The sequence below is a fragment of the Carica papaya genome, chromosome 7 (assembly GCF_054855325.1).
Source record: "Carica papaya isolate Zhongbai chromosome 7, ASM5485532v1, whole genome shotgun sequence".
Classification (NCBI taxonomy): Eukaryota; Viridiplantae; Streptophyta; class Magnoliopsida; order Brassicales; family Caricaceae; genus Carica; species Carica papaya.
Window position 1 is genome coordinate 20,157,749 of NC_142315.1, and position 141,609 is coordinate 20,299,357.

Sequence of the window (141,609 nt, forward strand, 5' to 3'; positions counted from 1 at the left end):
TTTTTTTCTTTTCTTTCTTCTTCTTCTTCCCCGTGACTACTTCCTCTCTCCATCGTCGCATGCACCGTCGCATGCACCATGGCCACCACGCCACTGCAACCTCCACTACTCTTTTGTCAAAAATGCCACAAAGTCATAGCACATAAAGATCTGAAACGGATCTCACCAGAACGTGCGATCCAACCGCCCAACACCGCGCTTGGCACCTATCGTGTCGCGCGACGTGTAAAGTCTGAAACCCTAAAAGAAGAAATATATATAAAATAGCAAAAAATAATAATAATTTGGGTTTATATTCCTTACACAGTAAATTAAAATGCTAAAGAGGGTTATGTGAATGTCCCTTCTACATTAGCTCATAAAGAAAGACAAACAATAATCAAAATAAATAAATAGATATCCTAGGGGGTTAACCTCCACTAGCACTTAAAGGGGAGTCCAGAAGGTAATCTACTCACAACTCTCTTACTGATCAGAATCTGGATCTTGATCTTCTTGACCTGAAATGGTTAATAAAAGAGTGAACGAAACTAGTCCAGTAAGAATATCACACTAATCACTGATACAGAAAATTAAAGGTTGGTAAAAATCATAAAACAACTAATGGAGCCCTTGATTTAAGTAAATACATTTAACTTTAAAACGTTTTATTTCATATTTACCATTACGAGTTTTTTCAAAATTAATCTATGAAGGCAAGTAAGCAAATGACATTTTAATTTCACGCATAAGATCAGTAATTCTTCCATTTTAACCTACTTATTGGGATCTCTGGGGGTTCATAGGAATAGCCCTCTACTTGTTAACCCAATATCTCGATTTGACAATTAATCCGCCCGTCCCCATACCTCGTCTGATAATGGGTGTCAACATACCATCCCCTCGATACCCTATCCAATATGAGGTGAACTATCTTTCCTAAACCCTTCTAGTAAAGAACTTCTCAACCCCGTCCGACTGAGATAATATCCATAGTAGGGTTCTCTATGTACCTGGTCCGTCCACCATTTCTTAGGGCACTCAGTAAGCTTTCATATACATAGATTCTCATTGTCCAAACAACTACCAATAATATATTACACATTCACAGATCAATTTAAATAACATCTAAGCAAGCAATACAATTTACATAACTGAATAACCAAGTAACCAGATAACCAAATAATCAGTATAGAAAAACCTAAATAAACTAAATAATCGAGAATACAATTTAAAATAGTAATTTAATACACATAATGCAATAGTAAATATCTTAAGCAACATAGGAGAAAATGAATAGTAAACTAGGACAATCGTACATTGACCAATTTCGACTCCAGTAATGACCTGTAATTATTGTTAAGATTTCTTAAATTTTAACAAAATACGAAATTATTTATTATTAAGCCTTTATTTATCGTAATAGAGAATAGGATAAGAGATTCTTATCGAGATCGGTATTTTGAAATGCTGTGTTATCCATTATGCCTCCTGAAGGACCTCAAGTTTTCTTGAATTTTTTTTTGCAAGAATCAAAATACTCGTCACGTATCTAAAAATACTCAAAAAATCCAAAATCAGTGTTAAAAATCCTTTCTAGCCAATTTTAGAATTTCGGCACAGTGCCACCGCTGTGCTCCGATGCCAGCTCCGCTACCCACAATAGCAGTTCTCCTTGGCCTAGCCAATTTTGACTAGTTTTGGTCGGTTTTACACGTACCCTTGCGAAGAAACACGTTTGAAAACTTCGATTAGTCAGAAAAACTAAAAAATCGAACTTGCTGACGGGGGGGTCTCCGGGTACGGCGGCTCTGCTAGTTCTCATTCGCGGTTGGGGTTTCTCATTCAGATAAGCTACATAGAAAGGGACATTAAACACAATGGTCAAAGAATTGTGTGAAATGAAAAATGGAAAGAGGCTCATCGGAGGGGTTTTAGGATTTTGGCCGCAGTGGCTCCGCCGAGCTCTGTCTGTAGTTTTTGGTTCACCTACCATTCTTTTTTGCTCCAATATGGCCACAAGGATACTCAGAATCAAATTTCGAGCGAGAATGAGAAACTTTTACCTTTTTTGGCGGTTAGCGGTGGCTTTGTGCGGCTGCAGTCGGGGGTTGATCTCATTCTCTGATGTCTGGTTCTTCTTCTTCTGCGAAGGCAGGTACCGCTAGGGTTAGGGTTTTCTAAGATGCGATGTTTAAATACTCATCCTGTGTCGATCTAGGCCGTTCGTCTGCATCGATGTAGAGCGAGGAGAGTCGTATGATCGTTGTCTATTTAGGTCAATTGCGTGGGCGAATCTGGATCATTCATCGTGATTGATCTAGTCCGTCCTATCATACCTAAAGACAAAATGCATCTGAGTTGTTCGTGCACGCGGGACGTGATCGGGATTGTCGGATCACTAGGCATGCAGATCGCCCACGTGGCCTCTCCCATGGCGTTAATGTCAACGTGTTTTACCATGCAGCATGCTCTGATTTGCTGTGGCTGCTGATTGGGCCGCCCCACATGGTCGAATTTCTTATTTTTACTATTTTGCCTCATGTTTTTAAGTTTTCTTTCAAAAACACCACATTTATTTTCAATTTCATCCCTATTTCATTTTTTCAATAATTTAAATAAATTAAATTAAAATAAAACTAAATTAATTATTTATATAATTTTAATAGTAAAAAGGATTATCCTGGGTCGATTTTCGAGACTGAGTATTACATGACATAACTGGGTGCCACCACACACGTATTCCTCTGCTTTGTAAAACCGCCGGATGTGCCATGGCCGTCGTGCCTCCTTTCCTTTCTCTTTTCTTCCTTTTCTTCCTCTTCCTCTTCCTTTCTCTCTCGACTACAACGTCGCGTATGGGGCAAAACCCTTCTATCTCAGTCATCGATGCCGCTCGATCCTTTCCCCTCTCATAGTCACATCTCTCTATTCTCGATCTCTCATCTCTTTTTTTCCTATGATTTAATTACATATATATATATTTGCCGCTTGGGTTTTCTCCTGCTCTCTGCATCCTTTTTCTTTTTTTTTTGTGCCAGCTGGATATTATAGTCTCCCCCCTTAAAACAATTTAGCCCTCCAATTTGCATGTCAAGGAATTGGAATCACTTGTCTCCCTACTTGGGGAAATGTTTCTTGTTAGTAAGGGATTTTCTCTCATTAAAAATATATTTATCTTTATTGGAGAATCTTTTTCACTTGGAGAAATTTCTCTCGGGTGAAAATCTCCTCTCATCCTAAGAAATTTAATCTTTTAAATTTTCATTTGTGAGAACTTGAAATAGCTATCAATTTATTCTATTGACATTTTCGTCAACATATTGGAGTGATTATGACATATTCTTTAACAGAATCGTTTTAGGTTGTGATATTATTTTTTTCTAATTCTTATATATAAAAGAATATTTGTTTAAGGAACGTCTTTGACGCCTAATTGTTTTTATATTTTTCTTAGTGCAAAGGAGCTAATTTATTTTTTAAAATTTGTCGTGGTAATGATTTTGTTATCAAAACACATCTTTAGGGACTTTGTTTTCTCTCTATTTGGAATTTAATTTCATAAGGAAGGTCATTTAGGAACAATTCCAATCAAGTAGTGAGGTTAAAACATTTCCATTGGTGGAAACATCTTTGGTGAAATTGTGCTCACATTTCTCTCAATTTCATTTCGTTAAATTAGTTTCTAAGGCATATTTCTCTATTTGTGAGTTTAAACGGGATGATACTTTATTTAAATTTCCTTAAAAATAATTAATATACTTAAAGAATTATTATTTCAGCTAAGGTTATATCAATCATTAAGTTTTAAGTGTCTAATTTAATTTATTGGTTTCCTAACTTCCAATAATTAAAGTGTGATTGTGTAAATGGGCTTAGAGAGTTACGTAATTGATGATTATTTTTAGAGGTACTCAGGAATTCTTTTAGTGAGAGATTTAATCATTAGTTTTATTGCATCAGTTACATTTAGTTCTAATTCTCGTGAGTACACTCTAAATTCTCAAGAATTCTGTGACTCCTCTTAAATATGGTCTTAAGATACGAGTCACCATTTTATCACACAATCAGTTTATTCTTTTTAGTTTGAAGAGAAAAATATTCGGTGTGGTGATGATGGTTCATCATGCTTCCGCTATGCTATTTTGATGATAAACATATTGAAAATTTTCCAAATAGTTGGATGTGAGGTCAACTCCTACAACCATACCCCTCACCTATAGAATTTTCCTATGAGTACTAGAACTCTTAGAAATGAGGATTCTAATTAGATGTTGTTTGATTTTAATTCCTCGAATAACAGTTTTATTTACTAAGGATTTGGTTATTGGTTTTCCTAAGATTTGGAACCACTATTGGAGTCTCTAAACGAAATTGGAAAAGAATTTTAGAACAGTGAGGGTATTTGTTTTCCTAGAGGGATGCAAAGTGAATTCTTAGAAAATTAAATTATCATTTGGTTTCTATTGGATCTAGGATTTGTTATTGACAGTGTATTTATTTGTTGTTTTTCTCATTTTGAAAATTCTCTATATTGAAAATTTTTTCCACTCGAATGATTTTCTTTCTACTTAAAAGATTTATCTTATTTAGGAAATGTTGCTCTTGTTCAGGAAATCTTTCTATTAAATTTTTTTTTTTTAACTAACGAATCTTTTTAATACATGAAAAAAAAAATTCACACTAGGGAATTTCTTCGTTCTAAAAGATTCTTATTGTTTGAGAACTCCTATTTGAGAGAATTCTAGTAACACTTTAGAGACTTTCATTTAGATGAGAAGTTTTCTCCCATTTGAGGCATCAGTTTCAAATGAGAAAGTGTTTATCGCTTTCGAAAATTTTTTTCTCAGTTGGGAGATATTTCCCCCCTTAGGAACTTCTTTCTTAACTTAATGGAGATTATATGTTTTTTTCCTAATAACTTCGTTTGCAATCATTTTAGAATGACTTGATCTAATGAGAAAACCATTTTATTGCTTGTATTCCATCTTTAAAATCCCATAAAGGACGGTATAAAAATCCTCACTTCATTGCCACACAAACCCATTAGTATTTTCTTCCATGGCTCGACAGCTTCTCTTAACGCCAACACCAATAAGCATTTCTGAGGCTGGCCTAACTGCAATTATTCTTCCTTCTCTGTGCCCTTGCCCTTCATGTGTGCTTCAGATACAAGAAAATGGCGTCACTGGGTTGACTGCTCAAGCTCTTATGGCCTATAATACAACACAATAATGAAGTTATAATGCAAGGTGCAGGAATCCATGATTACCCGCCTAGTAATACCAGTGAAATCTTGTTCAGTGGTGATCAGCAGCGAATACCTGTTTGGCAAAAGAACATACTCATGGGCGGCAAATGTCAGCTTCCAGATTTTTCTGATGTAATTCTATGACTCAGTAGGCAACATTGTTACACCGGCAAAATCTCCTTGCCCTCAGCTCACCTGGAAGTAATGACAGAAAACATGAAATTTTTGAAAGCATGATGCTGAGTAGAAACTGTTGTGGTTGCTTCAATGTTTCGAGTTCCATCTTCAGAAACACACTAAAAAAAAGTTTCATCTTTAGAAACTATCGAACTAACAAAACCCTTATCTTAACTCGCTTTTGTGTGATGATAGAAATAATACAGTGAGTTTGATTGTACATATACAAGGAGTCATTACATCTCTATGAATCTACGATTTGCATGCATTGAATCAATAGCACTCCATGCAGGATAATTCTACAAAGAAAGTTGTAGAAAGAGGAAGAACAGTATAAATACCCCCAAGAATTTTTCATATACAAAGCTAACAATAAAGGCATTCTAATGCAAGTTTGATGAAAAAGAAACAAAAAAGAAAAAATAAAAAATCAGGTGTCTCAATGACTGACCGCCCTCTGAACCCAACAACGCCGACTTTTGAAGCTCAACCGGCATTTCTGCCATCTGCCTCGTCCCTCTGACCCCAAGTTCCCCGTTTTTAGTTACCGGCAGTGGGGAGCTTGGCAGATTTTGACACCTTCACTATTCTCTTGGAAGATTCTGATGGAGCTGGTACTTTCACAGATTTCACAACAGAGGACTTTCTTCCTGATGACTTGGAAGGCACAACCTTCTTGTGAACAGTAGGAGGTTTCACTATTGCAGTCTTGTTTTTCTCACTCGAGGCTTTAATTAGTTTCACACTCTTTCCCTTCTCTTGCATTATTCGAGCTCTAGCAACATCCCTACAAACATTATCTGCAGTAAGATACTCCAAGCTCTCGTTCTTCCTTATAGCCTCCTCAATTTGTATAGCCAACATCTGGTCTCTTTTAGCCACCAAACTTGTCACTGTTCATGTAAAAAGGAACAGGATGCTATCAACTACAGGAGTTAGAGCCTCTGCAGCTTCAGAGACTAGGAAGGCCATGAAATTTAAACAAGTTCCTGCTCAAAACAAAGATATGGTTTTACATGGATAAATATCGTTCAGCCTCGGAGTTCCCGTGTCTGGGTTCATGAGGGTTGCTGGGCACACATGGACCATCCTTTTTTCATAAAATCCAACAAAGCACTTTTTTTTTGGAGCTCAGTAAAGCATCATTTTTTTTTAATGGGAGGAGGAAGGACTAATGTAACTTGAGGCAATATGGTAACTTCATTAAGAATGCCTTTAAACTAACCTTAAAACATAAATGGGAATGGAAACTGATGAAGTTAATCTGGCATAATAAATTAACATAAACCATGGAACACTTCGGCTACTAATACATAAATTAGACATCGGTATCTTGCAATTTTAATCAGGTGAGAAGAGAAGAAGTGAGAGCACTTGGAAATTATAGCATACCTTTTGCACCCATACGAGCAGTTCTTCCAGTGCGTGGAGGTAGTCAATCTGAAAATGTGAAAGAATTAGAAAAAAAAAAAAAAAAAGAATCAGAGTTACAAGGAAAGAATGTATTCTAAATAAAACTACAAAAATCAAAAGCATAATGGTGCTTACAGAGTTCAGAGGGAAATCAAACATGATAACATGATCTACATCCAAGTCCAGTCCCATAGCAACAAGGTCTGTGCAGACCAATATTGGGTAATCCACATCATCACTCTTAAATTTCTTAGATTTTCAACCCTGAACAATTATAAAGTAGTTGGGATCTCAAAATAAGCATACGTCTGGAGTTATGGTATTATCTATGATAAATGCACAGAACGTAGGAAGCAAGTATGTCTAGCTCACCTCACCTTTGTTCTGCTGGCACCTCTCCATGGTAATTGACAGTTGAGATCTGATTCTCAGTAAAGAAATGATTCACAGCATGACTAGAGTTCAAAGTTTTACAGAACACTATCAACCCTGTTCCCCGTAGCCAAGCTTGGCTCAAGAACCTGCTTTCACATCACCACTTAACCTCGTAAATTTTCTTGTAAAAAATGCTCTCATGTTGCAGAGGTAAAAAAAATATTAAATGTCATATTTATTCTACAACTCCACTTTTGTAAATAAAACTTAACTGTGATTAGGCCCGCTTAGACGTATAGATATATAAAGCTAACAAGGATTGAATGTGCATCTAGAGTCCCAACCGTTCTTTGTTATCTTCTGTTGAAGAAAGCGCAGTTCTCTTTCAAATTTACAAAATTTGAACATAAAAAGACTAGTCCAACCTCATACTTGTTATCTGCAGCACTATAATGCTGAATTTGAGTATTGGTAAGCATCTGTAGCGAACTACATTTCTTACATAACATAAAAAAAATAGTCTAAGCCCAACAGTATGTACCCACTGTTAGATTATTAAGAATCAGTTAAAATCTATTCTTATCAACTTGCATTTGAATTTTAAAGTTAAGTTTCCTTGAATTATGTAGTAACGAATAAGGGTGGAATTGAGTTTGTGTACAAGATCATTACTTGCACGAAAAAACAAGATCTGTGATTTTAAATTGGTTTATTTAAGTCATGCAAACATGAATGAAAAAGCAGCTGTTTTTCTTGTATCATCTTCTCACAATTTTACCGAAGCACAGAAACAGAGAACTTTGCAGGGTTATGCTCTGTTTCCGTGCCCTCCCTCTCTTTTATTTTTTCTCTCTACAAAAGCTACCTAATTAGTTTTTGAAAGCAACAAATTTTCATGTAAAAATATTACATGGTATCAGAGCTTCTTGTCTCGAGGGATCTGTGAAAAGAATAAAGCCTATTCATCAATTCAAAAATCTCAAAAACCCGTTACAAAAATGGCAACCTGTTCTGGCTCATCTACACCTCCACACTTCAATGGCGAAAATTACCATGTTTGGGCGCTGAAGATGGAGATCTATTTGCAATCACTAAACCTCTGGGATGTAGTTCTCAATGACACCGAGCCACCTCCACTGCGGGACACGACGTCCCTAGCCCAGATCAAAAGGCATGAAGAGGAGGTTATGAAAAGGCCTCGTGCGCTTACCTGCATTCACTTGGTAGTCTCAGATGCGGTATTTAGTAGGATCATGCCCTACAAGACCCCTAAGTCGGTCTGGGACAAAATTAGAGAAGAGTTTGAAGGTGGTACCAGAAACAGAAGAACACAGTTGCTAAAATTGAAAGGAGAATTTGCGATGCTGTGAATGAGAGAAGATGAAACAGTAAGACAGTATTCAACAAAGCTGATGGATGTTGTGAATAAGATAAGGCTGCTGGGAGAAAACTTTCCTGGCTCACGAGTGGTAGAATATATCCTAATTAGTTTACCAGCTCGATTTGAGTCCAAAATCTTTGTGTTGGAGGAGCTGAATGATACTGATACCATCACTGCAACCGACCTTATCAATAAACTGGATTCACAGGAGCAGCGAACCAACATGAGGGAAACCAATTACACAGAAGGAGCCTTGTTCATAAAAGCCAAATCTAGAATTGAGAACAAAGGAAAGCAGACTGGAGAGAAAAGCTCAATCGGGAAGCAACAAGGAAACCAAAACAGAGGTAAGCAATCAAAATTTTCTCCTTGCAAAATTTGTACCTTGACCAACCATCTAGAAAAGGATTGTTGGTACAAGGACAAGAAGGCAATTCAATGCCACTTCTGTAAAAAGCTTGGCTACAAAGAAAGAAACTGTAGGCTGAAGCAAAAGCAGAATGAAGGCCAACCTAAAAGAGAACCTCAACAAGCGAACATCACCGAAGCAATTGGTGAAGTCTCGCCAAACTTGTATGTGGCCTCAAATGAAGTAATAGACGAAGATGACACAAAATGGATCGTTGACAGTGGGTGTACATCCCACATGTGCAAGAACAAGTCCATGTTCACCTATCTAAACAAAGCTCTAAAAGACAAAGTGAGGTTGGAAAATGGCAAGTTCGAGAATGCAGAAGGTAAGGGAACTGTCTCTGTGAATACCCACCTAGGTACACGACATATTACTCATGTGTTTTTTGTACCTACATTAAAGCAAAATTTGCTAAATGTGAATCAAATGACAAATAATGAGTATAAGGTTCTTTTTGAGAATAAATGCTGCAGGATTTATGATCCTGATAAGAAGCAGATTGAAACAGCACCAAAGATAAATCAAAATTACCTGTTGTGCATGAAGAGGCCAGCACACATGGCCTGCTATGCTAGTGCAAATGAGGGTGAAATTTGGCACAGAAGGTTTGGACATTATCATTTGTCCAGCTCGAAGAAGTTGCAAATTGAGAACCTGAGTCTCAATCCCCCTTCACTTGGTGAAACCAACACTGTCTGCGGTGTATGCTAAATGAGCAAGATGCATAGAACACCATTTCTTGCACAAGCCATCACACGAGCAACAGAAAAACTTCAACTTGTTCAGTCTGATAAAGCAGAAGTGTTTGGTAAGTTTAAGGAGTTTAAATTGACTGCAGAAAAGGAAAGTGGGTGTTTGCTCAAAATGTTAAGAACTGATAATGCACTTGAGTATAATTCACTGGAATTCAGACATTTTTGTAGCTCTCAAAGGGATCAAAAGGCAACTGGTTACCCCCTACTCACCGCAGCAAAACGGTGTTACTGAAAGGAAGAACATAACTGTGGTGGAAATAGGGAGATGTCTGATGAATGACAAATACTTGCCCAAGCAGTTCTGGGCTGAAGCAGTAAACACATCTGTTTACTTGCTTAATCAGTTGCCCACTCGGGCCTTGGAGAAGATGACTCCATTTGAAGCTTGGCATGGCAGGAAGCCCGAGACTACCCACATCAGGATCTTTGGCTCAGTTTGTTACAGTCTAATTCCTAATGAAAAAAGAAGAAAGTTAGATGACAAGGGAGAGCTTAGAATTCTCCTCGACTATAGTACAGAAACAAAGGGGTGACGGGTGTATATGCTGAGCTCCAAAAAGCTTATGATTAGGAGAGATGTCGTGATAGATAAAGGCTCACAGTGGAATTGGGTAAAAAACAAAATAAAATGTGATGAGGCAGGAAAACTGGTGACAAGAGGAGATGAATCTGTACCAGCTCCATTCCCTTTTGAATTGGAAAATGATGAGGAAGTTGGAGATGATGGAAGTGCTGATGGAGTTTGGATGAGAAGTCTCTTTAAAATATATGATTCATGTAATTTTTCTTTCAAAGAACCTGCAACCTATCAAGAGGCAGCCACACATTCCTCTTGGAAGGATGTTATGATGGAGGAGATTACTATGATTACAAAGAACAAAACTTGGATTTTGATCCCTAAGCCAGAAGGCAAGAAGATAATCGGTGTCAAGTGGATTTACAGACTCAAGTTGAATCCCGATGACTCTGTAAATCGGCACAAAGCTAAGCTGGTGGTGAAGGGATATGCCCAGACTGCAGGAGTTGACTTTGGGGACACATTCGCTCTAGTTGCAAGACATGAAACCATCAGAATGATCCTGGCAGTAACAACGCATTCAAAGTGGCAGGTTATGCACCAGGACGTCAAGTCTGCAGTCTTAAATGGTGATCTCCAAGAAGAAATTTATGTTGATCAACCAGATGGATTCACTGTTGAGGAAAAAGATGATCATGTTTATCTGCTATATAAGGCTTTGTATGGCCTTAAGCAAGCTCCACGAGCTTAGTACCAGAAGCTGGACGAGTAACTACTGTATTGTGGATTTAAAAGGAGTATGGCTGGAATCTGATCACTGCTATTTATGTGGATGACATACTGGTGACAGGTAATGATCCATGTAAAATGGAAGAATTCAAAGAACAGCTTGAGGAGATGTTTGAGATGTCCAACCTAGGTGAAGTAACATACTTTTTGGGGATGGAAATAAAGCAAGCTCAAGATGGGATTTTTCTGTCTCAAGCAAAGTATGCACGTGAAATACTTAAAAAGTTCAGCTTGATGGAGTATAAAGCTGTCTCTACTCCAATAATTCCAAACTTAAAGTTAACTAAGGATGAAATAGGTGATAAAGTAGATGAGGCAAGGTACAGAAACTTAATTGGAAGCTTGTTGTATCTCACTGTTTCAAGGCCGGATATGCTATTTGCTGTGAGTTTGCTGTCACGATTTATGTCATCTCCAAAACAATATCAAATGGCAGCTGCAAAGCATGTATTGAGGTATCTTAAGGGTACTTAAAATTATGGAATTCTATATGAGACAAAGGGAGAAGGAAGGCTGCTACGCTATACTGACAGTGACTGGGCAGGGAATCTAGATGATGCACGCAGCACTTCTGGTTATTTTTTTTCATTTGGCTCTGGTGTTTTCTCCTGGGCATCTAAAAAGCAAGAAGTGGTCGCTCAATCTACAGCTGAAGCTGAATATATTGCTGTTGCAGGTACTGCAAATCAGGCGGTGTGGCTAAGGAAAGTAATGCATGATCTAAAGCTGGATGCATCTCTGCCAACCGAAATTTTGGTGGATAATAAGTTGGTCATTGCAATTGCTAAGAACCCAGTGATGCATGGTCGAACCAAGCACATTAATGTGAAGTTCCATGCAATTAGAGATGCTGAAAAGAGTGGTGAAATCAAGCTTACTTATTGGTCATCCGATGAGCAACTGGCGGACATTCTGACAAAGCCGCTTGGAAAAGGGAAATTCGAAATGATGAGAAGGAAGTTAGGAACTGTAGGGACTAATTCTTAAGGGGGAGTGTTAGATTATTAAGAATCAGTTAAAATTTATTTTTATCAACTTGCATTTGAATTTTAAATTTAGATTTCTTTGAATTATGTAGTAACCGGATAAGGGTGGAATTGAGTTTGTGTACAAGATCATCACTTGCACGAAAAAACAGGATATGTGATTGTAAATTGATTTATTTAAGCCATGCAAACATGAATGAAAAAGCAGCCATTTTTCTTGTATCATCTTCTCACAATTTTACCGAAGCACAGAAACAGAGAACTTTGCAGGGTTATGCTCTGTTTCTGTGCCATCTCTCTCTCTCTTACTTTTTCTCTCTACAAAAGCTACCTAATTAGTTTTTGAAAGCAGCAAATTTTCATGTAAAAATATTACGCCCACCATGGTTAATCAAAGGGCATGATTCTAATTGCATTAAGAAAAAATAAAAATAAAAACAAAACCATCGCCAGCCACTTATTCTGCCATTTTCCTTCTAACAAAATCAATCCATCACTTTAAACCTTATCATTCAGACAAAACAAACTGAACATCAAGACATTAAATATCTGGATCGTGCATTGCTGCAACATATCAGCATGCACCTAATAGAGAGTTGATAAGCAAAGAAATATCAGGTTACACATTACAATTGTTTTATTGCCAATAAGCAGCCAATTGAAAATAAATGATAAAGGACGAAAATAACCTGTAAAAATGCTTCTAGCTTGTTTCCAGAACCTGCAAGTTTGATAAAATCATGGCGAGCTGATGCTGACTTTCCCGAATGCACTAACCCTTCGAACTCCTCATCAATCAGCTTTTGACTGCCTGAAAGACCTCAAACAGTAAACTTTACAAATTCTTTCCAAAACACGCCAGGTAGGAGAACATTTATTCAAGAGTTTCAAAGTGCAGCAAGATCACTATTGAGGATTTCAGTTCTCTACTTTTGTTCTGAAAACGACAAATAATAAATGCCAAATAGGTTACCATTAGCGTGGAGAAATATTTATGAAGAAGGAAATATAATTGTTCATAACAGAGCCTTATCTGCCTGGAGAAGAGAAAATAGGCATATTATAATGGCCATAAAAGACATGCCGGTTACCTTTTAAGAGCTGCAGAAAGGAAAAGCATTATACAGCAGAGCATGGCCGCAACCAACAATATAAATTTTCATTTGGCATGCAAACCCTCCCCCCTGCAAAGTCAGCATACCTTTGTCATTGTTGCGGTGACCAGACTAGTTTGAAATACATGGCCATTTGGTTTTGATGCACAGTGTTTTAGTGGCCCAAGAAACTTTCTTATATCAGGACCAAAACAAAGATCGAGCATGGTGTCTGCCTCATCCAACGCCTACTAAAGAATTGCCAACATTATGAAGTGAACCAAATTGCATCAACAGACACCTATAAATGTATATACATTTTTTTTTAAATAAGCTTATAAATGTATACATATCAAACAACCACAATTTTCACATAACGCATGCACACCTGTAGCTGTTCGGGTCCTGGTGTTCGTCTTTGTCCTTTTGATTCACATGAGGATAATGTAGAACGAGAGAGAAAGAAAGGCCAGCAGAGGAGCTGGGTTTTTGAAATAAAATAAGTTTTCCCCACGCTCGATGAGACTAACGAAATTTTAAAATTTTAATGGAAGTATATTTTTCGAAAATTATATATTTATTTTAGTGAATTATCATCATAATAATAATTTTTTATAATGGATTTATTGTATTTGAAGTAATTAAAATATTTTAGATCTCAAATTAGATGGGTTTTTGTGTGCTCTGAGACCATATTCCTAAGCTTCACCAATTGTTATGTTAACAATCTTTATTGCCTATACATTAACCCTGGAAAGGAATGCTTAAGCAAATTCACTTATAACAACAGCAAGGAAAGAAAGTTGGAATTAACTCAAAAATCAAATTATTCTGAGTACAAAAAAATTAACAATGAATGGCAGAAAATACATTTAAAAAAAAAAGCGCAAGTAAAAAATGCTTAAGATACTTGACCAGCCTAGACTAGACTAACTCCAGAGACCGTGGAGTTTTGCCGTCATGTTGTGGTTCATCTCCAGGCACGAATTTCTTCCAGAACCAATGTTTGCCCCAGACGGTGGACATATTTTCAATGGGGACGCCCTTGGTCTCCGGCAGCAAGAAGAAGATGAAGGTGGTCATGATGGCAACGAAGAAAGCGAACATGAAGAAGAGGCCGAATTTCATTCTGCAGAGCAAGCTGAGGAAGAGTTGAGCGATCAGGAAAGTAAACAACATGTTCACCGACACTGTTATGCTCTGCGTCGCCGATCGGATTCCTAGAGGTGACATCTCACTCGGCACCAACCATCCTAGAGGCCCCCACGACCACGCAAATGCCGCCACGAACATACATATGAACACCACTACCAGCACTGCATACCACGTAGCTAGTTGAGTCGTCCCTCCGCTCACTCCAAATTTCCACCATATCAGTGCTGCTACCAGAACCTGGCATACAAACATCTGCACTCCACCTTGAAGGAACAGAAATCTCCTTCCCCACTTATCAGTTCCGTAGATAGATATACTGGTTGCAAACACATTAACCAATCCAGTAATGACAGAGGAGAGAAGAGAAGCACTGCCTCCAAATCCTAAAGTTTTGAAAAGCACGGGAGCGTAGAACATGACGACGTTGATACCAGTTATCTGTTGAAACAGAGGAATAAAGATAGCCATGATCAACTGAGGACGATGACGCCTCTCCCTCAATTTCCTCCATGGATGTTCCACGGCCTTTGCAGCCTCGCTCGCGGACACCAAGTCTCTGAACTCTGCCTCAACTTCCTCGTCGCTAACGCCGCGAATGCGTCTGAGCATGCCGCGAGCCTGCTCCGCTTGGCCCTTCTCGAGCATGGAGTTGGGGGTATTGGGGAGAAACAGAGCAGAGAGGAAGACGAAGAGTGCGGGGACTGCTGCGCAACCCAAGCTCAGACGCCATCCCAAGTCGCCGGCGATTTTCGCAGTGAAGTAGTTGATGATGTTGGCAGCGAGAATGCCGATGGTGATTGACAACTGGAAGACAATGTTGAGACGACCTCGGTGCTTGCAGGGAGCCATCTCGGAAACATAGACTGGGACGGATTGAATGGAGAAACCAACGCCGCAGCCCAAGAGAAGACGGCCGATGATGAGCATGGCCAGGTTTCTGGAACCCGCGTTAATGGCAGCTCCGGCGAGAAAAACTAAACCGCCGAGCAGCATGGAAGTTTTTCTTCCGCACTTCCTGGTGATCCATGAAGCAAAAAAGGAAGTGACGAGTGCAGCCAGATAGAGAGAAGAAGTGAAGAGGGTGAGGTTGGTATCGTCGAACTTGCAGTACTGATTGGTGGAAGTATCCAACTCCTCCTTCCTGTAAACGGATGGGAAAAATTTTTGCAGAAACTGAGGCATGGACGTGACGCCACCAGATATACCGATGTCATACCCGAAAGTCAATCCACCCATGGCGGCGACTATGCAGGTAATTACGACGTAAGCAGTGAGGTTTCCTGGGTAATTTTTTGAATTGTTATCTCCGCCGCCAGCAGCAACGAAGCCACCAGCCATAGCTGTTTTTATACGTGTATAAACGTATCAGCAAAATACTTAGAAGATGTATGTATTACGCGCAGAGGTCAGAAGATTTAAGATGGATGAGAGAGGAATAGAAATCAGGAGTGAATGAAAAGAAAGTGAGGGAGTATGGTGTATTATATAGAGGCATGATTAAAGGAATCCGATTAGAACTCTAACGGAGGAGCAGCTCCTTTTCTGTTCGGATGAGAAGAAATACGCAATGCATGCATAAAATACATTTATGCTGAATTACCAAAAATAAATATATATTCACTTATTATATTTTATATTTATGTAGGAGTAATTTGTTTAATTATAGCGAGATTAGTTCTATAATTTATGAATGTAGATAATTCCTAGTCCAAAGATTTTCCGCAGAAATAGTAATGGGTTGCTATTTGGGCCAATCAGGACTTTTTGTGACCCAAAACCTGTCGCCATCTGGTGACTTTATCGTAATCCAAACCCAGCATGAAATTGCTGCAACCGACAAATTGCAGAAAATAAAAATTGCAAATGGCTTTCCTCCATTTTTCAGATTCTCAAAACCCATCCTCCACTGGGGTTTTGCGAGGGTTTAGGCCACAATGTCTCAACCTTTTGCCTTCCACCTCGTACTTAACCAATACAGATGGATATTTAGGTTTTTCGTGTGGGAAAAACTATTAGCCAACGTTCGCGATTCAGATCTACGGTGGTGAATGGCGGTGGTCGGTTGTTGCCCCAGGAGGACTCATTGAATAATCCAATAGATATGGTGGTTGGGATCCCTGGCAGAGTTCCTCGACACATTGAGAATGGAAACATGGTTTATGGTGACGTCGAATGCTCGGTGAGCATCCCAACAAATTTTACCCGAACTCACATTTTAGAAAGTATTTCCTCTCCTGGAGCTGTGCATTCTGTATTGATATTAGGGAACTTGTAAGAAAATATGAAAATATAAGAATTTGTGAATAAATAAATAAATAAAATAAAAGAAATACACCAATGCATAAGAATAAATGAAATAAATAAGAAAGAGCGTGTTAAGGAAAATAAGCGAGTTTCAAATAATTAAGGTTAAAATTTAGAGAGAGATCAAAATTTAATCAAAATAAAGGCATTATAATGGACAAAGATTTAATTAGCAATCATTTGTAACAAAGAGAAATAAGGGGCAAATAGGTAATAAAATGAGCAAAAAATAGTGGGAATATATGTTGAGAAAAATTGCAAGATAAGTAGGAGAGGAAAAGAAATAAAGAGTGTCAAAAAGGTATGAAGGAGGAGTGTATACTTGTGTGACCACCGAAATTTGCAGATAGTATTGATGAACTCTACCCATGGATAGATGATTACCTCAATAAGATGTGACTGAAAAGTCTCATATCGAACGTAGTTAGAAAATCGATTTGTATAGTATTCTCTTAATGAATGTTATTGTTTATACACAATTTGTGATAAATATTTAGTTCTCCTATTTATGTGGTAAAGTGATCTCTTATGGCCTTATTGATACCGATAGAAACAATATCGTACAATAACATCATTTGATGAGTGAAAATAAAAGTACATAATTATATTAAAAAAAATAAGATTATGTGATAAATTAAATTATTAGTAAAATTATAAGTAACATAGGAAGTGGAAGTTTATGTGAATCATTGTATGTGACAATTATGTGGAATGTGAATGAGAAAAAAAAAAAAGTAAAATAAGAATTAATAAATATGAATAAAAAGAAAATTTATAGTTGTAATAGTAAAAAGATATAGAAAAAGAAAAATAATAAGAATTTGTATCCGAAAATAAAATTTAATAACAGAATCACATTTCATAATGACGTAGACATAGTCTGGGCATATCCCTTCACCACCAGCCTAGCTTTGTGCCGATTTACAGAGCCATCGGAATTTAACTTGAGTCTGTAAATCTACTTGACACTGATTATCTTTTTGCCTTCTGGCTTAGGGATCAAAGTTCAAGTTTTGTTCTTTGTGATCATAGCAATCTCTTCCATCATAGCATCATTCCAAGAGGAATGTGTGGCTGCCTCTTGAAAGGTTACAGGTTCTTTGAAGGCAAAATTGCATAATATTTAAAAAAATAATTATAATAAATTTTATTATAAAATTTTCAACAATTTTTAAAAATTAAAATGTTTTCTTAAAATTTTATTTATGTTAGTATATTTTTTTTTTTACTTTCTGTGAATTTTAGTTAATTATCTCTGTAAATAATAATACTAGTACATTGGTACTAAACAAATGAAGTTCACCCAAATTCGTTGTAAAAATTTTTAGATTAAGAAAATACTCTAAGGGTTTAGATAAGAACTTTGGAAGTTATATTCTAAGGGTACCATTAAATTTTTGTACCATAACCTTAAATGTTGTATCTCATGTTGTTTTGTATGTATATACTACTACCATGGTAAGGGATGGATAATAAACTTTGCATGTATATTTCTATTTATATACTATTCTCACTTGAGAATGTCAAACGTAACAAAAAAAGTATATTTGTAGTGACCAAATAAATTATACAACTAATTGTTTAATTATATTAAACTATATGATCTAATGAGAGAGTTAATGATTAGCTTAATAGTGTATATAAATAGAAATGCAGAACCATTAGAGCATAATATTTTCATAATTAAAGTAGTTAAATTAGAAAATATATATATTTAATCGTATTAAATAAATTGATTTAAAATTTTCACTAAATCAAATTAAATTTATGGTGAAAAAAAAAAAAAAAAAGAGGGGGGAGGGGTTGAATATATGTCTAAATCTGAACGCACTTCTTCCTTTGATAATTCATAATTTTGTTTTCTAAAATGATACGATAGAATTAATATTTAATATTGATCACAAAACACCAGCTTCCCACCTTTGTTACACATACCTTGCTCCCCGACTGAATTAACAACCTTCCCGTAGCTATACCTCAATGGCATCTTCCCCATCACCCTGTGGTATTTCCTTATACACTCTCCTCTTCTCCTTCTATGTTCGCCTCTCCTACTACTCAACCCCACCTCCCTTACTTTGCTCCCCTTTCCACCATCTCTCAACCCCAGCGCTCCATCTTCATCACCATCTTCGTTCCGCGCATCTCCCCAGTCTCTTGCTCTCTCCGTTCCTACCAGAATCGGCCCTGCGTTTATCTCCTCCGCTACCACAAAGTTCATCAATATATCCTCGCAGTTACGCATCTCGTCAACTATGTTCCTCATCCGTCTCCTCTCTGCTCCCCCCTCGCAGCTATACTTGAACAAATAATCGCTTTTTAACACCATGAACTTGGTCAGCACGATCGAGTATTTGTCCGGGTGCACCGTGTAAATCCACTCCTTCCTTGACAGATCAATCTCATGAGATCTCGCGAAAGCCCCGATCAGTCGGTCGGGATTCGATCTCCATATCCTGAAAGCGAATTTCACCGACTTCGGATCGATTTCCACGTCGTCGTCGCTGATTAAAACGGCGCCGGTCTCAATCGATGGTCTGGGAAGGAATCGGGCATTGAGGCTGCTTGAGGATTGACGAATAAGAGAGATTGAAGCCGTGGCGGAGGAGGAGAGAGTGAGATTGTGCGCCAATTCGGCCAGGGTTTGGGCCGGGGTGGAAGGGTTTCCCCAGAGCACGAGTACCGATGACACGATTGGGGAGGCTGCGTATGCCGCGGATATGGACAGGAGGAGCGGGATCCGGGAAGTGGAGTAGCCATTGATGAGGACCGTAACTTGATCTGATCGGAGGGTTCGTGAGTCCCTCTGATACGCCGGATCACATGAGGCTAAAGGGACAGCTCGAACAGGCAAAACACCGAGAGATAGCCAGGCAAGCAGCAAGAGAGAGATGCAGTTTCTTTGTTCGGCAACTTTCATTTCCCGCCAATACCTTGCACCGTCTAGATCAGATGAACTTCCCCTCTAAACAGAACAGAAAACAGAGCACGTTGTGGCAATTTTGTAGTTTTATTGACCTCCAGGTCTATTTTTCCCACTTTTTTTTTTTTTTTCCGGATGGTACTGTTTAATTTAAGAAGAGGTGGTAATTTTGTAATTAGATGCGAAATTGGTGGCCAGTCTTGTTTGCCCGTCAGGTATCAGGAATCAGGATAATGTAGAACCGGGGGGCGGGGGGGAGAGGGGGAGGGGATAGGGAGGAAGGGCCGGGAAGGAGCTGGTTTTTGGGAAAATGGCGATGTGTATGGTGGCTCCCAAGCTCAGTAATCTAGGGGCGATTGTTTCGTTCCCGTCAAGTAATAGAGGACAGTGGCAAAGGTGCTCGCTTATGCCAGTATATTGTGCGCCCTTGCAGGAAGTCCGGCAAGAGGTAGGTGTTATTATATATATATATATATATGTATGTACCTGATCATATATGTATTTTAATATTTTAGTAGTGGGATGTTAACTAACTCATTAGTTGGCTCTTGAATTATGTGGGCAAAAACCTTCTACTTGTTCCTCCCACTTAAAATAGTTTATCATTCGTCTTCAAGTAACGTATACGAATGTGTCCGTGGTTTACATTACTTGGATATTGTTTGGCCTAAATTTGATGTCAATTGATATACACTCCTAAACTGATTTTGATAAAGATGGTGTGAACCTTTATGCTCAAGATAAAACCAGCTGAAAAAGTTTGAATTTTTATGATTTGCCCATTTGGCTATAGCAATAATTACACTTGGCTGATCAAGCTATGTGCGTACTAATGGCACACGTCTCGGATGTTGGTCTTGTCCATTTCTCATTTTGCTCTGTCACTTCAATTGCTTTACCTTGTCTATTTATTAAGTTGTCTGATCATGAACTTGCTGGAGTAATTCCAAGGTCGGTGTAACACCTATATCATCTGTTCCTTTCAAGGCTCGTCGAAGCAACCTGCATCTCCATTAATATATGAACATATATTTAGGAAAGAACAAAACATAACATAATTGCAAAAAAAGTGAATATTTTAGAGCTCTGGTTGCTAAACAACTCTCTCAATTTGTTTTCCTTATAACATGGCAAATCATTCTCTCATGTCATTGCCTTAAAGGTCGATGTGGGGATTATGTGTGAACCTTGCAACGGTAAAGGATGGTTACTTTGTGACTTTTGTGAAGGACAAAAAATCAACGTGAAAGCGGCCAATAAGCGGATCTACCGTCGATGTCCATCTTGTAGAGCTGTAAGTACTTCAAAAATTCTTTTGGAAGATTTTGAGTAGAAAGTAGAATGGCAAAGTTAAACTAGAAACTAGATGCTTATGGTTTACTTGCTTAGTTGATAAAGTAGCATGGTCTTAGTTAATATTGGTGTCTATTTTACATGTAAGCTTCAGATCAATAAAGGTTATATGTGAAATTAGAAGAGATATTAATGACCCCTTGATTTTCTGAAAAATGGCTGTCAATTTCTAGTAAAGCCTTGCAAGAATAAATTTAATTAAATTTCAACAGAGCATTTAGAAAGGGTATTTGGATTGCCGGAGTTTAAAAAGCACTACTCAAGTATGTAAACAATTTTTTTATCTCAGAGAGTCTTTGGTTCATTATTTTAGCACTACAAGTGCATAGGATTCTTAGCTCCACTGAGATTTAAGTTTGTAATGGTTTAGGGAAAAAAGTGTTTGGATACTTAATTTTTTATTTCTAACTTTTAAGCTCTAATAAGCTATTAGGTGTTTGATAAAAATGAAGATTTTAGTAAAATGTCTAAAAATGATAAAATTGATTTGTATTTTAAATAAGAAATATCAAAGTATGTGTTTTGTTTTGATAATGAATTTTTTGGTCAAAATTAATGGTAGAAAGAGATTTTAGTTTTCCACTAAAAGCTTTCACAAGGGAAAAAAATTGGCATGGGAGCTTTTATTTTTTTTATTATTTTGTATAAAAGCTCTGTAACTTTTTGAATTTCTATGGGTAACCTGAATGTGGTAAAGCTTATTTTTTTACCAAAAAATGTTTTAAGCTCTTTGACCACAAAAATTAGCCAAATATGCTTTTAAGCCTCTATGATTTAAAAGCTTGTTGGAGTTTAAGGTCTTGTGCGCTTAAGAAACTGAAAAAAAAAAAAGCCAATTCAAGCACCTCTTTGGAATTTCCTATTTCCAAAATTCAACTTAGTGATGGCTCTTGATATAATTTTCTGAGGATTTCACTTTTTCACCTCAATAATTGTATTATCATATATAGAGAGTTTGAATGCTATTAAGTTAACCTCCATATGAATATTGATATCCACAAATTGTGAAGATTCCTCAAAGATAGAGAGGATGGGTATCCTCATCTTATACTTAAAAACTTTTGTCACAGGTTGGGTACGTTTTATGTTCAAAGTGCAAAGTTTTCAAGTGTGTAACTTTCCCTGATTCCAGTGATGGTGATGGTACATCTTTCTAAGCTTCCTGTTGATAAAAAATACATCATTGGCAATGTAATTCTCAGGGCCATATTCAGGTCCCTTTTCTGTTCATTCTGTATTATTCTTTTTCACCTCAAGAAGAAATTGTTTGAAGAGGTATGTACATAATCTGTGTTCGGGTCTACAGTGCTGGTTGATTGGCCAATTGTCTTGCTTGTGTATCACTTTATTGATGTAAACAGAGCAACTGTGATAGCCATGTTCAGTGACTTTCATTTATAATTGCAGAATACGGTGTTACTCTTACTTTTAACTGAGGGGTGTAGTTTTTACAAATTCGTCTAAGCTCACTGGGTCAATGGCTGTTTTATAATTTTATTAAGTTCTGGGTGCACTATTGATGTTTATTACTTGCTTTGCTTTATGATGTGAATCCTGTGCTTAGTGAGTCTGCAGAAAACCTTTTAACTTTTAAGCCTCTGTATTTGCAATTTTCTCCCCAAAAATTGGTTGGCTATGGTCACTATGAACTGCAATCCTCACGTCAAAATCCTTCTTTTGCATCCGACCTTTTCTCTGCATTCTCAATTATGGCAGCAACGAATACCAGGGTTATGTTCATCATGACATGAAGACATAACTAGTAAGAATATGCAAAAAGAATGTTGGACTTAAGTTCTAAAATTTCTTACAAAAGGGAAAATATTATCAAAGCCTTAAATTAATCTTGTTTTTGCTAGGTTTTTCTTTTTCAAGGACTATCTTATGGATTCTTTTGGTACTAAGAATAGAAGATTATATCTACCTAATTGATCATGTTGCAAATAAATAATAAAATTTAAATTCTTGCAGTACTAAGTATAGAAGGTGAAGATTGGACCTAGTTGATCATTCAACCAGTAAATTTAAAACTTAAACTTCTTTTAGTATTAGGTATAGAAGGTCAACATTGACCTAGTTGATCGTGCGACAAGTGTGTGCTAAAACTTGAATTATTTGTTCTCGATTTTTTTTTTTAAATTTTTTTCTTTCTAATGAAAAATTACTTCGTGGCTAGCCTCAGTATATCTAGGTCCACCATTTGTTCTACTTTCTGTAGGATTAGAAGTAAGTGGTTGGAGATCTTGTGTATTTTGCTTAAAGTCATTTTTTTCTTAGTGGGAAAGATTTGAAGATGTTATAGATATTTTCACCAATTACTTGTTACAATACTTGTGGCAAACTCTAGGTGCCTTGTGAACACAAAGTTTTCCTTTTGGACTACCATCTGATTAGTTTCTAAAACGACAATGTGTAGGTAGAATGATATGTAGCTGGATATGCAGCTGTGCTCGGCTTAGGTTTCCATGGAGGCTGTTGCATCATACGGTTAAGATTCTCTCCCTCGAGAAACGGAAATGTCATTTATTCCTAAGTCTTTGAATGCTGCCAAATTAATGAAACATGAATGCACATGCGATGGGGATCATTAAATATAACTTTCTATAGGGATGTCATGTGGGGGTCTATTTTATCGGATCTTGCTTTACCCTTTTGACTTTTGACTCCTTATCATATGGGCTGGCTCATCTCTCCTTGATAGTTTAAAAAGATTGATTAGTCACTGTTGGCATGTGAATGAATCTATGCATGTGACTTGAGAAATAAAGGTTTTACTAATGTTACTGCATGATGCAAATGGCTGCATTGATTCATTAAAGTACTTTATAATATACTTGTTTCCGTATTCAAACTTATAGGATGCTGTACTTGTTTGTCATATCCATTTTAGTTAGGAACTCATCTGTCTACTGACATTGACAAGAGGACTGTGAAGCTGTCCATCCGTATTGTACTCATCATTGATCTTACTTCTGGTAATCTGCCATATATATCTAAACGATGGCGAGCTATCCGGATTGATATTGGAAATTTTTTTTTTTTATAGTCATCATGGATGGATCTGGTTCTCTCTCTGCCAGAGCCTATTCATCAAAAATTATCTTCTATTTTGTTGTCAATTTAGCATTTAATATTTTAAGAATTGTTTCTGTAGAATAATTGAAAACGTACAAATGGGAGGTTCTATTTATGAATCATATCAGATCTGTAATTAATATAATTGCACCTTCGCATAGGTGATGTTGGATAGTCTAATTATTTGCTAAGAAAGAGATGGGAGTTGAGGGGATTCCTTTCATCAGCTCTTTCTTTATAATTTATCATATGTTCTCTGCATTTTTTATGCCATTAAGAATTTCATTTCATAGTTGGAACAAGTGATTTTTTTGGGTAGAATTCATTCTAACATCTTTACTTTTGTGAAGTCATTTCCATTTAGAGCCTCAATTGTTTTAGAATACCCTCATTTGTTTTACGAACATAGGAATTAAACAAATAAACTAACTTGTCTTTCAGACCATGATAGTTAAAACTGCATTATCTTACTTCACCAAGGTTCCATTTGGTTTAAGCATATTAAATTCTCATTTAACTTTTATATTTTAACAATTGGATATGTAAAAAGTAATCATTTACATAGCTGATGCATTATTGAATAAGTTCCTCTCATATGTTCAATTTTATAATGATAGATTTATATTCCCATTCGTCCAAGAAAGAATTGCAAAAATAGTTAACTCGACTTGAATATAAAATTGACTCACAACTAGAATATTATTTTCATCTAAATTTCTATATTATTTACGTTGTGATCATTTTCTTATCCATGAAATTGAAATTTGAATCAGACTAAACTTATAGTTTATTTGGGTTGCATTTTGTATGTTCTCTCATGTTTAAAATGAGAAATATTGAAAAGTATAATTTATGTTACTCTCTCTCTAGACTTTCTCTCTCTTCCTTTTTCAAAATAAGTAAAAATATTCAAATAAATTTTACAAAAATAGCTTTTTGTTCCAGACATACCTTTACAGTTTTTCTCCTCCCCCTACCCCTCCCTCTCTTGGCCCTTTCCATTGTCTTTATGTTATTGCAATGCGATTATGAAAGAACCCTCTTAAACTCTTTTTAATTTTTCTGTTTTTACAGAGTTAAGCTAGTAGTCAATAACAAATCTTCTGATTATATTTGCGTCACAAATGCTTGTCCAAGAACTAAAAATTAATGCATTTTGTAAATTTGGTTCAAGAACTATTTTGAGAGTTTGATGCTACTGAAAAACAATTCAAAATTTTATAACTAAATTCTTTAATCTCGATTAGATGAGCGGGGTGAAGATGTACATGGTACTCCTAGAATAGTTAAATGCTTGTCCATCACTTTAAGAAAGCAGTGATACCCTGAAGAAAAGGATAGAAAACTAGTGGCTTCCTGAGTTGTATATGAGGCTCTAGACCTGGTCAGCTAGTATCTTTTCAGTTCTTATGCTTATACAACATTTTCCAAATCTGTTTCTTTTATGTTGGTGTGGAATAACTGATTTGACAGTAAGGTTAATATGAAGAGATAAAAGTTAACTAATCTGTATATTAGGAGAGACTTTTACCATGCACGATTCTCTGCTGGGAAAAAATTAGTTTGCTTTTACACCTGCCTGGGTCAAACAACATCCAATTTTCATTATCAGAAACAAAGATGGAGTTATGACAAGAATCATTAGTTTCATTGTCAAAAATTCTGTTGTATTTTTCATTGATTCTTGATTGGTCTGTTCTACATCAAATTATTAAGCATCTCTCTCTTTCTCTCTGTCATACATGATACATGTCCTCATCTAAGGGAACAAAAAGCTTCTTCGGGAGGGGGAAGGGGAGGGGGAGGGGGAGAGGGAGAGGGATATGAGGTTTAGGAAATGAAAAAAGAGGAGAAAAATATAAAACTGAAACTATCTGCAAATTGGGCTTTGAGGGTGGTGGGATGGAGTTCTCTGGCTCTCTGATGAGTAATATCCCAGTGTATCATCAATGGTAAACCTGCATTCCTGCATGCAGATCAGGTCTTTTTTCTCCTCCACTATCTTCAAGATATTCTCAAACACAGAGACTTCGCAAGGAATTCTCAGAACACCTGTCTGTTGAAATCCAAACTCCTCTTCTGCTTCCCTTAGTAAGATGTGAAATGCTTGATGACTGAGATACTGGGTTGGGATTATGTATCTCTTTTGCTCTTCTCCAACGCAAACAGCCAGGTAGCCTTTTGGGACGACATTACTTGTTGCTTCGCGTACGGAGGTATCTGATAGGGAAAGTGTGCGTTTCAGAAACTTGATGCTCTTACTGCCGCTGTTGATATTGTTGTTGTTGTTGCCGTTGCTTTCGCTATCACCGTTACTGGTGGCAGCAGCTTTTGACGTGTTTGCAAGCTTTCTCCACTTCTTGAGGATTTGTTGAAGTCTAACAATTTCCCTGATCTTGTTAGACTTCTTGCAATCCATGGTGGCTCTGCTGATATGTTAGCTGTGTGTTTTTAGACTTCTTTAACTCCCCTGAATTTGATTGCTTGTTCAAGTCTGAAGTGGTGCTTCTCATTTATAGAGATAGTGGCTTAGGATTCCAAAGGCTAAAACACAATTTGTGATTAAAATATTAGTTTGTATTAGTTGAATTCTAGTCGTACACACAAACAAATATATATATATATATATATATATTAACCAAAACCCATCTAGGAAGTTGGGTTTGTTTTCATCAGATGGATGGGTAATTCTAGAACCATAGGTCTTAGAGATGATATACAGTTTAAAATATACCCAGGATTTCATTTGGTGGCAGTGTTTAAGCATGTGAAGTTTCTGTATTTATTCATTTATATATTTTTATTAGTAGAAATGAGATTCTATGGTCTATAGATGGTAAGATTATCATAAAAGGATGTCAGTATTTTAGTGATTTCTGTTAACTGTTTTGGTTTCCAAGCAAACCGCCCCAGCAGTCAAAGGGCCTCGTACAGTACAAAAGTCCTAGTTATTTTATTATCACTATTTCAAGGGCTGGATGGCGGTCTGTTGTAATTAACACTTGAAGGAAACCCATGTGGAAGTGAAAGTGCTTCTTCATGAAGCAAGAAAAAAGCTCTTTGTAAGAAGCTGCTCTGTAAATTTTTCCTTTTGATTTGAATCAATAAGCATAAATTCACAACCTATTCATACCCTTCTTCTGTTTTGAAACTCTAGAGCTTTAGGACACCTTTTAAACTTTTAATCTGTCATAAAAATATCATTTTTAGATATTCTGCCATATGAAGTGAGCATCTTTTAGGTTCCTACATGCACAATACACATATGTATATATCTTTCATTATACATTTTTAATGTAATTTTTTCTTTTGTGGTAGGAAAGCATAGTTTATGCCATTATTGTGAGTTTGCTAATTTTTCTAACATTACATGTTGAACCAGTTTTATAAATGATTTTCTTTTTAAAATGGTCTTTTTTCCCACACGCCACCACCACTCCTACAACCGAAAGAAGACTTAAAAAAGGGGTTAAAGTTGCGGTGCATGGAAGGTTGAACCCTGAATATTGTTCCACTCAATTCATAATTGACTGTTAAAAGTTAAAAAAAGAGTTAAAAAATTCCATCACAACCACTCCTTATTAGACCTTACCATTTATTCATTAATCCCTTTTACTAAGATGTGCAACATTTTTCACGAACAACAAACAAACAAAAAAGTAAGTTTGAAATTTTGTGATATATGTAGGCAGGCAGATTGACAGCCCCCAAAATGCAGAGAAATCAGAAGAACCCTAAATCATTAATTAGATCCAAATCATTATCAACAAAATAATAAGCAATTTTTTTTTTCCTTTGACGTATTCTCAAAAGTTGGGAACCACCACTCAATTCCTTTCTGCGCCTCATCAATTGTTGACTTTTTCCAATCATTTTAAATTAATTAAACTTTTTATTCGTGATAATACAAAACCTCCAACCTAATAATTAATAATTCATACAAATATATATACATATATGGTCTTTATAAGTATTATTATTATTATTTTTTCCGATAGATCGGACAATACTTTTTTTTTTTTTTTTTTTTTTTTTTTTTTTTTGAGTATTTCAATGAAATAGTAGGAGGTTAAATTAATTGTCAAGTTGTGATTGAATTATTTACGAGAAGATGGTCATGTGTCTTGGAAATCCCTCCCGGCAGATCCATTATATTGTAAAATTCAACTACACCTTTTTATTATTTACTTCTCTTACGTTAAACATTACATAATGTGTATACAATATGATCTGTTTCCTTCACTCTTTTTTTTTCTCTTTTTTTTTTTTTTCATTTGTTCGTTACAGAATTATTAAATTATGTACAAATAATATGATCTAATTCTATGGTAGAAGAATTGATTATCATATTTGGTTGTTGAATATAATAAGCTCAATCGAAACATATTTTATCCCTAGTCGAATAATGTATTTCTTTACCTCTTTTACATAATGGATACATAAACACACACACACACATATATATATATATATAGAGGCTCAACTGAGAGAGGTAGCCCACAAAATAAGTGGCCCTCCTACCCAATTCCCTAAAGCCCAATTTTGCATGATTTTTCATTACCCACATCAGTTATTTATATTTATTTTAATTAAAAACTTTATTTTAGTAGTAGAAATTATTTTTTTAAAAAAAAAAAATTAAATCAATATTATGAACTTAATTTTTATATAATTAATAACTACTTAAAAAAGATTATGTTAATTCATAGATACTAGAAAATTCTAATATTACGTAATATGATGTTAATGCGAAATTTAATAAGTATAAAAATCTAATTTAAAAATAATTAAACTTTATAGGATTTAGTATAAAATTATTCTAATCTATTTTATCACCAAAAAAGAACAAACTCTTCCATATATATATATATATATACATCTCCTAACAATTTTTAAACATAATGTCATGCAAGTTATTCATGTTGGCAATTAAAATCTTGCGACTAAAATTGAAGTTCAAATTTTTTTTTTTTTATTTGCATGACTTGTAATCAACATTAAATTTACTAAACTGACAAACGACTATCAAATACTCAATGAACTAGGCACTTAAAATTATAATTTAAAAGAAATAATTGAATGAAATAGGAGACAAGCCCGAGCACAATAAAGTTGTTGAACACCCATCTTCAAAATTTTTGCAATTCTAACAACATCTGTTCAGCTTGAAAGAGTATTCTGTCTGAGTCTCTCTCTTCAAAAATCAACCAACTCGTTGATCATAAAATTGAGACTTCAAGTGTCATAAGTAGATCGTGAAAATGGGCATAAATTTTAGTTGGTATATTATATTCCAAATACACAATTTGTCTATAAAACTTGTAGTTTAGAGATATAACTGGGAACGGTTTATCCTGGTTGATGTTGCATACGATAAAGTCAACGACATTGCATACTTCTTTTCTAGTAGCAAATCAACGAAAATCCATGTCAAAATCTATTATCCAGTCGTTTAATGAGTTTTTCTTTTGTTTTTTCTTCATATTTTCATCAGAATCTCATCCGTCACAAGATGCTATTAATTCTACCTTTCTAGAGGAATATATATACATGTATATGTATATGTGTGTGTGCGCGTATATATAATTAAATAAAAGAAAAACAATTAAAGAAAGAAATAAAAGAAGAACCCAGAGTATAACTTTGGGAGCATAAGAAAAAAACACGTGGCCATATATAATAAATATATATATATATATGTAATACCCGGAATTAATTTTAAAAATTAAAATTAATATATAAAAATATAAATTTTAATTTTATAAAATTTTATTTAACGTAAAATTAGAAAAAAAAAAATAGGTGGATGATGAAATTGAAAGTAATTTTTTAAAAAATAGGAAAAAATTTGATGCCCGCAATTGGACGGTCCGGATTTGTTCATGCGTGCTTCAGGCACGATCAAACAGTCGCGATTGAAAGCAATGAACGGTCTAGATTCGTTTCATCTTTAAATGCGATAGTACGGTCAAGATCAAATCACGATGAACGCTTCAGATTCATTTTCTCTTTAAACGCGATGGACGACCTAAATTAAAGGAAGACATGTATAAATATCTCACTTCACACCGAACCCTAACCCTAGCTGCCAGCCCCCCGCCGGAGAAGAAGAACCAGTTGCCAGATAAGAGAGCTGACCGCCGCCCGCCACCGTGCCGGAGCCACCTCCAACTGCAAAAAAAAAAAATGTAAATTTTTTTTTATTCGCTCGAAATTTAATTTTCAACACCCCCATAGCTAAATCGGAGCAAAAGAACTGGCGGATAAGGTAAAAATCACAGGTAAAGCCCGGCGGCGCCGCCGCAGGAAAAATAAAAAATCGCATCCGATGAGGCCATTCCCAATTCTCATTTCGTACTATTTTTTCACCATTGTATTCACCATTTTGTTTTCCACAGGTTGACCGAAGAAAAAGGCCCAACCACGAAGGTGAGCTGGCAGAGCTGCTGCACCGGAAAACTCACGTTGCCGGTAAGCTTCTATGTTTTGATTTTTTTTTGGCCAACCGATGCCCCTTAACATGTTTTCTCGCAGGGATGAGGGTAAAATCGACTGAAAACGGCCAGCTCGAGGCAAGCTGCTGCCGCAGACAGTGATGTCGTTGCCGGAGCACACAATTCTGAAATTGGCCGAAAAGATTTTCAACATTAATTTTTAGATTTTTGGTGTATTTTTAGGTACTTGAAACATGTTTTCATCTAAAAAAAAAAATTCAGAGAACCCGAGGATCGTCAGTAGGCGCAGTTGAAAGTTTAGTGTTTGGACACCAATTCAGGTAAGAATCCCTCACCTTATTTCCTATTATGGAATTGAAGTCTAATTATAAATAATATGATATTTTGCTTAATTTAAAAAATTTTGATAATTAATTATAGGTTACTAATGGAGTCGAAACCAGTTATTTATTACTATTTGTCATGTTTTAACTGACTGATTGATTTTACAATTTCAAATGCATAATAATACATTAGAGTTAGTAAAATGATTCAGTTGTATTTTCTTGATGCATGTATTGCTTGTTTTGCGTGATTTACAGTTCAATTGTGAAACTAAAAATTAAATGTAAATAGGAAATTATTTGATTAAGTGAATGAATGAATGGTAGCTTTATTGGATATCCTGGTAGATGGTGGACGGACCGGGTGCATAGGAAACCCTACTGTGAACGTTACCTCATACCGGACGGAGTATCAAGAATTGTATTTTGGCACTCATACCGAACGGGGTATGGGAACGACTTGCTTCACCCTCATACCGGACGGAGTATTGAGGGATAGTATTTTTAGTACTCATACTAGACGGGGTATGGGGACGGCCAGTTAGTTAACAATGTTGAATAAGAGTTCACGCGTAGTGAGAACATCCCTATAGACTCCCATGGATACTAGTAGTTAGATAAAAATAGAAAGATATTGTTTTGGTTAATTGAATATGAGATTATGATATTGCTTGTATTATTGCCTATATAGGTCAGTTTTGAAAATTTTACTACGGTAAGTATACAATAAATGATTTTATTTATGATAAATGAATTTACTTAAATTAAGAGCTCCATTAGTTTTTTTTTTTATTTTTATTTTTACCAACCTTCATTTCTGTATCGATGAGTAGTGTGACATTCTTACTAGACTAGTGTAGTTCACTCTTTCATTAACCATTTCAAATCAAGAGGACCAAGATCCAGATCCCGATCCACAAGAGGGTTACGAATAAGATGTTCAGTTGTTCACTTTTTATTTATTTTTTTGATTTTTCGTTGTTTTAGAAGGGTCATTCCTGTAACTCTATTCGGTATTTTGAATTATTGTGTAATGAAGTAAACCCTAACGCTATTATTTCGCTTTCACATTAAGTTTACAATTTATTTTCTTTCAAGTTCCCGGTCGTTGCAGTTGGTATCAGAGCCGCATTCTTTGGAACCATTCCTTACACATAAATCCTAAAAAACACTCAAAAAATGAATCATCACTCAACCATTCCTTGTGAAATGTAGGTACAGATAGATGAGGAGAGGAAGACTCCCACTAAACCAAGCAGCCCGGGAGGGTTCGCTTCGAGAGGATGTTGACAGATTATTTGAAATACTGGAGAGACTCATCGCTGCTCAGCAGGCCTAGGAGGAAAGGAGGGCACTACCTGACCCTCCCCCGTTGCCACATGTTGAGCCACCCCTGCAGCAGGAAGATCCTGAGCCATCCCGGTATGACCTTGATCCTCTACAGTACCATTCGACACTACCACAGTATGGTCCGGTGCCTCAACTGCATCAATCGGCACCACCACAGTATAGGCCAGTGCCCCAACTGCATCACCCTACACCACCACAATACGATCTGGTACCTCCACCGTATCATCCAGTACCATACAGGGCCATCCAGTCCATCCCCAGCACAATCCAATCTGTCTTTTATAGGACCCAGTTTCTCCCATGATGGACCCAGGCTACATTGAGAGATATAAAAAATTAAATCCATATACTTTTACAGGAGTATCCTCCTTTGAAGAGACCGAGTACTAATTAGCTGAGACAAAAAAGGTCTTCAAGACTCTTGAGGTGATTCTCGAACAAAGAGTCATACTTGCCACCTACATACTGGTAGGAGAGGCAGGGCGCTGGTGGCAACTCAAGCAGGCCACCCTACCCATTCCAGTCACTTAGGAACAATTCTTGATGGCCTTCAATGCAGAGTACCTCCTAGAGCATCTCCGACATCTGAGGGAAATAAAGTTTTCACACCTGTTCCAAGGTGACATGACTGTATTAGAATATGTCCAAAAGTTCCTAGAGTTGGGCCAATATTCCCCTGAGAGCATGATGGATGAAGGTAAAAAGGCAAGAAAGTTCAAGTATGGTCTCTGTCCTGAGATTAGACAGCAGTTGTATGCGTTCGAGCTCAGTACTTACTCGGTCGTTCTAGCTAAAGCAAATTTAGTGGAGAGGAAACTTCGCATTTTTTCTCCAGCAGTAGAAAACCTCAGGCCCTCGGTTTCACATCAAAGACCAACACCTACTGGACCTGTTCAGCAGAATAAGAGACCTAGGCCAATGTCTCAGGCTCCTCTTCAGACTTCAAGAACAGGATGCAGTGGAACTTGCTAACACTGTGGCAAGGATCATGGGGATCGACCCTACTATCGCATCAACAATACTTGCCGAATTTGTGGGAGTGCCTAACATTACGCGAGAGAGTGCACGAGAAATCAGAACAAGGCCAAACCTCCTATCTAAGGCAGGGTTTACAACCTTACTTAGCAAGATGCAGAATCCAGCCCAGACGTGATACAGAGTACGTACACTATCTGTAATCATCTTGCATATGTTTTGATTGATATTAGTACCTTACATTCATTTGTTTCACATGCCTTTACACCAAACTTGAATGTATTACCTGAAAAACTTGAATCTGTGTTATTTGTATCTACTCCAAGAAGTATGACACTACTGTGAGAGGTTATATACAGAGTCTGTGTCATAGATTTAGCATATAGCAAATTAAGTGTGGACTTAATAGAGATTGACACAGGGGACTTTGATGTAATCTTAGAAATAAACTGGCTAGCGACGTATCACACCACCATAGATTGTTTTCATAAAAAAATTGTATTCAATCCTCCTAATGAAGAGTCATTTACAAATTAATAAAATTCTTTAAACATTATTCCCTCATGGTAATTTTTCCTATTATCAAGTACTTTAACTCGGTTATTTTCTCTAACTAGACAAACCTAAGAAAGAAATTTGTATTTAAGAGATTTCGAAAGTTCGAGACTTTCTGAATATGTTTCCGGATGAACTACCCGGACTACTAGTGAACTGAGAAGTTAAATTCACCATAGATCTTCAACCAGACACCCAACCTATTTTGGTTGCCCCTTACTGTATGAGTCATGTTGAGATGGATGAGTTGAGAAAACAGATGAATGAATTGCAGGATAATAGATTCATCCGACATAGTGTGTTTCCTTGGGGTGCTAGAGTCACATTTGCAAGGAAGAGGGATGAGACATTAAGGTTATGTATTGACTACAGAGGACTGAAAAGGGTCATGATCAAGAATAAGTACCCCCTACCCAGAATCGATGATATTTTTTATCAGTTGCAGGGTACCTAGATCTTCTCCAAAATAGACTTGCATTCGGGTTACCATTAGGTAAAGATCAAGGAAGAAGACATTCCCAAAATAGATTTTCGAACCAGATACAGATACTATGAGTTACTGGTTATGCCATTTAGACTAATCAATACACCAGCTATCTTCATGGATTTGATAAATAAAGTTTTTAGACAATTCCTGGATCAGTTCGTTATTGTATTTATCGATGACATCCTAATCTATTCAAAAAGTAGAAAGGAACATGCTCACTATCTGACTCAGGTTTTGTAGATTTTTAGAGAAAAGAAGTTGTATGCAAAATTAAATAAGTGTGAGTTTTGGCTCGAACAGACTACTTTCATAAGGCACATCATATCAAGGGATGAAGTGTCAATAAACTTTGAAAAAGTTGAGGCAGTGCTCGGCTGGGAAAAATTAACCTCATTTAAGGAGATTCGTAGTTTTCTGAGAATGTTAAGTTATTACCGCAGGTTTGTGGAAGTATTTTCTAGTCTAGCTGCTCCTTGGACTCGGCTCGCAAAGAAGAACGTCAAGTTTGAGTGGAACAAGGACTGTGAAAGGAGTTTTTCAGAACTAAAGAAGTAGTTGACTACCGCACCTGTGTTGACCTTTCCGAGTGGGACAGATAAATATACAGTTTATAGTGATGTCTCCTACCTTGGGTTGAGTTGTGTTCTGATGCAGCATGGAAATGTCATAACCTATGGGTCCATGTAGTTAAAGAGTCATGAGAAAAACTACCCTACCCATGATTTAGAATTTGTCGCGATTATCCATGCCTTACAGACTTAGCGTCATTACCTGTATGGGGAGACCTTTCAGATCTATACTGACCATAAAAGCTTGAAACACATATTTACTCAAAAGGATCTCAACATGCATAAGAGAAGATGGATAGAACTCTTTAAGGATTACGATTGGAACATCTTATATCACTTGGGTAAGGGCAACGTGGTAGTCGACGCACTCAGTAAAAAAAGTACAGGTATATTAGTTTACTTAATAATTTCAAAATGTAGGACAATAGGGGCGGTACAACAGGTACGACTTCAGAACCTAAAGAGAGTCACATGTTTGGCCCGCACGACTATTCAACCTAAGTTGATTAGGAGAATAAAGGAAGCTCAATCCATCAATTTCACCCTAGTAGTCCTTAAGAAAGATGCAGAATAGGGAGTTAATTCAGAATTTCAAGTCTCTACCAATAGGTTACTTAGATTTCAAGACAGACTGTGTGTTCTATATGACAGTGAGCTTAAATGGGACATCATGACTGAGGCCCATAGTTCAAAATTTGTCATGCATCCTGGAAGCACTAAGAAATATCAAAGTATACAACCTCGATTTTGATGGAACAGGATGAAAAAGGATGCAGCTGATTTTGTTTCCAAATATTTGGTATATCAGCAAATCAAGCTAGAGCATCAATGCCCAGGCGAACTCCTTCAGCCATTACCAATTCTGGAGTGAAAGTGGGAATATATCATAATGGATTTCGTGACATGATTTCCCAGGGCACACTCGGAACATGATGCCATTTGGGTAACTGTTGACTAGCTCACTAAATCTTCCCACTTTTTTACCATCAGGATGACCGACCTTTTGAATAAGTTAGCGAGAATGTATATATGGGAGATAGTCAGGTTACATGGGGTGCCAATGATAGTAGTGTCTGATAGGGATCCCAGGTTCACTTAGTACCGTATTCCACCCTCAGACCGATGGACGATCAGAAAGGACAATCTGTACACTGGATGATATGCTTCAAGCTTGTGTTCTTGACTTTAGGGGCCACTGAGATGATTATTTACCCTTAATAGAGTTCGCCTATAATAACAGCTACCAAGCAAGTATCGGCATGACTCCGTACGATCCATTATATAACTGCCCATGCAGATCACCGATCTGTTGGGAATAAGTGGGTGATAGAAAATTTTTCAGTCCAAATCTTGTGGAGGAGACTACAGCCAAAATAGTTAAGATTAGAAAGAACATCCAAATGGCTCAGAATAGACAGAAGAGCTATGCGGATACCCAGATGAGGGATTTGGAATTTAAGAAAGGTGATTGGATATTCCTTAAGGTTACTCCTTTCAAGAGAATCAGTAGGTTTGGCAAGAGAGAAAAATTAAATTCCCGATTTATTAGGCCATTTGAAATCTTATACAGAATTGGTACCGCCGCCTATAGACTGTCACTATGTCCAGAACTATCCAAGGTCCATAACGTATTTTATGTGTATATACTACGCAAGTACAACCCGAACCCCTCTCATGTCTTGGCTCACGAGCCCCTTTCACTATAGGAGGATCTATCATACGAGGAGGTACCGATGGGTGTTGTGGATCGGAAGAGTAGAGTACTCCATAACCAAAAAATTCTATTCATTAAGCTCCTATGGCATAATTATAAAGAGAAAAAAGTCACATGGGAGCGAGAATCAGACTTCAAAACCCAGTATCCCCAACTGTTTGATTAAATGAGAGAGAGACAAATTTGAGGGACCAAATTTTTTTTAAGGATGAGGGAGAGTTGTAATACCCAGAATTAATTTTAAAAATTAAAATTAATATATAGAAATATAAATTTTAATTTTATGAATTTTTATTTAATGTAAAATTAGAAAAAAAATAGGAAGATGATGAAATTGAAAATAATTTTGAGAAAAAAGGGTAAAAATTTGGGTTATGGGGGTGTTTTTGAAAAAAAAAATCAGAAATTGGGAGTCAAAACACAATTTAAGAAAAATATACTACATAGGACTACCCAGTTAGCAGCCCCGACGAAGCAAAGTGCGCCGCATGCAAAGGCGCGCTGACTCAGTACCACGCGGGAAGCCACGTTGGCAACCCGCGTACCTGTGATCGGACGATACATATTTGTTCCCGCGCGCATGGACAGTCTGGATCTGTTCCCTCCTCAAGTGTAATCGGACGGTCACGATTAAATGTGATGAACAATGCAGATTCGTTCTCTCTTTAAATGTGATTATATGGTCCATATCAAATCGTGATAAACGATCCAGATTCATTTTCTCTTTAAACGCGATTGAATAATCGAGATTAAACGTGATGGACGGTCCAGATTAAGGGAGACGGGTATAAATATATCATTTAACAGCGAACCCTAACCCTAACCCTAGCCGCCAGCCCCCCATCGGAGAAGAAGAACCAGTTGCTGGAGAAAGGAGCCAACAACCACCCATCGCCGTACCAGAGCCACTTCCGACTGCCAAAAAAAAGGTAAAATTTTTTTCATTCGCTTGAAATTTGATTTTGAACTCCCCCATGGCCAAATCAAAGTAAAAAGACCGACGGATGAGCCAAAAATCACAGGAAAAGCCCGATGGTGCCGCCGTGGGAAAAATAAAAAACTGCCACCGATGGGACCCTTTCCGATTCTCGTTTCGTATAATTTTTCCACCATTGTATTCACAATTCTGTTTTTCACAGGTTGACCGAAGAAAAATGTCTAACCGTAAAGGTGAGCCAATGGAGCCGCCGCACAGGAAAATTCTACCGTCGATAAGCTTCTTTTTTTCGATTTTTTTTGCCCAACTGAGGCTCCTTAATGTGTTTTCTCACAGGGATAAGTATAAAATTGCATAAATTGACTAAAACTGACCAAAAATGGCTAGTTCGAGATAAACCACTACCACAAGCGGCGGTGCCATCGTTGATAGACGGCAGTGCCACTGTGCTGAAATTTTGAAATTTGTCAGAAAAGGTTTTTAACACTGATTTTTGGGTTTTGAGGTTATTTATATGTACTTGAAGCGTGTTTTAATCTTCAAAGAAAAATTCAGAGAATCCAGGGACTGCCAGTAGACGCAGCTGAAAGTTTAGTATTTCGAACACCGATTCGGGTAAGACTCACTCAACTTATTCTCTATTATAGAATTAAAATCTAATTATAAATAATACGGTATTTTACTTAATTCTCGTAATCCTATTGGGTATTCTGAATTATTGTGTAAGGAATGTAAATCCTAATGCTATTATTTTGCTTCCACATTCAATTTATAAATTATTTTTTTTCAAGTTTTGGATCGTTATAGTATATATAATTAAGTAATAAAAAAGGAAAAAAACAGATAGAGAAGAGAAAGGACCAAGCGACATCGACGGGAGAGAGAGAAGCGTCGCACGGTGTTGCACGATGCCGCAATTGAAGAAGAAAAAAAGAGGAGAGGAATCGCCATTGGTTAGAGAGAGAAAAAGTGTAGAGAGAGAAGACACGCTGTGGGTAGAGAGAGAAAAGAGAAGAAAGAAGAAAGAAGAGAGAAGAAGAAAGGAAAAAGAAAGAAGAAAGAAAATAAAATAGAGAAGAAGAGGAGTTCCGGGAAAGGAGGAAGAAGAAGAAAAAAAAAGAAGAGCTACAGGAAAGGAGGAAGAAGAAAAAAAAGGAAAAAAAAAGGAAAAAAAAAGTAAAAAAAAGAAAGAAAAAAGAAAAATAAAATAAAAAAAAATAAAAGAAAAGAAAAATAAAAGAAAAGAAAAAAATAAAATAAAGGAAGAAAAAATGGAAGTGTGGCGATCAAATATGATGTTGGTGTGCCACACGCAACAACGCGTGCTGATTCGATCATCAGCATATGACATTTTCGGTAACACACGTATGATGACGCATAGTGACGTTGGCGACCAGGATTGTGTATCCCAAGGTAAAATTCTTTCTTCATTTCGCGTAATATAAATTACAAAATTATTCATAATTTAATATATGTATTTTCTATTATAAACAAGAAAAACTACCCAAATGGTATCTGGATTTCTAAGATGACTGTAGACCGAATTAGAAAGAATTCACAAAGCTTTTCTGATTATACCATCTGTAAGAATTATGTGCATTCTGTATGGAGATATAAATTAAATATTTATGTAAATATGTATATATAGTGCAAAATGTGTGAATATTTAAATGTATATGTAATGTATATAAATTTAAATAGTATGTCTAATTTGTATTTGTTTATATTTGTTTAGTGTATATATATATATTGTTACACATGTGTGTATATATATATATAAGTATTTGATGAATGAAATATAAATTGATAAGAACAAAATTGATAAGAACAAAATTGATAAGAGCAAATGCGTGAATAAATATGTATATGATATATTATATATGATTATGTGTACGTATTTAAATATGAACGTGTGTGTATGCATCGATAGAGAGAGTGTGTGTGTGAATGTAAATATATATTCTATTTGAGACATAGTGACGATATATGTTTTTATTATATATACGTGTGTATTAAAATGTGTGTACATATGTTATGCATATGAAATATATAACCAGTGTGTGTACGTGTTGAAATTTAGGTACATTGTATTGGCTATGTGATCTAGTGCAGATGTACGGTGCACTGTATTTGCTGTGTGATCAAGTACAGTTGCACGAGAAATCTAAGTATCATGTGATTGACGTGTTATCTGATACAATTGCGCGAGAAATCTAAGTATCCTATGCTTGATGTGTGATCTGGTACAAGATTCAGAAAGTGGTTTGAAATGTATAGCTCTAATGTGCGTGATAATATTGTGTATTTTGTGTGTGTGTTTGTGTTTAATTATACATAAAAATTAAGATCTTAGGTAGGAAATAAGTGAATTATAAATTAGAGAGTTTTAGAAAGAGTGTAGATTATAAGGATCCTAAGTACCTACTCGTTTAGTCTAAATCGAGGAGGGGAGGGTGTGTGTGTGTGGTTAAAGTTTAGCAAGTATGGTGAACTTGCACATGGATAGAGTTTGAAGTCTAGTCCAGACATTGATAGGTATTTGTGAGTGTAGGTCACCTAACAAATGTACCTACTGTGGCCATTGTGAAATTTATATATGTGTGTGCGCTATCCATGTGATGGGGGGATCCATTTCACCTCTTCTTGATGATGATATAAACAGTATCGCGCGATGAAACCTTAGATGTGATATTCTGAGTGTATTGTAATATTTCGAGTGTAAATTTGATTTGAAATAAAAATAAAAATTAGGTTATAAGAGTGATGATTAAAATATATTTTGTGTAATGAATTCTGTTTTGTTATACATTTTAATTGTAATGCTTTGTTTGACGTTTTCTTGATTATAAATATTAATATTTTTTACATATTGTATGAGTGTATATACATAAGTCTCTGTTATAGAATTATTTTTCTTACTGAGCTCGTAAACTCACCCCAATTCAACCCCATCCAAGTTAGAGGAAGTCAAAGATCAAAGGAAGATGACGAACAAAACCTTGTTACTTTCTATTTTATATTTATAAATTAATTTAGACGTCTCAATTATGTATAAACAAATAATTATCCAGTCACAAGGGAAGTGTATTAAAGTGTAGTTCTGTTGTATATTTAATATTTATCGGTTCTACTTGTTGAAAATATTATGCTAACGTCTGTACCTACAGACATTAGGGTTCGGGATGTTATAGACAGTATCAAAGCACACATTCCTTAGAACCATCCCTTGTAACATGAGGCATAAACACTTTAGGAGATCTAAGACCTGCAAAACATAGGAGTTAAGAGATGTTTTAGACATTTTCTAAAATATTTTTTAACATGGAAAATACGATGACAGTATTTTACAAACCTAACGATATGAATCATATAAGTTACTTTCTAGCAAACTTAGACCTCAACCAATTAGGGGTTCACCATGAAGTTAACAGAAGATGATACTTAACCAACCACCGTCGTCGAACTTCACAGGTATTAAGGAATACTATCAGAGCCTTAGCCTTTTATTGACTTATTGACCCTGTAGAGTCAAATGACAGTAGCCAAGCTCTTAGGAAAAAACATTTAATTTCCTTTAAGATTAGAAAGTAGTTTCTAAGTGGGGGAGAAATCTCCCAACTGAGAGAAAATTTCCTAGGAACGAGAAACACTTTCCCATTGGGACCCAATGTCCCAACTAGGAGACAAATTCCCATCTGAGTGGAAGCCCAGGGAATCTCACCCATGCTACCACAAAGGTCACCGTATCGTTGTTGATGGAGAAGTTGATGTCCATGGTTGCACTGTTAGGTAGTGTTCGTAGATAACTCATGGACCTTCAGTGAGTGTATGCATGAAATCATTGGGGTCAATGAATTTTTCTTAGTCATTGTTCCTACCAATGAGTTGGAAGGTTCTTATTGGTCTCCAATGGTTCTGGAGGCGGCCAAGTAAGGCACAGTAGCTAATGACTTTGCTCAAGAATCATATAATCACACGGTTCTTCATGGATTGAGAAATATAGTTATAAACTCTGTCAGAGAATGAAATTATAGAGAGACCATTTTCCAAATTGATAACCATGTCCTCATCTTTAATCTCAAGATTTTTTATTTTCTTCTCGGAATGCCTAGTGTTTGTAAGTTTGTTTCGAAATGAGACTCTTTTGTGACTCTAGGTACCATTGGCCTTTGTTCCGTCTCTTTCTACTTCCATACAATCCTCTTCTTCGATAACAACAATCTCCATGTCTTTTGCCTCATCCATTTCTTCATCACCCGCAGATTATGCCTTTTCATCGCCATTCATTCCTAAACTAGAGGCTTCCTTCCTTATCTTTACCTTTTTAGTTGATTGTGTTAATAGTAACTTAGTTATTTGATGAAGATATTTTATTTTTATAGATTTTTATGATTAATGCTTTGATGGTTCTTAAGCTTTAGCATTTCATTTTATGTTAGTGGGATTATCACTTCTTATTTTATGGGAATTATAGGTTAGTTGTTTACTAATTGCAATGTCTATTCATAAGCTAATTTGCTATCACTTTAGATAAACTTTTAAGTTTAGTTTCTATCTTCTTATTCTATCAATCTTATTTCTGCAATCTATTAAATTTGAGTAAATAGTGATATTAAAACCACAAGTTTCTGGTTTGTACAAGAAAAATAATAGGTTTTATTTTGCTGAAATTATTATTGTTAATGGCATCTAACAATCTTGTACAACCAACAATTCCTCGTTTTGATGGTTATTATGATTATTGGAGCATGTTAATAGAAATTTCCTCATATATAAAGAGTACTGCCAAGTTGTTTTGAAAGGAATTCCAGAACTATCAATTAGAATAGCTATGTCTGATATGCAGAAAATAGAAATTGAGGGATTAAAGTTGAAGGACTTCAAAGCAAAGAATTGCTTATTATAGGCTATTGATCGTTTGATCTTGGAGACCATCTTATGCAAAGATACCTCCAAGAAAATTTAGGGTTCAATTAAAAAAAAAATCTTAGCGGGAAGGTTTCCCGAATGAGAGCAACATTCCTTAAATAAGAGAAATCCCTTAGGTGGAAAGAAAATTCTTTGAGTGAGAAAATTTCCCAATATGAAGAAATTATCAAAATGAGAGAAACTCCCAAATAGATATACTCCACTTAATAAATTATAAGCCTGATAAGAGCTGAATGACGATTTAATTTTTTTTTAAGAATTCTCGTTGTATCCCCTCTAGGGAAACAAATACCTCGCTATTCTAAAATTCTTTTCTAATTATGTTTAGAGACTCCAATAGTAGTTCCGAATCTTAGGAAAACAAATAACCTGATCCTTAGGAAATAAACCGTCATTTTAAGAATTAAACTCACGCAACGCCTAAGTAGAATCCTTATTTCCAAAAGTTCTAGTACTCTTAGAAAAATTTTGTATGTAATGGGTATGGTCGTAAGAGTTATCCTCACACCCAACTACTAGCAAATTTTTAATACGTTAATTATCAAAGTAGTACAACAGAAACGTGATGAACCACAATCACCACACCTAAGTGATTTTTCTTTTTAAATCAAAAAGAGTAAATGGATTATATGAGAAAATGGTGACTTCTATCGTAAGTCCATACTTAAGAGGAGTCAGATTTTTTGAGAACTTGTAGCATACTTGTGAGAATTAGAATTAAACGTAACTACTTGCAGCAAAACTAATGATTAAATCTGCTACTAAAAGAATTCCTAATCACCCCCCAAAAATAATCATTAATTTCATAACTCTCTAAGCCCATTTCACCTAGTCACATTGTAATTGTTAAAAGTTAAAAAACTAATGAATTAAATTAGACACCTGAAATTTAAGGATTGATATGGCTTAAAAAATAATAATTTTTAACTATACTAACTATTTTTAAGACAATATGAGTAAAACACCATTCCGTTTAAACTTGCAAATAGAGAAAGACGCCCTAGAAACTAATTCAATGAAGTGAAATTGAGAAAAATGTGAGTATAATTTCACCAAATATATTTTCACCCAATAGAAATATTGTAACATCCCCATTTGATTGGAGTTGTTCCTAAATGACATTCCTTATGAAATTAAATTCCAAAAAGAGAGAAAACAAAGTCTCTAAAGATGTGTTCTGATCACAGAATCATTACCACGACAAAATTTTAGAAAATTAGCTCCTTTACACTAAGGAAAACATAAAAATAATTAGGCATCAAAGACACCCTTTTAAACAAACGTACTTTTACATATAGGAATTAGAAAAAAAAATGAAATGAAAGATATCACAACCTAAAATGATTCTGTTGAAGAATATGTCATAATCAATCCAATCTGTTGACGAAAATGTCAATAGAATACATGGATGGGTATTTTAAGTTCTCACAGATAAAAATTTAAAAGATCAAATTTCTTAGGAGAAGAGGAGATTTCCACACAAGAGAAATTTCTCCAAATGACAGAAATTCCAATAGAAATAGACATTTCTCTAGTGAAAGAAAAATCTCTCCTAATAGAACATTTTTCCAAGTAAGGAGATGAGTGGTTCTAATTCCTTGACGAACCATTTGGAGTACAAAATTGTTGTAAGAGAGGGAAATTTGTAATACCCAGCAAAAAAAACCTATGGAATATATATATATGTATATATATATAATTAAACAAAAGAAAAAAATTAAAGAAAAAAAAAAAAAAAACCCAGAGTGTACTTTGAGAGTAGAAAAAGAAAACACGTTGCCATATATAATATATATATGTATATATATAAGTAAATAAAAAAATAGAAAAAAATAAATAGAGAAGAGAGAGGATGGAGTGGCATCGACGGGAAAGAGAGAATGGTCGCACGGTGTTGCGCGATGCTGCAATCGAATGAGAAAGAAAGAGGGGAGGAATCACCATCAGTTAGAGAGAGAAAAAGAGGGGAGACAGAGAAAGAAGACACGCGATGGGTAGAGAAAGAAAGAGAGAAGAAAAAAAAAAGACGAAGAAGAAGAAGAAAGAAGAAGAAATAAAAAAGAAAAAAAGAAAGAAGAAAGAAAAAAAAAAGAGAGAAGAAGAGGAGGTGCGAGAAATGAGGAAGAAGAAAAAAAAAAAGAGAAGAAGAGGAGTTGCGGGAGAGGAGGAAGAAGAAAAAAAAGGAAAAAAAAAAGAAGAAAAAAAAGGAAAAAAAAAAGAAGAAAAAAAAAGAAGAGAAAGAAAAAAAAGGAAAAGAAAGAAAAAAAAAGAAAGAAAGAAAAAAGAAAAAGAAAAGAAAATAAATTAAAAGAAAATAAAAATAAAAGAAAATAAATAAAAGGAAAAAAAAGAAATAAAATAATAAAATGAAGAAAAATGGAAGGTTGGCGACCAAATATGATGTTGGTGCGCCGCATGCGACAACGTGTGTTGATTCGATCATCAACATTTGATATTTTTGGTAACATGCATATGATCGTGCGTGGTGATGATGGCAACCAGGACTGCGTGTCCCAAGGTAAAATCCGTTCCTCATTTCGCATAATATAGTTTATAAAATTATTCATAATTTAATATATGTGTTTTCTATTATAAACGAGGAAAACTACCCAAACGATATTCGGATTTATGAGATGACCGTAGATCGAGTTAGAAAGGATTCTCAAAACTTTCTTGATCACATCATATGTAATAATTATGTGTATTCCGTACAGAGAGATAAATTTTATGTTTATGTAAATGTGTATATACATAGTGCAAAATGTGTGAATATTTAAATGTATGTGTAATGTAATATAAATATAATTAATATGTCTAATTTGTATTTATGTAGTGTATATATATGTTGTTACACATGTGCGCGTGTATATATAAAAGTATATGATGAATGAAATATAAATTGATAAGAACAGAACTGATAAGAGTAAATGTGTGAGTAAATATGTATATGATATATTGCATATGATTGTGTGTACATATTTAAGTATGAACGTATGTATATGCATCGGTAGAGATTTTGTGTGTTTTGTGTGTGTGAATATAAATATATATTTTATCTGAGACATGTAGTGACAATACATATTTGTATTATAATATATGTGTGTATTAAAATATATGTACATATGTTATGCATGTGAAATGTATAAACAGTGTGTGTGTGTGTGAAATTTGGGTACATTGCACTGCCTATGTGATCTGGTGCAGATGTACGGTGCACTGTATTTCTGTGTGATCTGGTACAGTTGCGTGAGAAATTTGAGTATCATGTGCTTGTTGTGTGATCTGGTACAGGATAATTCAAAAAATAATTTAAAATATATAGCTCTAATGCGCGTGATGATATTGTGTATTTTGTGTGTATTTATGTTTAATTATGTATAGAAATTAAGATCTTAAGTAAGAAATAAGTGAATTAGATATGATAGAGATTTGAAAAGAGTGTAGAGTATAAGCATCCTGAATACATACTCGTTTAGTCTGAATCGATGAGGGGAAGGTGTGTGTGTGGTTGAGATTCAGCGGGTATGGTAAACCTGCACATTGATAGAGTTTGAAGTCTAATCCAGATATGGATAGGTATCTGTGAGTGTGGGTCACTTAGCAAACGTACCTGCTGTGACCATTGTGAAATTTATATGTGTGTGCACTATCCATGCGATAGAGGGATTCATTTCACCTCTCCTCGATGACGATTTAAACGTCATCGCTTGATGAAATCTAAGATATGATATTTCGAGTGTATTGTAATATTTTGAGTGTAAGTTTGATTTGAAATAAGAATAAGAATTAAGAATTAGGTTATAAGAGTGAGGATTAAAATATGTTTCGTTCAATGAATTCTGTTTTGTTATATATTTTGATTGTGGTGCTTTGTTTAACATTTTTTTAATTATAAATATTAATATATTTTACGTATTGCGTGAGTGTATGAACGTAAGTCTCCGTTATAGAATAATTTTTCCTACTGAGCTCGTGAAACTCAACTCAATTCACCTCCATCCAAGTTAAAGGAATTCAAAGATCAAAGGAATATGATAAAGAAAACCTAGTTAGTTTCTATTTTAAATTTATAAATTAATGTAGATGCCTCAGTTATGTGTAAATAAATAATTATCCAGTCATAAAATATGTGTATTAAAGTATAATTCCGCTGCATATTTAATATTTATCTGTTCTACTAGTTGAAAATATTGTACTAACGTCCGTACTCAACGACATTGAGTTTTTGGATGTTACACTACACATCTTCGGAGCTCACATATCATAATTTGATCCACTTAATGTGACATCCATTAGCTTATAAATATGTTTAAAGAAGTTCATATGCAAGTATGATCAATAACCCAAAAAAGATATAGAAAAATAAAAGCACAAAACCTGCACTTGGAATTGGAATTACTAGAAACTAACTGCAAAATTGGATTCAGAGGGTAATGACTTCTAATTATACATGAAAGTACGTATGGAGTCGAATGGAGAAGTATTTGATATCTTTAGATTTGTGAGAAGAAGCTTACAGTGGTGTTAAAATCTTACAAAATCTTTAAAACATTGGCGCAACCAGCAATAAGAGACATTAACAAGATATGCCAACTCAAAGAAAGAAAAAACTCAAAAAAAAAAACCTCTTTAAGACTCTTATTAAAGTAAAAAAAAAATAAAAAAAAAATCATATTCTTATTGTGTGTCTGTCCATAAATCATACAAGATATCTATACATAATAATTCTAGTTGAATAAAGTAGCTAGTTTAATTGATGACTTTTAATACATTAAATTAAGGCCTAAATTTAGAAATGAATAAAATTATTTGATCTATAATCAATAAAATAAATACATACCTTAACAATAAAAGCTAATTGATACAGTAAATTCAATATAATAAATACAATATTCTAACACTCTTAATTCTATTTAAAAGTTCATAAATTTTTTAATTATCATCTAAATCATGTAATCTTGTAAGTCGAAAACAAAAGAAAAATGACCCAAAGCTTACTGCTAAAAAATATATATTTTGTTAATTACCTATATGCATCATATCTAAATAGTATAATGTTTAGCTATAATTTTTTCTTTTTTTTTTTGTATATTTAACTTCATTATTTTCCAGATCTATTTTTTTTTTTTTTTTTTTTTTTTTATATTAAAAAAAAAAAAAAAAACAAACAAAATTCTTTAGTGTTTTTCAAGTGAAAATAAAAAGCTTATTAAACGAATTACTTAGAGAAACTTTAATATTTCTATGTATTATAAAATGACCCTTTAACTTAATAGTATAGAAATAATTATATCACTATCACTTCCGCAGAAAACATAATAAAATTCTATGAGAAAATGTACAAAATAATCTTCAACAACATTTATGAGAGGTGTAAAAGACAAATGAGAAACACAGACAACACACCATACGCCCCATGATTTGTTCAACGACTAGTTTTATTTGATTTGGCAGTACACTTATGGCGTCAAATACTCAAACAAACTGATCAAGGTACTCCTCCACAGTAGTGTATTTCACATCTGGATAAAGCTGTGAAGCCTCCACCCCGAACGAATCTTCAATCTCAAAGTTGGTGTGATCTCCTTTCACAAAAACTGAGTGATTAATTGACAGTATCACGTTCAGTGGAACCGCAGCTTCTGCAAGATCAATCAAGTTCATCCAACCAAGTCAGAGGTTAACGTTGTTTACCACCCTATACATACTACATATCAAGCTTACCAAGCTTCAGACCAGTGCGCCACCTTAAATTTACTGGTTAGATTATAAATTACTATTGTCTGAAACAATCCCTCATCACTATTCGCTGTTGATTCTTCTGGACGATAGGTCCTTATAAATATGTAACTAATCACTCGAAATTATACCTTGGATGTTCTTAACGACTTGCTCCTCTGGAATATAGATCTTTTCAAGGGTTTTGCCAATCTTTTTCTCCCACAAAGACACAAGATCGTTGAAGGAGTAAGTGTTTTTTGGAGGTCTTACGTAGAGGATTTTGTTCAAGGTTCTTGGATCATCCACGGCTTTAATTGTAAAGGTACCAATGTCATCTTCCTTGTTAAACACACCTGGACCACAAAAAAAAAAAAAAAAAAAAAAAAAAAACCAGTAAAATTCTGTTCCAGACATTTACCAAGTAGATGCATGCCGGTATCATTTGTATATGTTATAACTACATGTAAAGAATTGGAGAAAAGTAATTTTGGTTGACTGCTAACTAGTAATGGAAGAGGACAGGATCTTGAGTTGGCTGATCAATGATGTCAGCGAAAAGAGTAAGTGATCAGTATTAACTAGCTGTCAGTGCATTATAGCATTATATTAATTCCATTCGTAATCAGATGGGCTCGGACACAGGGTATACATAAACATATGTACATATGTATGTCTTTACCTTTTGGGTTTCCATCACCTAGGATGACAACTTTATCTCTTGGAGGAGCTGCGACTCCTGGTTGTGCCAAAGTGGGAAGGAAATAGCCAGCAAAGAAGTTGCTGGAGACATAGGTGTATGGAATTCCTTCTGCCTCAATAGTTCGACGGATTTTCGCCTTAGTGGCAAATGCTGTTTTTGCTGGCTCAACTGCATGGACCCGATCCACGTCATTACCGAACTCGGATGGGAAGAATCTCTGAAAAACATCAACTGTTATACCACCTTTTATATATACATATAAATTAATTATAATATAATATTCACCAACTATTATTTATATTATTTTATGATTGATATTAGTATATCATCTAATTGATGAAAATATCATTAAATCTAAAAAATATTTGGGATTTATAATTTCAATTACTCCATTGTTTAATCAAGGACTGAACTACTTGAATCCTTTAGGAAAATACGTTCCTATATTCCTCAAAAGAAAACACTAAAGCAGAACTACATCATTTTTCAACCACATAATGGAAAAGAGGAAACTCAACAAAGCCATAAATGATGATTACATGTAAAATTAATAAAAAAGCTAAAATCAAGAAAGAAAAAAGAACAGGGGAAACAGAGAAAGAGGAGCCATAGAGTTCCTTACCTTAACATTGCCAGCTTCTTTAATGGCGTCAATGATCTTGACTTGATCGGATAACTGTTCATGACCTACCGTTGATATTACCACGTCCACTTGCTTTATCGCCTTCACTAAACTTGCGTGATCCTCCAAATCTCCCTTTTATAACCCAACAAGACAAGAAAACAAGTATTTTTGTTAGTAATTTTTTGTTAACTGCCGATAGCTCTGTTTCAACTTGGCCCTTATCTAACCAAGTGGCTGAAATTAACCTTCCAGGCCAGGTGCTGGTTGTTAAAAATCCAATGTCATTTCGCTTCGAGAATTTCAAGCAAGATTTAGAAAGGAAGGGCATGGAAATTTTCACGAATTAAGAATAACACTATTTATTCAAATTTTATATGATAGTAATTTATATAAACAGATATAGCCAATTATATACATATATATATATATATATATATATTACGTACTTTTCTTACTAATTTACAAATATACTCCTCCTAATTGTAAATGTGTTGTAAATGAACATCCTTAACGTAGATCTTAGAATTCAACTGACTAGCTTGATTGACGATCAATTTCAATTCTAGATCCTAACAGCAATGCCGCACCTAATAATACTCGAAAAAGAATTCTCAGCATTCTCCAAAGCGAAACAAGGAAATTAGTTTTTTTAAAAAATATACTTGGATTCGGACAAAGTAGAGAGGCAGAACAAAAAAAAAAAAAAAAAAAAAAAAAAAAAAAAGAAAGAAAGAGGAAGAATCAGTTCTTCATTTTCATGTTCGTCGATAATTTTATCGGGAACCAAACAGAGAACGTACGCTATTGCATAAACGAAAATGGCAAAATTACGTACGATAGAAAACTTCACGCCTAAGTTGTTGAAATTCTCAATGATCTGCGATTTGGCGGGATTGGAGAGAGTAGATTCCCTCACGAGAAGGAACGTAGGGTGACCGGCCTTAGCGCTTGCTTGGACGATAAACTTTCCGATATATCCAGTGCCTCCGATGATCAGGATCTTGCTTTTCTCGGCCATCGTGGTTATTAAAGGACGACTTCGGGCAATAAGGAGCAAGGACAGTGAGCAAATGGGTTAGGAGAGAGAGCTTTTAAGAAAGTGGGAGCGCGATTCAAATGGGAGGTTACCTTGGTCTGTTTATAGGCCATAGGACAATAGATGAACAGTCCGAAATGCCCCTACAGATGTTTCGTGCTTACTACAAGAGAGATGTATCATGGGGACACAAGTTGGTCTAGGTTCAATCTTGCAGTTACAGGAAGCATTGATTCGTGCTTTGGTGTGAAGAAAAATTCAAAATTTGTTTTTGAATTGAGTTTTTATGATAGTAATGCAGTATAAATTCAAAAATGGACATAATTACAAAGGAGAGGTAGGTATGTTCGTCTGTTGATTCCTTTAGTTCTACTACTCCAGTGGGTTGGCATCTGCAAATTTCTGTTTGTTAATTTAATTTGGTATGGATGGCCGAGTTAGGTGCTCGTGATTGGAAGCTTAAACTAAATTTGGGGTTTGGTGAGGTCTCAAACATCAGTTACCACATATACCAAGTATTTTTACAATTTTCGTCTCTCTTTTTGTGTATGATCTGATTTTAATATACTAAGAAAATATTATTTTAATATCATATATAATTTTACATTAGCTTACTTTAAGAAAATCTTTGTGTATCCTAATTCTCAAAATTCAAATTTAATTTGGATATTTATTTGTAATTTTTGTTGAAGTGCTTCTTTAACGTAAAAAAACGTGGTATTATCTTTGTAAAAACTCCTCACATTTTTCAGCAATATGTATATGTATATTTTCTTTTGGATAACTACTCATTTTTAGCGCTTAAATTATTTCACCATAATTTACTTGCAAAAATATTTCTTTCCATCTATTTGTAAAGAAAATATTAAAATTACTAGTTTTAGCTTCTCACTTTTTTTTTTTTTTTTTTTTTTGTGCTACAAATTTTGTTCTTTTTGAGTTTTTGGGTAAGAAGGATGTAAAGAAAAAGATAATCATCTATATTAATTTTCAAGAAATCCAAAAAAAAAAGAAATTGAAAATTAGATTATGAAATTCGAAGTGAAGAAAAAACAAAATTTGAAAACTGAAAAAAGAAAAGAAATGAGCCCATAATAAGAATATGATAGGCCCAAGCTAACTTGCTATTTCCAATTAGTACTTGAGTTTTGGGCTTTTGTCAGAAAGTCATGGGCTCGTCCCATTTATATTTTATGTTTAAGCCGAGCCCAAATTGAAAATCCAAAGCCCATTTCTTTGTGTGTCTTCCTGAAATCAAACCCACTGTCCTCCTCCTTTTTCGCTCTCTCTTTGTTCTCAAACATAATATGTTTAATGTAAGTAAAAATAAATACATATAAAATATAACTCAGCACACTGATTATTTATGTTAAATCGAGCGTAAATTTTTTGTTTTTGTTTGAAAATTTTAAAATATTTCAAGATGTGTTTAAAATTTTCATTTGTCAATAAGAAAATGGTTTATATTGGAGAATATATAATATATATCACTCACATGTAGCATTATAAAAGAGCTCAAATTAATCAATACAGAATATTACGTGATCAAACCTGTAAGGATAGGAATTCATATTCTTGATAATAAATTAATTCCACAACACTGAAGATGAATAATTGAAGATATACACACTGCATCTAATTCCATCATATAACGAGTTTAAACTAACTTCAAATTTTAGAGAATTTCAACGAGAATAATCTTAAGAATAGGAACGCTATGGTACCTGAAATATGCGTTGATATGAAGTTTCCATACATTTTCCAATATATATATATATATATATATGCACAACACATATGATTAAATATCAAATAAGAATACCAAGAAGAAAAAAATTATTGTGTAATGAAACAAATGCAACCGAGTAAATTTGTAACTTTAATTTATAGTTTTGAACGATCGATAATAAAATAAGATGAAATAAATTAAAAGAAAAATTTCCAACTTTTTCTTAATCATATTCCTATTCTGTATATTTATTGTGACGGCTTGCTTTTCCCAACCTCTATACCTGTGTGCAATGCAAGTTGTTGAAGTTGCAAAATAATTAAAAGTTACAATTAATGGTCTCGAATTTCGTCACGTGCGAATTTAATTAAACTTTCTTTTTTCTCTTCACGCTAATCAATTACATTTGACTTAACCTAATAAATATAATTAACTAACTCTGACTAAAAGACCCAATTAGCACTAATTATAAAAGTTTTATATAAATATTACATCATAAAAGATTTTAACAACTTTTAAATTAATTTAATTTTTTTTATTATGTATTTAATTAACGTAATTAATAAATATTAATATACCCTATTATATAAACTTATGATACATTGTATATAATATTTATATTTATTATATAGTATCATGAACAATATTGTAATTGACATAGATTAAAAATTATATGAATTAGTAATAATGATGTTTTATAATTTTACTTAATATTTTTATACAATTTTTTTTCAAAAATAGTACAAATTATATTTTTAACATAAATAAATTTATTACATATTTTAAACCAAAAACAAATATATATATATATATAAGCATTGGAAAACTAGCTATACATAGATAAATATATATAACTGGTCTCTAACCAGGTTATTATAATTATTGAATACGTAACTAGATGAAACCATTCATAATTAATTTAATACATTCAATTATAGATGAAATGTATTATTACATATATACGTAATTAATAAAGAGATTTTTTCAGGAAAGACGGATTGGGTTGTGTATAACATGTGAGCAATCAAAATACTTGAAAAGGCAAAGGACAAATTAAAGGTTGAGAGAATATTATACCTGTATATATATACATGTAGGAATATTGGTGGGATGTATATATATATATATATATATAGAATATGCGTAACCTTATGGAAGACAGAGGAAAACCTAATTTAAGTTTGATGGAGAGTGGGGGGGGGGTGAAGATTAATCGGGATAATAATAATTAATTGAGGTTAATTAATAATGGAATAAAGGAGGGGTTAGTGGTGGTGATAAGTGATAAGCAGGGTAGTAATTAACAATAAATAAAAGGAAAAAAGAGTATGGTACACGTGTATGTCACTTGGAGTGAGGTAAGAGGAACTGAATTGAATGTATCTGGATAAGTGGGAAAAATACATACAATTATTGAAACGACTCTGGTATTAATCTCTGGAGTTACAGACATCAGCATGAAAGGGGTGGGTGAGTGAGTGAGTGAGTCAAGCGGCAACCATGCGCACTTCATGTTGCCTCTTCTCTTTTTAGTTCTATGTATTTTGGGCCGAGTCAGATTCTCACTCTCCCTCTCCCTCTCTCTCCCTCTCTCTCTCTCTCTCTCTCTCTCTATATATATATATATGTATATATTATAATAACATAATTAGGTAATAGGGGTTCATATTTTTCAAGGCATAAAATACCCCACATCAGGCTGATTGGATTAGAGAGGAGAAAATTATGCAAATAAAATGGGGGAAATTAAGAAAGTGGGGTGTGTAGAACAAGACAACGAAAAAGGTAGTGGTAGCTTTCGTTTATATGTACCTTTTTCACATTATAAATATTAGAGCGAGGAGGAATGTTTGCATTCATTCCATCCAATTCAAATTAAAATTTCTACTTTCATACAAGATTTTATATATATATATATATAGAGAGAGAGAAAGAGAGAAACTTGGGGGAGAAAATAATGGAGTGGAAGAAATGTTACTTGGACGTAATATTGGTGCCCCTGGGGATTTTAATGACAATTTCTTACCATGTTTACCTATGGCACCAAGTCCGTACTAATCCCCTCACCACCATCATCGGCACCAACTCCACCGGCCGACGATTTTGGGTCTCCGCCATCATGAAGGTACCTATACTCCCTCTCTGTTCTCCAAGATTACCTTGGAATTATCAATTTCACTGTATATCCATCGTCATAATCATCACATATATATATATATGTATCTAGGTATATATAGCATTCCCTTCTACTACCTTTTATTCCAGCCCTCTTCTTTAACGTTCCCGCCTGGCCATTCTTCCTCCTACCCGCAATTACTAACCAACTCTCGTTTGCAAAAACACATACTTGATAATATAATAAAATTTTAATCTAACCGTTTGTTTAGAAAAAAAGAAGAACTAATCACACTTTTCAATTAATACTATACAAGTGAAGCTTACACACAAGGAACACAATTAGCATAGTAATCCATCACATGGTACGTTTCATAGATTGACGTGGTACATTCCGGGTCATTTCTAATTCTATACATACATATAGTTATAATAATAATAATAGGGTTTCCCTTCACGCACAAAAAAAAAAAAAAAAGGGTGAAATTATAATATGAAGATGATGAAAAATTATAATAATTTATCACAGAACAGAAATAATTATAAAAATGTTTTCACTTTCAATTTTTTAGTATAAATACATATGTTTTGCTTATTATAAGATATATATATATATATAATAAATAAGTTGAAGAAAACACAATTTCTTATATTTGCAAAATGGGGTATTCACGTGGGGTATTGGTTACATGCAGACGCAAACGTGGCAACCATCTAACGAATACTTTCTATATTTTAAATAATTAGAGTTGAATGACGACGATTCAACTTTCGAACATGAAAAAAATGCTTTGTGATAAAATTGGTCACGTAGAAATAAGCATTTATTCAAAAGATGGTTCAATTATTTATTACTCATACTTTTCTCTTTTTTCTACTATTTACTAATATCTAAATTTTAATTAATTGTAACCACAATTTTTAAAATATGGCATGTAGATCTTTTGTTTTTTGAGGCATGTGTTTTGTATTTGTGATTTATGATTTTCAATCATCATTGTTGCTTTGGTGGGTTAATTACTTTATGGTACCCAATTAATAAAGTTTCTTACTTTTTAAAATAAAATTAAAAAATTTTAATATAAAGACTATATCTTCATTAGATTAGATTAGAGTATCGTTTTTTTAATTACAAGTTTCATAAATCCCATTGAAATTATCCCTTCATAAAAAGCAACAATCCATTTCACATTCATTACGTATACATGTGTATATGTATATGTATATGTGTGCAAACAAACAAGTCAATTACACTTACTATACCTCTCTCAACTAAAGTAGTTTGATTGATCCTTTATTGACCGTGAAAGCGAAACTACATTACTACTTTAATTGATTTGTTTAAAAATGACATATTGGACAGGATAACGACAAGAAAAACATCCTGGCCGTCCAAACACTTCGAAACACCATCATGGGATCTACGCTAATGGCCACCACTTCCATCCTCCTCTGCGCCGGTCTAGCGGCCGTCATCAGCAGCACATACAGCGTGAAGAAGCCACTAAACGACACCGTTTACGGCGGCCACGGGGAGTTCATGGTGGCCCTAAAATACGTAACCATACTCACCATATTCCTCTTCTCATTCTTCTGCCACTCGCTCTCCATCCGCTTCATAAACCAAGTCAACATCCTGGTCAACACGCCGCAAGACCTGCTGTCGGTTCTGACGGAGGAGTACGTGTCGGAGTTGCTGGAAAGAGGATTTGTGCTGAACACGGTGGGGAACCGCCTGTTCTACGCAGCTCTGCCGTTGCTGCTCTGGATATTTGGACCAGTGCTGGTTTTCTTGTGCTCGGCGACAATGGTGCCGGTTCTCTACAACCTGGACTTTGTATTTAGAGGTGGAGCAAAGGGGAAGGTGGAGTCCAGTCGGTCGGACCAAAGTGGGGACCACCATTTTGGGTCTGTTTAGTTTTTTTTTTTTTAATAAGAATGCATTTTGTAAAACCATGATACACTAGTTATCATCGTGTATATATGTATATGCGCATGCATTATGTGTTATGTGTATTATGCATCACTCCGGCAGTGAAGGTTGATTAATTTGCGTCGTGGCCATTAAATATCTTATGCATGCGTAGAGTGGGTGTGTCATTTGGCACTACCGGCAACTTTTTGCCGGCAGGTTGTATCGTGTAATTGGATGTGCAGTATGTTGCTGGTGGCTACTTTGTCTTTTCCACCAAATTAATTATGTAATTAGTCCAATAAAATCTAAGATTAATGACATTTCTGTCAAATTAAAAAAAAGTGATTAACCAATCATTCATTGACATGTAAATGGGGACAAATAAAATTTCATAATTAACAAAATATGAAAGAGTTATAAACTCTAAAAAGCCACATTTTTAAATTTTATTTCAGATTATATTTTGTTTTAATGAAAACTTAATATTTTGTAATTAAAATTATTTAAATATTTTTAAAATTATAAAACAGATATATAGGACAAGTAATGGGTACAAAATTTTATGTGCAAAAAGGGCGATGAGTAAAAAACTTTTTACCCATTTTGAATATTATATTTTGATTAGTGGGATTAATTTGAAGATTTACATATTTACTCTATACCAATCTCTAATTTGTAGGAGGATGTAAATTTGAATAGTAAATTGGAAATATATGTTATGGAATATATTAATTTACACTCTAAAAAACCAGAGGGAAATATTTAGGCCCCTTGGGTTGTGTAGGTATTTCCTTTTTGCAAGGCCGCCTAGGAGTTTGGGTTTCACTTGGTCCGGACAATTCTTTCTTTTTCTGGTTGAATTTTGGGGCAGGAAAGACTGAACCCAGCCCAACTAAACTTTTGCTTTTTCAACCTTAACCCATATATATATATATATATATATATATATATTATTTTTTAAAAAAAAATATAGATAATTTTATAAATTTAGATAATCACTTTATTTAATTTTTTTAAAAGATAAAATTGTACCTCCTATTCAAAATAATTTATGTATAAGAAGAATCAAGTTTAGAATTCATAATATAGACTGATTGCTTTCTTGTGAGATGAAATAATAAATAAATCCATTAGTTTACGTAATTATCTTCTTATGATATGACCATCATTTTATTGAGTTTTGTGATTTAGATAATCAGTGTGTTTTTATAATTACCTTAATCAATTTAGATTTTGTTCCAATAAATTATTATAATTTTAAAACCAAAAAAAGAAGAAAATATTGAATTAAAAGGTAAATATTTAGATGACTTTTTGATTGCTGGTGGAGATTCACTGTAGAAAGTTAGGTCTTACCCACCATTACAATAAAATAAATAAATAGGAAGTTAGCAGATTACTTGTTCATGTAGAAATTAAAGAAAGTGATAACTACAAACTCTCTGCTTTTTTAAACATCACATATTATACAAAGCATCTACCACTCAAGCTTTTGCTTAAAGTCAGTCGGTGTCAGTCTCCATCAACTTACTTGCCTTTGCTTATTTTTCATTCTTTTTCCTTCTCTTGCTGCGTACATGGTGCGTGTGTCTACCACTGGAATCAACCACACATTCGGGTGAATAATTGACATTAAATAATACCTTTTGCTGTCAAGAAACTTCACCGATGATGTATATTTACTTTAAAACATTTGATTTAAACATATAATTTATTGTTGTCATATATACTTACTGTTGTCGCAAGTGTAAAAATGATTTATAATGGGAACCTCTTCCTTATTTAACAATAAGTGGTGCATGAATATTACCTATGGACAAAAATAAAAATTTTAAAAAAGAAAAAGAGAGACCTGCCTAAACAGATTTTTCAGTGGTCCACCAAGCGACCAAAAAAGCAAATTGGAAAACCAAACGAGTTAAGCAAACCAAATAACGTCCTCCATTACTTCACCATTAAGAAGCTGTCCAACAAAATTAATTATTATTTCTTCCTTTTTAAAAACAGGATCCATGCCTCTCTCTCTTCCCTTTTCACTCTCCACTCTCAACTTGCATTACCAGTAAAGATGGAGCAAAAACCGGCTCAGGATCTCTCAACTCACTGGGGCCGTTTGGGTTTCATGAAGAGAAGTGACTCCGAGTTGGCTCTGGAAGAGTTCCTCACCAAGGCCCTCGCCGGTGTTGACTCAGCCGCCGACAACTCAAGGGTACCCGACTCCGATTTCGACCCTCTTCATTTCCCCCATGTTTCTTCCCCTGATCTCGCTTTCTCTTTCAAGGATCGGGTTCGTTTCTACTTCCTCTTAACCTCTAATTTACCCTATTATATAAGGTTGACTTTTTTTTTTTTTTTAATTTTTAATTTCCGTTATAATTATTTGTTTTTTTAAAAAAAAAAAAAAAAATTATTAGACGATAATTATAAATACAAATTCCATAAATGTGATGTGAAAATGCAGGAAATAGTAATGAACGCATTTTCAAGTTGTGGTGGACTAGTGACAGAAAGCCTGCTATGGTCTCAAAATCTCCCGGCGGACACAATTAATTCCCAGTCTTCTGTTTGTGGTATAATAAAATTAATAAACTCTAAACCCAAATTTAACCATAATTATGAGATATATATATATATATATATTTTTTTTTTTGAATTTACGTGTTAATATATACGTATGTTTATTGATGCAGTTGGAAGTCCATTTTCGGGTAATAATAATAACAACGATAATAATAGTAATAAAGTCAAAGTCAGAGGAGCTGCCAGTCCTGGCTCTGATTCCTCGCAGGAGCGACCATCGGATGATGAGGAGGCAGAGATAGAAACGGGTCCTTGCGAAGAGAGCACCGACCCTAATGTCCTAAAACGACTTCGAAGGTTACCGTTTTAATTCTCTCTGCATTCATGCGCCAATTGTACTTTTTTTTTTTTTTTTTTTTTTTTTTTATTTTTCAAATAATTAATTTTATACTATTAATTACAGGATGTATTCAAACCGGGAATCTGCTAGGAAATCAAGAAGAAGAAAACAAGCACATTTGGCTGATCTCGAGATCCAGGTAATAACCTAAAAATGCATAATTAATTAACTCCTTGGAAAGTTTTATTCAATTTTGTTGATTAGGGAGTTAATTAATTAATTAAGTTTTCCAAAACCAAAGTTTAAATAGTAATTACGGTTTGATTGAGTTGTAGGCTGAACAGCTGAAAGGAGAAAATGCAACTCTGTATAAGCAGCTGGGAGATGCAAATCAACAATTTCGTGATGCTGATATAAACAATCGAGTGCTTAAATCTAATGTAGAAGCTTTGAGAGCAAAGGTATATATACACACACACACACATTTAAGAATAATTAATTAATATAATAAAATGACAATCATAATTATAATTATTACATATGTATAGGTAAAGTTGGCCGAAGACATGGTTGCCCGGGGTTACTTGAGCTGTGGCTTGAATCTTCTTCAAAATCATTTAAGTTCAAATCAAATGGCGATGAATATAAGACATAATAATAATAATAATATTAATAATGCAAATGTATCACCCACCGTTGCAATTCCTGCAGATCATCGCCATCATGCTCATTCCTCGTATCCTCGAATTCATAGTAATAATAATAATAATAATAATAATAATTCAGCGGTGGAGAATGGAATTGCTGCTGCAAGTGATGCTCTCAGCTGCGTATCAGGCATTTGGCCTAATTAGTTAGTAATTAATGTATCCAATTATGTATTTTTTTTTTTTTATAAACAAATTTAATTTCTCTAATTGTGTGAACATTCATCATATCTCCTTGCAAATTGTACTAGTAAGAAAATATAGTCAGCCCTAATTTCTACAAGAATGTAATATAAATGATATAAAAATTTGGATGGTAATATTATATCATTTTAAATAATTCTATGTTTAATTAAAGCTAATTTTTATATAAACAAATAAAAATATAAATAAAATTAAATGAATGACGCATCAGTGGGGTAAATTATGCCCAAATTTTAAATTGGTACTTGGATTAAACTAGATAATGAATGAATACCCATAACATAAAGCAATGTAAGGGTAAAATTACCAATAGTATTTCATTGTCATTGACTACAATACCCCCGTGGGTAGATTATATATATATATATATATATATATATGGTTATGGTTAGTGAAGAGTTCATGTAAAATAATGAAGAAAATCAAATTGATTTTTGCAGTCAAGGAAGAAGGATAAGTTTTCATGGGAGGGGAAATGTTTTTGATGGTCTCATGCAATATTATAAAGATTTTGGGATCTTATGTAATTATGAGACAGAATAAGGAGGAAGAAGCTAGGAGATTACGGAGTGAGGAGTATTCGGTATAATTTCAATTTTAGTCTTATTCAATGAATTTTTTTATTATTTTTCTTAAAATATAAATGAATTTAATATATATATATATATAGTATGTTTATTTATATATTATGTATGTGTATTTTATATGTTATGCATTGCGTACTAAATATATGAATATACTAATGTAAATACTATGTTTAAAAAAATTAAAATACTTTGCACATATGGACCGAATTTGGACTAAAATGTAGTTTGATTAGGAACAAAGTAATATTAGTCTTATGCTAAGTCTATTTATTTTGTGGTGGAACCAAAAAAAAGAGGAAAGAAAAAAGAAAGAAGAATAAGAAGAAATAGTGGTAGTAGAAGAAGAAAAATAAGTAACAAAAAGAACATGAACTAGAAGAAGAAGAAGAAGGAGAAGATGAAGTAAAAGAAGAAGAAGAAGAAGAAGAAGAAGAAGAAGAAGAATGAACATAACAAACAATAAAAAGAAGAAGAAGAAGAAGAAGAAGAAGAAACATATGAAGAAGTAACAAAAGTAGAAGGAAAACTAAATCCATGAACGAACTCCTCCATCTTAGTGAGGTCGTGGGCAAATAATGAAAGAAAAAAGGAAAGGTTTCCATACTAGGGGGAACCACCATTGTTTCTCTCTCCTAGATATATATATATATATATTTGTATACGCACGCACACACGCGGAAATCTAAAAGAAAAAAAGAAACACAGTATCTGTTTTTTTTGTTTCTCTCTCACTCTCACGTACAAAAACTGTAGAAGAGAAGAAAGTGTTGTCCGTCAAAAAAAGCAAAAAACAGTTTCAGGATTTTTTTTCATCTCTGCGCACGGAAATCGAGAAAAGAAAAAAATAAGTGTTTTCCTTTTGTTTCTCACACACATTGAAACTGAGACAGAAAAGAAGAAGAGTTTGTTCTTTCTTTTAGGCTGGGGAACCGGAGGCAGAGAGAGTTAACAAAGTTTGGTAACTTTTTTTTTTTTTTTTTTTTTTTTATTTTAGTATTTTGAATCAACTTCCTAAGGATTTTTCTCTAATTTTTTGTTGTGATCGTTTCAAGAGGAAATTGAGTTTGGTTATACAAGAATTTATATATTTTCTCAATTGTTGATCATCTGAAGTGTGCATTACTTTCAAATATTATATACTTAATTTCTGTAATAGTGGATTTAATTTAAAATTTGGTCGATGATTTTTTTTAATATGATCAGTCAATTGCATAACACTTGAGAGAATTTTAAGACTTGACAAATCAGTTGAACATAATGAACATAATTCTACATGATGAATTGCAAGCATTATTGCTCTTGAGTTCTTTGACAAACGGTTGAGAGACTTTGGTAGTATCTCTTAGCAACTCTACTCTCAGCAATATTTTGTCTTTATCTATAGTAAAGGATAGTCTCTACAATGATGAAATCAGAAAAGAAAAAAATATGGGCATGATACCTCACAAGTCCTTGTCAAAGAGAATATGGGTATATATAAAAGCAAATATCTTAAAAGACGCAATAAAAGAAAATTAAGCTATTATTATTGCGGTAAGGAATGACATATAAAACAAAACTGCAAAACTTGAAAAAATGAGCAGGATAATGAAAAAAAATCAGAGAAAGGTAAATGATCAGAATATCATAGCAACTATAGCCGATAAAGAGATAATTGTACTTTGTTTTGTTGAGGATCATGGTCATATTATTGATCATGATACTGAATAAGTTGTTGATTCGATAGTATATTATCATGTTACACCAATTAGAGATGCCTTTACTGTATACAATGTAGAGAATTTTGGCAAAGTGAAGAATTGTAACACCAACTACATAGATATTATGGGTATTGGTGATGTTTGTGTGCAGAAAAATGCTAGTTGCATGACGACTTTAAAAAATGTGCGACATGTGTATGATTTGCACTTGAATTTGATTTATACTCATGTTTTAGATCTAGATGGTTATTATAACTACTTTTGTTATAGAAAATAGAAACTCACCAAATATTCAACTGTGATTGTTAGGGGTAGATTGTATCACATACTCTATAAGACTTAAGTGTAGCCTATTAGAGGTGTATTAAATACGGCTAAAAATGATGTTTTACCAGACTTGTGGTATAAGAGATTGACTTATATCAGTGAGAAAGGGTTACATATTTTGGCAAAAAAATCTATTTCTTTTATCAAATATATAAGTTCAAACCATTGTGATAATTGTTTGTATAGTAAATAAAATAGAATTTCTTTTACTAGTTCACCTGAAGAAAAAAAAAATATTTTTAAATTAGTTTACTCTTATGTGTGTAGTTCTATTGATGTAAAAACTGTATGATGTAGTAGATACATTTTTGCTTTTCTTGATGATGCTTCATGAAATGTTTGGATTTTTATTTTGAAAATTAAAGATCAAGTTTTACAGTGTTTCAAATAGTTTCATGCTGTAGTAAAAAAAAAAAAAAGAATATCCTTAAAGTGTCTTCATAGAGAATAATGGTGAATACATTTCAAACGAGTTTGAGAATTACTATTTATAAAATAGAATTAGACATAAAAAAATTGTTCCAGATACTCCTCAGCATAATGATGTGACTAAAAGAACAAACAAAACCATCCTAAAAAAGATTGGATGTATGCTGAAAATGTCTAATCTACCAAAACTATTTTGGTGTGAAACATTTTACATTGTCAGCCACTTAATAAATCGCTCTCTATCAACTCTTTTAGATTTTAATATTCCTCAAAGGATATGGTCCGGGAAGGATGTCACTTATTCTCACTTGAAGATATTCAGGTGCAAGACATTTTTGCATGTACCTAAGGAGCAGAGAGATAAATTAGATGATAAAACTATTTCATGTATTCTTCTAGGCTATGGAGATGCAGTGTTCGGGTGTAGGTTATGGGATCCAGTGAATAAGAAAGTCATCAGGTCTAAAAACGTGATCTTTGATGAACACAAGATTTTGTCAAACTTTGAGACATTAGAGAATATTATAAAAAGTGAAGATATTCCTCTTTTTGTGTTGATTTCTCCTTTAATCAAAGATGTAACAGATGAGATAGAGTTACATGATGAACATAGAATTGATGATATGATAGCACCAGATGATGTTGAGTAGGGAGAGAAGCACTTTATACCTTATATTGTGGAAGAATTCGGGTTAGAAAGTTAATCAAAACATATCATCCATATATCAGATATCCTAGTTTTGATTAGAAAATCAGAAACCTTCCAAGAAGTGCAGAGTCACCAAGGAAAAACTAAGTAGATGAATACAATACAGTAGAAGATGAGTTTTTTAAAGAAGATTTACTTTGATTCGATTAACATATTGACCAAAGTGGTGACTAATGACAAGTATCAATTTTACACCAAAATGGCAAGAATGGGAGATTGTTAGTATCTAGTCCGTGTGGGCAACTAATAAAAAAAAAAGTTGTTATATTTGGGGGAACAATTTTTCTCTCTTCCAGATATATATACATGTGGAAATAAAAAAGAGAAAAAAAAACATAACATCTGTTTTTGGGTTCTCTCACTCTCACGCATGAAAATCGAGAAGGAAAAAAAGTGTTGGTCATCAAAAAAGTAAAAACAGTTTCAAAATTGTTTTTCTTCTTTGGGCATGAGAATTAAGAAAAGGAAAAGTAAGTATTTTTTTTTCTCACACACACAGAAACCGAAAAAGAAAAGAAGAAGAGTTTGTTCTTTCTTTCAAGCACGAGAGCTAAGGAGAGAGTATACAAAGTTTGATAACTTTTTTTCTTTTTAGTATTTTGAATCAATTTTAGAGGATTATTCTTTAATTTTTTATTGTGATCATTCAATAGAAACTAAGTTTAGTTAGAGAAGAATTTATGTATTTTCTCTATTATTAATGACATGAAGTGTGTATTACTTCATAATATTGTGCACTTGATTTTAGTAATAGTGGATTTGATTCTAAATTTGGCCCGTGATTTTTTTCTCTACACTTAAGGGTTTTCCATGTAAATCTAATGTCTCTTTATTTTGTAATTATTTCTTTGCTTGTATTAATATTGATTTACGAGATTGATTAGCTTGGAAGAATTAGTTGGAACTTATGGATCAATTTTGTGATTGTCTTAATTTACACTAGATATCAAAATATTTTAAAAGATCCAATAAAAAAATCTTAATTTTTACCAAATATCAGCCATTGACCTTTTATGGACCAGCTTAGGGATAGAAGGAAATAGATTTAGGAAAAATAAGTTCTTTATATGGCTAGTAAGTATGACATAATGCACTGTCAGGCTTTAATTGGCACGTTTAACAATTCAAGTGAGGTAAAGGTATTGTTTGCCTCAATAAGAGCATGTTCCGAAGGTATTAATCTAGGTGGAGCTTCACAAGTTTTTTTACTTGTTGTTGTATGAAACTCATCAGTAGAAAGACAAGCTATAAGTCGTGGATATAGGCTTGGGCAAAAAAAATTTGTTCATTTGTACCATTTGATCACAAATGGGATGATGGAAGAAAAAAAAAATCAGCAACAATCTAATAAATATAGGATGTATGGGTTTGTGTTCGCAGAAAACTATTTGTTTTCCTTATTGGTCACTTTCTAAAATTTAACTTTGATATAGCTAGTAAACATTTATAAGAACAAGCTTGAACAGGACAAAAATAAATAATACACTCTATTTTAGAAGAAAATAAACTAAGAATAACTATAAGGAAATAAATTTAAAGAATGCACATCACTACATATTATACAAAATCGACTCTTTAGTAGACTCAAACACATTTATAATTCTTGCTCAGATTTCGCAATTGGAAACAAAAGAATTGACAATGATTTTACATCACAACTAAAACATAAAAAAAAATTATAAAAAAATAAGCTTAAGTCAACAATAAGAGTGATAGAACGAAGAATAAATTTAAAAAACATACATTTATAGAATGAAAAATATTATATTGATAGGACATAGTCGCTATGAACCAGAAAGAGGATAATGAATCATGTTATATTAATAGAAATTTCATGAACATCACACAATAAATTACCAATCATTGGTTAATAAGCATAATATTGAAATAGTTTTTGTTTTTTAAAGTATTCAAGTGACGTTAGCTTGTATAACTAATATCAAAATAATGATACACATGGAAAAATAATTTTTAAAGAGAACACAATTTGATTGTAATAATATTGATAATCTTGATGCTTAGATTGATGGATGTAATGCCCAATTAATTTTTTTAATGTAATTTTAAATTAATTTATAAATAAAATTTTTTAATTTTTTAATTTTAATTTAATGTAAAAATGAAGGAAATTAGGTGAAGGATGAAATTGAAAATAATTTTAAAAAAAATGAGAGAAATTTTGGGTTATGGGGGTATTTTTGAAAGAAAAATCAGAAACCGATGGTTAGAACGCAATTTAGGAAGTTGTGCCACATAGGATGCTCAGTCAGCAGTCTCGACGAACTAGAGCGCGCCGTGTGGCGAGGGACGCTAACGCAGTGCAACACGGGAGACCACGTGGGCGATCTGCCGCGATCGGACAGCCCAGATCGGCTCCTACGCGCACGGACGACTTAGATGTGTGCACTCCCCAGACGCGATCAACGGTCCAGATCTACTTTCTATTTAATTACGATCGTACGGTTCAGATCAAATGCGATGGACGGTCTATATTAAAAAAATATGAATATAAATAACCCTCTTCACACGAAACCCTAACCCTAGCCACCAGACGCCTCGCTGGAGAAGAAGACCCAGTCGCGGAGAAGGAGAGTCGCCGCACCGGAACCACTTCTGACTGCCCAAAGAGGTAAATATTTTCTCCTTTGCTTGGAATTCAATTTTAAATACTCCCATGGCCAAATTGGAGCCAAAAGACTGGCGGATTGGCCAGAAACTATCGCATCATCCAGTACTATCGCAGGGCCACCTAGTCCATCCTCAACACAGTTCAGTCCCTCTTCCACGGGACCCAGCTCCTTTCATGATGGACCCAGGTTACATCGAGAGGTACAAAAGACTAAATTCATCTACTTTTGCGAGGGGATCCTCCTTGGAAGAGGGCGAGTACTGGTTAGTTGAGATAGAGAATGCCTTCACTACGCTTGGGGTGACTCCCAAACAAAAAGTCATCCTTGCTACCTACTTGCTGGTGGGAGAAATAGGCCGCTGGTGGCAACTCATGTAGGCCACCCTGTGCTTTCCAATCACTTGGGAACAGTTCTTGACTGCCTTGTATGCAAAGTATCTTCCAGAGCATCTCCGACATCTAAATAAGATAGAGTTTGCACACTTGGTCCAGGGGGACATGACTGTATCAGAATATGCTCACAAGTTCCTAGAGTTGAACTGGTATTCTCCGAAGGGCATGAAAGATGAAGGCAGGAAAGCTAGAAGGTTTGAGTGGGGTCTCCCTTCTGAGATCAGACAACAGTTATTTGTGCTCGAGCCCAACACTTATTCAGTTGTCCTGGTCAAGACACAGTTAGTAGAGAGGAACTTTCACACCTTCTCTCCAGCAGTAGGGAACCTCATGTCTTCAGCTCCACACTCTAGACCAGCACCTACTGCACCTGTTCAATAAAACAAGAGACTCAGGCCAATAACTCAAGCTCCTCCTCAGGTTCCAGCAGTAGGGCGCGGTAAGACCTGTCAGCACTGTGGCAAGGATCATGGGGAACGATCCTACTATCTCCTCAACAACACCTGCTGCATATGTGATAGTGCCCATCATTATGCAAGGGAGTGCCCGAGGAACCAGAATAAGGTCAGACCTCATATCTAGGGTAGGGCTTACAACCTTACTCAGCAGGATGTAGAAGCCGACCCTGGTACAGGGTACGTACACTATCTGTAACCACCCTGCTCATGTTTTGATTGACACTGGTGTATCGCATTCACTTGTTTCACATATTTTTGTATCAAAATTAAATATATCACTTGAAAAACTTGATTATTTATTATTTGTGTCTACTATTGGGAATAAGACACTATTGGGAGAAGCTGTATAAAGAGCCTGTGTCATAGATATAACAGATAGAAAATTGAATGTGGACCTAATAGAGATTGACATGGAAAACTTTGATGTAATTTTAGGAATGAACTGGCTAGTGGTGTATCACGCAACCGTAGATTATTTTCACAAGAAAGTTGTATTCAACCCTCCTAATGATGAGTCATTTACAAATTAATAAAATTTTTTAACATTTGTTTCCCTCATAGCAAATTCTTTTATTATCAAGTACTTTAACCTGACTGTTTTTTCTAACTAGACAAACCCAAAAAAGAAATTTATAATCAAGATATTCTAGTAGTCCGAGACTTTTCAGATGTGTTCTCGGATGAACTATCTGGACTACTAGTGGACAGAGTAATCGAATTCACCATAGACCTTCGACTAGGCACCCAACCTATCGCGGTTGTTCCTTACTGTATGAGTCATGTTGAGATGGAGGAACTGAGGAAATAGATCACTGAATTAGTGTGTTCTCTTAGGGTACCGGAGTCATATTTGCAAGAAATGGAGATGAGATGTTGAAGTTATGTATTGACTATAGAGGCCTGAACAGGGTCACGATCAAGAACAAGTACCCCCAGATGATCTTTTTGATCAGTTACAGTGTGTCTAGGTCTTCTCCAAGATAAACCTGTATTTAGGTTACCATCAGGTAAAGATCAGGGCAGAAGACATTCCCAAAACAGCTTTTCGAATTAGGTACGGATACTATGAGTTCTTGGTCATGCCGTTTGAACTAACTAACACTCCAGCCATTTTACGAACTTGATGAACATGGTTTTCAGATAATTCCTGATCAGTTTGTCATTGTGTTCATCGATAATATCTTGATTTATTCAAAAAGCAAAGAGGAAAACGCTCACCATCTGATTCAGGTTTTGTAAATTCTTAGAGAGAAGAAGTTGTATGCAAAGTTGAGTAAGTGTGAGTTCTACCTTGAGCAGACTACCTTCCTAAGGCACATCACATCAAAAGATGGAATGTTGGTGAATGTCGAAAAAGTTGAAGCAGTGCTCGGCTGAGAACAATTGACCCCAGTTAAGGAGATCTGTAGCTTTCTGGGGATGATAAATTATTATCGCAAATTCGTGGAAGGGTTTTCTAGCCTAACTGCTTATCTGACTCGGTTCACAAAGAATAACGTCAAGTTTGAGTGGAATGAGAATTGTGAAAGAAATTTTTCAAAACTTGAGAGACGGTTGACTATCGCACCAGTGTTAGCCTTACCGAGCAGATCGGGTGGATATACAATTTATAGTGATGCTTTCTACCCATGGTTGAGTTGTGTTTTGATGCAGCATGGGAATGTCATAGCCTATGAGTTCAGGCAATTGAAGAGTCAATAGAAAAACTATCCCACCCATGAATTAGAACTTACCTCAATTATTCACGCCTTAAACACTTGGTGCCATTACTTGTATGGGGAGACTTTCCCTATCTATACCGATCATAAGAGCTTGAAACACATATTCACTCAAAAGGATCTCAATATGTATCCGAGAAGGTAGATAGAACTCTTTAAAAACTATGATTGTGACATCTTTTATCACTCGGGTAAGAGTAATGTTGTAGCCAACGCACTCAACAGAAAAAGTACTAGTATATTAGCTCATTTGATAGTTTCAAAATACAGAGTAATAGGGGCTGCACAACAGGTACGACTTCAGGAACTGAAGAGTGTCACATGTTTGGCCCACCTGACTGTTCAACTTGAGTTAATCTAGAGAATAAAAGAAGCTCAGTCCGTCGATTCTACCTTAGTAGACCTCAAGAAAGATGCAGAACATGAAGTTAATTCAGAATTTCAAGTCTCTGCTGATGGGTTGTTCAGATTCCAATACAGGGTATGTGTTCTAGGTGACAGTGAATTGAAAAAGGACATCATGACAGAAGTCCATAACTCAAAATTTGTCATGCATCCTGAAAGCACTAAGATGTATCAAAGTATGCGACCCCGATTTTAGCGAAATGGAATGAAAGAGATGTGAGTGACTTTGTTTCTAAATATTTGGTATGTCAGCATGTCAAGACAGAGCATCAATACTCAGGTGGGCTACTTCAGCCTTACCAATTTCGGAGTGAAAGTTAGAACATATCACCATAGATTTCGTGACAGGATTGCCTAGGGTGTACTCAGAATATGATGTCATTTGAGTAATTGTTGATCGGCTTATCAAGTCTTTCCACTCTTTGGCTATCAGGATAACCGATCCTTTGGACAAGTTAGCCAAATGTATATTCGAGAGATAGTCAGATTACATAGAGTACCAGTAAAAGTTATGTCCAACAGGGACCCTAGGTTCACTTCTCGGTTCTGGTTCAGCTTTCAGCAAGCCATGGGAATGAAACTGTCTCTTAGTACTACATTCCACTTTCAGACCGATGGACAGTCAGAAAGGACAATCTGTACACTTGATGATGTGTTCTAAGCTTGTGTTCTAGACTTCGGGGGCCATTGAGATGACCATCTATCCTTGATAGAGTTCGCCTACAACAACAGTTGTGAAGTAAATATTGGCATGCTCCGTATGAGGCATTGTACGGCCACCTATGCAGGTCACCGATATATTGGGAAGAAGTTGGTGATAATAAACTGTTCGACCTAGATCTCGTAGAGGAGACTACAACTAAGATAGTTATGATCAAGAAGAACATTCAGATGGCCCAAAATAGGCAGAAGAATTATACGGACACTTCGAGGAGAGATTTAAAATTTGAGAAAGGCAATTAGGTGTTTCTTAAAGTCACCTCTTTCAAAGAAATCCTTAGGTTTGGCAAGAGGGGGAAATTGAATCCCCAGTTTATTGGGTCATTTAAAATCTTAGACAGAATTGGCACCGCTACCTACAGAGTGACACTGCCTCCAGAACTTTACAGGGTCCATAATGTATTTCATGTGTACATGCTACGCAAGTACAACCCGGATCCCTCTCACGTCTTGGCCCACAAGCCTCTTTCACTCCAAGAGAATCTGTCCTATCAGGAAAAACCGGTCAGTATTGTGAACCGAAAGAGCAGATTACTCCACAACTGAAAAATTTTATTTGTTAAGGTCTTATCCCATAATCAAACACCGAGAGAAGCCACGTGAGAGCTAGAATTAGACTTCAAAACCCAATATCCCCAACTATTTGATTTAGTGTGAGAGAGACAAATTTGAGGGATCAAATTTCTTTTAAAGGGGGGAGAGTTGTAATGCCCAATTTATTTTTTTATGTAATTTTAAATTAATTTATAAATATAATTTTTTTAATTTATGAATTTTAATTTAATGTAAAAATGAAGAAAATTAGGTGAATGATGAAATTGAGAACAATTTTAGGAAAAAATGAGTAAAAATTTGGGTTTTAGGAGTATTTCTGAAAGAAAAATCAGAAATCGAAGGTTAGATCGTAACTTAAAAAAGTTGTGCAACGTAGGATACCCAGTCAGCAGCCCCGACAAACCAGAACGCGCTGCGTGGCGAGGGACACTGACGAGGTACCGCGCAGGAGGACAAGCGAGCGATCCGCGTACCCGCGATCGAATGACCCAAATCCGTTCCCGCGCATACGGATGACCCAGATACGTGCACTCTCCAGACACAATCGAACGGTCAGATTTAAATGCGATCAATAGTCTATATCTATTTTTTATTTAATCGCGATCGAACGGTCCAGATCAAATGTGATGAACAATCCAAATTAAAAATAGACAAATATTTATAACCCTCTTCACACCAAACCCTAACCCTAGCTGCGAGACACTCTCGCCAGAGAAGAAGACCCAGCCACTGGGATGGAGAGCCGCCGCCACCCGCCATCGCATCAGAGCCACTTTCGACTGTCAAAAGAGGTAAAACTTTTTTCCTTTACTCAGAATTCAATTTTAAACACCTCCATGGCTAAATCGGAGCCAAAAGACTGCAGGTAAAGCCCAGTTGCACCACCGCAGAAAATTACAAAAATCACCTCTGATGATACCCTTTCCGATTCCTGTATGTGTAATTTTTTCACTATTGTAACCTCACTTTCCTCCTCTACAGGTTGACCGAAGCAAAACATTCAACCGTAAAATGAGCCGGCGGAGCCGCCGCACTGTAGAACCCCGCCGCCGGTCAGTTTTAATTTTTTATTTTTTTCGGCTAACTGAAGCCCCTTAACGTGTTTTCTTGCAGAGATTGATGCAAAACCAGCCGAATTCGGCCGAAAATAGCCGAACCGAGATAAATCGCCACCGTGGACGGCAGCACCGTCGCAGGAGCATGGCAGAGCCGTCATGCCAGAATATCAAAATTGGCCAAAAAGAGGTCCTGATACTGATTTTTAGTTTTTGTGATATTTGTAGGTATTTGTGGCGCGTTTTAATCCCCGAAGAAAAATTTAGGAACCCGGGGATCGCCAGTAGAGGCACTCAATAAGTTTAGCTTTATGAGCATAAATTTGAGTAAGAATCGCTCACCTTATTCTCTATTATAGAATTGAAGTTAAATTAACAATAATATAATATTTTGTGCAATTCAGAAAATATCTATAATTAATCATGGGTTACTAATAGAGCCAAAATTAGAAATTATTCATTGTCAATTCCTGTTAAATTAGTTTACAGTTTGGATGCATGATAATATCTGTTGATCGATTTTATAGTTTAAATATATGTATTGTTGTTTTACGTGATTACAATTGAACTGCAAAATTGAATATTAAAGATAAACGGGAAACTGTGTGATTAAGTGAATGGATAAAATGGCAGCATTACTAGATATTCTAGGAGATGGTGGACAGACTGGGTGCATAGAGAATCCTACCGTGAGCGTTGTCTCATACCGAACAGGGTATCGAAACTTAATAATTTGACGCTCATACCGGACGGGATATGGGGACGGCCCGTTTCACCCTCATATCGGACATGGTATCGAGATTTTGTAATTTGGAGCTCATACCGGACGGGGTATAGGGACGGCCCGTTAATTGAAAATATTAAAAGAAATAATTCACGCGTTATAATGACATCCCTATGAACCCCCATGGATAGCAGTAGGTTGATTAAAGAGAAAATTGTTATTCCAACCAATTGCATATGAAATTATAAAATGTGTTATGTTATTGTCTCTATAAGTTTTTTTGTAAATTTTTCTACAGTCAATAGGCGGTAAACGATTTTGTTTATGATAAATGAATTTTGTTAATTAAGAGCTCTATTAGTTGTTTTGATTTTTCTACCAACTTTTATTTCTGTGTCGGTGAGTAGTGTGATATTTTTACTGAGTTAGCGTAACTCATTCCTTTATTAACAATTTAAGATCAAGAGGATCAAGATCTAGAGCCCGATCCACAAGAGGGTTACGAGTAGGATGTCAGTTTTATTTATTTTCCGTTTATTTTCTTATTTTTTGTATTTCCTTCAAAGGGTAATTCCCGTAACATTATTTGAAACTTTAAGTTTTTGTGTAAGGAATGTAAACCTTAATTATTTATTTCGCTTCCGCACTGAATTTATAATTTATTTTCTTTAGAATTTTCTAGGTCGTTATAATAGAACTGCATACAACACAAAATGGAACGATAACAGAAAACAAAGCATCCATTGAGGAGGAGGATGGATTATAGGACTGGAGTAATCTAATTTTTGCTGAAAGCCATTAGTTTCTCATGCTGGTTACTCTCAATCAACAAACTCTGTACTTACTAAAATTTAACTTTAATATAGTCAGTAAACATTTATAAGAAACAAGCACGAACATGACAAAAATAAATGACACACTATATTTTAGAAAATTAAAAAAAAAGTAAACTAAGAATAACTATATGAAAATAAATTTAAAGAATGCACATCACTACATATTATACAAAATCAATTATATGGTTGACTCGAATCAATTTATAATTTTTGCTCACATTTTATAATCGAAAACAAAAAAAAAGGATTGACAAGGATCTTACATCACTATCGAATCAACAAAAAAGTTTATAGGGAAATAAGCTTAAGTCAACAATAAGACAAATATGTAATAAAAATAGTTGGTGCAATGAAAAAATAAAAAATAATGAAGAGAATAACAAGATATATATATATATATATATATATATATTTCTACGAAAAATCATTAACAACTGTTATTTGTGAAAATTTGTTTAGGAAAATGTAACCCCAAGATCATAAAAAAAAAAAAAAAATTATGTATGATACTCACACTATAATCAGTTACTTAATGGTTACAATGAGTAATATAAATTATGTTGAAAATGTATTGACATAGAAGTCATCCCCTGCGTAACCAGCAACACAGAAAAAACCTGATTTCTAGTAAACAACTGCAAAAGCGAGTTCCATTCCCCCTTTCTTTTTTTTTTTTTTTTTTTTTTTTTACTATTTTTTAAGACAAAAACCTGATTAATCGGTGAATATTTGATTTCTTGCACATTGTGTACCATATATATATATCTATATATATACACATACACATAATATACTTCAAAAATAAAATATTCCATACAATCGATATGGATCGGATTTAGATTAAACAAATTTTAGTTAGTTTGGTCTAATCAGGACTAAAGTGATATTACTCTCGTAACAAGTCCGAAAAATTTTTTAGAATTCAATTTTAAACCGATTCAAACTGTTTAATTTATTTTAGTTTCAAATTAGATTATACAAATTATTATAATTAAAATTGCAAGATGTAATTTAAGATAAATTTGGTAATATTTTAAGATATTATTCCTTTAATATAGAGATAAAAAATAGCTTTTTTTTTTTAAGATAAATAAAATAAAATAACAATTGGTTATGCGGTAGAAGAAATATCATTTTGCAGAATCATAATTCATCCATGAAGTGAAAAATAACGGTATGCGATCATTGAATTTGAAAGATATATAGTGAGAGAGAAACAGGGAATTAGCATGACTTAAAAAAATAATTAGATTAATTAACTAATTAATTGATTAATTAATTATCCCATCATCATCAACTCAAATTCACCAAAATCAACCTTCCCATCAAGATTCAAATCCACAACATGAAGCATCTTCTGAATCTCACCCATATCCCACCCTTTGTCCATTAACCCTAAACACTCCAGCACTCTCTTCAACTCCATTGCCTCTATGAATCCATTCCCATCTTCATCAAATATCTTGAACGCTTCACGTAGTAGCTCGCTGCGCTTCGACCCATCTGCCTCCATTAATCCTCCAACAACTTCCTCTAAACCCATCTCATCATTACCTTCGTCAACTTTCGACCTCTCCTCCTCGCTCTCGCTGTATATCAACCCTAGATTCTCCACAACTCGCCGTGCCTTCTCCTTCTTTATCTTACCGTTATTTTCCATCCCAAACACAGCGGTGAGAGCCCGGACCATCAATTCATCCACTTCACTTGCATCTGCCTTCTCGCAAATGGGTTTTGGATCACTGTGAGCCGGGTCGGATCGCGCACCTCTAAGGGCCTGCGCCAGCTCCCCAATCAACCGCAAACACACTCCTGTTATTCCCATCATGGAATTGGTGGTGCAATATTTAGGCTGCCACTGCATGCTAATTTATATAGCAAGTGTGTTAATATAACACCCTTGGTTTAGATGATAATCAGGATGAATGCCACTGTCAGCCAGATTATTAATATTGTTTATTGAATCTTACGAATCTTGGCAAGCTGGCAAATTATATAATAATAATATTTGTAATTTGCTGTTGGTGTAGACAATTCATTGTATTTGTGTTGCATATTAAGATATTAATTAACTCTGTATACCTGTCTATCTGTAGTGGAAATAGGGAGCAGGAAACTAAAATGGTTAAACCTTCATTTTACTAGATGCTCTAGGCTATACATATTTGCAAGTCCCTATAAATATATTAAGCAAAACTTTCTGTTAAAAAATTATTGAACAAAAATTTAATATATATATATATATATGTGTGTGTGTGTTTTTTAAACTCATTTGAATGGGCAATAATTTGATGTTATATAGTAATTACTGACTGTTACGTAATAGTAATTGCCGTATAGTATTTGTTTTTTGAAAAAATAAATAAATAAATAAAGATATGATATCTGTGAATCACCATAATGGTACCTACCCTACGGACATGTACTTATGGTAAATCATACAGAGCGATGTATGCGGATCTACCAAATCCATTCACCTGATAATTCCAAATCCCAGTGCGTTAATCTTTGAAGAGGACTTCCACTGAAACAAAATAATACATACATATATATATATATACACACACACACACACATATATCAAAAGAGAAAATAACGGTGCCCTACATACACGTGAAATTAACGGAGCCCTTTCCTCGAATGCAGGGGATGATTCTGTCTTTAAAAAAATAAAAAATCACCACCCAAAATGTATTTGGGTGTGTAAGTATCTGCTTGTCTAAAATAACATCAGATATTTAGATTTATAAATTAAATATTCCATTAATGTACGGTAACGAGAATCGAATACTGCAGACTGGTCAGATGGATATTCAATTATGCAAACCGCGTTTTGTAGTTTTGAATTAATTACATGTTCACTGATGATCTGCCACTTGATCGCATTGCATTGACATGCATTATCACGAAGAATCACTCGCATAAATAAATAAATAAACACACATTCATGAATATATATATACTTACACCCATTGCCTCCGCATGCACATTTATACAGAGAAATATTTATGTACTCCAAAAGACTTTCATATGAGAGACTGATAGCATCCACAAACATAAAAGAAGTTTGGGATGGGTGTAAAGAGATTACAATCTGGTGTTCGTCACATAATTTTGTGTACCCATAAAGCGATAACAAATAAATCAACCACCATAAACCTAAATTAGTATAATCCAACTTTTCATTCTAGCAGATATGCCTTCGGCTGGGTATACAATTCATGATGTACACAGTACAGTATCTGAAACTAAATGGCAAAATTTGTATTATAATCGTCAACTTTTTTTAACACTGTATTGGACCCCAATTCATGGGCTCCGCTAAAGAGCACCTGCGCCAGTTGAGCCGACAGCATAATTATCAGTTAATTATAGGTCTCGCCAACTCTACTTCTTGTCCCTGCTGAACAGTACCCGACCTCAAGTACTCTTCTGGAATTGGAAGATTCAGCTCTGAACAAACAAGCTGAATAATTTTAGCAGTAACACCTCCAAATGACATTTTGTTCAATGTCACCGCAATCGCAAACCTGTTTTCAATATCACAAAACCCTGTTGATCCCCCCATCCCCGAATGCCCAAATCCAATCAAGGATCCACCATTTGAATCCACCCTCCTAAACCCTAGTCCAAACTTTCCATTAGGCACCACCAAATTTCTATATTCACCAACACCCAAGAATGCATCACGAATTCTAGGGTTTCTAAAAAGGCTGCTGACAGTGCTTTTAGAATCAGGGCAGTTTTCGGTGTTGCCAGTCGTACTGGAATTATTTCCACTGCCAGAACTACCATCATTGATTAACCTAGTTAAATTGTCTCCTCCATGGCCATCAACCTTCAAATCTTCACTAGAATACTTCTTTTCTTTATAATTTGTTTTCTTCTTCAATGCAGCTAAGATCTCCTTACTTTTTTTCTGTTTCTCTTGGGACTTAGTAAATCGGGGGATGTGGTGGTGGCAGCCAAGTGGCGGTTTTGACAAAGATGAATGGGGTGGTGGGACTTCTCCACCATCAGCCAGGGCTGCATAGTATCGTGCAAGTGCACGGGCGGAGCAATGGCCGTTAGCGGCAGGTATGATGGCACGGCGAACATTCAACGAATTAAATAAGACAGGCAATGTGGTTATTGTCTGGGCAATATTCCTAGGCTGGAAGGTCGAAGGAAGGTCAGGACGATTAGCCATCTCTGAAAGTTTGCTGAGATCATCAGTATCTAGCGTAAGGGTTGCAAGTCGAGATTCCACACCTGAACAGGAATGTGAGAGGAGCAAGTAAATAAGAGGTTATCTTGAAGGAAAACACTAATCTGTTTCATGCTGACATGACTTATGTTTGTTTTCATGTTTAAATGTCATCAGGCTTCACGAAGCAGGAACCTTAAAAAGCTTAAATTTGACAAGCACCTGGAGGAATCCCAATGTACAGCTCGCCACCAATCTTGAGGGGCTGAATGAATGCTTCTTCAAGAATCTCCTGAAATTTCTTTCCAGATGCATACTGTTTTCATCCCAGCATATTCATTAGAAGAGGGGATAACGAATTTCAAAGGGAAATGGAGCTTATAAAAATTTCGAATGTAAAATTATAATACAACAATAGAAAATACCTCAATTATTCCACCACATAACCAGCCAAATGTTAGATAATGATATAACTGCTCCTTGCCAGGTTCTGTCTCAAGTACTGAACTAGCAATCAAGTTCAAACATTTATCCCATTCACACAGTAATAAAGGATTTTCTGCGTTTAAGCTGAAAGCATTGTGCAAACCAGATGTATGGTTGAGCACATGATGGACCTAAAATAAACACAAGAACAATTTACATAAATACAAAAGAAACTGGTATTTTTAACAGTCTTTTTCTTTTTCTTTTTCTTTTTCCACAAGCAACTTAACAAGCCCTTGCATACAAGCTACACACCTTTATGACATCTTTTCCATTTGATCCAAACTCTGGCCAAATATTTGCAATAGTTTCATCAAGCTTGAGTTTTCTGCATTATGAAATGCTACCATGTATAAGAATTCATCATACAACAAATTCTGCATCTGAGAATTATTTTTCAGGATAACAAAATTTACATCTTTAACTAATTTCGCCTGTGTTTCGGATTTCTGGGTGAAAAACTCACAAATTCCTTCACAATTAGCATATTAATGCTATACCTATTTAGCTACCCAATTTATATCCAATGCAAAGATACTGCAAACAGAAAGCTGGCATAAAGAATTTCGGAGTCTACCCCAAACATTAGAACTTAGAGAAAACATGGAATAAGCCTCTGCCTGAATATGATGGGTAGCCTATATGTTATTGGAACATTACCCTGTCTTATTTGTTTCACAAAGAAAAAAAATTAAACAAAAAAAGGACACGAAAGGGTCTATGGTGACAAATAGATAAACAAGAGTCATATAAATTGCCAAACAAATCATTTACTTTTTTTTTACTTAAACATTTACTTGAAAAAAAAATCTAAATATGTGGAGCAGCAAAAAGAATAATTGATTTTTCCGTTGGTGGATCTATTGAAAATCATATTTCATGAAAACTGCAGAATGGTCCAGAACATCCAAACTGTCTGCCCAGGTATACATCAGTAAAAGAAGAGATTTGAATAACAGATAATTGGAAACATGACATATCCAGTCATATATAATTACCCATTGTCGACCAGCCAATGTACCATTCCTGAAGTGACACCCTTTGATACAGAAAAAACAGGAAATAAGCTATCTGGCTGAACTGGACGAGGATCATATCTACCAAGCATGCCAGCAGCAGTATCAATAATAACCTCCCCATCTTTATAGGCACAAACCTTAAAAAACATGTAGATGACACTGTTAAAAACCAATAGCAAACCTGCTGCAAATATTTGCTTCCCAATTTAAAAATATTTAACAAAAAAACTGCGTTCATTTTATTAGTCATTAACAAAAACTTTGATTTCTGAATAGTACGACATAAATTAATTGTTTCTCTAATAGTATTCTCTTCCTTCCTCTCTTTTACACAAGTGGACCCATCTCCTTACCATGTGAATTATTCTCCTTTCCTTGAAAACAACAAAGCAATCTTCGTTGTGTTGTATCTGAAGAAGGAAAGGGACTTATAGCAGTTTGCTCTTTTTCCTTTTCCTTTCTCTCTATGCCTGGTAAGATTTTGGCCGTAAGATCCACCCTACATCTTTCCACACCACCTAATGCCCAAAGCAATTCTAGATGTCTTTTTGTTTTAGATCCCATCTACTTGAAAATCAAATCATCATTTGCAGTATGCAATACTGCAATAGAGTCATAAGTGCATTTATGATGCATGTAAAGATTAGCATATTTCCTATGAACATATTATTGCTTCTGCAAATATCTACCAGAGTTCACTAAAGATTCAATTTTAGAGAACTCGATGATGTATTTAGGAAAGAACTTCACTAAAGATATTCCAAGAAAATTCAAATATTGGATAGTTAGTTCTGACTATCTAACCATTAAAATGGAAAATGAAAGACTGCTCAAACGATGAAGAAAACCCAATTAAGATTAAAACAGTTCCACACTCTAGTTAACTGTATATTATCAAAAGACTATAAATAATTAAATGGTGATGATTACCTGAACTCCAAGTATCTTGTTGAGATTTCCTAGCTCAACTAACAGCTGCCTTAGCTTGATTTCCACGTCAGAATGGACAGGAGAGTCATGAATCCACTGAGGATGTACCACTGGTCCCCTATTTATATTTCTGCAAAATAAACACATAGTTTTTGTCAAACAATTGATAGAAACAAAATCATAAGCAAAAAAACGAGTTTTACAAAAGACCTACCCCATCAAAACAGATTCAGCAAATGGCCTCATGATGTCTAGATACACTATGCGAACATCCATAGTGGATGAAAGCCCTAAATCCATGTCATACACAAATTATTAAAGAAGGCTCTTCAATTTAAATCAGCAAGATGACGGGTGAAGGTTCCTATTACCAACCTCTCAAAAGGTTAAGAACCCGTACAAATATCACCATATCACCAGGAAATGCATCCACCTGAACCAAAAAACAAAAGTGAATATCATGTTAAATATCAATTAAATGGTCAGTCATATATATCTAAAAAAATGAAAACAAGAATATAACAGATACTTACAGGATTGAAGCGTTTTACTTCTTTTTGGTTCATATTCATCTTCTCCTGTATGACTTTTAAGTTTTTTGTTCTTTGCTCAGCCAAAGATTTTATTGTTTGCTTCACAACAGAGATTTGGCATAAGCCACACACTAGTTCATAAGAGACCTTATAAAAAAAAAAAAACAGCCCATACTTACATTAGCTTCATGTGCTGGGGTTGAAGAGCGGAAGAACATAGTTGTTACATCCATAGCCTGCTCTGGCATGTCAAGACGCAACTTAAGTCCCATTTCTGTGAAGGCAGATAAAAGAGCCACATGATCTCCCTGTGAATAAAGCATCACAATTGTAATTCAATGAGAGTTTAGAAACAATCAGGAAACAACAAACAATAGAGATAAAAGCCAGTGCTGCTGAGAACCAAAGCATAAGAGTATAAGGCAAACCAATCAGATCTTTCCTCTAACCAAACGAAATTAAAGATAGTCTACAACTAAAATATATTTTTCATATAAAATAGTGAACACAGGTCAAATCAAGCTAAACCCCACACTTACGGTTAATTAGATGAAATTGTTAAACTCTTTAAATATAATCAGAAGGTTTGAGAAGAAAACATTTAAGGTTTCAGTAAAGATTGTGATTAAGCATTTCACAAATACTTCAAATGGTTTGAGAAAAAAGAGTAATGATAATAGATTAATGCATTGGCTTCACTTTGTTGACACTAATTATCCAATATATGCTGGTAAACCAAGTTCATAACATTGAGTAAAGAGTTAATTTTTCCCCAGAAACAACCATGAAAAGAATAAAAAGAAGAAGAATATACACACCTCAGCAGATGCCAAAAACATTTTTGCTAGAGCTTGCTTCATGGATCCTGATAGTTTCTTTGTGAGCCCGAAGTCAAGTAAGATTGGATGGTGTGGAGGTTCCTTGCTCACAAGGAAATTCCCTGCCATAAAAAATTCTTTGAGATCATCTCACGTTGCATCATTAGACAAAACTGCTAATTACTGGCAGAGTCTTGATTCGGATTAAACAAAGGAACTGCGTGGGTGTGGGGGTGTTGAGAGAGAGAGAGTATACCTGGGTGAGGATCACCATTGAAAAATCCATCAACATAAATCTGATGGGCATATGCACGTGTAATTTCTTCAACAACCTTTTGTTTATTAACGCCAAAAGCCTCCAGGGTTTGAGAGTCATTCAAACGAATTCCATCCATGTACTCCAAAATGAGGACTTTCTCAGTTGACTATCAGTTGAAGCAACAAAACACGGCGTAAGATTATTTGGATCAAAATGAAAATACCCCACAATAACCATATGATGGGTTATTCTCAAACACTTAAAACAAAGAAAACATTCCCTCTTTCTCATCCAGATTTCTATCATGCTAAATTTTAATAGTGAATAAAGTAAATATAGTTATACTCTATTGAGAACTTTATGCAATGGAAAAATCTATTTGTTATAACCAAAGGCTCAGTCCACTACTTGCACTATGGATATCTTATACACATATCTAAATGAAAAAGAAAGATCCTGGATCAGAGGTGGCAACATCACCATACCAGTAATTTTTTGGATACAACCAGACGGACAATTTGGCACAGATAATAAAACTTTAGCAGACTTCAGTTCTTGATGTTAACATTGGATGTCTAATACACAACATTAGAAAATTCTACAAAATTATTAGGTGCTCCTGAGTCTTGCCAACAAACAACACTATATCGATCACAAAGTATTTGGAATCCTAAAATCCAGGAATCTTAACAATCTCTCCAGGTCTGGAGAAACTTCAGTAAGCAGATTCAAGATATCAAAGGATAATGCAGTTACCTGGATAACTTCTGGAATTAAGACATCCACTTTGTTGGAAGACTCATATTCATCTTGTCTCTGCTTGCAGCCAAGATTTCTGGATACAACTCTAGTATTCTCTACAGAAGAAAAAAAACATGGTAAGGATGCAAAAAGTTCAGAAATGAATTTAAGCATGAAGTGGTGTTGGACAGTAAAGAAAAGGAATTAAAGGGTAAACAGAATTCCAGAGTTTCATAAAATTGCAATTATATGGTGCCCAAATCATTAAAGATGCATGATTAAACATGAAACCAGATATATGAGGGAGAATCAATAGTTAAATCATACCATAGATCAACCATATATTAATTTTGTATTCCCAAGATAATACTAAACAGGCACTGGCTCTTTTAATTTCACACAATTGATTAAATCTCTTAAAGTAATAACCCATATAAGTGATAAGAATACCAGCTTCATGGTTGAAGTCTAGTTCTTTGGGTGCTTCTTTGCACCATTCATCTATCATAGGATTGAAGTTGTACTGTGGTTCTGCCCATGCTATCCAGTCCACGATTGACTTTGCATTCTTCAAATCCTGTCACATAATAGCATGTCCAACAACCATATAATGACAGCAACTCAATGCCTCTCATCCAAACATCTAAAATTCCAAAGCATGCTAAACCTCCAAAATGATTGCTTTAATGCCCTCATGTTGAACTTTAACAACCACCTCCTGCCTGTCAATTAGAGTTGCACGATGAACTTGTGCAATCTGCATAGAATGGAAAATTATATAAAAAAGATTGGTCCAGGACAAACGTATGTTTATTATGTTGTGGGTGGGTATTGAAAAATGTAATGCAATGATGCTTTGAACTTTGAGTTTGCATCTCAGATTTTAGTCTCAGATGTAATTTTGCAGATCTTACAGATGCTGTCGCCACTGGTTCTTTAACAAACTCCATGAATAGATCATCCATAGATTTCCCCAACTCTCTTTGTATGGTCTTACAGACCTGTACAATGAAAAACAACTGATATGAAATCGATGGGAAAATACATAATCAAGAGAACAGATACTATAAAAAAATCAGGAAACTGAATCACATTCCCATAGTAGTATCTCCAGCAACACCAGCTAACAGAATGATTAATGAAGTTCACATTAAGATCGAACATAACCTCCATTAAGGGACGAGGAGGAAGAGAGTCCTGCAGCTGCTTGAGAAGGGATATATATGCCTCAGGAAGCACATCAGCGCGTGTCGATAAATACTGACCAAGTTTCACCCATAAGCCTTCTAACTCTACAATCAAGCGGAGAACACGTTTGGCATTGCGCTCATGAACCTTCTCCCATAAAGCAGGTCTTTTAGATTTGTTAGTCCATTTATCCCTTTGCTGTGCAGCCTTCAGTAAAAACAGAGCAAATGAAAAAACTTATCCCTTAACGTCAAACCAAAGAAGTGATCAACAAACAAGAAACACTCACCTTATAATCCAAATAGATTATTACCGCAACTGTGAATACTTTCAATCGTCTTCTGTAAATGTTTCCCCATCCCATTCGGAGTCAAGAGTGGTGCAAAATGGACTCCGAAACAAGTAATTTTATAGGTGATTGCTGAAAAGTAAAAAAGTAACCAACAGAAACGAAAAACACAAAGTAATTATCAGATTCTAAAAGGTACATAAAAGAAGCAGACCAGCAGCACAGATGGAGTACATTAAATAAATAAATTCTAGAGCATCCCCTCGTATGAAAATAGAGTGCAGAGGGCAAAACTAATATGCAAATCACCAATGGTACAGGAAGCAGTTGATCGGTTAACATTAATTCTATGTTCACACCCATATTCCATCTTCAATTTCCTCTTATCAAATTCAATAAACAGCAAACTTCGATAATAAACACAGAAAAGGTTTGGCCTTCGTCTGTCCGTCGAGTGTCATTCAAAACTAAATTTGGCATCAGAGATTGGATAAATGTATGACAAAAATCAACACCCGATCATTTAATGTACACACAGAATTCCGTACCAGATTCTGTACCAAATCAATTGGGGAAAGAAACAGAGCAGAAGGATGAAAAAGACACACACTTAGGTGCCATTCATTTTATCAAATTAAGCATGCACTTAAAAAGTCCATAGCGAGAACAATAAGAAATCTGCGCGCATACACAGAAGCGTGAAAAGAATACGCACTTGTATGAAATTAGTTTTTGTGAAATATTACCGAAATACTAAAAATTGCCAACACTTTAAACCAGAAAGAAATGAAAGTTGGTAGCAAGCTAATGGTGGATAACAGACCTGGAGTCCCGAGATAAGTCACTCAAAACAGGCAGATGGAGTGGAGATGAAGAAAGGAAAAAAAAAAAAACAGAGGAAGCGCGACGTAATGGCGAGAGAATTTATCAAAACGACGAGATTTTGGCGTCGTTTTTTGTTGAACTGAAATGAGGTTTATTAATACGGGTCAAAGAGCGAACAAACACGGACGCTCGAACTTTCCGAAGAGAGACCGCGGTTGTCCAACCAACAAAAGTCGTCTGATTGGAAGGTCATGCCTCACGTCACCGTTACTCTTGATAAGATGACACGTGTACGAACCTTACGGGTGAAGGTACGTGAAGTTAGTTTTTTCTCCAGCATGAGACATAACGGTTGCGTGGAATTTTAGATTTACACACTACGATAGCCGTTGGATAAGAAAGTTAAGCAACAGTGAATCGTAGCCGTTGAGACTGTTTACGAACGAGTGGCTGAAAGCCAGTCTCTCGTCTAAAGACTTGATCTTTCTTCAAAAACTAATGGTAATAGACATTCAAAGAGGAAAATTTTTCATTGACAATGTTTGATTAATATTATCTCTCTTTGATTTATGGGTTTTGTTTAAAAAATAATATTTGTCTTAAATTTTTTAGGCTTATGTTTAGATTAGTATTATGCAAGTTTGTGATAGTTTATAATCGTTCTTTTGATTTTAATATATTTTTTTTTCTTTCATACAATTTTCAACCAAATTTTTCGTTTTGCTTCGTTATAACATTTATGTTTGTTAAAATTATGATATAAGCATGTGTTTTTTGGTTGAAGATAAATTTGTAGGTGTGCAACATTCAATTTTATTTTCTTAAAAAATTGAGGTACCTCACAATTTTAATCCTACCCATCTTTGTTTTAAGTGTCATTGTCTCATACTCTTACTACTTTTTGGCCACCTTAAACGTTATATTTGCTTTACGCATTCTTATCTTCTACTTCTAATTCTCTTATCTTGTAATTGATTAATTCAAATTTGCAAAGTTATTTAATTCCTCTTCATTGGCACAATCCATTATATCTTGATAATAAAAACGTACCTCACTCGATGCCAACTACTAATTTATATTGTGTATGGAACTAACGACACCAAATATTAATAATTAAGTACTAATTATGGAAATATTATACTCATAGACTCAGAAATGGTTTGAACACTTAATTAAAGAATATTATTAATTATAAAAGATTAAAACAATATTCCCCAGTTATCTATTAATACAGACCCACGTCCTCAAATATTCGCCCATGGATGCTATTTATTAATATTTAAAAAATATTTATTAATTAATTAGTCCATTATAATATTCAATGTTAATTTAGTTCAAATTTAAAATTTTGTTAATATATATATTTGCTTAATTTAGGTGGTTGCAATTTGGTCACTCCAGTGACGTGAATGAGATTGCAGATTTGTCAGCATACACAATAAATTAAATAAATTCTTAATTAATTATTATATTTAACCCATAAATTAAGGAAGGGAAATTATTGACTCTTGGGAGATCAATTGAGACTCCATTTCAGTAAATTTAATTTACAAAATAATATCCATATAAAGAAAAAAAAAGACAGAGAGAAGAAATATAAATAAAAAATAAAACTGGAGTTAGGATGTAAATGAAATGATTTTTCAAATTTATGGGGTTTTTAATTAATTTTAGGGAGCTAAATGAAAGTGGGTAAGAAAAAGGGAGACAAAAACATAAATAAGAAGAAGTGGAAGGGAACAAAAGAAATTAGGAGAATGGACGGCCCATATTGGACCGCTTGAGGAAATCGGATGGAAGAGATTTAAAAGAAAACGGACCGCCCAGATCGAGTCATGAAGATCTAATGGTTGAGGGAACGTATATAAAAAGGAAGAGATTAGGGTTTTCTCTTCATTTTGAAGAGTAGCCGAAAAAGAGAGAAGGAGAAGAGAGAGGAGCGATCGGGAAGGAAAGGAAGAAGAGAGGGTCGCACGAGGAAGCCGAGAGGAAGAAAGAAGGAGAGGAAAGGAAGAGGGAAGCCAGAAAGAGTAAGGGAAATAAGAGAAAAAAGAGGAAGGAAAAGAAACGAGAGAAAGGGCCGAGCGGGAAAGAGAAGGGGAGCCAAAGAGCAACCGCCACGAGGGAGGAAGAAAAGAAGAGAGAGGCGGAGGCAGTAGAGTGTGGAAGGCACACCAAAAGGAAGAAGAAGGAAGAGAGAACGGCCGAGACGTCGTGTGATGGTGGAGACCGAGGCAAGCGAGGTAAAGGTTCGTCCTTTTCATCTTTTCTTCCCTATTTTCTTTTTAATCTATTTCTATTTTGTACTAATCGATTTTTTAGGCGTAAAAACCACAATTCCAATTACAAGCACGCAAGCGAGTCGAGGCCAAATCGCCCACGTCGAAAGGTAAAACTGTTTTGTTTTTGTGTTTTGGTGGTGGCTGAGCGGCGGTGGGGCAGGGCCAGTGTCGGGCCGGCCGTGCGGGCTCGACCAGGCCACCTACCCGCACAGGAACCGAGGAAGTTTCCTCAGGAATGGGGAAAGCTGACCCATTCAGGAAGCTAAAGCATCTTCCTCGAGCATGGGAACCCGATCCACCATTTTGGGTTCTGATTCGTCATTCAGAAAGCTAAAAAATCTTCCTAGGAAAACGAAAATTTGGTTTGCTGTATTGGAAGCTGAAAAATTTTTCTTGAAAAAAGAAAATCTGATACGCCAAACGAAAAGTCGAAAGATTTTTCGGGAACAGATCTCGATAGATTCGGGTATTCTGTTGGATAGCCATTGGAGTTTGTAATTTGATTAGATTAATTTTTAGTATTTTAAAGTATTTTAATTAATTATATCATGTGTATAGAAAAATTTAAACATTCAGACAGATCTGGAAAGACGCATAAGAGAGTAAGTATTTTTAAATTTTAACCGAATTCAAATTTCGAAAAGTGCATTCATTTCATTAAATATGAATTTTGAAATTTGAATGGACATTGATCCAATTTTAGAGGAAAAAAAGAATCCAAATTATGATCAGATTTTAACTGAATTCAAATTTCGAAAAGTGCATTTATTTCATTAAATATGAATTTTGAAATTTGAATGGACATTGACCCAATTTTAGAGAAAAAAAAGAATCCAAATTATTATCAGTAAACCTAAATAATTGGAACCCTATGAGGAGACGAAACCAGAAGACAGACCTAATGGACTGAGAGTTATTTGGACTGATGAAATCTAAAATTAAAAAGAAAAATTCTCAATGAAGGAAAAATTGAAAAAGAAAAAGAAATAAAATAAAAATGTAAAAATAAAAAGGAAAAGAAATAATTGAGGTTTAAAAATGATCATTTAAACAAACTAAAAAGTATGTATATTCGTACGGAGACATAAATTATATGTTTATATAAATGTGTACATCTATAGTGCATTATGTGTGAATGTTTAAATATATGTATAATGTACTATATGTAATTAATATGTCTAATTTATATTTATCTATGTTTATGCAGTGTATATATATATTGTTACGCATATGTGTATATACATAAAAATATACGATGAATGTGATATGAATTGATAAGAACAGAACTGATAAGAACAGAACTGATAAGAACAAATACGTGAATAAATATATATATATATGCTATGTTGTGTATGATTATGTATACGTCTTTAAGTATGAACGTGTGTATATATCGGTAGAGATTGTGTATGTGTGAATACAAATATATATTCTGTATAAGACATGTAGTGATGGTATATGTCTGTATTATAATATATGTGTGTGTATTAAAATGTGTGTACATCAGTTATGGATGTAAAATATATAACCAATGTGTGTACGTGTGAAATTTGGGTACATTGCACTTGTTGTGTGATTTGGTGCAGATCTACGATGCACTGTGCTTGCTGTGTGATCTAGTACAATTGCACGAGTAATTTAAGTATTTTGTACTTGATGTGTGTTCTGGTATAGAATGATTTAAAAAGCGATTTGAAATGTATGGCTCTTATGTGCGTGATGATACTGTGTATTTTGTCTGTGTGTGTGTGTTTGTGTTTTATTATGCATAAAAATTGAGATACTAGGTATTAAATAAGTTAATTGGAAATGAGAGAGATTTGAAAAGAGTATAGAGTGTAAGGACCCTAGATACCCATTCGTTTAGTCTGAATCGATGAGGGGAAGGTGCGTGTGTAGCTGAAGTTCAGCGGATATTGTGAACCTACACATGGATAGAGTTTGAAACCTAATCCAAACATGAATAGGTGTTTATGAGTGGGTCACCTAGTAAATATAACTGTTGTGGCCAATGTAAGATTTCATATGTGTGTGTTATCCATGTGATGAGTGGATCCATTTTGCCTCTCCTCGATGATGATATAAACGGTATAGCGCGATGAAACCTTAGATGTGATATTCCGAGTGTATTATGATAGTTCAAGTATAAGTGTGATTTGAAAGGAGAACAAGAATTAGGTTATAAGAATGATGATTAGAATATGTTTCGTGTGATAATTTGTTTTGTTGTGTTTTTTAATTAAGATGTTTTGTTTGATATTTTTTGATTGTAAATATTATTTTATTTTATTTATTGCATGAATGTATGTACGTAAGTCTCCGTTATAGAATTTTTTTTCTTACTGAGCTCGTGAAGCTCACCTCAATTCACTTACATTCAGGTTAGAAGAGATGAAAAACAAGTTCAATATCAATAAAAGATGGTGAAGAAAATCTTATTAGTTTGTATTTTAAATTTATAAATTAATTTAGATACCTCAATTATGTGTAAATAAATAATTATTTATATGTTTTACTACTTGAAAATATTGTGCTAACGTTCATACCCAGCGACATTGGGGTTGGAGATGTTACAGGTGGTATCAGAGCCCACATTCCCAGAAACATCCCTCGTGCATGAGGTTTTAGAATTTAAATATGATATTTTGCAACTTTTGAGTGTTTAGAAGTAGGAAACATTATTTTAAAATGTTCTAATTCATTCTTTTCTAAATGAAGGGTTGTAAGATGAGATGTGGACGGACTCCACCAGAGCAACCTCCCGATTACATGTCCTTATAAGAGCATATTGACTAGTTATACCACATGATAGAGGAGCTTGTTAGGCAGCTTAGAGAAGGGATGTCTGGCCCTCCTCCGGTACTGGCTCCGTACAATCAAGAACCAGTCATTATGGATCCAAACTATCATAGAAAGTTCATAAGACTCCATCCTCCTACATTTGCTGGTACTAAGAATTTTATTGAAGCTGAAGGATGTTAAGTTTGAATGGACCCCAAACTGTGAAAATAACTTCAGAAAACTCAAAAATCAACTTGTGATAGCTCTAATACTAACACTACCTAGTGAATAAGGGGCTAATGCAGTATATACTGATGCGTTAGGCCAGGGTTTAGGGTGTGTGTTAATGCAAAATAGTAGAGTCATCACCTATGAGTCGAGATAATTGAAGAATCATGAACGAAATTACCCAACCCATGACTTAGAATTAGCTACAATGGTTCATACCCTTAAGATTTGGCATCATTATCTGTATAATCTATGTTTGAGATCTATGTTGATCACAAGAGTCTTAAATATCTCTTCACACAAAGGGAACTGAATATGCACCGGCGTGGATGGATGGATCTTCTTAAGGACAATGATTGCAAGATATCCTACTATCTAGGAAAAGAAAATATGGTGGTTGATACAATGAGTCGCAATACCTCCGGCATGATTGCAAAACTAGTAGCTTCTGAATGCAAGACTCTAAAGATCTTACAAGACTTACAATGGGGTATTCACAAACAGGGAATATGTATAGCCAACTTCAGAATCGAGGTAGTATTAATTCAGAAAATTAAAGATGCTCAAGAAACTGACATTGCTATAGGAACCTCGAAGAAAGAAACTAAACAAGGTTTAATGTCTGACTTCAGAGTTCATGGTAATGGGTTACTTTGATTCAGAGGAAGATTATGCATTCTTGATGATCATAACTTGAAGAGACTCATATTAGAGGAAATACATAATTTTAGATTTACCATACACCCAAGCATCACCAAAATGTATCAGAGCTTACGACCTCGGTATTGGTAGATTGGGATGAAGAAAGATATCTATGAATTTATTAGTAAATATCTCACACGTCAGAGAATTAAATTCGTACACCAAAAGGTAGGGGGGTTACTCTGACGTCTACCAATTCCAAAGTGGAAGTAGGAACACATCACTATGGACTTTGTGATGGGTTTGCCTAGGACTAGATTGAACCAATATACTATTTGGGCGATAGTGGACCAATTAATGAAGTCAGTCTATTTCCTACCAATAAAAGCTACAGATCCTCTAGATAAACTTGTCAGATTATATATTAAGAAAGTTATTAGACTTCATGAATTTCGAAATCAGTAGTTTCAGATCGAGATGGTCATTTCAGCTCTAGATTTTGGATAAGTCGTCAACAGGCCTTAGACACTACCTTATCATTCAGCACAAACATTTCACCCCACAAACGGATGGCCAAACGGAGAGAACCATCCAGATATTAGAAGATATGCTTTAGGCTTGTGCACTAGAGATGGGAGGAAATTGGGATGACCATCTACCATTGATTGAATTCACCTATAATAATGGCTATCAGTTCAGTATTAGTGCAGCTCCATATGAAGCACTTTAGAGTAGACCCTGTAGATCGCTTGTGTGTTGGGAAGAAATTGGGGACAATAAATTAATGGGACCCGAATTAATTAAAGAAACTACCTCCAAGATTGTCCTAATTAAGAAAAACCTTCAAAACACTCAAAGTAGACAAAAGAGTTATGCAGATAACCGTAAAAAGAGTTTGAAATTTAAAACATGGGATCATGTGTTATTGAAAATGTCACCAATGAAGGGCTTTATGAGATTTTGAAGGAAAAACAAACTGAGCCATCACTTCATTAGACCATTCGAAATATTGGAGAGAATTGGATCTACTGCTTATCGATTGGCATTGCCACCAGAGTTGGCTAATGTTCATGATATATTTCATGTGTCCATGTTACGTATATATCAACCTGATCCATCACATGTAATTCAGTATGAGGAGATTCCTATTGAAAGAGATATGTCCTATCAGGAAATACCCATAGAAATATTGGACAAACAGGAATGAGTATTGAGGAATAAGACTATTCTGACGGTCAAAGTACTCTGCCAACATCATTCGCCAGCGGAAGGAGATTGAAGATTCGATACAAACTCGATTTTCTCAACTACTTTAGAGACATATCAAATTTGGAGGATCAAATTTTTATAAAGAGTGAAGCATTGTAATATCCATCCAAAGAAAAAAAAAAAAGAGAACAAAGATAAATAAAAAATAAAATTAGACTTATGACGTAAATTAAAGGATTTTTTAAATTTAGGGGGTTTTTTGTTAATATCAGGGACCTAAATGAAAGTATACGAGAAAAAAAAGGAGGCAAAGACATAAATAAGGAGAAGCGAAAGGGGGCAAAAGAAATTAGGAGAATAGACGGCCCTGATTGGACCGTTTGAGGAGATCGGATGGAGGAGATTTAAAATAAAACAAACGGCTCAGATCGAGTCATGAAGATCTAACGGTTGAGGGAACGGGTATAAAAAGGAAAAGGTTAGGGTTTTCTCTTCATTTTAAAGAGTAGCCAAAGAGAGAGGGAGAAGAGATATGAGTGATCGGGAAGGGAAGAAAGAATAAAGGGTAGCACGGGGAAGCCAAAAGGAAGAAAGAAGGAGAGGGAAGTAAGAGGGAAGCCAGAAAGAGGAAGGGAAATGAGAGAAAAATGAGGCAGGAGAAGAAAAAAGAGAAGGGGCCGAGCGGGAAAGAGAAGGAGAGCCAAAAAGTGGCTGCTGCGAGAGAGGAAGAAAGGAAGATAGAACCGGAGGTAAGAGAGTGTGGAAGCCGAACTGAAAGGAAGAAGAAGGAAGAGAGAACGGCCGAGATGTCTTGTGACGGCGGAGACTGAGGCAAGCGAGGTAAAGGTTCATCCTTTTCATCTTTTCTTCCCCTATTTTCCTTTCAATCTATTTTTATTTTGTACTAATCGAATTTTTAGGCGTAAAAATCACCATTCCAATTGCAAGCACGCAAGTGAGCCGCGGGGTGACTGAGAAGAGGCGATCGAGAACCAAGCCGAGGCCAAATTGCCCACACCGAAAGGTAAAACTGTTCTATTTTTGTGTTTTTGTGGTGGTTGAGCGGCAGTGGGGAGGGGCTGGTGTCAGGCTGGCCGCGCAAGCTCGGTAGGAGTCACTCACCCGCGCAAGAACCGAGGAGGTTTCCTCGAAAATGGGGAAAGCTAACCCATTTAGGAAGCCGAAAGGTCTTCCCCGAGCATGGGAACCCGATCCACCATTTTGGGTTCTGATTCACCGTTCGAGAAGTTGAAAAGTCTTCCTTAAGAAACGAAAATCCGGTTTACTGTCCGAAAAGCTGAAAAGTCTTTCTCGAAAAATGGAAATTCGATTCACCAAACTGAAAGCTGAAAGATTTTCTGGGTACGGATCCCGATAGATTCGAGTATTCCGTTAGGTGCCCGTTGGAACCCATAATTTAATTAAATTAATTTTTGGTATTTTGAAGTATTTTAATTAATTATGTCGTATGTACAGAAAAATTTGAACATTAAGGCGGATCCAGAAAGACACATAGGAGAGTAAGTATTTCTATATTTCAACCGGGTTCGAATTTTGAAAAGTACATTCATTTCATTAAATTATGAATTTTAAAATTTGAACGAACATTGACCCAATTTTTAAGAAGAAAAAGAATCCAAATTATGATCAGTAAACCTAAGCAATTAGAACTCTATGGGGAGACAAAACCATAAAACAGACCCAATGGACTGAGAGTTATTTGGACTGATGAAATTTAAAATTAAAAAAAAAATTCTCAATTAAGGAAAAATTGAAAAAGAAAAAGAAATAAAATAAAAATGTAAAAATAGAAAGAAAAAGAAATAATTGAGGTTAAAAAATGATCATTTAAAGAAACTAAGAATTATGTGTATTCTGTATAGAGACATAAATTATTTGTTTATGTAAATATGTATATCTATAGTGCATTATGTGTGAATGTTTAAATGTACGTGTAATGTACTATATGTAATTAATATGTCTAATTTATATTTATGTGTTTATGTAGTGTATATATATATATGTTGTTATGCATGTGTGTATATATATAAAAATATACGATGAATGTGATATAAATTGATAAGAATGTGATTGATAAGAATAGAACTGATAAAAATAAATGCGTGAATAAATATATATATATGTTATGTTATGTGGGATTGTTTATACGTATTTATGCATAAACGTGTGTGTATATATCGGTAGAGATTGTGTGTAAATATAAATATATATTCTGTATGAGATATGTAATGATAGTACATGTCTATATTATAATATATGTGAGTGTATTAAAATGTGTATACATATGTTATACATGTGAAATATATAACCAGTGTGTGTACATGTGAAATTTGGGTACATTGCACTTGTGTGATCTGGTGCAGATGTACAACATATTGTACTTGCTGTATGATCTAGTATATTTGCACAAGTAATTTGAGTATCTTGTACTTGCTGTGTGATCTGGTACATAATGATTCAGAAAGTGATTTCAAATGTATGGCTCTTATATGCGTGATAATATTGTGTATTTTATCTGTATGTGTGTTTGTGTTTTATTATGCGTAGAAATTGAGATATTAGGTATTAAATAAGTAAATTGGAAATGAGAGAGATCTGAAAAGAGTGTAGAGTGTAAGGACCCTCGATACTTACTTGTTTAGTCTGAATCGATGAAGGGAGGGTGCATATGTGGCTGATGTTCAGTGGATATGGTGAACCTGCACATGGATAGAGTTTGATACCTAATCTAGATGTTGATAGGTGTTTGTGAGTGGATTACCTAGCAAATATAACTATTGTGGCCAATTTGAGATTGTATGTGTGTACTATCCATGCGATAGGTAGATCTATTTTGCCTCTCCTCGATGATGATATAAATGGTATCGCGTGATGAAACCTTAAATATAATATTCCGAGTGTATTGTGATAGTTCGAGTGTAAGTGTGATTTGAAATAAAAACAAAAATTAGGTTATAAGAATGATGATTAGAATATGTTTCGTGTGATGATTTGTTTTGTTGTGTATTTTGATTGAGATGTTTTTTTTGACATTTTTTTAATTATAAATATTATTTTATTTTATTTATTGCATGAATGTATGTACATAGGTCTCCATTATAAAATTTTTTTTCTTAGTGAGTTCGTGAAGCTCACCCCAATTCACTCACATTCAGGTCAGATGAGATGAAAAACAAGTTCAAGATTAATAAAAGATTGTGAAGAAAAGCTTGTTAGTTTGTATTTTAAATTTATAAATTAATTTAGATGACTCAGTTATGTATAAATAAATAATTATCTCGTAATAAGATATGTGTATTAAAGTTTAGTTCCGCTGCATATTTAATATTTATATATTTCACTAGTTGAAAATATTGTACTAATATCGTACCCACCAACATTGGGGTTCGGGATGTTGCATTAAATTTGTGTTTTATTTATTTAATGACCTGAAATAAAATTAAATAAATTTTATAGCTGATGATAGTTTAAAAATCATGTTTTCAGTTTAAATATAATTTCATTTTTGCTCTTTCTCAATTATTGAGAAAGTTTAGACATAAAGAATATTGGCATCCATCTTCTTTGTAGTAATTAATTCAAATATTTTTCTAATTTATTCTGTTAATTTTTATTTATTTATATGAGATCCTATCGATATACTTTATTTTATTAATTAACTAAGTTAAATATCAAATGTCATATTCCATATTTAACGGACATATATATATTTTAAAGTATTTGCCGTTAGTAAAGGAAATATATTTAAAGTAGTAAGAATTTTAAATTAATTTAAATGATACATATTTTTATTTTGAAAATAAATAGTTAGAAGATAAAGTTTACTCTAAAAATAAAAAACCAATAAAAAACACAAAAGAATCCAAGAAAGATCAAAGAGCGAGAGGGTGAAGACAACGACAATGAGAGAAACCATAATAGGATTTTAAAAAATATATCATTTCATACGTTCAGAATGGAAATGAGAGGTATTTATTCTTGAGTAAATTAGATGGACATATACCTTTTATACAATACATCAAAAATACTTTAATCTAATATACATATATAAATACACGCATACACACACACAATGTGAACACGTGCTCCCATTAGAAAAATGTAGCCCACATTTTCTTTATCACTTGTGGGCTCGAGTGCTCTTTTTTCCTTCAATCTTACATTCGACCAGCCTAATATCTTTAACATCCTTCTCAATATGAAGAATAGACATTTTTTACTTTCATATTGGCTATGTGTAAATTCAAAATATTGTTTAAGAGTGCCTTGGTGAAGATGTTGATAATTTGTTTTTTAATGTTCACATATCTAGTAATTACACTTCCATCTTGAATCTTTTCACATACAAGATGGCAATTTAGTTTGATATTTTTAATCTTTTTATAAAGCATTGGATATGTTGTTATATGCATCACAATCTCATTATTACAAAGCAACACAACTACTTATGTGTGGTATATTATCAAAGCGTCTAGGAGGTACGTTATCCATGTTAATTCACAATAAAGATTAGCAATGACTATGTATTCTACTTCAGTAGAAGATTTAAAAACTATTTGTTATTTTTAAAATTTTTGAGATACTAAGAAAAAACCCAAGAAGATATAGAATCTGTCAGGTATCCTGATATCCTTCCCAATCACTATCATTGTATGTATTTAGTTCTAATGTAGATGAGCTCAAATAGAACAATCCTTGTCTAGGGTTATCTTTGATGTATCTCAACACCTTGTAGGCTATATTTAGATGTGGGTATTGAGAATTTTCCTTAACATAATGTATAGGTTGCCTAGAGTAAGTAATGTCCAGCCTCGTAAGAGTTAAATACGTTAGTTTTTAATCAGTCTTCTATATCTAGATGGATCATGGATAGCCTCCCCAAAATCTTTTTGACAATTTTACATCCTGATCCAATGGTAGTTTAAAAGTTATGTTTTCCAGGGTACTAATTTCTTTCAATAAGTCAAGTTCATACTTATGTTGGCAAATTTGAATTCCCTTCCTTGATCGAGCTACTTCAACACTAAAAATATATTTCAAGTCTGTCAAGTCCTTAATCTTGAATGTCTTATTCATAGCACCCTTCAAATCAATCAAATTGTTGTTATTTCTTATCATAAACATGTCATTTAAATATATCAGTATTGTAATGAAATTTTCTCCATTTTTCACATAAAAATATTATAGAATGTTTTGAATTATGTAAATCTTTTTTAATAATAAAGTTAGATAACTCTTAAGAAGTCAGCATACCTTTGCTACCCTTTTTTTTAGCCAATCTTCATCCATATCCTCCATAGAAAGACGTTGTTGACATCAAATTGGCGAAGGTACTATCATTTAACAGCAGCTAGATACAATAATAATCTCATAAAGACAATCTTTGCTATAAGTAAAAAAGTCTCATGATAATCCAAACTTTTTCTTTGGGTGAATCCCTTAACGAAAAATCTAGCTTTTGTATTTTTCAGTTATCACATCAACATTAAACTTCACTTTTATACCTATTTACATCAAATGAATTTCTTCCTGGGTGGCAAATTGTGACTTTCCATGTTTTATTTTCCTCCACAACATTTATTTCATCTTTCATGGCTATCACTCATATGGTACTTTCACAAGCCTCTTCATATGAAGTTGGTTCCCTTTGCATAATCATTGCCAACACATATTTCTTATACTTGTCAGTAATTCCTTTACATGAGATTGGGAAGGATATAGGGATTGCTCTACCTAGTAAGGAGTTTGCTTATGCAGAGTGTTTTAGATTAGAGAGTAAAGTTTTGATCTATTCACTTATAAAATCTTTTAGGGACTCTTCTAATTCTGGTTGATCTCCTCTTCAGGTGAGTATCAATTATACCCTCTTATTTTGTGCAATAACTTCATTGATATCTCTTTCCTCAAGTGTTGATATGGTAAGGGGACATATGTGATCTCCTCACTTAATTGTAAACTCTAAGCATTAGGGTGCAAATTTACTATATTTAGCTTCTCTCTTATATCTTATATAGGATGGGCATTGAATATTCTCTTTACTTCAATAATCTCATAACTGATGTATTCTACCTTTCAGAATTGTTGTCTATCATTTCGCAAGGGAACACATTCTCATGGAACACTACATTCCTTGAAATGATGACTTTATTTGCTTTTATGCCAAGCAACTTATACTTTTGCATACCAAAAAGATACCCAAGAAAGATACTTTTTTTTTTTTAGAATCAAATTTATATTTATCATCTATCAATGTGGATGCAAAGGTTAAGCATCTAAATTATCTGAGATGTATGTATTTTGGCTTAGTTTGAAACAACACTTCATAGAGAGTTTTATGATCTATGACTGGTGAAAACATCCTGCTCATAAGGTATATTATTTTCAAAATAAAGTCACTCTAGTATTTCAACTCAAGTCCACTTTGAAATTTTAATCTCTAGTAATATTGAGAATTTGTTGGTGTTTTCTTTCTATTTTTTCATTTTGTTAAAGAGTTTCAATATAGCTCTTCTAATGAATGATTCATTTCTTTCATGTAGAAATTCTTTATTTTAAATTCCTTTTCATTGTCATTATGAATGATCTAATTTTTTTTATTGAATTATGTTTCAATCATAAGATAGAAAATTTATAGATTTAGGTCGGTCTCAGCCTTAGATCTTAATTACACTCATATATATCTACTATAATCGTCCACAATAAAAAGAGAATATCAATATCCATTACATGAAATTTCATTATGGGGTCCCCAAATATCGTAGTTTATTAAATCAAAACATTCTTTACTCCTATAAAAACTAGTAGAAATGAGATGCATTTTACCAAGAGGAAAAATATCACAAGGTTCATATTTTTTAGTCCTTAAGTTACATGAGGGAATATTTGACTTGAACTGCAAGGGATGTCCAAGCTGATAATGCCAAAAATTAAAATTTTTTCCTTAATTGGGGCTTGAGAGTATTGTGTCAAAGAATCTTTGCCAAGATTGGGTTAGAAAATTTTCATGTTGTTTGAGTTGATACAATCCATTCTTTAACTCATCCACTCCAAATGTCTTCCAAATTATAAAGTTTTATATTACACATACTTCTAGGGAGAATATCATATAACATTTATTATCTTCAACTAATCTTTTAATGGATATCAAATTAAAATTAAATGATGGCACTCGTAACATATTGTGAAGAACCAATTCATCAATTATTTTAAAAACTCCAACATGAGACACATTAACTTTATCTCTATTTGATAAAGCAACTTCACAAGACGTGTCTACAGTGATATTAGTGTACAAATTTGGTGTTGATATAATATGGTTTAATATAATAATTTCTATGATCCACAAAACAATTGAACAATTTTATGATCTTATTACATGAGTATTGAGAGTAAGAGCATACTAGAGAAACTAGTTACTACGAGTTTTGTGTGGAAGAAAAAAGTTGATTATACCACTTATGCCAAGGATTGATTATGCTGAAGTAAAGCCATGAATGGACTGTACTGCTCCTTTGTTATTACAATTTGTTTTTTTTTATACATATCTATTCATGTGTAACTAGAGAGGAGACATGATTCACATTAGAGTGCTCGAATTTTGTGTTAGATTTTTATCCTTTTGTATACCCTTGGAGTTTAAAATAAGTCTTCATACCATGACTAGGCATACTATAATTAGAACACAAAAACCTGTTAAGATTTGCCTTGAAATATCTCTTCAAAAAATGTCCTACTCTTTAACAATAAGAGCAGTAATAATTCTCATATTCGGAATGGAACTTTTACTGTTTTTATTTGTTTCTCTATACTAAAAGACAGAACTCTATTAATTATATTGTCTATTGAGATCTCCCTACATTTTTCTTCATATTAAATGATTGATTACACCTTATTCAAGCTAGGAAAAGGTTCATTAGTAGCATTTGAGCTTTAATGGCTTTATATGACTCTTTCAAACCCAAAAAGAACTTCATAACACAATCCGTTATTGATATTCTACTAGAGCTTTTAGTCCTCCACACGTATAGTTTGGAATAGACATATAATTTATAAGTTCATTAAATGATGCTTTAAATTTTGAGAAATACACATTTACAAGGTCTTAGTTCTACATGAGGTTCTCAATAGCCTACTTGACCTCATATGTTTTTGGTACATTTTATTGCACATGCCTCTGCTCTAGTTTGTTCCAAAGTTGATGTGTAGTGCTTGGGTAAGAGGTGTTACACTTAATGTTGACAAATAACTCGTTTTGAATTTAAGTGATAACAATATTGTCTCACTGTAACAAGTATTCCATGAGTGGATTTGTTGGATCCTCTGATCTTTTTAGGTTTCCATCTACAAACCATCATTTATTTTTTATTCGTAAAGTTGGCTTCATAGATTTCTCCTATGACAACCTCTAAGTTATTTGACTGAACTTTGAACTTTTTGTGTTAAAGTTTATCTAATGGATTTTAAATTTTCTTTAAAATTTTTCTTGCCAAGTATTTGAGAAATATTGAATGCATATTTAAATTTAAAATGGAAATAAAAATAAGAAAAGTTCAAGAAAATTCACTTGCGAAATTTAAATCTCGGGAGATAGACCTCGTGGGCTAGTCTTATGAGAAAAGCCTGCAGAAATGCCTTGTGGGCATCTGCATGCCTCACGGGCAAATCTCTCGCCTATATGATAAGACTTGCATGCATGCGGACAGACCCCATCCATTCACCCCTAACCGGCCATTGTTCAACCAAGCCACCATCACACTTCCACTGCAGCAGATCGCCACTTAGCAGCTCCCAGCCATGCACGATCGACCATTAAGCCGATTAATGACTATGTTTCCTTGTATGCGATCTGATGGATCACATTTTGCCTCCCTCTTTATATTTAAACCTTTTATTCTCTTCATTTTCTCTCATTTTTCCTCTACCATTCGAAAAGAAGAACTCCCGAAAGAGAGATAATGAGAGAGAGCCTGAGAGTGAGAAAGAAGTTGAGTTACTGCATTCTCCTCTACCACAACAAGCTTATCACTGAGTTCGTTCCTCCTTCCTTGAATGGTAAACTTTAACCTTACTTTGTCATTCTTTTCTTTTAAATGCTAAAACACCTTACAACAACCTTCTACGTTCTTCATGATTAATGCAGACCGGTTATGCAATTTTCAACTGCTGCAATAGTTTTCTTCTTCGAACTCACAAGCTTTTCCATCTTCTTTTGAAAACTAAACTTCAATTAACCTTCGATAAGGATTATGGCAGTGTTTTTGTACTTCTAATGGGATTTCTATATCGTTTAAAAGCTATTAAGACATGTACACATGAACTGTTTAAGTTAAAATTGTTTAAACTTAACATTGGTTATGTTTTGTTTTGCTTTGCTTTAGTAGTTGAATATCATGTTTAAACTTATTAAGAGGGTGATTTTAAAGAGAAAAATGCATGTGAGTAATTGGAAAAAAGTTAGAAAAAAAAGCATTGAGGTATCGTATATAGGCTGCAGCATGGGCACCATTGCATGCCAGATGTGCGAGGGACACTATCTAAGCATGCACATGTGTCAAGATAGGGCTCTAAGCATGCAATGTGCGCGCAAAACAATGCACTCGCATGCAGACTTCATCAGGTGTGCAAGCGCACTGAGAGAGTCCATGGAGGACATGTGCGAGCTTGTTTGGGGATTGTTTTGGCACACCCTCAGTATAGAAGCCAGTCCATGGCTTGCACAATGTGCGCGTGAGCGTCCGTTCAACCGAGTGCCCAAGCGCAGGTGAGCATGTGTAAGGGCACATCATGTCGTTCGAAAGAAATAACAGAGATGCATGCTACGTCGTAAACACACGTGGGCACGCTACAATGCATAAGTACATAAATATGTTACATTACGCATGCGCACACTCAGATATGTTGTGATGTGTGAGCATACACGCTCGCACATGAGGGCTTGTCCTGACACGCCCGTAGTGTTCGGACAACTTGCCCTATACATGCAGCAATGCACGGTCTACCAAGCTATGTGACCTTGCTAAGTGCGTCTGTGTGATGAGAGGGTCGGACGGTTGGCCCCTGCCTCGATCCCCTCGTGGACCTGGAACTGATGGTGGGTCCAAATACGCCAAGTTGTTCGATGGGCTTCAAAGTACCCGAAGATAGTTGATGGGCTTCTAATAGGCTCAGAATTCGTTAAATAAGCCTTAATAGGTCTTAGATTATTAAATGGGCCTTGTTAGGCTGAAAAATAATTAAAAAGTGCATCGGTGGGCTCGATGGGTCGAACAATGAAAATTATTATGTTATTTAAAATGATATAACAGATTTGGGATATGCTTTGAAGTTAGTCACTAGTTCTGATATAAACGTAAATTAACAAAAAATGTTCTAAATTCGTTTAATCGTTATCACCGAAGGGTTACCGGTATTGATTTGTTTACTGACTATTGGTGAACCTCTCTTTATGAATGGGTACTGTACTGGTTTTTTCTCTGATGAAAGTGGATCGCAATTGACAGTAGGGATTACAGTGTCGAAGTAATATCGTGATAATAGAATTTATCTGAATTACTGTCTTCTAAATTGAACTGTTTGTTCCATTCACAGTGATAGTTGGGGATCCCCTATGCTATCTGTTGATATAGATAGCGAATGTCTGTAAATAGTAAAAACTTAAACTGGGTCAAAATAATTGGAAAATTCAATACTGTTTAGCTGTCATGCCTTTGGTTAAACAATATGTTGTTCTAGATTATTTGTCTTATCATGTACTTGATTGTGATGCTAGGTTAAACTGGAATGTTATTTTAAAGAAACTTAAGTTAAGTTTTATTATAAAATTTTTAGTAGTCTCTATCATGTAATACAATACTCAAAACGTTCAAATCTGTTTCACTAATTTTTTTTATTGGACTTTTGAAACATTAATAGTATGGTTATAATGTTGTTTTTCTTATTGAGTTTCATAGAACTCATCTCTATTCGACCTCTCCCAGATGACATTAAAGAAAATGATCTATCTCTTGACATGTCCTTCGATGCTTGTTTGGATCCGTTCATGGATCTTTAAATTGTTGAGTGCACAAGTGCGCCATACTCTGAAGACAATTGTTTTGTAATTATAGAAGTAGTTTGAATTTGTAAATATTTTTGATAGCTAACTTCAATGGCTCATATGTGTAATTTTGTTTTTGTATGGGATGAATGAAACTTTTGCATTTTAATTAAACATAATTGCACTCATATCCATTATGTATTGGACATCGCTTCCCACCAGGTAGCGGGATATCACATCTCTCGTGTATGGTTGTTGTTCGCCTCTAGTAGCTGAATGACGAGCACTACATCGATGCTCTTTTTTGCGTCAATGTAGTAAGGAATAGTCAAGTTTGAAGGATTTAGAATGTTTTCACTTGAAGACAATGAATTTTGTTGACAAGTTTTTTGATTTGAGGTTTCACTCTCCATCCCTAGATTAAGGTTTTTCACAACCTTGACCTGTAGAGATCTAGAAGAGAAAAACGAGTACATATTTATATTATATTTGAACTTAATTCGTTATATATATATTATATTTAAATTTTTATTATTATTATAAATATAGTTATATTTATATTAAATTAAACATATTTTTAATATAAACATGATCACATTTATATTGACATAATAAAATAACTAGATCATGTTCAAGGTTAGATAATCGGCAAACTTAACAAGATATGATAAAATTAAAAAAAAAAAAAAAATCAAAATCAAAATCCTAGCAGGTTCAAATTTGTTCATCATAAAGGTTTAGTAAAACCGTTTTAAATCTGCTGTTTTATAAATATATATTTTAAGCAATAATTATAACTAGAAATAAATATTTTGCAAATTGCAACATGTAATTTATTGTCTTCAAATAATAGTAAAAGATTCACCCCTTTAAAGAAAAGGAATTAAAAAAGAAATTACTAGGTTGCCCAAAGTAGGATTAATAAATAATTAATGAAATTAATTTGAAGTTGGTAGTAAATTTGAATTCGGTGGGGGGGGACCAAAGCAGTGGCCGGTGGATGACCATATGAATATATGCGGTCCAGTGGGGTAATTCCGCAACTGGCTAGGTGGGTGGGAAGCGGCGGTCCGCAATTAAATTGTTTTCTTTTTCTTTTTCTTCTTTGAAAAAATTGACGTCAACATTCAGCACACACAAAAATGCCCTCTTCTTACGTGTTTCTGGGCCCATGCCAGCTACTATATAATTTTTGAGACTATTATAAATAAATAAATAATTATGTTATAATTTAAATGTCTCACACACATTATATAAGGAGGAGGAGGGTAAATAATCTTTGGGGGCACGATTAGGACATTTAAGGCCATCCCTTGTGGAGATTACCACTCCATAACGTGTTTGACTTTATTCAAAATAAAAAAATAAAAAGAGGGGTCCCCATAAGATCTAGAATTGTGGGACCCGCACATATATTGTGCTAACCCATTTGAGTAAGGTCGAGATAGATAGAGTTAAATCTTATTTTGGCATGGTTTTTTGGCGGTGCACTTTTTGCCATTCTGGCCTTTGGCTGGCACCACGGTCGCTACTTTAGGGAATCCCATCATCATATGTCCTCTTTACCCGGAATATGTGCATGTCATCTCCTTCCTCCACTCCTCTCCTATATCTATACACACACACACACACACATATATATATATAAACACGTAAGGCATGTCTGATCAGTGCTTATTAGTGACAGGGATAGAAAATGCATATATATAATATATGGGCCATGAGGGGGCTAGCATGAAGAGGTAGAGAGTGCGGTGTAGCCAAGGATGACTTGCCGGCTGGCTGACCGGCCGGCTTGGTGGTCGGCAAGTCTAATCTTTGGCTACATTTTGTTCTTTTCTTCTCAATGCAAGCCCAGCGCATATGGAAATTATTTGCAGCAGGTCGTCGACGCTGCCTTGCCTCAAGAAGCAGAGAGTTGAGTGCAGCCAAGGATGACTTGCCGGACATCTATATATATATATATATATATATATCGTAATATATGTAACCTTCTCTCCCGGCAAGTTACTCCTTGGCTACACTTGATTCTCTTCTTCTCATGCAAGGCTTACCTCGGCATATATATTTCAATTTTTCAACTTCAATTTTTTATCTATCTAGGTATACATACATGAGTATACATTTGTGTTAAGAGTTCCCAAGCTGCATCTCATGGCATGAATGGAGAAATCATTTCACGGCATATATCTTAATTACATGATACTACTGTGAATCATGTGTTTGTGTGTGTCTGATATATGCAGTTTCCTTTTATGGGAAAATATTGTTTTATGTTAATTTTACCCAATTAATGCCGACATGTATGTATGTAAATTTTTCCTCGGTTCAATTATCAATATATATCATGGTTACTGTTCTCAAAGAATACATATATATATATATATATATCATGAGAAGTATATATGTTAATGTTACTATCAGGAAAAGGCAAAGTAATTAATCATAATATAACAAAAGATTAAAAGAGGTAATGTCAGTGGGGATATATATTATATTTATATAGCCGGCCCAGCAAGTTGTCGGATGGCCGCGTGTAAAATCATAATGTTCTATCGTTACACCAAAAACAACAACATTGGACGCACACAAACACAGATGGCTACGACACAGGCATGTGTGGTAAAGATGGTTTCCAATAATTATGCAACATTTTTACGTACAAATACAATTATTTCATGTCCCTTGTCATTTGCCTCATTCAAAAATTATAAAATCATTAATAATAAAAGTTTTCAAAATAAAAACATAAGGGAAAAATACTGCAATTTAAATCACTTAATCAATGAATAATTAATAAAATTAGAGAAAGATTAATTAAAAATAAATTAATTAATAAACACGAATATTTAATCATCACCTACTATATATTTGAGATAAAATCAAAATAATAAGGCCAAACAAAAATTACGACCAAAAAGTGATATTGGCGATGGGCCTTCCACCAAATTGCCGATGGGATTTTCACGTGTTTGCATTTGTTTTTCTTCTAATTTTAACTACATATTTATCTCCATGTTAATTAATTAATTGTATAATTTCAATTTTACCAAAAAATTTAATATGAAATTGTTAATTAAGATAATTGGTAAAAAAATTTAAATTAAGTTTTAAATTTTAGTTGGCTCCAATAATTATATAAAAGATAAATTATTTGTATGAATCTAAATAAATTTACTAATTAGATAAACCGAGTCTCATTCTTAACAATATATAGTGCTTTTGAAAATTTTACAGTATAAATTTTATTTTTATTGCTCTAAAAAGAATTTCTCAATTAACATTATAACTCACAAACTACTATAAATAAAGATATGATAAAGGATAATATTTTCAACCAAATGTGTAGATTTCTGCCTATTAAACTTGTAGTTCATTTTGTGTTTTCAATTATTTCTATATGATTCACTATTTTAAAACACTAGATTTAAATACTGATTAAGTAAAATGGGAAGAGAAGAGGAGGAGGAAGTGATCGATAATAGGAACAAATAAAGATTTTATATAATTTACAGAAATATGTAATCTAATGCATTTATAATTAACTGAAGATAAAAATCTTATTTTTTATTTACAAAATTTAAATAAATAACCATTATTTATATATTTTACTTACATTATTATATTAATGGATTCTTTCTTTTAAGAAATTTATCCATATTTTGATTAGTAATCCAGTCTTTGTTAACTCCTCGCACCAAATTTCACATGACGTCCCAACTTCCAATCTCTCCATAGAGTAGTTAAATTATCTACGGAGAATGATAATATGATCCTTAGTTATACGAGTTCATGAGCATAAAACTTAATTACAAATTTAATTATATCACAAATTATTATAGGTCTGATTTAATTTTGTGCGACGATTTAATACTCAAATGGTGTCATTTTTTTAAATTTTTTTTTGAAAAACATGTAAATCCCATATATATTGTAACACCCAATTATTTTTTATTATTTCTATTTTATTTTATTTTTATTATTTCCATATAAAAATAAATATGTATTAATTTAATTTAATTTAATTTAATTTGATTAAATAAAAATAATAGTAATAATAATACTAATAAATGGTGAAAAAAATAATAGAAGATTTAATTGAAAACAATTTTGGAAAAAATGGATGAAAATTTGGGTTCTGAGGTATTTTTGAAAAAAAAATAAAAAAACGAAGGTCAAAACGTAATTTAAAAAAGTTACGCCACGTCAGCTGCTCGGTCAACAGCCCCAACCAATCAGAGCGCGCCAGGTGGCAGAGATGCTGACGCAGGAGGCCACGTGGGTGATCCGCGTGCGCGCGATCGAACGGTTGAGATCCGTTCCCGCACGCACAAACAGTCCAGATCAAAAATGCTCATGGACGACTCAGATTGCATCATGCGCGGACGGCTCATATTGAATCGCGCACGGACGGCCCAGATTGAATCACGATGAACGACCCAGATTCACTCCCTATTTAATCGCAATCGGACGGTCCAGATTAAAAATGATGGACGGCCCAAATCAAAAGCGAATGGGTATAAATAACTACATCTGCACCCAAACCCTAACCCTAGTCGCTAGAGCCCCTCGCCAGAGAAGACAGCCCAGCTGCTGGGGAGCCGACCGCCGTCGCCCGCCGCCGCACCGGAGAAATTTTCAACCGCCAAACGAAGTAAAAAATCTACCTTTTGCTCAAAATTTGATTTCAAACCCACCCATGGCCAAACTGGAGTGAAAGAACTGGCTAATTGACCAAAAAACGCCGCCGAAGGTCCGCGGTGCTGCCGCAAGGTGTTTCAATTTTTGCCTCTGATGAGGCCCTTTCCGATTCCCGTTTGATGTGATTTTTTCACCATTGTGATCACTGTTTCCTCCTCTACAGGTTGACCAGGGCAAACACCCAATTGCAACATGAGCCGGAGGAGCCACCGCACTGGAGAGCTCCACCGCCGGTGAGTTTCAGTTTTCTACATTTTTTGGGCCCACCAACGGCCCTAAGTGTGTTTTCTCACAGGAACCGATGCAAGTTTGGCTGAATTCGGCCGAATATAGCCAACCCTAGGCAGATCGCTGCCGGAGCACTGCAAGCTGCCATGCCAGAATTCTAAAATTGGCCGAGTAGGCATTGAGTTTGATTTTTTGAATTTTTTAGGACATGTGTAGGTACCGTAAATGCATTTCAGTTCCCGATGAAAAATTTATGGAACCTAGAGACCGCCCATAGGCACAGTAGCAATCTAGTTTTCGGTGTCGAATCAAGTAAGGACCTCTCACCCTATTTCCTATCATAGAATTGAAGTTTGAACAAATGATAATACTGTATTTTGTACAAATTAAATAGATATGCATAATTAATTACGGTTGCTAATAGAGCCCGAACCGGACATTATTCTCTATCGATTTCTATTTGATTTATTTTATAGTTTAAATGCATTATTGTATCTGGTTTATCTATTCTATGATTTTAAATATATGTATCACTGCTTACTTCACTACTATTTGATTTTGGGAATATAAGATATGATTGCATTGTTGGATGCATGTTACTTATTTATGTATTTATGTTTGATTTGGTGACGGAGACTAAGGATAAAAAGGGATGGGATGTGATCTGATAAATGGATAAGGTGACAGCCTCACTAGATATCATGAGAGATGGTGAACAGACCGGGTTCATAGGGAACTCTACCGTGAACGTTGTCTCATTCCAGACGGGGTATGGAGACTTGGTCATTTGGTGCTCATACCGGACGGGGTGTTAAGGTCTAATGTCTTGGCGCTCATACCGGACGGGCTATAAGGACGGCCCTGAAATTAAGATTGTTAAAGGAAATGGTTCACGTGTAGTAGAGATACCCCTATGGATTTCCATGAATACTAGTAGGCTGGTGAAAATAAAAAACGGTGATAATCAGTTATTGTTAATGAACACAGATTTATAATATGTTTTATGTTACTGATTATGCATGAAATTGTGATCTGTATGATATTACTGTTTCTGTAATTTGTTTCCATAAATTCTACAATGGTAAGTGAGCTGTAAATGATTTTATTTATGATAAATGAATCTATTTAAATCTATTGCTCCATTGGTTGTTTTGATTTTCTAATAACTTTTATTTCTGTGACGGTGATATAGTGTGATGTCCTTACTGGGCTAGTGTAGCTCATTTCTTATTTAACTATTTCAGATCAGGAGGACCTGATTCCCGAGCTTGATCCACAAGAAAACTGCGAGTAGATACTAGATGCTTTATAGTTTCTTTTATTTTTCTCATTTCTCGTATTTCTTTCAGAGAACTTATTCTGTGATGTTGTTTAGTACTTTTAAGTTATTGTGTAAGGGATGTTAAGGTTAATCTTTTATTTCGCTTCCGCACTCAGATTATTATATATATTTCCTTTTAAATTTCTAGGGCCATTACATATATACCCGAAGGGTTGAATAAAGCTAGTTTAATTAACAACCAGAAAAATTGAACATGTTTTTATTATTAATTAAACTGAAACTTATGCTACATGTATGCATATGATCAAATATAATCAATCATTTTGGGCTCAATTATTTTGTGAATGGATAACACTAAGATTCTAGGTTCAATTCCATATTGTGATAAAGTCAGTTGACCACTTTAAAAAATATATATATATATATATATATTCATAATCATAACACCAAATTTTCTAGTAAATATTATCAATTGAAGATTAACTAATTTGTGGACACCAATTTTTTTTTAATTTTTTTGAAATTTATATTTCAATTAGTCAATAAAGAATTTGGTTGATTAATTAAACAATATAATAATGAGAAAAAAATTATTATTTAATTAAACTTAATGCAAGTCTAAAATATATTTGGATCAATGTCGTTTATTTTAATAAAGTTAGTCTTATATAAGACGAGTCAAATTGTTCATATGTGAACTTTACTAAATTTATGGACCCGTATGAGATTTTGTTACTTGTATAAATAAAAATCTTCCACTTACACTGAATAAGACAATTCAAAAAATATTGTAGAAGGAATAACACAAAGCCTCTAGAAGTAAGAATGAGAACACCCCTCTTCTTCTTTAGGCCTCCATCTTTATAGAGTTCTATTCTCGATAGAAAGAAAATGCTTCTTCTTTAGTATCTTCTTCTTGAAAGCAAGAGGAAGAGCAATGTCTAATAACTGCTCCATAATCATTATTGAAGTCATAAAAAATTCAAGCATTCTCCGCATATCAAGATTATTCTTTTGATAACATTTAAAAGATATTCAATATTTAAGAAAAAACAAGTTTTTCATTCTTTCGATAACATTTAAAAGATATTCAATATTTAAGAAACAACAAGTTTTTCATTCTTTCTTCAATTACTCATTTTCCAGCAAGAATCAATTTTGTTTTAATATCAAGCAAGTATACTTTCAAGTTAAAACTTCCACCAAAAGTTCAATCTTATTTACGATCAAGTGAAGATTGCCCTAACCTAAATAAAAATTACCAAAGAAAAAATTCTTTATATGAGATCAAGTAATTCGTATTTACATGAGCTATGAATGAGCAATTATAAAAATAATAGAATATTCTAGTTACTAAGTTTTATTTGTTGTAAATCATCCAAGGTTTTTTACTTGTATTAATGTGAATAATTTCTTCTAAACTAAGTTCATGTACATATTATATATAATTCTCCTGCGTTATATCTTTGATATAAGAAAGAAAACATTTTTTTTCTCTCTCCAACATGGTATTAGAGCAGAGGTTCTATGGCTTAGGATTTCTAAGGAAAAAAAGAAAGAGAAAAAATGGAAACACCGACCATCGAGATGCAAAAACATGAACGAGAAAATTTAATTCTTGCAGAACTTATAGTAAAAATGATATAGTACTAAACCTCAATTAAATATAGTACCAAGTCCCAAGTTATAAAATCTACAACATAATTACTATCAAGTTAGATGACACTAATTGACACATGAGACATCATTGTTATCAATTGTGAAAATGGCGATGGTAAGCTGCTTGTTGATGGGTGCAATGAGTTCAATTCCAGTAAAGAGACTGTTGAAAATGGATAAGTTAGGGAAGTAAAAGAGGATTTTAGTGATATTGAAACTGTCGAAGGGGGAGGAGAACCATAAAGCTAGCAAGAGAATGATAAAAGCGAGGCATGAAGCTTTGAGATCCATCTTGCTTCATGCTTGACAGAGATAGGAAGGGAGAAGAGACTGGAGATTAGAGATTTAAGGATTAGAGGGTGGCTAAAAGTTCTTAGCCAGTTAAAATATACTTTTGATTTTTTTTTAAATGTTGTACTAGTTTAACATGTTTAATATATAAATTTTTTCACATTACATAGTATATGACATTTACCGTGAAAGAATAGTTAATTAAAAAAGATATCATGTGTCAAGATTGTTTAAACATGGCATCAAGCGTTAACAATATTAGAGGTTAATAAAGAAAATTAACTAATTTGAACATTTTTAAAAAATATATGCACTAATTTAATATAAAATTGAGATAAAAATCAAATTGGACCAAACATTAATATAGTAACTTAAAATATATTTCAGTCTTCAAATTTTATTAGAATTAATAAAATTTATAATATATTATTTTATTTTTTATATAAAATTTTATACTTTATAAAAAAAAATAATCTATGTAATATCCAAGTAGAGACAAATATATATATATGTAATATCCAAGAGGTAAATATATATATGTATATCTATATATAATTAAATAACAAAAAAAAGAAAGAAAGAGATGAGAGATCAAGAAGGGAGAGATGCAATTGTGAGAAGAGAGAGGGTTGAGCGACATCGATGATCGAGAGAGAAGGGTCTTACCATGTTGCGCGACGCAGCAGAAGAGAGAGAAAGGAAATGAGGCACGACAGCCATGGCGCATACAACGGTGGAGAGAGGAAGCAGTTGCAGGGAAGAAGAATAAAGAAAAGAAAAAAAAAGTCAGAAAAGAAGTAGGAGAAGAAGAGAAAGAAGAATCATGTCAGGTAGAGAGAGAGAGAAGAAGAAGAAGAAATGAAAAGAAAGAAGAAGAATAAATGAAAAAAAAGGAGAGAAAAGAAGAAAAAAAAAAGAGGAGAGGGAAAAGCCATGGGGAAGAGGAAGGAAGAAGAAAAGAATAAAAGAAAAAAATGATGAAAGAAAAGAAAAAAAAGAAGAAAAAAAAGAAAAAAAATTAATTAAGGAAGAAAAATGGAGGGGTGGCTACTAAATATGATGTTGGTGCGCCACATATGACAACGCACATTGATTTGATCATTAGCGTCTGATATTTTCGGTGACACACGTATGATGACGCGTGGTGGTGCTAGCGACTGGGACCGCATGTCCAAAAGTAAAATATATTCATAATTTTATTTATATAGTTTCCAAAATTATTCATAATTTAATATATGTGTTTCTATTATAAATAAAAAAAATTATCCAAACAGTATTCAGATTTTCGATAGGACCGTAAAACGAGATAGAAAAGATTTTCAGAACTTTTCTGATCATACAATAGGTAAGAATTATGTGTATTCCATACGGAGACATAAATTATATATTTATGTAAATGTGTATATGTATAGTGTATTTGTGTGAATGTTTAAATATATGTGTAGTATAATAAGAATATAATTAGTATGTCTAATTTGTATTTATTTGTATTCATGTATGTGTGTGTGTACATATATGTTGTTACGCATGTATATATGTGTGTATATAAATATATGATGAATGTAATATGAATTTATAAGAACAGAGCTGATAAGAACACATATGTGAATATATATATCTGGTATGTTATGTGTGATTGTATATACGTGTTTAAGTATTAACATGTGTGTATATATCGATAGAGATTGTATGTATGTGAATATAAATATATCTTATATGTAAGACATGTAGTGAAGGTACATGTCTGTATTATAATATATGTGTGTGTATTAAAATATGTGTACATATGTTATGTATGTGAAATGTATAACTAGTGTGTGTATGTGTGAAATTGGGTACACTGCACTAGCTATATGATCTGGTGTAGATGTACAATACATTGTACTTGATGTGTGATTTGGTACAGTTGCACGAGAAATCTGAGTATCATGTACTTGCTGTGTGATCTAGTACACGATGATTCAGAAGTGCTTTGAAATGTATAGTTTTGATGTGCATGATGATATTGTATATTTTGTGTGTGAGTGTTTGTGTTTAATTAAGCATAAAAATTAAGATCTTAGGTAGGAAATAAGTGAATTAGAAATGAGAGAGATTTGAAAAGAGTGTAGAGTGTAAGAACCCTGAATACTTACTCATTTAGTTTGTATCGAGGAGGAGAGAGTGTGTGTGTGGCTAAAGTTCAGTGGGTATAGTGAACCTGCATATGGATAGAGTTTGAAACCTAATTCAGACGTAAATAGATATTTGTGAGTGTGAGTCACCTAACAAACGTATCTGTTGTGACCATTGTGAAATTTATGTGTGTATATTATCCATGCGATAGAAGGATCCATTTCGCCTCTCATCGACGACGATATAAACAGTATCGCGCGATGAAACCTTAGATGTTATATCTCGAATATATTGTGATATTTCGAGTATAAGTTTGATTTCAAAGGAGAATAAGAATTAGGTTAAAAGAGTAAAGATTAGGATGTGTTTCGTATGATGATTTGTTTTGTCGTGTACTTTAATTAAGATGCTTTATTTAACATTTTCTTGATTATAAATATTATTATATTTTAAATATTGCGTGAATGTATGTACGTAAGTCTCCATTATAGAATCATTTTTCTTACTGAGCTCATGAAATTCATCCAAATTCACCATCATCCAGGTTAGATAAAGTCAAAGATCAAAGGAAGATGACGAAAAAATTTTTATTAGTATTTATTTTAATATTATAAATTAATTTAGATACTTCAATTATGTGTAAATAAATAATTATTCAGTCACAAGGGATATGTATCAAAGTGTAGTCCTGTTGCATATTTAATATTTATTTATTCTACTAATTGAAAATATTGTACTAATGTTCGTACTCATTGACATTAAAGTTCGAGATGTTACAATCAATATATAAATAAATTTTAAAATTTTTAAATATATTTCAGGAATAGTCTAAAAATTATTGACGAAAATAACATGAATAGTATTTAAAAACTTGAATAGTATTGAATGATTAAGTCTAGTATAATAGACTAGTAGTGATCTTTAAAAGTAGAGGATCTAAAAGCACATAGAAATAATCTCAGATTGGGAATTTTATCAAAATATTATTTTATATACCATATATTCCCCAATAAATAAAGTAATACTAATATCCAGTGAAATGATTCTTTGACCATATACGTACACCAATCAAATATTCTTAACTAATAAATATTGGTTGAAAATTTTATTCCATCAATTAAGGGAAAAAAGTAGAAATTGCTGTATTTTGTTTATTGATACCAAGACCTCATCAGTCAGCATGGGTTAAAAGATACATGGAATATATTCCTCTGCCACGTATATCGTCAAAAATGCTACCATGCATTACCTTTCAATATTATTGCCTTTTGCTGGAATAACATTTTCCTCATATATATGCTACCTGCTCCTCATTGCAATTATATTCATCATCAACTTCATTATCTATGTATACACACACACACACACGACTGTAATGTAAAACCATTACATATTAGAAAACATGTGTGTTTGTGTGTGTGTATGAAACGCAACAGATGAAATATTGCCAAAGAGACTTGCATATGAAGAGGTGGAGAGTATAATGCAGCCAAGGATGACTTGCCGGCTCAGCATATATATCATATGTGTGTGTGTGTAAGGGCACGCTTGATCTGTTGTCGGCCGGCAAGTTGTTCTTGGCTACATCGTGCTCTCTTCTCCTCATGCGAGGCTTTAGTGGCACATTCTTTTTTACTATTTTCTACATAGAAAATACGTTTGTACGTTGATGATAGACATGTGTGCATATATATATACATATATATACACACACACACGCACATACATACTTATAAGGATGCCAGGAAAAGGGTCTAATATCAATGGGCAACTTGAACCCCCGCCCAAACACTATAACGCCACTCTCACCGAGTTAGGCTCAGCTCCTGAGGCCCAGATTGAGGCGCAGGCCACTTGTTATTTAATGCTATTTTATTACTCTGGGACCTGGAATGGAAATTTAAAAAAAAAAAACAAATGGGAAAGTTATTTATCCGACAGCACAAGAAAAAAAAAGACCAATCAATGACTTTGCCTCTTATTATGATAATAAATAAATAAATAAATAGATATATAAGTTATTCGTTCCTTAATCAAGTCAATCAATTAGAACGTACCTTTTAATCAATAATTACTTTAATATCTACGTTTACTTACTACTCAGTGCATCATTTCCAAGCAGTCATTTATATCTATGTTGTGGAACCTGTCCTTTATCATTAATGTTTTAATTATACAGTATATCTTGAATTTTCTTAATTAGGAAAATTAATTAATGTATGAATTGTCCAATATTTCCATAACTTTTTGAAATAATAAATGTGCTGGGAATTTGTTAAAAAAGTCAGTTAAGATTTTAAATTTGGTAAAAATAAAATCCAAATTATTAAAATTTTAAGAAAAAGTTACCATAATTATAATGTGAATTAATTTAAAAGATAACGCCCAAAAGTAAATGAATTACCAAAAATATTCTTTAGAAGCGAAAACCAAAAACTAGAAAACACTTCATGAGACGGTAGATTTTGCCCTTTGTGTCACGTACTCGCCGCCTCCTTTCGCGTACCACAAAAACTTGTGGTTAACCGACACCTGTCCCATTGCAAGATCACACGTGCCGGTAATTACAATTTTAGGAAAAAGTTACCATAATTATAATGTGAATTAAGTTAAAAGATAACGCCCAAAAATGAATGAATTATCAAAAATATTCTTTAGAAAGAAACCAGAAGCCAAAACCAAAAACTAGAAAACACTTCATGAGACGGTGGATTTTGCCCTTTGTGTCACGTACTCGCCGCCTCCTTTCGCGTACCATAAAAACTTGTGGTTAACCGACACCTGTCCCATTGCAAGATCACACGTGCCGGTAACCTTCCCTTTCCCCCCCCCACCTGCTAACTTCCCAACAAAACAAATTTACACCGCATTACTACTTTGTAATTTGCAAATACGAAGAAAAAAAAAAAAAAAAAAAATCTGCATTCAACGGTTGTTGTGATAAACGAATTTCACACATATAAGTTGCACCACCAACTTAAATAGCGGAAAGAGAAAAAAGAAAAACATCATTCAAATCTCTCTTCTCTAGCTTCTGCGAGTTTTGGTGGCTAATCATGGCGGCCTCGAAGCTCGTGATTGTATCGCTGTTCCTCGCCCTAATTTTCACGAGCTCTCTAAGAGCTGACGTTCTGATCGACGGTGAAGATACGACGGAGAAAGAAGTTGCCGGATCCAACAACTTCGATTCCTCGTCTTTGAAGATCGAACTTGACCAGCTTAAATCCAGGATCCATGCTCTTGGTTAGCATCTTATACGTTTCATTTCGCTTTTCTCCTCTCCTTTTAGAATCTTTTATTTTGTAAAAAATTAAATCTGCAATGGATGGTTAACTGAAGAAAATGCATGCTGCATTGGAGAAATCGAAGGTCTAAATAGTTTGATTTCTAAGTTCTTCGGGGTCATGCATGACGAAAGCCTCGAGTTAGAGGAGCCTGATTGACTAATTTCTGGTTAACGAATAAGGAGAAACTTATCACTAATCAGGGTTATTGAACCTGGAAGTTCCTATTTAGTTGTATGTAATCCTTTACTTGTATGGAAGTTAGGGAGGAGGAATGGAGAAATGTTGCCTTAGATTTAATTGGTTGAGCTACTGGAAATGCCTGCAGATATTTGATCTGGTAATCTGCTAATGTTACAATGCAAGTGGTGCATAACTATTAGATATTATGAGAAAAAATGGAAATTACTTGTTTTGGTGTTTACTAAAATTGCTATGCAAACAGTGATTTGTAAAGTATCTGGATCACTGTGTACGGCCATTACTTATCATAGAGTTTTTGTGTTATATGTTCTCATTTTTCGTATCTATATACAGTAAAGCATTTCTCGTTACAACTTCTGAGCTCATTCTTGCTTCTATTGGCTGATGATTTTTGCCATCACTTTGTGGATAAAGAAACCCAGATTTATGAAAAAACCAGAGAACTCAAAAGCAAGGATGTGATAATAGCAGAGAAGGAGAAAATCATTCAGGAGAAGTCCGACAGCATTACATCATTGCAGAATGAAATATCATCTCTCCAGGTGCAAGGAATACATTAGAATAGATACAAGTTTCTGCACATGCTTGCTTTTGCTTCCATTGTATTGCTGTAGAATGATTGTGCTGTTCTATTGCCAAACTCTATCACACACTTGCATCCTTCTTTTCACTTCAGTTTGACTCTTTCTCATTATAACTATGGCTTTACTTTATCATAGAAAAAAGGCACGTTAGATGCTGCAGAGCAGGTCGGAAAGGCTCATGCAAAGGCTGTAGAATTAGAGAAGCAGGTTGGTTGTTGATAGACAGGATTTACCATGAGAAGGCTATCATGTCTTCTATATAATTTTTTAATATTCTTTTATGTAATGTTATTATTCGTTGTAGGTTGAAAATCTCAAGAAGGAGGTGGAAGCAAAGAATAAGGAGAAAGAAGCCTTGGAAGCCGGCGCAGATGAAGCAGAGAAGAAGATAAGTGTACTGATTTTGAAACTAGAAAATGTAAGTTTTATGTTTAATTAAATTTTGTGCGCTTCTTCATTGTTTCTTTATTTTCCTGCAGTTATTTTTCCTTTTGGAATATCTCTTGTTGGTGTCAACTGCCTTGTCAGGGGCATTCATAAACGCAGTTCTGAATTTTTATGTTCCCATATCTTCACCTCATTTGTTTGCCTGTAACTGGTGATGCTCAATCTTTCTTTTCTGGTGCTGAATGCTTAGAATCATTTGGCAAAATCGTATTGTTGGGGTGATGGAAAATGGTGACTTCTTTCTCACATATAATCTGTCTTATGTTCCTACTTTTAATTTAGTATCCTCCTTCTACAGCTTGAAAGAATTAATGATGAACAGAAGAGCAAAATTCGCAAAACTGAACGTGCTCTTAAAATGGCTGAGGTGTGGTTTTAATTTCCTTAAGTACACACATATGCACACATAGAAACTTGTTGAAGTTAAATATAAGTCTAGTTGTTTTGTGGTAATCCTTGTATGCTGCTTCATTTTCCCTCTTGCCAGGAAGAATTGATGAAGGCAAAATTTGAAGCAACTTCCAAAACTAAGGAGTTAACAGAGGTAATACCTTGACTTAGTTTATTATGCTATTTATTCTCTACATGGGGCTGTAGTCTGCTTAGTAACTTAAGTTTTGTGGATGAACTTTCCTGACCCAAAAATTTGTTCTATTTGCTGTTTGCTATTTGCTCTTGGTGAGATGAATTTATATGCTGATTGCTTCCATCTGCCTGAAGCTTTTAGGATTGCCAAATGTTTCACAATTAATCCAAATCCTCCCAAACTGCGAAAATTGGGTATAATGATTGAAGGAACTTCACTTATAGTTTTTATCTTTTTTTGGAGTTTGACAACAAGTGCTGTGCATTGAATTTGAAGAAATGGGGCAATTTGCAGTCGAAGTTATCATACTCGAAGTTTGTTTTACCAGTTTGGTGCTTTGCTGTGAGTAACAGAAATGTTAAGGGATTTGCTTTTCTAATAAAATTGCTTATGGGGAAGAAGCAGTAGTATTTGTTAAAAAATGTTGTATAACATGAAGCAAACAGTGGTATATCTAGTGATCATATAGTTAAGTACTTTGAATCCCAAAATTATAAAAAAAAGGTGTATGAAAAAACATGTTGATAAGCAAGTTTATTTGATACAAATATTGTTTTAATTCTTTATTTTCTAATACTATTATATTAAATAATCTAATAATTAGTAAAATTCATTAGTAACGTAATAGTAATAATTTTGTATACTTCAAAAATATAAACAATTTTATCTAAATAACAATTATCAATTTATTAATCTAAAATTAGTACAAAGCAATTCATTCTTTTCCTTTGTACTGTATACACTAATCTGCATCTCTCACATCCATCTCCACTGCAATTTAACTCATTAAAGTCAATAAAAGAACATTTCGTTCTTTTCTTTTATACTGTAGACGTTTATCTGCTTATCGCGCATTTCAATTCAAGTCCCTCTTTCATTATGTTTTATCTAAAAAAAATGCAAGTCCCTCTTTAGATAAAGGTTCTTGAAGGGCTGTTCGGCTGCTAATTAGTTCAAAAATATTTTGGTTTTTGCCCTTATCAGTTTCTAACATTCCTATCTACAGAATGGATGAGAGGTTGAGATTAGGATAGAAAGAAAGAGGAGGATAATGAAGTTAGAAGCACGAAAGACTGGGAGCTAAACAATAGCGGAAAAGAAGAGGATGATGACTTGGTAGAGGTCCTCAAAAGAAAAAGCATCATTATTGATGCTTTACAAAATACATTTGGCTTGAAGTAAAAGCAAAAGCTAAGCCCAGCCAAATAGGCAGGACATGCATGAAGTGATCAATGAACGATTCTATTTAAAAAAAAGTGATGAATGGGATGATAAAATTTGATGATTCTGTTTCTCTCAAAAAAGTGATTATTCTGGTAATCCTGATTGTTGCAGTATATTGAATACAATAGCAATAGTCGACCATGGCAGGTTTGCCAAAATATTTCTCTATGGCTAGAACTTGGGCTTAGAATTAACATCCATGTAAGCATAATAATGCAGTCGGTTTTTTGCAAGTAAATTGAAATTTTTTTAACTTGTAGGTATAGGAAGGAGATAAATAAAAGTAGTACAGTACGGAGACTATCAGCTATGAGCTAATATTTTAGAGGGTTCAGCTAGCATGTCTTGGCTTCCTTGAATTGTTTTTTCTACTATAATCCAACAAAAGAGTTAGGGAATATCTTGCATTCAAGGAAGATATTAGATGGTTGTATGCTACAAATGCTTTGATATCTGATTTTTGGTTGTGTGGATACTTTCTGAGCACTAGTATCTTGGTGTGTCTGTGTATTCCACTGATGCACCTATTAAAGTGGTGCTGCTTATTTTCTAGTTAGCCATTTCCTTTTTTTCCCTTAGAAGATGCTTTGGAAATGCAAATTGCTAAATGATTTGAACTAGGATATAACATTGTAGTGATGATTACCTTTCTAACTTGTTACTTTTCACATGGTTTGAATGATGTGAGAAGAAAGATGCAATGCTAATGCGCATGTATTTATTATCAGGTTCATGGTGCATGGCTTCCACCATGGCTTGCTGTACACTTAATTCATTTTCAGGTGAGTGTCTTGCATTGTGATACTTTTCCCATAGGTTTTGTGTGCTAATACAGATATGTATTATCTTATTGCAGTCCTTTGTGGGGGCACATTGGAATGAGCATGGAAAACCTGCCGTGGATTTGATGATCCAGAAGGTGTGAGCTTGTAGTTGATATAATGTTCAATGACAGATTATACTGTACAAGTTTTCCTGCTCATTCCGTATCTAGTAGTACGTTAAAGTTTCAGCATAAATTGGTGCTTCTGCTAAACATTGCTCTGAATGTGTTATAGGCCCTTGAGAAAAAGTCTCAAGCTGAAAAGTGGGCTGAACCTCTCCTGGAAACAGTTAAAACTGTAGGCTATCTTTCCTAATTTTTTTCTTTGTTTTGTTCTATGATGTACCAATTTTCTGCAACTGCTTCTGAGACGTCTTCTAAAATAATTTTTTTTTATGATGTGCTTCTCTTTATTTGTTTTTATCACTTCAGAAATGGATCCCAGTTGCGAAGGACCAGTTGTTGGCGGTTACCACATATGTCGAACCACATGTGCAATTAGTATCCACTAAAATGAAAGAAGCTTATGAGACGTCAAAGATTGTGATAGCTCCACATGTTATCAAAGTTCAACAATCTGTTGATCCTTACTTTCAGGTGTGCACTTGTTTTTATATAGATACACCTGTAAAATCACAATTTCGGTCTTTCTGTTATATCTGCAAAGTTGATTTGCATTTAAAGCATGTTTCAATTTATAACAGGAAGCTAAGAAGTTTACCAAGCCATATATCGATCAAGTTGCTACCGTGACAAAACCTCATGTCGATAAAGTACGAGTTGCAATGAAGCCATATACAAAGCAAATAGTCCGTGCTTATGAAAGAATCTTGAAATCTGCGAACACATACCACCGTCAGGTTTGAACCTGTTCTGCTGTTACAATGTGCACACAAATTGACCAGTTTTCAATATTTATACTTTTTTAAATAGCAGGAATGTTCTTCATCTAGAATTTGTTGGAAATGGGCTTTATTCTATGAACTCCTTTGGTGAAGGGTAACAAATATTATTTTGAAGTCAAAACCGTGAGGTCTGTGTATCTAGCTTTTTTTTTAGTTGTTTCTTTGTGGGATTCATTGAGAAAGTGACAGATAATTTGGAGAGAACTGTTCAGCATTTGGTTTGATTTTCAGAGTCAAGTGATTATAATTCGCAAACAAATTGTCTTCTTGTCTCTGTGCAGCTGTTGATTTTCTGTGCAAATTGGTAATTGGATAGTATAGGAATATTCACCTATTGTCCATCGGTTACACATTTTCGGCTTAATCTTGGACTCTGATTCACCCTCCCATGGATGAACCTTGCAAAAGAGGCTAGGTTAGATGAAAGATGGTTATTGGTTGAAGGACGTTAAGTGCCCTACTTTTTCAGGGTAAGAAAGGTTAGAGAAAATGTCCCAAGCCAATGTTCAAGTAACAGACACTATGATGGTGGAGTAACCCATGGTATACTACCAAGAAAAGCTTGAACAACCTTTAACAAAGGGGTCCCTATATCCGAAACTAACAGAGGTGAGTAAGTAGAGAATACGCAGGGGTGCAAGATAACTCTCTCTAAGGAACTCGACAAAGTAGTCCCGTAACTTTGGGAGAAGGGGTGCTTTCTCATAAAGGGAGTTGCAATGATTAGGCTTGGGCAATTTATCAAAAACATAGGTCTCTGCAAAGTCATAAGACCATGTATGGGGGTTGACCTGCCTACTACCGGAAGGTCAAGGAAGTTGGTGACATGATGACAGGGCAGCCAACAACTAAAGCACTGGTGGACGGTGGCCGTAACTATAATGGTACTAAAGTAGTGAAATTCCTTGTTGGGTAAGTTTCATTCCTCACAAAATGTCTAGCGATCTGGGCATTGTCTTGGAGAGAGACTCAATAAAGTAAACATGTTTATGAAGATGCGGACAACCTGCACCTGGATAGAAAATAACCTATGAAACTTCACTATTCCCTGGATTGGCTTTGGGCTTTTTCTGTTCAGCTTAGGTGAAGGGTGAAGAAAGCCTCGTTCTAGCGGAGTTCAAGTCATATGTGAGATACCACTCTGAAAGAGTTAGAATCCAAATCTTGTGCTAGGACATACCGGCTAAAGGACAGTCTTAGGTAGACAGTTTTTATGGGGCGTAGGTCTCCCTAAAAGTAATGTAGGCGTGCCAAGGTTTCTTCGAGCCCGATGGAGATTGGCCCTCGAGTGCAAAGGCAAAAGGGAGTTTGACAACAAGACCCACCTGTTGAGTAGGGACAAAAGTTGCCCTTAGTGAACCGATGCTGCTGGGTGGAAGGTTGTCGCTCGACAGATAAAAGTTACTTTAGGAATAACAGATTGATCTTCCCTATGAGTCCCATCCCTCTCTTTTCTTTTTGCGCCCCTATGGCCTCTTGTGTGGCGACATGGGGAGATAAAAGGGGATCCTATAAACTTGTTCTAAGTTAGAATAATAAGCTTATGGGTGCAGTGGCAAATTAAAATATCCAGCAAGCATTAGCTCTCCGTGAAAGGGAGATGATCCAGCTGCACCTTCCAATAATGACTTCACTCTAGTCACTAGCCCTGCCTTCGGCATCTCCCTCCTTCCGGTTAAAGTAACAACTTTGTAGATGGCCAGCTCTCATAGTGTGACAGGCCATATGTACAAAGCCTGGGAACGAATTTATTGCCGTGCATATCTGATAACCAGGAATTCCTTTTCCCAGAAGTCCAGCAGATTGTGACCAGAAATATTTTCTTAAGAGCATTAAACATATTTGTCATGATGGATCACACCATATACAGAGCAGGTCATTGTTCCTTGGCCAGATGTGTTTATCCAACTTCTGCTCTGCTGAGAAGTTGCTTTACCTTTTTATCAAATCTAAAGGATCTGAGTACGTTGAAAAACAAGTGTTAGTATCTGTAACATGTCGTGTTCTTCTGTGGTAGAAGTAATGAATGCTGAATGATATATTATTTTGTTTGCTTTGTTTGTTCCTTCAACTGGGTGTTGATTGTCCTAAATTATGTAATTGTAATTTATGGAAGTTGCTAACCAATTATTTTCTAAAGGTCCAATCTACCGTGCAAGAAATGCTGAAAAACCATGAACTGACAAGACCCCTTGCGACAAGAGAACTAGAGTGGTTTGCAGTATGTACCTATGAATGTATATTTTGATTTATTTTGTTTATTGTTTCACTAGAATCTAAATCATGTATGTATAACCAATGCAGGCCTCAGCCTTGCTGGCCTTACCAATAATTATTTTGTTCAGAATCTTTTCAGCGGCATTCTGGTATCTATTTCACTCTATCAATTTCAATGGGAGATTTTCCTTTCATTTTCGTTTTTGTCATATTTCCTTTACTGAAGTGTTTTCATATGTCTGCAGTGGCAGCAAGAGGACAAAGAGACCTAGTCGACATGCTAATCACCATTCTCGCCGCAAGCCCAAACGAGGTCATCCAGACAAGTAAAAAGTGCCATGACTTTTGTTTCAGGAAACTTTTGAGGTATGTGTGAGTTCTGAAAAAAGGCATTTTGATGGCGGATATCATTTATTTAGCTTACAACCGGTCTAAAGTGGCACATGGCCATAGGTTACTTGAACCCACTCTCTCCAAGTTAGGCAGGAAAGTGACCACCTTCATTGACAACTGTGAATACAAATTAGCGGTTGTGAAATTGAGGATATATGTACAGTTTATTTGATTATGTTTCAAATGTTTAAATTATAATTAAGTTTTACAAATAACTAATACCTAGTAATTGAATGAAAATAAAACAAGTTTGAATAAAAAAAAGAATGTTAGAATAATTGTTTAGAACTTTTCCCTTCTCACCACTACCCACCCAAAACCAACACCTCCACCTGCTAGTTGACAGACTGAAGATGTGTACTTTCCTGTCCGATTCCATTTTCTTCACTTTTGGTAGGCAGATCAAGATTGGAAGTTTCTTGTGCTAAATGAATACTTTTTTTTATTTGCTGCAGATAGGACTTGAGAGGGTTTTACACGGGCTTCTGGGGTTTTTATTGGTCACACGACGTTAACAAACTCGCAAGCTGTATGTTTTTGAAGCTCTTGCATTGTTTTCTTTCAGTCTGTGAAGAAAACTCTAGAACAATTTTTCACACTATACAGTAGACAGTCTGAGAAGTTTAGAAATGTTCATGTACTAAGAGCAGCGTCTGTTTCTTTTGTATTCATAGGTGTGTAATTTAATTGATAATTTTTATAAATCAACACCTCAATATTGTGTCTGTTCTTATTTTTGCTTTCACTTTTCTGTTGGTGATGTCTACCTGAACTTGAATTTACAAATGTGCATCATGAAGGTTGATGTTTCAAATGGTTTCCAACCAGCATAAACTGGATGATGTTTGTTTGTCGATTAAAGGATTTTGGGGTGGTTGAGATTTCTTTTCGGTGTAGAAGGGAAATCTGGAGAGTTTGAACTATTGGTTCATGACTTACGAATCTTAAATGAGTTGGAGAAAGTGTACACAGGTTGTGTCCATCGAGCAATAGAGGCGAGAGTTTAGGTGTTGTTTTAAGCCAAATCTCGATAATCTAAAGAATGTTTTAGGAGAGTGGTTTTTGGAGTCAATTTGTATACTGTATAAGTTGTTCATACTTCATTAACCCTCATGAATAAATTCAATTTAAGCGTAAAATTCACCTAGAAATTTAGACTTAATGTGCTGAAAGGAATTACTTCAACTTCTTCACAAATTGTTTGAAATATTGCTAAAATATTTTAAGATTTCGACAACAATTTACTTGCTGATACCTTGATAGGATTTGATGTTCAAATGAAATGAATGTTGGGATTGGGTCAATTGCGATTCTCTCAGCTAAAGGACGGGCTGATTATTTCTAAAAACCGACAAATATATACGACTGGACGTTCTTTTTTCCGGTTTAGCACGCACTGCAAAGGAAAGAGACAGAAATATTAACTTTATGGGTCAAAGTGACCCAGCGTAGCAGCCTAGTGGTGGTCTTATATGTTATTTGTATGTTTTTAGTTTCTGTTATATATGTATATATATATATTTTTTTAATTATTTCATCATCAAAAATGCTTATTTTATAGAATGAGTTGGACATATTCTAGAAGCTGAAGTGTCTTCATTTCATTGGACTATTTTGTTTTACCTTCTAGTATATAATCATCCTCTCGAATGTAAAACATTTTCAAGATCAATAAAGTTTTTTCTTTGTTTTTCTTCATTGATCAATTACTTTTCTTTAAGCTGTTTACAACTTGTACATGGTATCAAAGCCACAATTCTTTTTTTTTTTTCCTTCTACCCGTTTTTCTTTTCTCTTGAGATATGGATGGAGAAGAAGGCATCGTTGCAAGGGTCACACAAACCCTTACTAATGAAAATCATTAATGATACATGGGTCTAATAATTCAGGAATATCTTTGGTCACAACTCCTCTTACGGTAAGTAATTATCTAACATGAAGTACTGCTGTTAACATCTCATTAGAAGGTAAGAATAAGATTGGTTTCATTTATGGAGAAATTCAAAAACCAGATCCAACAAGCAACAATTGTGCTCAATGGAAGAGAGTAGATGTCATGGTAAAATCTTGCATTCTTGGCTCCATTTTAAAGGATCTTGTGGATTCTTTTATTTACTACTTTAATGCTCAAGATTTATGGAGCGAGATTGAGCTAATGTATAAGATTTTTAATAGGTCTCTTTTATATCAAATCCAAAGAGATATTGTTTCAATGGAACAAGGCAACAATTCCGTTACTATGTATTACAACAAGATGAAGAAGAATTGGGATGAACTGAATCGATTTACTAGCATGTAAAAATAATAAGACTTATTCTTTTGTCCTTTTTTATTTTTTTGTTGCCCTGCATTAAGTAAAGTAAAAGTCAATTATCCCCTTTTTATTATTTAAATCATTTTAATTATTGAATTAAATTAAAAAAAAAAATCAAGTCATTTTCTTTTTTATCAAAGCTCGGGTTATGGAAGAAGGAGAAGAAGGTATCAGCAACAACTGGTTTTATTGCGGGACAGCTCATGATGTTCATATCGATCTATTATGCGCCTCTGCATTTAGCATTGGGTAGACCTCATACAATAACTGTCCTAGCTCTACCGTATCTTTTGTTTCATTTCTTCTGGAACAATCACAAACACTTTTTTGATTATGGATCTACTACCAGAAATTCAATGCGTAATCTTCGCATTCAATGTGTATTCCTGAATAATCTCATTTTTCAATTATTCAACCATTTCATTTTACCAAGTTCAATGTTAGCCAGATTAGTCAACATTTATATGTTTCGATGCAACAACAAGATGTTATTTGTAACAAGTAGTTTTGTTGGTTGGTTAATTGGTCACATTTTATTCATGAACTGAATCGATTAACTCCGATTCCAGTATGCTCTTGTCAAGGGTGCTCCTGTGACATTACAAAGAGGTAGAATGTGATGAATTCCTCTAGCAAACTTATTTAATTCTTAAATGAGTCTCAACTCTTCATATGAAGGAGTTAGAATCAAATCCTTATGTTGGATCCATTACCCTCTATAAGCAAGGCCTATTCAATGATTTTACATGTAGAGAAATAAAGACAAGTAAATATTTACACTACGGATGCGGTTGAAAATAGTGTTTTATTGGCTAGATCCAACTTTAAGAGGAGAATGTAGGGAAGGGAAATTCTAAGAAAAAAGACATGAAGAGATGAGATAGAATCTGTAAATACTGTAATGCTCTAGGTCACCTGAAGTATTCTTGCTTCAAAATACATGAATATCCTGACTGGTGGAAAGATTTGAAGAACTAGAAGGGAAAACCTAAGCAAAAACAAATGGCAGCCAACGTCGTTGCTGTTGCTAATACTCCTCTTGACGTGGGAGAAATTGACTGGAGCAAATTTACATTCTTGATTCAGCAAGAGATAGCTAAGTTTATAAAAGGCAAATGACCAATAGAGACAGAACAAGCCATGCTTGCTCATGGGATAGAATTTGTAAGTATATCCTCAGAAAATGCTATGTTCTCATTTAATAAAAATTTTCAATCCACCATGTGTAAGCACGCACATGTATTTTAACAAGGAATTGCTTCATGATCTACATGATATTGTTTTAAGCACCCTTGTATATTTGCCTTATGAAATTACAAAAATTGTGAAACAAGTTAGTAGTACTCTCTTACACCCTCGCATAACCTTGACAAATGTGTTTTATATTATCTTTTTTTATTACAACCTTCTATTTGTTAACAAACTTGTCAAAATCTCTAACCTGTTTTTTATCTTTTACCCTCAGTGTTATTTGATACAGGACCTAAAGAGTGCTAAAGTGCTTGCAGTTGGTAGACTATTTGGATCACTGTATAGCCTTGATAACTCATCCTTTAAAGCTGCAATTATAAACAAAACCAGTAACCAGATATGTGCCTCTGTTTCTTTACAAAGAGAAATGCTTATGCCTACTTTAAGAATTTGTAACAAGCTATCAAATTCTATTTCTTATAATAGTTTTTCAAAATTTGATAATAAAGATGAGTTTTCTACTCAGATTTGGCACTCTAAATTAGGTCATGCTTCTACTTCTACCATGAAGCACTTACATTTCATTAATTATCAGTTTTGTTAATTTATCCAACATTGTGACGTATGTCATATGGCTAAGCAACATAGGCTTTCCTTTCCCACTAGCAGCATAAAAATCACTCATACCTTTTTATTTAATTCACATGAACATATGGGGACCTTATAAAATGCAGACAAAAAACGGTGCTCAGTATATTTTAACTCTACTTGATGATTTCAGCAGGGGAATTTGAACTTTCCTACTACATCATAAATCTCAAACCAAAATCACTTTTAGCACCTTCAAAATGATCCAAACACAATTTCAGTACCCAATAAAAACAGTTCGGTCTAACAATGGGACTGAATTTGTAAATCAGCAATGTAAGAAAATGTTTACTTCTTTGGGTATTGCTCATCAAACCTTATGTTCTTACACCCCCCAACAAAATGGGATTATAGAGAGAGAAAACATAAACAATTATTAGAGATAGCCCGGGCCTTATTATTTCAATCCAATTTGCCTAAACATTTTTGGAGGGATGTCATTTTGACAGCCACTTATATCATAAACAAATTTCCCAGCTCAATCCTACAATGGAGAACCCCGTTCGAGATTATATATGGTTGTAAACTAGATTATAACCAACTTAAAACTTTTGGGTTTATATTTTATATCTAACAATTTGCTCTCTAGAGATAAGCTGGACACTAGATCCTTTTTAAATGCATTTTTTTGGGGTATTTAGCGCACAAGAAAGCTTATAAAGTCTATGACATACAACATTATCAGTTCCATTTTTTCCGAAATGTTATTTTTGATGAAAACTCATTCCCATTTCATTCAATTCGTTATGACTAAAAAGAAATTCCTTTGCTCAAGATTGATATTTCAGCTGATGCCCCTTTTTTTGATCCTAATTCCTCTCCTGTTCATGGTACTACTTCGACGCATGATTTTCATCCAAAGTCTTCACAATCTCCTCAAAACACTTTATCTTCTCCACATCTCCATAATTTCGTTCAACCACCTGTAACCAACATCAGACACAGAACCAAACCTGCTTGGATGAAATATTTTATTTGCCATTCTACCATCACAAATAGTATACCGACTGCATTGCACAAGTAGCCTCCAAGTTCGCCGATCGAAAGCCTCACACCTCCAACTTATCCATATCAAGTTTCTTCCAATTTTTCGTCTTCGTACATAAATTTTCTTACAAATATTACTAATATTGTATAACCATACTCTTATAAATAAGCCATCAAACATAAATAATAGGTTGCTGCTATGCAAAGGGAGATTGATGCCCTCGAAGCTAATGATACTTGAGAACTTACAACTTTTCCTGCTGATAAACATGTTATTGGGACAAAACGGGTATATAAAGTTAAATTTCTTTTAGATGGTAAAGTAGAACGTTTCAAGGCTTGTTTAGTAGCCAAATGATACAATCAAACAGAGGATATATATTCTTTTGAAAGTTTCTCCCCAATAGCTAAAACAGTCACAATCAGGTTCTTCTTTACACTTGCTGCTGCTAAAAATTGGTTTCTTCACTAGCTGGATATTATGTATTCCTTCATGGCACTCTTGATGAAGAAAGTTTGTCTTAAGTTTGCAGGCTAAAAAAGTCTTTGTATGGTCTCAAACAAATTTCACGACAATGGAACACTATTTTGATTGAGAAACTGCTACAGTTTGGTTTCATTGAATCAGAATACGATCACTGCTTATTTATAAAGCAATCTTCTGGTACATTCTTAGTTTTATTAATTTATGTTGGTGATGTCTTTATAACTGGAAGTTCTGAGTCTGCTATTTCAGCAATAAAGCAGTTTCTACATGATATCTTTACTATAAAAGATCTTGGTGAAGCAAAGTATTTTTTGAGCTTCAAACTAGCACGCTCTGAAAAAGGCATGTACATCACACAGCGAAAATATGTTATCGATATCCTTGCTGATATTAGTTTAACTGGATCCAGACCAGCTCTTACTCCTCTACCTAAGAACTTCAAAATTTACACCGAGTCAGATCCTTTTCCTGATCCTAAGCAGTATCATCGTCTTATTGGTCAATTATTGTATTTGAATTTTACAAGGTCAGATATCAGTTATGCAGTTAATTAACTTAACCAGTTTACAGAATCACCAACATGCATTCAATGGGATGTTGCTCTTCACGTTTGCAGATACCTCAAGGGCGCTCCTTCCACTGGATTATTTTATCTATCCTCAAATAATCTTCAACTGGTTGCTTGCTCAGATAGTGATTGGGCCTCTTATTGCAAAACCAGACGCAGCTTAACTGGCTATTGCATTTTTTTGGGCTCTTCACTTATTTTCTATAAAATAAAGAAACAAGACATCATTTATCGGTCTTCTTGTGAAGCTGAATAACGCAGCATGGCCAATACTATTAGTTAACTTATGTGGCTCTCTTATCTTTTCTCTAATCTTCAATTACATCTCCAACTTCCCATTCCCTTGTGTGTGACAATAAATTCGCCATGCATATCACCGCCAACTCCGTGTTCCATGAAAAAATAAAGTACATTGAGATTGATTGTCATATTGCTCGTAAAAAATATAAAGATGGATTTATTTTGCCGCAATACATTTCTAGTCATATACAACTTGCATATACAACTTACTGATATTTTCACTAAGTCTCTTAGCTCACCTCAATTCAATGTCATCACTTCCAAGTTGGGATCGCTTGAGCCTCATCAAACACCAACTTGAGAGGGGGATGTTATTTCTATGTTTTTAGTTTATGTTATATTTTCTTCTGGTTTTTTATATCATTCCATCATCACAATGCTCACATAGGAAGTTTGTTATTTTATAAAATGAGCTAGATATATTCTAGAAGCTGAGGTGTTTTCATTTTATTGAACTATTTTGTTATATTTTCTGATATATAATCACTCTCTCGAATGTAAAACATTCTCAAGATCAATAAGATTTTCTTCTATTTTTCTTTATCGATCAAATACTTTTCTTCAAGCTGTTTACAGCTTGTACATTATACCCTAACACTCTTCTAGAGTGATTCAACTCTTATGGGGGTGAGTTCTACCTTCATCACGAAAAAAAAATGTATGGGTATGGTTGATTCAGACTACTTGACTGCTCTAAGATGAAAATCTTATTTGAAAAAGTAATTTCCTAACAGTTTTGAAGTTTACTCATGAATGTATAGGGAGAGAGAGAACGACCATATCACGCATGATCCAGCTTATACAAATTCTCCGACAATACAAACTAGAAAACTGTATGTATCAGAAATTACACTTGGTATAAAAACCAAAAGATAAGTGAACTGATTGTGTTACAAGCAGGATATTGGATGAGCAAAAATATTTGTCTAACAGATGGGTAGTTAACCCAATCTGATAACAGATTAAAAAGAAGCTGAAAATATCCGACTTAAAACATAATTTATCTACTCTAACACGACCTTAATTTATCTTAATCTAATTTGCAAGTCCATCAATAAGGAGGCCAAAAGTTGTCAAAGTCCATGCAATTGTCCATGCTGATAAACCTGTTGCTAGGTCCATTTGCACTGTTTATTTCTGCCGCGTACACATTCTCCGCGGCAAAAGAAGTACTAGTACTATTCATCATGGAAGCTGCAGCAACGTCCTGTTGATTCACCGGTGGCGGCGGTTGCACTGGCCGCAGAACAGGCTGTGCCACGGTTGCCCCACCAAGATTCAGATTCAAGCCAGAAATGGTGAAGCATCCTCCTCCTCCAGGGTAATTTATATGGGATTGTATAGGTAGCTGGTTAGAAGATGCACAAGAAGTGCTTGAAGCACCTCTCAATACCCTTGAAAGCTCAGCCAGCTCTGCGTTGGTCTGCATGTAGCTTCTTCCCATTGGAAAGTGATGATAGTTTTCTGCTGCCTGCTGCATCACTGGCGGGATTACGCTTGTTCCCATTTCCAGATTGTAGGGATTTACAGATCTTGATTGACTTGTTGTTGGGTATTTTTTCACGCCAGCACTCTTTTGAAATACACGACAAACTACCCATTCATCCTGCTGAAAAAATATATGTCCCAACACGTGTTAGAGTTTATGGTCAATTTATATAACCTTAATTTCCTCGAGTCAAAAACAAACTCTCTACATTATAAAAAACAAAAGACTATATAGCTATTTATACGTTTAAACTTCCAGAAATTATGCACAATTTACCAAGAGGATCATTTTTTAAGGCTAGTGGGCGTAGTTTAATGATTTCTTGTTCATCTACCAGAGAGAGAAAAAAAAGATACATATCTTTATACATTCATTTCCATATTTAGATTGGTAATTAAACAGTATTGTCTCCATTGACGTAGAGGAAAGATCTCGCTGCGTATAGTTTTGTCTATTTGCTACTTATTCGCTTCATATAATTAGAACTTTTAATATGCATGTACGTAATGGCCTTCGGGTGATGATCTGATATATTATATTATATGTCTAAGTATGTACATATGCATATGGTAATTAACTCTTCAATTACTACTATATATATAGTTGCTCATTAATGTATTGACTGACACGAAGCATGACATGCGAAATCTTTTTAAGAATCTTTAACGGATCCTTAATTTGCCAATTTGAATTTAATATAATTCAACGAAGTAAGCCCTGATATGAATCAACTTATCATTGTTGATTCATTGTGTTTACTTTTGAAACGTTTTTCCTCAATAAAACCAAGACAAGCTAGCTAGTATAATCATTTATAATAATATATACAAATTAATTAAGCTGTACTCGACATAAATGCAATGATCCAGCAACAAAAAGACTTGTTTTTTTCTGTATATTCTACAACAGCAAAAGGATTGTGCTTCCTTAGTCAATAAATATTAATGACAACCAAATTAGATTTAATTCAATCTAACGACTTTCTTTCTCCACATATATATATTTATATGTATATATTATATATAGTGACCTGAAATGCACAGTATGAGAAGGGGGATGCTAAAGTTACCTTGGTAGTCCTGAAGGCAGATTTGGAATGAATACGATATTCATGCATGACCCAGTTGGTCTTCTCTCCTCTAGGAGCTCTCCCTCTGTAGAAAACTAGAGTCTTCTTCATTCCTACCAACTCTGATGTAACACTGTTGAAGATCTCCTTGTCCTTTCCAGTGGTCTTCCAGTACCCAGTGTTGGTGGCTCTATTTGTTCTAACCCCTGTTGGATACTTTCGATCTCTCAGGCTGAAGAAGTACCATTCTTTTTCTCCCATCTTTGCCTTCCCTGCACATTCACACAGCAAATATATGATATATCTAAGACATTTGTTTGTGATGGAAGCTTAAATTTTCATTAAATCACTGAAGTCATGACTGGTTAATGATGAGACTGCAATATTTAATGTACGATACTTTTGTTCAAACAAGAAAGCTAGATAAAGCGTGATAAGTACAGAAACAAGTTGGAGATGGAGATATATGTGCGCGTGTGTTTCGATGAGTAATCACCTGAAATCATTAAAATCACGGGTTAATGCACGGAAGCTTAAATTTTCATTAAATTCATTGAATTTTATGACTTGTTATTGATGATGAGACGACAATATTCACCATACTGTTTAGAAATTCATGTACTATTAAATTAAGTGGTAGAAAAGCACTAATTACACAATTTTACAGGAGTTCTTTAAATCATGTTAGAAACCTAGAAATTACGGGATAATTAAACAGAAACAAGTTGAAGGAGTATATGGGTAAATAAATATACAAAAAAAAAAAAAACTGAAATACCAAAAGTAGAAAGGACCATTTTCATTAAAGCTATACAATTAGTATTGTAAGTTATTTATGTATATGTATGTATATGTATACCTGGAAGGTCCCATGGCTCGGATTTGTTGAGATCAACATCAGCAATTGCCCTGCCTGTAAAAGTAGCATCTGAAATCTTGTTAACAAGATAAAAACTGATGAGTTCTTCATCTGTTGGATGGAAACGGAATCCTGGAGGTAAACTCTGATCTTCCTTTCTTTCACCTGCTTCCATTTTCTTTACCAGATTTTCTTTCTTTCCTATCTTGCTGTTGTTACTTTTCTGTACTACAACAACATGACACATAAAAATGAATTCCAAAAAAAAAAAAAAAAATCCCAGATATTCCAGAAATTTTTTTTGAAAAAGGGTATTGACAGAAAGAGGTTTCTGGTATTTAATTTGGTTCCCTAAGTAGCTGGGAAGAGAAGGAGAAGGACAAGGAAATAAAAGTTATCATTAGAAGGTAAATAAGTAAGTAGAGAGCTTACTTGCATGAAGAGGAAGAAAAGAAATATAAAGGTTTAATGTGATTGAAGGGGTGACTTGTGGGATTCTGTAACGCAGTTCGAATATGAAGGTAGCTAGCTAGGGTTTCTTGCACAACTAGAAATATATACGAGAAGAAATTGAGCTTCCGGCTGCTGCATGCCAAGAAAATAATTAGGAGAGACTGTGTGTGTTTGAAGCTCTCACCTAACATGGACCTTCGCATTCAAGGTACAAATTAATTAACCCTTTTTAATACTATGTGCTGTCACTCAAGAAATCCTTCTTTTGTCTTCCATATTGTATTACGCATTTTCTTATGACTTGTACTTGCTGTTGTATATATATATACACCCATATATGTATTAATTTGCTTACTTCTGAGTATTTGTGTGTATGTGTGTGTATATATATATATATATAATATGTAATTATCTATAAAAATTTTCATAATTTTCACGTTCTTAATTATTTTCGCATAAATTCTTGTCTACTATTTACGAATTAATACATAAAAATTTATAACTTTTCCTCAAAATATAATGAACTGACAAATGTTATAAATAAAATTTAAATTCAATCCCAATAATTTTTAATATAAAATTTAAAATGAAGCAATCATAATTATAGAGTCTACTAAGTCGTTTACCATTCTAGAACATTTAGTAAGTACTCCAAATAATTTTTAAAAAATAATAATTACAGCTTCCAACATATAAACAATTTTGTTCCACTATATATATATATATATATGAAAGTTACTATTCTCATATTTGTAACTTTAATTTTCTGTACGGAGTTTTGTCTCTTCATGTGTTTTGGGTTCTAGTGCTTCTTTTTATTAATCAGATTCATACATATATATATATATATAACCTAGTTAATGAAATATTTCAAAAAATAAAAAGTGAATGTTGGATACACATGTACGTATAGTCATAGATATAATCTAAATTAAGGGCCTTCGACAAAATATATTTTTTTAAAAGCACAAAATATGTCAAAAAAAAAAAAGAGAGAATATTCAGGTGTTACTAATTAAGGATACAGTGGTCCTGATTATTAGGGAAGATATACATTACGACAAAATATATATATTAATAATATTGTAATATGAGCATGCAGATAAGACAAAGTCACGTATAAGATTGTTAACTGGTGCACGTAAATGCCCATGTACATTCACACCAAACATCACCATGCCACATAATTGTGGGTCCCGCTATCCAAGAAAATACAATCCCTTTAGCCAATATTATCCTGCCATGTAATCATCCAAATTATAATGACCTACATTATGTATGTGTGTGTGTGTATATATATATATATATATATAAGTATGTATATGTTGACGACTTCTGAAACAGTAATAATATATGCATCATTTTTTTGCTTTTTAAAGAGTGAATTTTATTATTTGGCGATCTTAAGGGTGGTGCAACCTTCCAGATTGACATAATTCGTTTATAATTTTACTCCCAAAATAGTATCTAAAAGTCGAATATAATTGTAAAAAAAAAAATTACATCTATTTTCGTTAACTGAATTGAAAATTGTGAATAGTATATCTTATCAATTATAATTTTTTATTGTCGGTATCTATTCATTCCCATACGTACAGGATCTGACAATTTCAAATTTTGGTATTTAATTTCTGGTTGACCATTAAAATTTGGAAATTTTCTAACATATATATATATATATATATATGTATGTATGAAACTATACTTGCTTCAATTCCTATCACAAGGGAGAGGAAGAAATCTGCACAACCTACTGCAGCTATAAAAGGGTCCTGCCAAAAAGACCAAGTGCATGTACATATACATATATACACACATAACTTCCACTTGCATGCATACCTCATGAATTATATGGGTGCTGGTTCGCATGCTTAATCAGTTTTAAATTCCATAGCTTCATCGATTACCCTGCACGGATTAATATTGCAGTAGGTTAAATAACTACTTAATTCTTTCCCTAAAATTATTTCAGTACTTTACGTGTTATATATGCCAAGGTTAGAAATTACTTTGCATTTGCCTTGTATCTACTTTGATAACAGGATTAGTAACTTTAATTATTATTTTCTGATCTGATCTTACAAAACAAAGTAATTGTTAGTTATGATTTTGGAAAGATTGAGAGGGTTACCATAAAATTATTGAGGCCTTTTGATACTTGTATATATATATATATATATATACACACACACACACACACACACTACAGATACTGCAGATTTTTGAGAATTCGAATAGAATGATATTACAGCAGGAGCCATATATCTATCAACATCTTTGTTTTACTTATCCAACACTTCAACTATGAAATTTTATAAAGTTATGTCTTGATCATCACTACAAGTTCTTTTGTTATATGTACGCTAGTTTCATAGACAAATTATAATTTAATATATCTATTGTTCATTTTTTATTAGAATCATGTACTTCTCAATATTAAAATTAATATATCTATTGTTCATTTTTTATTAGAATAATGTACTTCTCAATATTAAAATTAATATTGTCAGGTTCTTAAAACATGATAAACAAAATGAGTTTTCTGAATATTTATCTTATAATTGTTAGTTTGAGATTAAAACTGAAATTACTTCGTTAAAATTAGTGAATTGCTATGATTCTTCATGAATAATCTGCATTCTTCCGTTGAAAATCACTTCATTAAGATGACACACATATATTCTTACAACTGAATATGATAAAATCTATAAAACAAAAGAATTTTATTATTTCTTGATTATAAACCGAGGATTCTCTTCAAACTTATAACAACACAATAACATCTTGCTAGTTTTAGTATTTATCCATCTCAGTCTCATTTAAAAAATTTACCCTTATCTTTCAACAACTACATGAGAAGTGGTTTTGGAAAGGATTTCATAATTTGATTCATTCGCCAAGCAAGGAAGGGTTTGATTAGAGGTGGCAAAAGGACAAGCTTGAGCGGGTTTTATTAAATCTAAACCCGACATACCACTAAAAAAAGTAAATCCAAACCCGCCCCTAACTTAGTTATTATTATTTTTATCTTTTTGGATATTCGCAATTATTTTATATTGATACAAGTGTAATTATATTTATATGATTAATTTAAAATATATTTACTAATATATATAACATTAATTATATTTATCAATATAAATATAATTATATTTATTATTATAATATATTTTATTAGTTTATATAAGTATAATGTATTAATAATAGTAAGAAATTAAAAAATATATATACATAGTAGATTGGGTTCGTATGGATTCTAGAAGACCAAACTCGAATTCATCCGTCTTTCTCTATCAATCCAAGTCCTACCCTATCAAAACCTGTACTTTTGTAATATCGGATTTTGTCATATTAAAAGGGTGTAGATATAAAATATCATTCCTAAGTTTGATCATTCTAACCAAGTAAAAAAAACAAAACAAAAAATTAAAGCAAAAGAGAACTTCATATTTTCTTAACTATATCGGAGAGATCATTTATGATCTTTTTGCTTCAAAATAACTTGATCTAATAGGAAGATCCCAATTTATTGGGTCTTTCGATCTAATCAAACAAAAAGCTCTAAAGTAACCATATTTTAGGAGTTGAATTATAATCTTCCTCTACTTGTTATGAGTTGAGGACTTCTTTTCCTAAAAAATTACTTATATAATATCTTGTATTTTTTGGACATTTTAATATCCCCCACGAACTAACATTTGAGAAATAAAATGAAATTTCTATTGAAATCAAATGAATAAATCTTTTTTTCTTTTGGCAATTTTATATATACGTAATTTGGTCAACTAAAGAAAGTTATTTGAATATAAATTTTTTTATTGCCACTTAGTTTTAAACAAAATAGAAATCAATATATATTTTGATCAAATATGAAAAATCTAATTTACCATAAGATAAATTCTACCATATTATGACACTATAAAATAGGAGGAGAAAACAACTAAAGTACCAAGCTCACATAGTGAAAAAAATTTCATAAAAATGATTTCAACAATCATATTTGTAGCGGGATATTATTTTTTAACTTACCAAGGAGATTAAACTATTATTAAGATACAAAACAAATTCAATTTATAATCCTACATACATATATAAAATAACAAATATATATATATATATAGTAAAAATAAGAGAATGACTGAATACAATTTTAAGATACCTCAAAACATATTGTGATTAATGATCATAGTTAGGACATGAAAAAGTTGACACAATTTGTGGACAACAAAGCAACATCAAGATAAGTTAAAAAAAGCATACTAATCAAAATAATCCTTAAATGATTGGTTTATACAAGATTTTCACTCATTGGTATAAGATAACCTTCAAATTACTTCATATATCTTATGATGAAAGATCATTGACATACTTGGTTTGTATGAAATCAATACCGTAAGGTGAATAGCAAGCATAAAGACTCGAGTAATGAAAACTATGAGCAAGTATGGCATGAATTTTATTAGGAAAAAAGAGATCAAGAAGTTATTCCTTGTGATGAGGATATTATTAATATAAACCAATACCAAGATAATAAGATATATAGTATATAAAAAGAAGTATCATCCTTAGAAAGTGAGAAATTGAAATGTATCAATTTTTGAAACCATGCTTGAAAGTTTGTTTTAATCTATAGAGAGACTTATTAAGCCAACAATCATAACAAGGATAATTCTTATTAGTGATACCTTAAGTTTAAACTACAAAAATATCTAATTAATTAACATCCTTACCATTTAAAATAGTAAAAGCTAGCTAAGATAATATGAACCAAAGTAAATTTAATAATAAAATTAAAACTTTCTTAAAAACCTAGTCCTCATATTAAGTAGACACCTCAGCCATAAGTCTACTTTTAGAAAGATCAATAAAACCATCTTTATTTCACTTAATAGAATAAAGTCATATACTGCCAATGTAATTACTATGCGTGGGCTAAAGTATTAAGGTCCATGTGTTAGTATGATTTAAACCTCATTTACTATGAGTTCAAGTATTTAAGAGGCATAATAAAGAAAAAAAGGTTGTTATTCCTGTTGTTAGACATTGAAGGAAATGACAACAATATCTAAACCAAAAGATAAAATGTGTGTATTAACCATAAGGATAATCCGTATTCATGTTGAATGCCTTACTTCTTCATCTTCTAATGATATTTAAATGCACAATTTACTAGACATTTGTTTCTCCTGCCTTTTCCATCTGTCTTAATTTTGTGGTGGTTATATTGAAATTTTTTTATATTTTTAAATATCAAGATGTTTATTTTATAGAATCATCATATTCTCCTATTCATATGCAATGAAGAAATATTACTTGGCCTCATAACTCCTAACATTATCCACATAATTAGAATTTGGCATGGACCTTTCTTTTGGAATTTTATTCAAACTAAGTGCAATTTTTTTTCCTTCATTTTGCAAAACCTTATTTTCTTTGTTGTAAGCTAATTTTTTATAAAGTCACTAAAAAAAAAGGTGGTCCCTTCCTCCAATTGATTCCCATCTCTCCCAACCTCTTATTAGCCTATTTATAATAAGTTTCCTTCTCTCAATCTTCCATAGTTTCTTATTTCATCATCCTCCACATCTTTTATTTGTAACAAATTCAAAAATTTAGTTGAGCTTTTTATTAATAAGCTAGCTATATAATTTTCCTACTATAAAGCGTATTTGAGAGGCTAAAGATAAAATTGGGTCTTAAAGAGTCCATTCTAAAAAACTCCAATCTTTCATGTATTTTCAATCAATTTTTGAGTTTTCGTATCAACTGTATTTTATTAACTATCTTTAAAATTCATTCATTAAATTTCTAACTTGGTTTTCCTCACCTTTGAAATTGTTCCTCCTTGATCTAGCACACCTCTTTAATTTTTAACTTTCACTAACCCACATCCTTTTCTACATAATTTGATAAAAAAAAAAAATAGGACTTCAACTTAATTACTTCTGATTAAATAAGGATTTCCAAATCCAAGAGAAAAAAAATTTGTTGTTATAACACAACTAAATTAAAGAATTTATTTCATAGAGGAACTTTAACCAATAATCTTATTTTATTAACAATAATGAATTAAACCTTCTTTCTTTATTTCCATAAAATGGCTAATAGAGTCTTATGAAGAAGAAAAATTATATGGACCAAACTTTTAATCGAACACCACCTAGTCAGTAATTAACATATTTTAAACATCTTTTCCTCTCCTATTCGTCGTTCCAAGAATTAAAAACTTCAAACCATTTCCCTAAAAAAAATTATATTCTCCATATACTAACTCCATACCTTGAATAGAGTAGAAGTATATCAATTGACCTTTATTTTGAAGAAATATATTATTTTTCACATCTTTCACTTGAGCAAATATGTACATATGGCTCCTTGAGCATTTAGATCCTTCTTTTACCTTCTAAACAACACAAGGCTTTAACAACTACAATTCAGACAATTTGATGAGACATTCAACGTAATTACCCTACTTATTAAAATTAAAGCTCTTTTAACTCTTCAGATCTTCATATTTGTTTTTAGTAGTTAACATTCCATTATCTTTCTTTTCTATACTATGAGCTTGATGAGATGGAGCAACAATCTTTCTTTAGAAATTCTAGTTTCTTTGGACTTCGTAACTTATTTTTTTATATAAATCCCTCTTAACACATCCTTTCTCGTTAGTAAAACATCTTGGTTGAATGTTTCACACCCCTATTTGCCTTGTCAACCTCTTTGTATCTAATAAAATAATTTATATATATATAATGCAACATAGATATCAAAAAACCTCTCTTACTCCTAAAATATATCTATATTTTAAAAAAAAAAATGCAAGACTATTGGAGTTTCTTAATAAACATAATGAAATCCTCCCTCACCTAACCTCTAGATGAGCCTCTTTCATGAACAAACTAATTTTCTAAAGATACTGCATTTGCTCTATCATCATCTTGATTCACTCTCTTTTACTCTACATACTAATCTATCTGTGTATTTCTCTCTTTACTCTACAATAATAAAATATCAAAGTTTTTTCTCTTTAAAAATTTAAGTTTATAGAAAATAGTTATATTTTATCATTTAAATTTTATTAGAAATATGATATTATGTACTAAAAAAAATTTAATGTAAATTAAATATAATTATTGAACTTGGTGAGAGAGACTATTAATATTAGTAATAATCAACAACTTTATGATATCTCTATTTCGTTTATAAGATATGAGAGATTAGTCTTGAATATATCTTCATAGCAAGTCATTTTTTTATTACAATGCAAGTCAAGAATGTTAGCGATAGAACAATTGTTATAGATATATATGTCTCACTCTGACTCCTTAGAGATAATGAAAAACTAGCTTTGCTATGGCAAGCACACCGAAGTTACTAGCCTACTTGCTTTGCACTTCAAAATATTTTAAACAACCTAATTTATTATTATATGTATTTAATAACTAAGTCTTTATGGAATCCTTACAAACACATATATGTATTGCTCGACATATAAAATAATGTGTGTACATATAGAAAATTAATCGGAAACATCTCAATATATATGTATATCATATATCAAATTAATAACGAGCTAGATGTTTCAAATTTATGTGTGACTAGATGCACGTAGTTAATTTTTGTTGTATATACTTAATGTTGTTAACATATATTTAGTCGTAGAAGAAATTGCGACAATTATTTAAAATTAATCGTCTTGTTATTATAACCAAATTATAAACTAAATTGCGTGTTGTGAT

At 34.0% G+C, this 141,609-nt stretch overlaps 12 protein-coding genes and 2 pseudogenes across 28 annotated transcripts; 5 read left to right on the top strand and 9 right to left on the bottom strand.

The window, feature by feature from the left end:
* Positions 1 to 4,959: 4,959 nt before the first annotated feature.
* LOC110821925 (DEAD-box ATP-dependent RNA helicase 39-like) lies at positions 4,960 to 12,224 on the bottom strand. Of its 12 annotated transcripts, none has more exons than XR_015813500.1 (8): positions 9,520 to 12,224; positions 8,248 to 9,379; positions 7,468 to 7,634; positions 7,193 to 7,341; positions 6,956 to 7,084; positions 6,800 to 6,847; positions 5,304 to 5,425; positions 4,960 to 5,195 (listed from the first exon to the last, which is right to left on the bottom strand). XR_015813500.1 is itself a non-coding variant. In XM_088208088.1 (8 exons), the coding sequence occupies exons 7-8, from the start codon at positions 6,810 to 6,812 to the stop codon at positions 5,948 to 5,950; spliced, it is 366 nt and encodes a 121-aa protein (XP_088064214.1). In that variant the 5' UTR covers positions 6,813 to 6,847; positions 6,956 to 7,084; positions 7,193 to 7,341; positions 7,468 to 7,634; positions 8,248 to 8,405; positions 9,343 to 9,379; positions 9,520 to 11,319; the 3' UTR covers positions 5,644 to 5,947. The 12 variants fall into 12 exon arrangements, 1 of the variants encoding a protein (XP_088064214.1); XR_015813497.1 differs by lacking the exons at positions 4,960 to 5,195; positions 5,304 to 5,425 and adding an exon at positions 5,644 to 6,300 and having other exon boundaries at positions 9,520 to 10,196; positions 10,419 to 12,223; XR_015813495.1 differs by lacking the exons at positions 4,960 to 5,195; positions 5,304 to 5,425 and adding an exon at positions 5,644 to 6,300 and having other exon boundaries at positions 9,520 to 9,775; positions 9,954 to 12,223.
* Positions 12,225 to 13,930: 1,706 nt separating this feature from the next.
* On the bottom strand, positions 13,931 to 15,816 carry LOC110821914 (sugar carrier protein C pseudogene; annotated as a pseudogene).
* A 2,588-nt stretch (positions 15,817 to 18,404) lies between these two features.
* On the bottom strand, positions 18,405 to 19,508 carry LOC110821933 (Nucleotide-diphospho-sugar transferases superfamily protein). Its single transcript, XM_022051909.2, has one exon. The coding sequence runs from the start codon at positions 19,506 to 19,508 to the stop codon at positions 18,477 to 18,479; it is 1,032 nt and encodes a 343-aa protein (XP_021907601.1). The 3' UTR covers positions 18,405 to 18,476.
* Positions 19,509 to 19,821: 313 nt separating this feature from the next.
* On the top strand, positions 19,822 to 24,084 carry LOC110821937 (chaperone protein dnaJ-like protein). The gene is made up of 5 exons (XM_022051916.2): positions 19,822 to 19,959; positions 20,674 to 20,805; positions 21,935 to 22,007; positions 23,281 to 23,351; positions 23,755 to 24,084. Exons 1-5 carry the CDS (start codon positions 19,822 to 19,824, stop codon positions 23,908 to 23,910), a joined length of 570 nt encoding a protein of 189 aa, XP_021907608.2. The 3' UTR covers positions 23,911 to 24,084.
* A 1,295-nt stretch (positions 24,085 to 25,379) lies between these two features.
* LOC110821906 (SAUR-like auxin-responsive protein family) lies at positions 25,380 to 26,376 on the bottom strand. The gene has a single exon (XM_022051874.2). The coding sequence runs from the start codon at positions 26,356 to 26,358 to the stop codon at positions 25,810 to 25,812; it is 549 nt and encodes a 182-aa protein (XP_021907566.2). The 5' UTR covers positions 26,359 to 26,376; the 3' UTR covers positions 25,380 to 25,809.
* Positions 26,377 to 47,496: 21,120 nt separating this feature from the next.
* On the bottom strand, positions 47,497 to 50,406 carry LOC110826348 (phenylcoumaran benzylic ether reductase Pyrc5). Its single transcript, XM_022056973.2, has 5 exons — positions 50,115 to 50,406; positions 49,277 to 49,411; positions 48,634 to 48,871; positions 48,104 to 48,307; positions 47,497 to 47,875 (listed from the first exon to the last, which is right to left on the bottom strand). Exons 1-5 carry the CDS (start codon positions 50,295 to 50,297, stop codon positions 47,709 to 47,711), a joined length of 927 nt encoding a protein of 308 aa, XP_021912665.2. The 5' UTR covers positions 50,298 to 50,406; the 3' UTR covers positions 47,497 to 47,708.
* A 3,490-nt stretch (positions 50,407 to 53,896) lies between these two features.
* LOC110826347 (transmembrane protein, putative (Protein of unknown function, DUF599)) lies at positions 53,897 to 56,392 on the top strand. Its single transcript, XM_022056971.2, has 2 exons — positions 53,897 to 54,169; positions 55,523 to 56,392. The coding sequence occupies exons 1-2, from the start codon at positions 54,002 to 54,004 to the stop codon at positions 56,075 to 56,077; spliced, it is 723 nt and encodes a 240-aa protein (XP_021912663.1). The 5' UTR covers positions 53,897 to 54,001; the 3' UTR covers positions 56,078 to 56,392.
* A 1,596-nt stretch (positions 56,393 to 57,988) lies between these two features.
* Positions 57,989 to 59,915, top strand: BZIP9 (basic leucine zipper 9). The gene is made up of 6 exons (XM_022056974.2): positions 57,989 to 58,361; positions 58,536 to 58,644; positions 58,765 to 58,951; positions 59,058 to 59,133; positions 59,270 to 59,395; positions 59,483 to 59,915. Exons 1-6 carry the CDS (start codon positions 58,143 to 58,145, stop codon positions 59,786 to 59,788), a joined length of 1,023 nt encoding a protein of 340 aa, XP_021912666.1. The 5' UTR covers positions 57,989 to 58,142; the 3' UTR covers positions 59,789 to 59,915.
* Positions 59,916 to 74,233: 14,318 nt separating this feature from the next.
* LOC110825906 (calmodulin-like protein 2) lies at positions 74,234 to 75,005 on the bottom strand. The gene has a single exon (XM_022056446.2). The coding sequence runs from the start codon at positions 74,952 to 74,954 to the stop codon at positions 74,370 to 74,372; it is 585 nt and encodes a 194-aa protein (XP_021912138.2). The 5' UTR covers positions 74,955 to 75,005; the 3' UTR covers positions 74,234 to 74,369.
* Positions 75,006 to 76,095: 1,090 nt separating this feature from the next.
* LOC110825905 (ABC1 family protein) lies at positions 76,096 to 84,529 on the bottom strand. 2 transcript variants are annotated; one of them, XM_022056445.2, is made up of 19 exons: positions 84,363 to 84,529; positions 83,540 to 83,671; positions 83,230 to 83,457; positions 82,977 to 83,063; positions 82,730 to 82,819; positions 82,513 to 82,639; positions 82,078 to 82,178; positions 81,319 to 81,487; positions 81,063 to 81,184; positions 80,424 to 80,552; positions 80,245 to 80,343; positions 80,087 to 80,144; positions 79,926 to 80,001; positions 79,712 to 79,841; positions 78,761 to 78,918; positions 78,018 to 78,090; positions 77,702 to 77,893; positions 77,499 to 77,592; positions 76,096 to 77,341 (listed from the first exon to the last, which is right to left on the bottom strand). In XM_022056445.2, the coding sequence occupies exons 2-19, from the start codon at positions 83,612 to 83,614 to the stop codon at positions 76,452 to 76,454; spliced, it is 2,898 nt and encodes a 965-aa protein (XP_021912137.1). In that variant the 5' UTR covers positions 83,615 to 83,671; positions 84,363 to 84,529; the 3' UTR covers positions 76,096 to 76,451. The 2 variants fall into 2 exon arrangements, with proteins under 2 accessions (XP_021912137.1, XP_088063673.1); XM_088207547.1 differs by lacking the exon at positions 84,363 to 84,529 and adding an exon at positions 84,286 to 84,341.
* A 31,218-nt stretch (positions 84,530 to 115,747) lies between these two features.
* On the top strand, positions 115,748 to 124,230 carry LOC110825907 (uncharacterized). Of its 2 annotated transcripts, none has more exons than XM_088206956.1 (15): positions 115,748 to 116,081; positions 116,741 to 116,868; positions 117,046 to 117,117; positions 117,215 to 117,328; positions 117,656 to 117,724; positions 117,845 to 117,901; positions 119,896 to 119,949; positions 120,024 to 120,086; positions 120,226 to 120,288; positions 120,423 to 120,587; positions 120,695 to 120,850; positions 123,036 to 123,116; positions 123,200 to 123,261; positions 123,358 to 123,478; positions 123,961 to 124,230. In XM_088206956.1, exons 1-14 carry the CDS (start codon positions 115,895 to 115,897, stop codon positions 123,440 to 123,442), a joined length of 1,356 nt encoding a protein of 451 aa, XP_088063082.1. In that variant the 5' UTR covers positions 115,748 to 115,894; the 3' UTR covers positions 123,443 to 123,478; positions 123,961 to 124,230. The 2 variants fall into 2 exon arrangements, with proteins under 2 accessions (XP_088063082.1, XP_088063083.1); XM_088206957.1 differs by having other exon boundaries at positions 123,965 to 124,230.
* LOC148253046 (uncharacterized) lies at positions 121,637 to 122,338 on the bottom strand (annotated as a pseudogene).
* LOC148253047 (uncharacterized) lies at positions 123,510 to 126,382 on the top strand. Its single transcript, XM_088208519.1, has 6 exons — positions 123,510 to 123,662; positions 123,961 to 123,975; positions 124,071 to 124,179; positions 124,403 to 124,477; positions 125,395 to 125,423; positions 125,921 to 126,382. Exons 1-6 carry the CDS (start codon positions 123,510 to 123,512, stop codon positions 126,365 to 126,367), a joined length of 828 nt encoding a protein of 275 aa, XP_088064645.1. The 3' UTR covers positions 126,368 to 126,382.
* Positions 126,383 to 130,781: 4,399 nt separating this feature from the next.
* NAC038 (NAC domain containing protein 38) lies at positions 130,782 to 134,001 on the bottom strand. Of its 4 annotated transcripts, none has more exons than XM_088206960.1 (4): positions 133,850 to 134,001; positions 133,418 to 133,645; positions 132,559 to 132,830; positions 130,782 to 131,609 (listed from the first exon to the last, which is right to left on the bottom strand). In XM_088206960.1, exons 2-4 carry the CDS (start codon positions 133,590 to 133,592, stop codon positions 131,052 to 131,054), a joined length of 1,005 nt encoding a protein of 334 aa, XP_088063086.1. In that variant the 5' UTR covers positions 133,593 to 133,645; positions 133,850 to 134,001; the 3' UTR covers positions 130,782 to 131,051. The 4 variants fall into 4 exon arrangements, with proteins under 4 accessions (XP_088063086.1, XP_088063085.1, XP_088063084.1 ...); XM_088206959.1 differs by having other exon boundaries at positions 133,418 to 133,640; positions 133,850 to 134,000; XM_088206958.1 differs by lacking the exon at positions 133,850 to 134,001 and having other exon boundaries at positions 130,782 to 131,606; positions 133,418 to 133,843.
* Positions 134,002 to 141,609: the final 7,608 nt, after the last annotated feature.

Coding starts and splice junctions, on each gene's coding strand:
- LOC110826348 (XM_022056973.2), bottom strand. CDS start 50,297: ATGGCCGAGAAAAGCAAGATCCTGATCATCGGAGGCACTGGATATATC. Junction 48,872..49,276: donor AAGAAGCTGGCAATGTTAAG/GTAAGGAACTCT, acceptor GATGTTTTTCAG/AGATTCTTCCCATCCGAGTT. Junction 47,876..48,103: donor AGTCGTTAAGAACATCCAAG/GTATAATTTCGA, acceptor TTGATCTTGCAG/AAGCTGCGGTTCCACTGAAC.
- LOC110821933 (XM_022051909.2), bottom strand. CDS start 19,508: ATGAAAGTTGCCGAACAAAGAAACTGCATCTCTCTCTTGCTGCTTGCC.
- LOC110825907 (XM_088206956.1), top strand. CDS start 115,895: ATGGCGGCCTCGAAGCTCGTGATTGTATCGCTGTTCCTCGCCCTAATT. Junction 117,118..117,214: donor CTGTAGAATTAGAGAAGCAG/GTTGGTTGTTGA, acceptor TATTCGTTGTAG/GTTGAAAATCTCAAGAAGGA. Junction 117,902..119,895: donor AAACTAAGGAGTTAACAGAG/GTAATACCTTGA, acceptor ATTTATTATCAG/GTTCATGGTGCATGGCTTCC.
- LOC110825905 (XM_022056445.2), bottom strand. CDS start 83,614: ATGGGATGGGGAAACATTTACAGAAGACGATTGAAAGTATTCACAGTT. Junction 80,553..81,062: donor TGTTTTTGGCATCTGCTGAG/GTGTGTATATTC, acceptor CTTTATTCACAG/GGAGATCATGTGGCTCTTTT. Junction 80,002..80,086: donor GGTTCTTAACCTTTTGAGAG/GTTGGTAATAGG, acceptor ACATGGATTTAG/GGCTTTCATCCACTATGGAT.
- LOC110825906 (XM_022056446.2), bottom strand. CDS start 74,954: ATGCAGTGGCAGCCTAAATATTGCACCACCAATTCCATGATGGGAATA.
- LOC148253047 (XM_088208519.1), top strand. CDS start 123,510: ATGGCGGATATCATTTATTTAGCTTACAACCGGTCTAAAGTGGCACAT. Junction 124,180..124,402: donor TGTTTCTTTTGTATTCATAG/GTGTGTAATTTA, acceptor TTTTCGGTGTAG/AAGGGAAATCTGGAGAGTTT. Junction 125,424..125,920: donor TGGTCACAACTCCTCTTACG/GTAAGTAATTAT, acceptor TATTGAATTAAA/TTAAAAAAAAAAATCAAGTC.
- LOC110821906 (XM_022051874.2), bottom strand. CDS start 26,358: ATGGATTGCAAGAAGTCTAACAAGATCAGGGAAATTGTTAGACTTCAA.
- LOC110826347 (XM_022056971.2), top strand. CDS start 54,002: ATGGAGTGGAAGAAATGTTACTTGGACGTAATATTGGTGCCCCTGGGG. Junction 54,170..55,522: donor GGGTCTCCGCCATCATGAAG/GTACCTATACTC, acceptor CATATTGGACAG/GATAACGACAAGAAAAACAT.
- LOC110821937 (XM_022051916.2), top strand. CDS start 19,822: ATGGCGATGTGTATGGTGGCTCCCAAGCTCAGTAATCTAGGGGCGATT. Junction 20,806..21,934: donor GATGTCCATCTTGTAGAGCT/GTAAGTACTTCA, acceptor CTTTTGTCACAG/GTTGGGTACGTTTTATGTTC. Junction 22,008..23,280: donor TGATTCCAGTGATGGTGATG/GTACATCTTTCT, acceptor GACAATGTGTAG/GTAGAATGATATGTAGCTGG.
- NAC038 (XM_022056976.2), bottom strand. CDS start 133,664: ATGTGTCATGTTGTTGTAGTACAGAAAAGTAACAACAGCAAGATAGGA. Junction 132,831..133,417: donor CGAGCCATGGGACCTTCCAG/GTATACATATAC, acceptor GTGAATGTGCAG/GGAAGGCAAAGATGGGAGAA. Junction 131,610..132,558: donor CTGCCTTCAGGACTACCAAG/GTAACTTTAGCA, acceptor ATATTTTTTCAG/CAGGATGAATGGGTAGTTTG.
- BZIP9 (XM_022056974.2), top strand. CDS start 58,143: ATGGAGCAAAAACCGGCTCAGGATCTCTCAACTCACTGGGGCCGTTTG. Junction 58,645..58,764: donor TTCCCAGTCTTCTGTTTGTG/GTATAATAAAAT, acceptor TTATTGATGCAG/TTGGAAGTCCATTTTCGGGT. Junction 59,134..59,269: donor TGGCTGATCTCGAGATCCAG/GTAATAACCTAA, acceptor ATTGAGTTGTAG/GCTGAACAGCTGAAAGGAGA.